At 44.7% G+C, this 130,366-nt stretch overlaps 2 protein-coding genes across 7 annotated transcripts in view; one reads left to right on the top strand and one right to left on the bottom strand.

The window, feature by feature from the left end:
* Positions 1-8,902: 8,902 nt before the first annotated feature.
* On the bottom strand, positions 8,903-68,802 carry CENPP (centromere protein P). 2 transcript variants are annotated; one of them, XM_077453157.1, is made up of 5 exons: positions 68,657-68,802; positions 28,364-28,446; positions 26,661-26,693; positions 24,075-24,160; positions 8,903-9,076 (listed from the first exon to the last, which is right to left on the bottom strand). In XM_077453157.1, the coding sequence occupies exons 2-5, from the start codon at positions 28,401-28,403 to the stop codon at positions 8,993-8,995; spliced, it is 243 nt and encodes an 80-aa protein (XP_077309283.1). In that variant the 5' UTR covers positions 28,404-28,446; positions 68,657-68,802; the 3' UTR covers positions 8,903-8,992. The 2 variants fall into 2 exon arrangements, with proteins under 2 accessions (XP_077309283.1, XP_077309282.1); XM_077453156.1 differs by lacking the exons at positions 8,903-9,076; positions 24,075-24,160; positions 26,661-26,693; positions 28,364-28,446 and adding an exon at positions 63,668-64,705.
* A 24,275-nt stretch (positions 68,803-93,077) lies between these two features.
* The window catches only part of RALGPS2 (Ral GEF with PH domain and SH3 binding motif 2), a 342,255-nt gene continuing 304,966 nt past the window's right edge, over positions 93,078-130,366 (top strand). For 3 of the 5 annotated variants that reach the window (XM_077453154.1, XM_077453152.1, XM_077453150.1), the window contains exons 1-2: positions 93,078-93,227; positions 127,453-127,484. The gene's annotated coding sequence lies outside the window, so the exon portion shown is untranslated. The remainder of the gene's footprint in view (positions 93,228-127,452; positions 127,485-130,366) is intronic. The other 2 variants (XM_077453155.1, XM_077453151.1) reach the window with 2 other exon arrangements.

Raw genomic sequence — 130,366 nt, 5'->3', positions numbered from 1 at the left:
TGTGGCAAGCTCATAGAGACTTAACCAAAGTAACTTGGAGCTGTAATAGGTAGCTCTACAAAGTATTGACTTTAGGGGGGTGAATAGTTATGCACATTGCCTTTTTCTGTTATTTTGTCCTATTTGTTTGCTTCACCATAAAAAAAAAAAACACTTCAAAGTTGTGGCCATGTTCTGTAAATTAAATGATGCAAATCCTCAAACAAGCCATGTTAATTCCAGGTTGTGAGGCAACAAAACACGAAAAAATGCCAGGGGGAGGGGGGGGGGCCTTTGCAAGGCACTGTATGCAAAATGCGTATATAGACACAGAATCTTCTCCCCTACTGCAATTATTTCCCCTACTGTAGCAGATTGGGCAATTCAGAATCATCAATATGCATTTTTTTAGAAGTACTTGGGGCGTGTCTTAATTAGATACCCTGCCAAAGGGAGGCAATCAAAACCACTGATAGAGGAACAAGAAAGGTGGAGGAGGATGTGTAAGGATGATCAGAAATGTCACTTTAAAGTGTATGTAAAGCTCTCTCCTGTAACAGCTGGGTGTTAGTCTACATGCTGGCGCTGCTTGCCATGGTTAATTATTACAATGATGACAGAGTTAAGCTTATTTAATCTAATTTGTCGCAATTGTTTTTTTTAAAAAGGACCTTGCAAAAGCCTGTTCAACCAACCATTACTGGAATCTTCACTTTCTTGTATAGCAAAGTCACTGGCAGAAGCTTTAGCATCCAACTCTTTTGGGTATGTTGGATAAGCATCCCCCTTGCCTGCTGTGGTTTCATCCACCAGGCCTACATCACTACAAGACTTTCCTTTTGTGCAGGCCAAACGTTTTATAGATTATTTTTGTTGTTTTTTTTCCCCTAAAACCATGTAACTCAAAAGACAGTGTCAGGTCACCTTGAGGCCATGTGACAGATGCACACCGTAGGGATCAGGAGTGCACCGGAAGGTTGTGGACCCTACGGCTGACTGCTGTGGACGGGAGTCAAGGTGATAAGGAAAGCAGGGCCTCTGGAACACCAAGACTGATCCCACCGGGGTTAGAGCGTAAGATTCCCTGGGACGCGGAGTCTAAGAGCCAGCAGATGTTCACCAGAGCCTCTAGTGGTGAGGGTGGACTGAGCTGCAACTGGCTCTAGGTCACGTCCCCCAGCTCACACCCACAGTAGGCAACAGGAGGATAGGGATAGTGATGGATAAATCAAAGGTCGGGTCCACAAGCAGACAGGGATAGTCAGGGACACGCCAAAAGGACAGGATCACAGGCAAACAGGGATAGTCAGGGACACGCCAAAGTCGGTAACAGAAGAGCACATGGCAGGTAACAGGAAGCCAAACACACAAAGGTTGATCAGCAGGGTTGGCCTGCAGTGCACATGTTAATATAGAGTTCTCCGATAGGAGCTAGGGTGAAGCTATGCCAGAGGATGGATTACAAAAGCAGTCAGGTGAGGGTCGGCTGGTCTCTAGAGATGGAGACAGGTAAGAAGACAAACTCTATTGCATAACCATGACACACAGATTGATTGCATATGGTTTTCAAATGTATATTAATATTTGCATATTCCTTATTATATTACAATATGGTAGCAGTGTTTTGTGTTTTTTTTTTGGATTAGATTTGTTGCTCAGTGATGTCTCCTTTTTTACCAGTGTTATAAAACAAGGTCCTTTGTACAACAAAGCACTGTATATTTTAAGTTCATTTGGCTTTTCCTGTCTCTAGTGAAACAGTCCTGACACTGTACCTGATGTTAACAAGTGGAAAATGAGTTGCCTTGTAGGGAACGCGCTGACATTTTGGACTAATTCCTTTCACAGAAAGCTTAATTTGCACTAGGAAGGAGAACATTTAATTTGTGTAACCTTAAAGTCTTTATTAATGTTGTCTCATTGATAAGAAGCGGGAAAGGGGACTTGGCTTCATCTCACATTTTTACACACATTTAAGTGTTTCATATTCTTTTAGCTTTTTTTAGAAAGCTAAATATAACACACAAATGTATGCAAACTACCATTTCTGAAGGTACAAACTTGAGGAACTGCATGCACTAGTATGGGCCCATGAAAGTATTTCCCTATAATCCAGCAGTTTAATCTCAGATCCCTTCAGTTAGGATAAATGTGATTATTCCGCTAAGCGAGGACACATTTGAAATATCGGTCTTGACGTGAAGGACATGAAATAAAGACATATAAACCAAAGCAAAAAAAATGCACAACAGCTGTTACTTTAGCAGTCTAAACGTCACATACTGTACACTGTAAACAGGTCTACATTGGGAATAGGCAAGATGAGGCAGGAGCATAATTAATGGGCAATATCATTTGTTGGTGTCAATGGACCAGGGTTCCCACATTGAATCAAAGGACAACACCCGACCAGACCCCAACACAAGAGTGCATTCATAGGAGTGATGGGGTTTGACCAGTGCAACCACCTCAGAAGGATTGGGGGCTTCTTTAGGCTTTCCAGTGTTTGGCTATCTTGAGCCTGACTGCGACCAGGATATGCGAAGGGAACATGGAAAGCTATCAATTCCAAGGTTCAGGACAGCCAAAGCTGGGCTAGAGGAAGTTACTGCACCTGTCACTTCCGAAATATTGTTGTCGTGGGTTACTGGGTATTGTACCTTAGTGAAGTAGACCCATATGTGGCCCTTTTTTACTGTATAATTTTATGAATAGTGATGGACGAACTTCCGACGGGACGTTTCGCGAACGCGAAACGCGAACGGGCACAAACGTTCGCGAAAACGACCGTTCGCCGCGGGCTCCATTGACTTCAATGGGAGGCGAATTTCGCAAACCTTTAGGTCGAATTTGCGGCCACGGGGTAATTATTAGGGGGTAGCACGTAGTCCCACCACCTGGACAATAGCATAATACATGTATGAGGTGAATTTGGGATCGATAACTACAAGCATTTTTTTTTTATTTGGGAAATTGTTCTGACAATTCAGGACTATGGAGCTAATGAAGGCAATGGAGGAGAGGGAAGGTCAGGGACCAGGGTAGGCAAACAAGAGGGTGCAGGAGATACAGAGCACTGACAGCAGCACCGTAATACAGAGCACTGACATCAGCACCGTGACATACAGCGCTGACAGCAGCTCCGTGACATACAGCGCTGACAGCAGCTCCGTGACATACAGCGCTGACAGCAGCTCCGTGACATACAGCGCTGACAGCAGCTCCGTGACATACAGCGCTGACAGCAGCTCCGTGACATACAGCGCTGACAGCAGCTCCGTGACATACAGCGCTGACAGCAGCACCGTGACATACAGCGCTGACAGCAGCTCCGTGACATACAGCGCTGACAGCAGCTCCGTGACATACAGCGCTGACAGCAGCTCCGTGACATACAGCACTGACAGCAGCTCCGTGACATACAGCGCTGACAGCAGCTCCGTGACATACAGCGCTGACAGCAGCACCGTGACATACAGCGCTGACAGCAGCTCCGTGACATACAGCGCTGACAGCAGCTCCGTGACATACAGCGCTGACAGCAGCTCCGTGACATACAGCACTGACAGCAGCTCCGTGACATACAGCGCTGACAGCAGCTCCGTGACATACAGCGCTGACAGCAGCACCGTGACATACAGCGCTGACAGCAGCTCCGTGACATACAGCGCTGACAGCAGCTCCGTGACATACAGCGCTGACAGCAGCTCCGTGACATACAGCGCTGACAGCAGCTCCGTGACATACAGCGCTGACAGCAGCTCCGTGACATACAGCGCTGACAGCAGCTCCGTGACATACAGCGCTGACAGCAGCTCCGTGACATACAGCGCTGACAGCAGCACCGTAAGCAGCCCCAGGAGGAAGTCAGCACAGCACAGGGATGGTGTGATCCCCTCATAATAAGAACCCCCAGGAGGAAGTCAGCACAGCACAGGGATGGTGGGAGCCCCTCATAATAAGAACCCCCAGGAGGAAGTCAGCACAGCACAGGGATGGTGGGAGCCCCTCATAATAAGAACACCCAGGAGGAAGTCAGCACAGCACAGGGATGGTGGGAGCCCCTCATAATAAGAACACCCAGGAGGAAGTCAGCACAGCACAGGGATGGTGGGAACCCCTCATAATAAGCAGCCCCAGTAGAAATATGACACCGCTCAACCTCTTCAAAGAGGAGGGTAGGGGCATATAGTACGGTGTGCTTTTTTGGGTCAGGGAAGTGAGCCAAATGAATTAAGAAGGTCTGTGTGCTTGATTCCAAAAATTGTTTATAGACATATACATGGTCTACTGATCACATGTGTTGAATTCCTCCGAGATCCATGCCTCATTCATTTTTAGAAATGTGAGGTAGTTAACACTGTCGTGAGCTAGGCGAGTACGCTTATCGGTCACAATCCCCCCTGCTGCGCTGAACGTCCTTTCGGACAGGACACTGGATGAGGGGCAAGCCAACAGTTCGATTGCAAATTGGGCAAGCTCTGGCCAGAGGTCAAGCCTGCCCACCCAGTAGTCTAGGGGTTCATCACTCCTCAGAGCGTCCACATCGGCCGTTAACCCAATGTAGTCGGACACCTGACGGTCTAGGCGTTCCCTGATGCTGGATCCGGATGACACCTGTCGATGGGTCGGCTGAAAGAATGACCTCATATCCGAAGTCACCAACACATCTTCAAACCGGCCTCTTCTTGCAGGCGCTGTTGGATTGGTACCCGCAAATCCTTCTCTGGGAGTGGGAATTGCTCCTCTGCCAGCGCACGCAAAAGCAGAATGCAGCATTTCTCGAAGCAAGGCCTGGAAGTGCTGCATTCTGACAGCCCTCTGCGACGGCGGTAACATTTCCGCCATTTTGTGTTTGTACCGGGGATCTAAGTACGTTGCCACCCAGTACTGGTCCTTGACCCTCATGCTTTTTATACGGGGGTCCCTATTAAAACACTGGAGCATGAAGGCCCCCATTTGCACTCAAGCGGAAGGTATGTGGTGGTGGTGGTGTTGTTGGTGGTAGTGTCTTTGGGGGTGCACATAGCAGAGAGTGAAGAAGAGGGTGCAGATCGAGAGGATGAGGAGGGTGCAGAAGAATAAGGCTGAGTGAGCCACTCAACCAAGTCTGGTGCGTCCTTTAAAGTAATTGAACGCACCTTCTGCAACTTCCCACTTTGGCTCAAGGCTGTTGCTCCTGCCCTACCCCTACCACCCCTGCGGAAGGGCCTGCCTCTTCCTCTGCCTGTCATTTTTTAAATCACCCTGTGACAAAACTCTTAGTCCCTATACCGCTGAAGGACTGCTGCAGTATAGGGCAGCGGTCAGCAGTAGTGCACGTCAACCCTATGTATTGTGGACCGATAGCGGTCCTTACAGAACAGCAGACTGTACTGCACTCAGGCCTATGTACCGTAGCACCCTATACCAAGTTACCAGTCCTTATAAAAACTTTTGTGGACCAAGCAGGTTGTGTGTTAGTGATTAGCAGACTGTACGTCAGTCCCTATACCAATGAAGGACTGCTGCAGTATAGGGCAGCGGTCAGCAGTAGTGCACGGCAACCCTATGTATTGTGGACCGATAGCGGTCCTTACAGAACAGCAGACTGTACTGCACTCAGGCCTATGTACCGTAGCACCCTATACCAAGTTACCAGTCCTTATAAGAACTTTTGTGGACCAAGCAGGTTGTGTGTTAGTGATTAGCAGACTGTACGTCAGTCCCTATACCAATGAAGGACTGCTGCAGTATAGGGCAGCGGTCAGCAGTAGTGCACGTCAACCCTATGTATTGTGGACCGATAGCGGTCCTTACAGAACAGCAGACTGTACTGCACTCAGGCCTATGTACCGTAGCACCCTATACCAAGTTACCAGTCCTTATAAAAACTTTTGTGGACCAAGCAGGTTGTGTGTTAGTGATTAGCAGACTGTACGTCAGTCCCTATACCAATGAAGGACTGCTGCAGTATAGGGCAGCGGTCAGCAGTAGTGCACGGCAACCCTATGTATTGTGGACCGATAGCGGTCCTTACAGAACAGCAGACTGTACTGCACTCAGGCCTATGTACCGTAGCACCCTATACCAAGTTACCAGTCCTTATAAGAACTTTTGTGGACCAAGCAGGTTGTGTGTTAGTGATTAGCAGACTGTACGTCAGTCCCTATACCAATGAAGGACTGCTGCAGTATAGGGCAGCGGTCAGCAGTAGTGCACGTCAACCCTATGTATTGTGGACCGATAGCGGTCCTTACAGAACAGCAGACTGTAACGCACTCAGGCCTATGTACCGTAGCACCCTATACCAAGTTACCAGTCCTTATAAGAACTTTTGTGGACCAAGCAGGTTGTGTGTTAGTGTTTAGCAGACTGTGCGTCAGTCCCTATACCGCTGAAGGACTGCTGCAGTATAGGGCAGCGGTCAGCAGTAGTGCACGGCAACCCTATGTATTGTGGACCGATAGCGGTCCTTACAGAACAGCAGACTGTACTGCACTCAGGCCTATGTACCGTAGCACCCTATACCAAGTTACCAGTCCTTATAAGAACTTTTGTGGACCAAGCAGGTTGTGTGTTAGTGTTTAGCAGACTGTGCGTCAGTCCCTATACCGCTGAAGGACTGCTGCAGTATAGGGCAGCGGTCAGCAGTAGTGCACGGCAACCCTATGTATTGTGGACCGATAGCGGTCCTTACAGAACAGCAGACTGTAACGCACTCAGGCCTATGTACCGTAGCACCCTATACCAAGTTACCAGTCCTTATAAGAACTTTTGTGGACCAAGCAGGTTGTGTGTTAGTGATTAGCAGACTGTACGTCAGTCCCTATACCAATGAAGGACTGCTGCAGTATAGGGCAGCGGTCAGCAGTAGTGCACGGCAACCCTATGTATTGTGGACCGATAGCGGTCCTTACAGAACAGCAGACTGTAACGCACTCAGGCCTATGTACCGTAGCACCCTATACCAAGTTACCAGTCCTTATAAGAACTTTTGTGGACCAAGCAGGTTGTGTGTTAGTGTTTAGCAGACTGTGCGTCAGTCCCTATACCGCTGAAGGACTGCTGCAGTATAGGGCAGCGGTCAGCAGTAGTGCACGTCAACCCTATGTATTGTGGACCGATAGCGGTCCTTACAGAACAGCAGACTGTAACGCACTCAGGCCTATGTACCGTAGCACCCTATACCAAGTTACCAGTCCTTATAAGAACTTTTGTGGACCAAGCAGGTTGTGTATTAGTGTTTAGCAGACTGTGCGTCAGTCCCTATACCGCTGAAGGACTGCTGCAGTATAGGGCAGCGGTCAGCAGTAGTGCACGGCAACCCTATCTATTGTGGACCGATAGCGGTCCTTACAGAACAGCAGACTGTACCGCACCCAAGCCTATGTACCGTAGCACCCTAGACAGACCAAGTTACCAGTCCTTATAAGAACTTTTGTGGAACAAGTGAGTTGTGAATGATTAGCAGACTGCAGCAGAAGGGCAGCAGTCAAGTATAATATTCTTTCTATATTTGGAAGAAAGAATATTATACGTGTACAAGCCTATTACCGTACCACTGATACCAGTCCTGAAAAGAACCTTTGTGGAACTAATAGTAACAGCAAGTCTTTAAAATTATCCTCACTGCCTGACACACTGCTTCCTGCCTGTCCCTATACAAATTGGCAAAAAAGAGTAGGCTGGAACGATTAGCTGGAACAGCTCTTTTGTGGACCTGATAGTAACAGCTAATGATGATGATGATGATGATGATGAAGAAAGACTAATCTGGCTGAGCTGTCCCTAAAATAGCAGCATACAGCGCTCTGTCCCTTTATCTAAACTGACAAAAGAAACTCAGGCTGCTGACCTAACACCTATACCAGTCCTGAAAAGAACTTTTGTGTACCAAATAGCTAGCGTTTTCTCTGTCCCTACTCCACACAGGATCCTTTCCCTACAGTGACAGAAGAAAGAATGTAAAATGGCCACCGGATCGGGTGTATTTATAGGTTAGGGGGAATGTCCAAGTGTCCATGAGCTGTCATGTCTCAATTGGTTGTCCTGTAACACATGATAAACGTGTCACGAAAGGTTAAAGTTCTTGTATACATTAAACACGTAAGTCCGCCGGGGCGAACGACGGAAAAAGGCGTTCGAACCCGCGGACGGCGAAAGTCGGAAATTCGCCGCGAAACGACCGCCGGGCGAACCGTTCGGCCATCACTATTTATGAACTGTATTTAAAGCGCAGAGCGAAAATGTAGTAAATTGCACTTTACCAGTCCTTGGGTGTTGTGGCTGCTTTAGGTTTCTTTTTTTCAGGCTAAAAACATTTTCTGCAATAAAACCCTTTTACACAATGCCGCTTTGCTCAGTTCAGCAGGGGATCCAGGAGCATATCTCCTGCTGCATCGGACAAAAGGCTTTTATTTTTTATTTTTATCAGACAGACAAAACCAGTGTTAAAGGGGCCCTAACAGAAAAATACCTCTTGATCCCACCAAAAATTCAGTGGCCTTGTAAAATCCTGTGAACTGCACTGAAATCCTAAACAATGTTATCAGCCCTGCCCAGTTCTCCTTTGTGAACTACAGAATTCCCCTATGTTATGGCAAGAGGAAGGTGTTTGTAGTCTAAAAGAGACTCAAGTGACAACGCTAATTCCCAATAGATACAAGATGAGCATTGTCACTCTAGGACAGGAAATTACTGACAGAATCATCAGCTGAAAATAAAGGAAAAGAAAACAATGGAAAGACTGGTAAGATGCAATGTATTCAATGTTTGTTTTGGGTTTAGATATACTTCATTTAGAGAACAGTAGGCGATCCACCAATTGTAATGGACCACCTTAATCTAAAGGGTCTGTGGTGACTAAACCATCAGTAATAGTGTTCCCTTTACTTGTGGGGAGCTCAAATACACCTTTTCAGCCAAAAAATTCTTGCTGGTATAGACTTTTAAAACCATTTATTTGTATAGTGAAATTTCTTTGGTATAAATACTTGTAAACCAACTGCACACTGACAGCCTTGTAGATATGTTACAGTTTTTGGTTTGTCGCATTGTTGATCACCACCAGTTTAAATTGCCCTTCTGGTATGTTTGATGACAGAAATCTTTTCATCTAAAAAAAAAAAAAAAAGACACAGAATAAAGCTCCTACTACTTGCCTAGTTTTAGAAGAATACAACATTTTAAAGGAAATCTATGGTCACAGTATGCATTTCATTTTGTGATAGCCTTTGTAATAGCAATACAAATAGGTATGATTGACAATACTGTATAAGCTTATGCAGAAAATCTTCTGAAACTGAAGTGGCGTTCCATCGCAGCCATCTTGGTACACATTGCAGTCGCCCACAGTAAGGATACAGTGAGAGGGCGGCAAGCAGACATGTATTTAAAACCAACCGGAGTCTTTGCATTTCACACTTTACTAGCAAACTGAGCTTATATAGTGAAATACAGTATTTAGAAACCTGTGTGACTGTTTTGATGTTGAATTTTAAAAGCAGGGGTGTTCTGTCAGATCAGCAAACCTGTGAGATCAGCAGGCTTGCCGCTGCTTTAAAATACAACATGAAAACACTCAGCCGTATTTCAAAAGACGGTATTACATTAGATAAGCTCAGTTAACTGGTAAAAATAAGTTTGAAATGCAAGACTCCGGGGGGTGTAAAAAGATGTCTGCTTGCCACCTTCCCGCTATATCCTTACTGTGGACAACTGTGGGGTGTACCAAGATGGCCGTCGCAGAACACCACTCCTGTTACAAAATTTGATGGGTCTCCCCAATATGAAGGAAAACAGGCTATGTGTAATGTGTGACACAGCGAGGTCTATTCACAGGACATAATGAATATGTGTCACAGAATTCAGTAAATTTCGGGGATCCTCACAAAGTAAATTTACAAATGTCAAGATCATTCAGAGTAATAGTAGGCTAGAAATAGTTGAAATACAATGTAGAAATGAATATATAATTTTTATATTTTGACTATAGATGTACTTTAATTGGCAGTTTTTTTGCCACTCTGTGATCATATGATTTGTTATAGCAATTTAGAAACTTTTGAAGCCAAAGACAATTATTTTCAAATTGAGGTCAGCAATGGCAGGCCTAAATATTTCCTGTTAGTGGCCAAACAGGGACACCATGCCACCTACATCTATGTTCAATGATACCATGCAATGCTCACTGCAGCACCCTGCACACGAGGTCTAAGCCAGCATAGTGTATCAATAAATTTTTTTGAATATCTTACATTCTGTACACAGTAGTTTTTCTTTTTTTTTTTCGTTTTGTACACTGTAGCTAGGGTATGAGGACATTTTAGAAGGGTGCAATTTTGTTAACGCCTTTCCTTTGATGTGCATAGTTATATGTATTGAACAGCCATTTATTAATACAGGAAGGAAACGTGAGGACACTTTCCCTCCTATCTCTGCAAGATTAGATTTTTTTTTGTTCTCGGTGTCAGGCCTTGAACAGCAAAGTGTCAAATATTATTAAAATTTTATATTTTTAAGCACCTCAATACAGGGCACTTAAACCCCCTTCCTGCCCAGACCAATTTTCAGTTTTCAGCACTCTCACACTTTGAAAGACAATTACTTCGTTATTCAACACTGTATCCGTATGAAATGTGTGTCTTTTTTTCACACAAATAGAGCTTTCTTTTGGTGGTATTTAATCACTAGTGAGTTTTTTTATTTTTTGTGCTATAAATAAAGACCGTTTTGTCAAAAAAATGCCTTTTACTTTGTTTCTGTCATAAAATTTAGCAAATTAGTAATTTTCTTCATACATTTTGGCCAAAATGTATACTGCTACATAGCTTTGGTAAAAATAACCGAAATTAGTGTGTATATTATTTGGTCTTTGTGAAAGCTATAGAGTCTACAAACTATGGTGCCAATCACTGAAAATTGATCACATCTGATCAGGCCTTCAGTACATCAGATGTATCTAATTTCTTGAGACACTAACAAGATCAGGAAAGTACAAATACCCCCCAAATGACCCCTTTTTAGAAAGTAGATATTCCAAGGTATTGAGTAGGATGGTGAGTTTTTTTAAGTTGTATTTTGTTCCCACAATAAGATTTTTTATTTTTTTTTACAAAATTGGCATATTATCAGGTTATTTCTCACACATAGCATATGCATACAACAAATTACACCCCAAAATATGTTCTGCTACTCTTCACGAGTATGGTGATACCACATGTGTGAGACTTTTACACAGCCTGGCCACATACAGAGGCCCAACATTGAAGTAGCACCTTCAGGCGTTCTACGAGCATAAATGACCCATCTCATTTCTCAACCACCTATTACAATTTTGAAGACCCTGGAGCACCAGGACAATGGAATTGCCCACAAAATGACCCTATTTTGGAAAGCAAACACCCCAACGTATAATCCATGAGGCATAATGAGTCTTTTGAACAGTTCATTTTTTTCCAGACGTTTTTGGAAGATGTGTAAAAAATAAATTAAAGTGCATTTTTCTTTACACAAAGTTGTCAATTTGTAAGATATTTCTAACACATAGCATGTATATAGCAAAACTTACACCCCAAAATACATTCTGCTACTCTTCCCAAGTATGGCAATCCCACGTGTTAGACTTTTACACAGCTTGGCCACATACAGAGGCCCAACATTGAAGTAGTACCTTCAGCGCCTAGAGGCGATTCAGTTCGCATTGTGCGCTATACAAGTATTTCATTCATTCATTCATTCAGGCGTTCTAGGAGCATAAATTACACATCTCATTTCATTCCTACCCATCACACTTTTGAAGGTCTTTGAGCACCAGGTCAATATAATTACCCACAAAATTACCCAATTTTGGAAAGAAAACACCCCAACGTATATTCTATGAGGCATGGGCTGCAGATAGTTACTGGGGTATTCTGAGGGTCTGCAGATAGATACTTGGATAACTTGATGAGCTGCAGACAGGTACTCGGGTACTCTGATGGGCTGGTGACGGGTACTCTGAAGGGCTGGTGGCAGGTACTCGGATACTCTGATGGGCTACAGATAGGTACTCTGGGACTCTGATGGGCTGGTGACCGGTATTCGGGTACTCTGAAGGGTGGTGACAGGTACTCGGTACTCATATGAACTGTGACAGGTACTCAGATGAACTGTGAAAGGTACTCGGGTACTCTGATACTCAGATGGACTGTGACAGGAACTCGGGTACTCCTTTGGACTGGGACAGGTACTTGGGTATGCAGATGGACTATGACAGGTACTCCTATGGACTGTGTGTGACAGGTACTCAGATGAACAGTGACAGGTACTTTGATGGGTCTCCAAACTTTCTAAAGAAAGGGCCAGTTTACTGTCCTTGAGACTTTAGAGGGGCCGGATTGTGCCTAGTGGGAGTAAAAAATGGCAAATCTTTGGTATTGGGGTGAAAAAAGTTGATGTTAGTGGAAGGAATAGTGCCCCATTGTTAGTGTCAGTGGCAGGAGTTTTGCCTTGTTATAGGTGTTAATAGAAGGAAAAATGCCTCAAGGGCCAGATAAAGGCAAACAAATGTCTGCAGTTTGGGGGCCACTGATCTATGCAGTTCACAGTAATTTCCTTATTACTCCTATAAAAATGTAAAACGGGAGTGCTTAACCCATGGCCTGCAACCTTAAACCAGGGAAGCCCATGCCTGGTCCTCTGGGATGATGGGTTGTCAACTGGTTGCTGACACACCATCCCAGAGCACTCAGAGTGTATGGTGCCGGCACTGGTGGAAGTGGACAGCATCGAAGGGAGCAGGAACCGCATAATAGGGATGGGCCGAACGGACCCCTCTTCGATTCGCACCAGAATTTTTGAAATTTTAGACCCAAATAACGAACCCCAATAAAATCAATGGGACCCGAGCGTCAAAAATCAAAAGTGCACATTTTGAAGGCTTATATGCAAGTAATTGGGCATACAATGGTTATAGGGGTCAGGGTCCTGCCCTGTGGGACATGTATGAATAAAAAAAAAAGTTTGTGAAAAACGTCATTTTTAAATGAGCAGTGATTTTTTTGATTTTTAAAGTGAAAGCACAAAGGAAAACATCCTTCCAATATAGTGCCCCCGGGGGTCCAATTAGTCTACCTGTAAAGTGGCAGATCTGTACCATGTTTATAATCTGCTGCAACAATAATTGCATTAATAAAGCCAACAAAAAAAAAGAAATGTTCCCTGCAAGCTGTCTTTATTTTGCTCAGCAACAGCTGGGGAGTCAGTGTGTATGATGAGGCCACAATGTAGTGCACTGGGATTTTTTTGGGATAGAAGTAACGGGTGCATAAAAATTGGTCTTTGGGTGTCATAACCCTATAGAGGTAATCTTGATGAAAGCAAGAATTGTCCTTGCTGTAAAAAATTGCAATGATATGCACCTGTCAAACAGGTGCTGAAAAATTGGTCTTTGGGTGTTAATTGTGCCCATGAAACCTATACCAAAAACAGTCTTCCAGATGAAACGATTGAACACCCTCAAAGCTAGGCAGCCTTGAAGTCCTGCAGAGATTCCACATCCCAAAAAGAATTAGTGATATCGGCATCAGGGGCATCATAGCTGGTAATCCAGGACTGAATCATTTTTATAACAGAGTCTGTGAACAGACGTGTTCTATGATCAGTAACGGAACCTTCCTGCAACACTGAATGCCCGTTCTGAAAGCACGCTGGATGCAGGGCAGCCCAACAACTCAATAGCATACTGGGCAAGTTCTGGCCAGTGGTCTATTCTCATGACCCAGTAAGTCAGTGGATCATCAGCTGGAAAGCTCTGCATCTCTGTTTTGGCCCTGAGGTAATAGTCTACCATGTGATGCAGATGCTAGTGATTGGATGTGGAAGCTAACAGCCCTGGGCGGCGAAGACAAAAAAAATTCCAACCAGTAATCATCCTTCTCCTTTATGTCGCATATTCTTGGGTCCTTTCGCAGGCTTTGATGCATGAGGTTGCCCATGCCGAAGCTTGAGAAGCAGTCTCCTCAGAGTCACTCAGGATGACAGCACCTAGAACTTCCTCCTCCCAGCCACAAGCTACTCTCAAGGTTCCTGGGGTTGGAAAGCCATCCCCAAATTGACGCATGTCTTCCTCTTCTTCGAAGCCTATGAAAGTGCCAGAATCCTCCTCCTCCTCATCATCCTTCCCTCTTTTCTCCTGTGTGTTCTGTGACATAGGAATGATGATGTTTGGATAAAGTGGGCCTTGAGAGAAAAGGAAGTCCTCTTCCTCCTGCTGCTCTGCCTCCAGTGACCTGTCCATAATGCCACGCAGAGTCTGCTACAGCAGGAACACAACAGGGATTGTGTCAGTGATGCATGCACTGTCAGTGCTCACCATCCTTGTGGCCTTCTCAAATGGTGACAATACAGTGCATGCATCCTTAATGATCAGCCATTGGTGTGGGGGAAAAAAAGCCAAGGTGGCCTGAGCCTGTCGTTGTGCTGTAGTGGCACAGATACTCGTTGACAGCCCTCTGCTGCATGCATAGCTGCTACAGCATTCCCAAAGTTGAATTCCACCTGGTGAACATGTCACAAATCAGGTGGTTTATGGGCAGGTGGAATTCCCCCTGAATTTCAGCCAACCGAGCACTGGCTGTGTATGACTGCCTGAAATGGCTACAGACTATTCTGTTTTAGTACATTTTGCAACCCTGGATACGTACTTAGGAAATGCTGCACCACCAGATTGAGGACATGTGCCAGACATGGCACATGTATCAACTTTCCCTGTCTAAGGGCAGACAGGAGGTTTGAGCCATTATTGCACACCACCATTCCTGGCTCCAGCTGGCGTGGTGTGAACTATCTCTGGGCCTGTCCCTGCGAAGCTGCAAGAATCTCTGCCCCAGTGTTGTTCCTGTCCCCTATACACACCAGCTGAAGCATTGCATGGCACCTTTTAGCCAGGCTCTGAGAATAGCCCTTTGAATGCTTAGGGGGTACCTGATGTTCATAGGACAATTCTGCAGAGGAGGGCATGGAGGTGGTGGAGGAGGAGAAATTAGAGGTCACAGGTCTGGTATCATCACCCCCAGCTGTATGGAGATGTGGGGGCAGAACAAGCTGCAGCACCAAGCCCTGTCCTGCATCCTTTCAAATTGCAAGTAGCGTTACCCAGGGTGCTGTGAACGAAATATATTGTCCTTGCCCATGCCTGCTGGACCACGTGTCAGCAGTAAGGTGGATTTTACGACCGACTGCCTTGCCCAACGATGCCAGAACATTCCCTTCCACGTGATGGTAGAGAGATGGAACGGCCTTATTTGAAAAGTAGTAGCGACTGGGAACCTACCATTGTGGTACAGCACATTGTGCAAATTCACGGAAGGGGGCAGAATCCACTGAAAGTCAGAAGTTAAAGAACCAACAGCATTGACAGGCTGCATTCAGACTCTGTTCATGTGGGTGGCAGGGACTGTATTTTACCAGTCTACAGCTGGTGATGTGCTGCTAGGACCTGGGACACCCTGTGTTATACCATCATCCCTGTCAGTGGAGGCTGCTGAATTGTAATGACTTGGTATTGCAGGGGCAGACTGAAGTGGGTAAGGAGGAGGGACAGATTTGTGCCAGTTTTGTGTCGCTTTTAGGTGCTCTTGCCAACGGGCTGAGCCGTTGGACGTTAAATGCCTTGTTAGGCATGTGATACCCAAATGGTTGGTGTTTTTGCCACGTTTGATGTCCTTGAGAAACAGTTGGCAGATCGCAACAGTGCAATCTGCTGCAGGTGTGCTGAGAAAAGCCCAGACACCTGAGCTTTGGAGAGTGGGCCAGGAGATAACAGCTGCAGAATGTGATGGAATAGGGTGGCTGCTCTCTACTCTTTCTTGATGTCGGCCTCCTTGGGGTTGTGCCGTCTCACCTTCAGTTTCCTCCTCTGCTCTATCTGGCACCCAAGATGCATCAGTGACCTCATCATCATCATCATCATCATCATCATCATCATCATTATCATCATCATCATCTCCATCTCCTCCATCTTCATCATTAACACTGGAGATAACTTGGAAAAATGATGTGGCTTGGGGAACATGAATGTCAATTTGTCTACCAGTATTCCTCCCTCTCTCTAGGCTCATGTTCCTGTCATCCTCAACCTCAGAACCAACATCTGAATGCAGTAATGGCTGGGCATTGATGAGAATAAGACGGTATTTCTGTATACCTGACAAGACCAGCTAGGTATAATCACAGCAATTACCACACTCACAAGACCCCCTCAGTACTGAGGAGATAGCTTCTTGGTGAACACAAAAAGAGATAATGTAGAGTTTATGTCCAAAGCTATCTGATTTTATTCTGATTTATTCTATTTTTTTATATCAAGGGGCAAGTGACTGACTCTGTGGTCAAATAACTCAGCGGACTCCTCAATGGCAAATGTTGGGGCTATGGCAGGAATAGATGTGGACAAGGAGGCAGGTTTATCTACTCTGGCAACTGCAGGGAACTGCATGCTTGTCTCAACTTGTGTGACAGAGGATGAGGAAGGTTTAGTAAGCCAGTCCACCACCTCCTCTGCATGCTGTGGCTGGATAGTACAGACAAACTCACAGAGGAAATGATGCCCTGCCTGAGGACTGACCACCACATCCACCTTTGCCTGTGGACACATTTGTTGATGGCCCCCTTACAGTGCCAAGGGAACGTCTGCCTCTCCTTGTTGTCCTCCCAGACATTATTGGGAGGGAGGGGGCAGTGCTTATAAGCAAATGTAAAGAAGAAGTTGGAATCTGTAGGTAGATCCACTTTAATTAATGTAAAGAGGTGTTTGGTGCACTTTAATTTGAGTACTCTCACTACACAGACACACTCCACGGATACACTATAATATGCTGCAATATAATGCGCCAAACGTACAGTGACGCACAGAACTATATGGCTTTAAACTGTCAGTAATGCACACAAAACTATATGGCATTAAACTGGCAGTACTGCTCACAAAATGATACAGCGTTAAACTGGAAGTAACGCACAAAACTATATGGCGTTGAATTGGCAGTAACGTGCACAGAACTATATGATGTCAGTAACGCAATCAAATAGTGTTCACTACACTGACTCTATCTGAACTGTCCCTACTTTAGCTATACACTAATGTCAAGATTACTGACACGGTCTCACTACACTACATTGAAAGTATATGAGCTGTCCCTACTCCACACTAATGTATGTATGAATGAATGACACGGTGTCACTACACTACAGTGAAACTATCTGAGCTGTCCCTACTTTAGCTGCACACTATGCAAAGCTGAATGATGTTCCTCCTCACTACACTCACACTATCCCTAGACTAACATTAAACTAATATTCTACACTGACAATTGAAGCAAAATAGTACAGTATAGCACACTAATAGCACTGAACAGAGCCTTGTTCTATCTCTCTCCATGCCAAAATCACACTGAAAATGGCTGCCATTGAAAGAATAATTTTATAGTGTGGAGCGGGAATGAGCCATGATTGGATAAAGTCATGATGACAGTGTCCAATCATGACTCTGAGGCCGCGTACACACGGGCGGACTGTTCGCCCAACCTTGTTCGGCAAACAGTTTCATCAAACAGTCCGCTCAAAATTTGCATGAGCGGACTTGCCCACACACGAGCGGACTGTTTGACGAACAAGGTTGGGCAAACAGTTCGCTCAACTTTTGAAATGAACGGACTCGCCCACGTAAGGCGGAGGCAAGTCCGCCCATTTCGAGTGCGTGTACAGGTAGGCGGGGCCCGCGAAGGAGACGTCGCGGGCTCCGCCGCCTGGAATGGGCTTAAAGGGGAACCCCAACGCCGAAAAAAATCGGCGTGGGGGTTCCCCCCAAATCCACACCAGACCCTTGTCCGAGCACGCTACCCGGCCGGCCAGGAAAGGGGGGCGAGCGAGCGCGCCCCCCCTCCTGAGCCGTACCAGGCCGCGTGCCCTCAACATGGGGGGGTGCCTTGGGGAAGGGGGGGCCTCGCGGCCCCCCCACCCCAAAGCACCTTGTCCCCATGTTGATGAGGACAAGGGCCTCTTCCCGACAACCCTGGCCGTTGGTTGTCGGGGTCTGCGGGCGGGGGGCTTATCGGAATCCGGGAGCCCCCTTTAAGAAGGGGGCCCCCGGATACCGGCCCCCCACCCTATGTGAATGAGTATGGGGTACAATGTACCCCTACCCATTCACCTGTGAAATAAAGTACAAATAAAAACACAACACAGGGGAAAAAAATATTTTATTGCACAGCTCCGGGGGGTCTTCCGTCTTCGGGGGTCTTCTCGCCGGACTCCTCCGCTATGTGTGTGTAGCTCTTTTGCTAGCGGAGGAGTCCGGCTTTCTTCCTCCCCGCCGCCGGCCTCTTCTCCCGACTTCGGGGGTCTTGTCCCCCTCTTCGGTTCTTCTGCCGGGCCACCGCGCCTGGTCCGGTGGCCCGGTCTTCTGTCGCCGTCTTCCGTTCTTCTGTCGCCGCCTTCGGTTCTTCTGCCGGGCCACCGCGCCTTCTTGTAGCTCTTTTACAGGCGGTGGCCCGGTCTTCTGTCGCCGATGTCGTCGCCGCCGCCGCCGACTTCCGTTCTTGTTCTTCTTGTTCTTCTTGTTCTTCTCCAGGAGATGTTGACACGTCGCTCCCTCCGGCCGGAATGCCAGAGCCGCGCTGTGCGGTCACTTATATAGTGACAATGGGGCGGGGTCACATGGTATATGTCACATGGGTTGGTCACATGGTGACCCCGCCCCCTTACGATGTCATAGTCCCCATGTGACATCAACCCATGTGACCAACCCATGTGACATATACCATGTGACCCCGCCCCATTGTCACTATATAAGTGACCGCACAGCGCGGCTCTGGCATTCCGGCCGGAGGGAGCGACGTGTCAACATCTCCTGGAGAAGAACAAGAAGAACAAGAAGAACAAGAACGGAAGTCGGCGGCGGCGGCGACGACATCGGCGACAGAAGACCGGGCCACCGCCTGTAAAAGAGCTACAAGAAGGCGCGGTGGCCCGGCAGAAGAACCGAAGGCGGCGACAGAAGAACGGAAGACGGCGACAGAAGACCGGGCCACCGGACCAGGCGCGGTGGCCCGGCAGAAGAACCGAAGAGGGGGACAAGACCCCCGAAGTCGGGAGAAGAGGCCGGCGGCGGGGAGGAAGAAAGCCGGACTCCTCCGCTAGCAAAAGAGCTACACACACATAGCGGAGGAGTCCGGCGAGAAGACCCCCGAAGACGGAAGACCCCCCGGAGCTGTGCAATAAAATATTTTTTTCCCCTGTGTTGTGTTTTTATTTGTACTTTATTTCACAGGTGAATGGGTAGGGGTACATTGTACCCCATACTCATTCACATAGGGTGGGGGGCCGGTATCCGGGGGCCCCCTTCTTAAAGGGGGCTCCCGGATTCCGATAAGCCCCCCGCCCGCAGACCCCGACAACCAACGGCCAGGGTTGTCGGGAAGAGGCCCTTGTCCTCATCAACATGGGGACAAGGTGCTTTGGGGTGGGGGGGCCGCGCGGCCCCCCCTTCCCCAAGGCACCCCCCCATGTTGAGGGCACGCGGCCTGGTACGGCTCAGGAGGGGGGGCGCGCTCGCTCGCCCCCCCTTTCCTGGCCGGCCGGGTAGCGTGCTCGGACAAGGGTCTGGTGTGGACTTGGGGGGAACCCCCACGCCGATTTTTTTCGGCGTTGGGGTTCCCCTTTAAGCCCATTCCAGGCGGCGGAGCCCGCGACGTCTCCTTCGCGGGCCCCGCCTACCTGTACACGCGCTCGAAATGGGCGGACTTTCCGAGCGGGAACAGTCCGCTCATTTCGAAAGTACAGCGGACAAGCCCACACACGGGCGGACTGTTCGCTCAAACACAGTTTCAGCGGACAGTTTTTCGGAATTTCCGAAAGACTTTGTCCGTCCAACTGTCCGCTGAAACTGTCCGCTGAAAGCCCACACACGAGCGGACTGTCCGCCCAAACACTGTTCAGCGGACAAGGTTGGGCGAACAGTCCGCCCGTGTGTACGCGGCCTGACAGTGCTCTGTGTCCTGATTGGCTGAAGCTTTCACTGCACTGCTTTCACTTCACTTCAGGGCTTGCAATGCACTGTTCAGTGCCGCAATGCATTGTGGTTGGTTCGGGGGGCCGAACAAACGGTCTAACGACCCTTTTGTTTGGCTGTTCGCTGAACAACCGAACAAAGAAAGTTCGGCCCGACCTTATGCTCGGGCCGAACCGTTAGCCCATTCCTACCGCATAAGCCAATGCTTCCTCTGTAGCGCCGGCTCCTGTCCCCGGCAGAATGAAACCATGTGCACTTTGCCTGGGACTTTTTTTTAGCAGCCGGGAGAGCAATGCCGGCAGAAGCTAGAAGAGAAACAGGTCAGTGTATTAACCACTTAAGGACCGCCGTATTGCCATTGTACGTCATCACAATGGCACAGGCAGGCACAAGCACGTACATGTACGTGCCTGCCTTCCAGCGGGTGGGGGGTCCGATCGGACCCCCTCCCGCTGGATACGGCGGTCCGTTTCCCTCCGGGAGCGATCCGTGATGAGGGGATGGCCGTTGGTTTCTGGCCACCCCCTCTCGATCGCTCCTGGCCAATGACGAACTTCCTCCCACTGTGTATTGTTTACACAGGAAGGAGGAAGTGATGTTATTCTCCTCGGGGCGGTCTTTTTGACCGGACTACGAGGAGAAGACTAAAAGTAAGTGCACCAAAACACTACACTGACACATAGGTACACATAGGTACACAAACCCCCCCCCGATCGCCCCCCCCCTCCCCCCCCAGTCACAGTGTCACTGATTGCATTGATCATTTCTTTACTGATCAATGCATTCAGTGTCAGTTGTAAAAGTAAAAACTGTCAGGGCAGTTAGTGTTAGGTCCAGGGTAGCCCCCTATCACCCCCCAATAAAGATTTAACCCCCTGATTGCCCCTAGAGTTAACCCTTTAACCCCCTTTTGCCAGTGTCACTAAGCGATCATTTTTCTGATCGCTGCATCAGTGTCGCTAGTGTCACTAGGTAGCTAGTTATTTTTTTAGGTTCACCGCCAGGTTTTTATATCGCTAGGTACCCCGATATACTACCCAATAATGGTTTTAACATCCTGATTGCCCCTAGTTAACCCTTTCACCCCCTTTTGCCACTGTCACTAAGCGATCATTTTTCTGATAGCTGCATCAGTGTCGCTACTGTCGCTAGGTAGCTAGTTATTTTTTTAGGTTCACCGCCAGGTTTTTATATCGCTAGGTACCCCGATATACTACCCAATAATGGTTTTAACATCCTGATTGCCCCTAGTTAACCCTTTCACCCCCTTTTGCCAGTGTCACTAAGCGATCATTTTTCTGATAGCTGCATCAGTGTCGCTACTGTCGCTAGGTAGCTAGTTATTTTTTTAGGTTCACCGCCAGGTTTTTATAGCGCTAGGTACCCCGATATACTACCCAATAATGGTTTTAACATCCTGATTGCCCCTAGTTAACCCTTTCACCCCCTTTTGCCAGTGTCACTAAGCGATCATTTTTCTGATCGCTGCATCAGTGTCGCTACTGTCGCTAGATAGCTAGTTATTTTTTTAGGTTCACCGCCAGGTTTTTATAGCGCTAGGTACCCCGATATACTACCCAATAATGGTTTTAACCCCCTGATTGCCCCTAGTTAACCCTTTCACCCCCTTTTGCCACTGTCACTAAGCGATCATTTTTCTGATCGCTGCATCAGTGTCGCTACTGTCGCTAGGTAGCTAGTTATTTTTTTAGGTTCACCGCCAGGTTTTTATAGCGCTAGGTACCCCGATATACTACCCAATAATGGTTTTAACCCCCTGATTGCCCCTAGTTAACCCTTTCACCAGCGATCACAGTATAAGTGTCACTGGTGACGCTGGTTAGCCAGTTAGTTATTTAGGTTCCCCGTCAGGTTTTTATATAGCGCCAGGGACCCCCATATACTACCTAATAAAAATTTGAACCCCCTGATTGCCCCTAGTTAACCCTTTCACCACTGATCACCGTATAAGTGTTACGGGTGACTCTGGTTAGTTTGCTTTTTATAGCATCAGGGCACCCACCATTTATTACCCAATAAACGTTTAACCCCCTGATCACCCGGCGGGTGATATCAATTAGGTTTTAGGGTCAGGGTCTGCGTCGCCCCAGGCAGCGCTAGGTTAGTGCCAGTACCGCTAACACCCACGCAAAGCATACACCTCCCGTAGTGGTATAGAATCTGAACAGATCAATATCTGATCTGATCAGATCTATACTAGCGTCCCCAGCAGTTCAGAGTTCCAAAAAAACGCATTGTTAGCGGGATCAGCCCAGATACCTGCTAGCATCTGCGTTTTGCCCCTCTGCCCAGCCCACCCAAGTGCAGTATCGATCGATCACTGTCACTTACAAAACACTAAACACATAACTGCAGCGATCGCAGAGTCAGGCCTGATCCCTGCGATCGCTAACAGTTTTTTTGGTAGCATTTTATATTTAAATCCGGAAGGCAGTGCTTGGTTTTTGGGGTCCCGTACGTGGCTAGGCTCCCAAAAAGTCCCCCACATGTGGTATCCCCGTACTCGGGAGAAGCAGCAGAATTTATTTTGGGGTGTAATTTGACTTCTGCCCATAGCATGTGTGAGCAATATATCATTTAGTGACAACTTTGTGCAAAAAAAAAAAAAGTTTGTAATATTCCCGCAACTTTTGGCAAAATATAAAATATTCCATGGACTCAACATGCCTCTCAGTAAATAGCTTGGGGTGTCTTCTTTCCAAAATGGGGTCATTTTGGGGGGTTTTGTGCTATTTTGGCATTTTATGGCCTTCGAAACTGTGATAGATAGTGAGGAGTTAAATCAAAAATTTGCACCCTTAGAAATCCTGAAGGTGTTTATTGGTTTTCGGGGTGCCGTGCGCGACTAGACTCCCAAAAAGTCCCACACGTGGTATCCCCATACTCGGGAGAAGTAGCGGAATATATTCTGGGGTGCAATTCCACATATAACCATGGCATGTGTGAGCAATATATCATTTAGTGACAACTTTTTGTAAAAAAAATTTTTTTTTTGTCAATATTCAATCCCTTAGGACAAAAAAAAAAAATATTCAATGGGCTCAACATACCCATCAGCAATTTCCTTTGGGTGTCTACTTTCCAAAATGGGGTCATTTGGGGGGGGGGGGGGTTTGTACTGCCCTGCCATTTTAGCACCTCAAGAAATGAGATAGGCAGTCATAAATTAAAAGCTGTGTAAATTCCAGAAAATGTACTCTAGTTTGTAGACGCTATAACTTTTGCGCAAACCAAAAAATATACGCTTATTGACAATTTTTTTACTAAAGACATGTGGCTGAATAAATTTTGCCCTCAATGTATGACTAAAATTTAGTTTATTCGATTTTTCTTATAACAAAAAGAAGAAAATATCTTTTTTTTCAAAAGTTTCGCTCTTTTTCCATTTATATCGCAAAAAAAAAAAATAGCAGAGGCAATCAAATACCATCAAAAGAAAGCTCTATTTGTGGGAAGAAAAGGACGCAAATTTCGTTTGGGTGCAATATTGCATGACCGCGCAATTACCAGTTAAAGCAGCGCAGTGCGAAATTGGAAAAAGACCTCTGGTCCTTAGGGTGTTTATTGGTCCGGGGCTGAAGTGGTTAAACATCACAAATACTGCACTTTTGCAATGGGCATATTAGCACTTAAAAAAAAAAAAAAAAAGAGTTATTAGTCTGCTTTCACACTGATCCGCAAGTGGGGCACACTTGTGGCTTTCCTGCAGATTAGCTGCCCTTTGTCATATAATTCTATTATATCCTGCGGGGTTGATACGCTTTCTGAAAGTGCACCACACCTGCTGATATAATAGAAGTCTATGGTAAAAGTGTAGGTTACTGCAGGAAAGTCACAGGTGCACTGTGCTGTACCCACAGTGAAAGCAGCCAAATAGAGGGCTAATGACAGTAAGGGTTTGTTTACATTTGTGGTTTGGGGGGGTTGGTAGAGCCCCATAGTTAGTTGTACCCGTGACGAGTTACCACATCACTTAAGTGGCCCTCACTCTTCAAAAGGTTGAGTACCCCTGATGTAAATCTTTGGAATAGTATTTTGTGATTACCGTATTTTCAAGGGAGTCTACAGCAGTTTTGAGGTTTGTTCCATGAGCAACCGTAAAATCCACCTTGAAGACCAACCAACCAAACTCTGTTGAACAAGGAGAATACAGTTTTTATACATTTTCCATAGAAGAGTCTCAGCGACAAATAACATCAGCTTTTCCAACATTTTCTTTTTTTTTTATTGTATATGCTAAGCCTCTGCTGGAGCCAAAAGGATGTGCTCTGGTATGAAGAAGGAGCTCTGCGATGGTGGAGGGGACTCGTGTCGTGGGGCAACTATGATATGATGGATTGCCTCTGACATAAAGGCCTCTCTGATGTGAAGGGGTGGGGGGGCTTCTGATGTGAAGGTATTTCATCAAGGCAGTTGTCTGCTGTGTCCCAGGCTCAGGTTTCTCTTTGATAAGTAATATTTCCATTTCAGACTTGGGTGCCTCAAGATTTTTCATACTTTAGAGCAGTGATGGCGAACCTTGGCACTCCAGATGTTTTGGAACTACATTTCCCATGATGCTCCTGCACCTTGCAGTGTAGCTGAGCATCATGGGAAATGTAGTTCCAAAACATCTGGGGTGCCAAGGTTCGCCATCACTGCTTTAGAGGATGCAGTGATTGGAAAAAAAAAGTCGAGAGATGCTGCGCTAAACAAAGCCATATCTGCCCAAGATATGAGTAGCTCAACCAAAGCCACACTTCTGCCAGCTGAAAAGCTTGAATGTCTTTATGCAGTGCTATACTCTAATGATCTAGTGCTTCATAAGCAATGCCCATTCATGTCAATGGGCAGGAAGTTTTGGGAGCACTGTGAGATGAACTGAAATCTCAATGCTATTAGCTTTTCAGACAGAACACCTACGCTCACTACAGAACACTTTACCCTATGAGAAAATCGACAGGTGTTTGTAGTCTAAATTAAGAGAGCAGCTTAAGCTGGATACACACAATACAATTTCCTTTCGATTGTTTTCCTTGAGCCTAGGTTCACACTGCTGCAGGTTAGAAACTGTACGAGTTCAAGCCAGCAATGTAGTCCAACCTCAAGGGTGATTTGATAGACAGATGTCCGAGTTCATTCACAGATGTCTATTCAAATCGCCCCCAAAGTCTCCAAAAGTAGTGCAGCAACTACTTTTGGGAATCGGTCCTGTACCACACCAATTCGGACGTTGCCATTGCTGGCAATAGCTGCCAATTTGGCATGCGCTTTGACATCATTCCTTTGAGATTCCTCATCCACATTGAGTGTGTGGATGGGGGAATCAGTTTATCTTCTTTTTTTCAACCCACTAGTTGAGCAAAAGAAAATGAATCATGTATGGCCTGCCTTAAGCCAGGTACACACAGCCGAATGTCGGGAGACATTTGCCGATTTAGTAAAAACTGCAGTTATTTGGCCCGTGTGTATGTTGGTCTGTCTGACAGAAGCCAGCTGAGCATGCTGGAAAACCAGCCGATCAACTCCCCATCAGCGCTCTCCACCAATGGTGGAGAGTGCTGATGGGAGTGTTCTGTGGGGGGGGGGGGGGGGGGGCATTTCCTTGTCAGAACACAACAGCTCAGCGGGGGAGATCGCTGTACTAATGGCAAATGGTTAGTACATCGGCTCCAACAGGAGCTGTCAGGTTTTTTTTTGTGCAACCTGCTGGGTTGCATAAAAAAAAAACCTGTTATGCCAGTACACACGAGCAGATATTCGTCGGAAAAAGCTTGGATGGTTTTTCCAATGGAATTCCGCTTAAGCTTGGCTTGCATACACACGGTCACACAAAAGTTCTTGGAACTTTCATCCATCAAGAACGCGGTGATGTACAACACTACGACGAGCCGAGAAAATTAAGTTCAAGGCTTCAGAGCGTGCGTCAAATTATTTCTGAGCATGCGTAGGAATTTTGCGCGTCGGAATTGGTAAAGATGATCGGAAATTTCCGATCAGAACTTTTTCAGACCGAAAGATTGAGAACCTGCTCTCAATCTTTTGCTGGCGGGAATTCCGCCAGCAAATGTCCGATGGAGCATACACATGGTCAGAATTTCCAACCAAAAGCTGATCCTTACAGCTTCAAGAAGACATTGCAAATACAACCACTAGGTGGTGCTGATGTGCTTAATGTAGGTGGATTTTGCTTTTATTACTGTTGTAATAAGGTAGTAGTGACTGTTCATGAAACTTATGCAATTTGTATAGAATTTCCATCCTACTTTAAAAAAAAAAAAAAAAACAGACAATATTGAGAAATACAACATATATATTTTTTAAATCTTCTGGTGTAATACAGCAAATAGGTTTTAAATAAATGATCTCCACCTCTCCAAAAATGACAGAATAGAAACTAACATATTACTCTCTGTAATAAGATAAAAAGATGCCTTTTGACCCACACTGCCCCCCACCCCCCCCCCCCCCCTCACTCCTGAATCATTTTTAGCACAGTCCCCCCCCCCCCCCCCGCCCCCTTCATTAAATGACTTGAGAGGTCCTCTCCTTCCACTTTTCAATCTGGAATATTATAAAGCAAAGTCACATATTTTTTTATATTTTCCCAATTGATTTTGATGGCCAAATAAATTGTGCCTATCCAACTTACCTGTCATACAAGGAACAGCAGATAGTAAAATAACTAGATGCCAACATAAAAGAGAGAGAGAGAACAGAATAAATTACAGTGTATAAAGCGGACACAAAACTATCACCATTGATATAGAACCTGTTTGGAACTATCAGGTTCTGCTCAAAGGACAAAATAGATAGCAAAGGGCACAAGAGATGAATGTAGAACTGTCTGATCTATGGCAGGACGCTGCCCGGTGTGTAAATGACAACTTCATGGTCTCCTTCTACAAATGTCACTGCACTGGCTGAGAAGCGTGCTGCAGCTAAATTTATTATAACGGAATTCAAAAGAGTTGAAGCTAAACATCAGCCAAACAGCTAAATATATAGATGAATGTTTTCCTTCTGCAGTTTCCCTTTCACTTACAGGCATTCTCCCCACCCTGCAACTGGACAGTTGCAATAAGTTGATGTCCATCTTTCTCTGGTCCCACCCCCCTATCAGCATGCTCCTTGCACTGCTCTGCTGTACAGTTGACTGCAAGGTGCTGATAACATTTAAAATAAAGCTATAAATAAAATTTAAAGCGGTAGTAAACAACTGAAAAAACTTTCCCCTGTAAGACAAATGCATAAAGTGTTAGTATGCATCTCATACTAGCACATAATGCAAGACTTACCTTAAAACAAAGCCCTTACTGCTGACAAGGCTTTCATCTTCCCCCGGTCTTCCTTTCACTCATGTAGCTGGAGGCCGCAATGACATCACATCCGCGCAGGAGCCCTCCGCTACGGAATGGGCTTTGATGGTTCGGCACGGTATGCCAGACCTTCAGAGCAGATGCGCTGGTGACATCACCGGCTGCATGCAGTGTGACTGTGCAAGTTTAGGAGATTTTTCACTGTACTTACAGGTAAGCCTTATTATAGGCTTTCCTGTAGGTACAAGTTGAAAAAATGGGTTTACTATCACTTTAATGATTGCCTTAAACTGGGAGTAAACTCACATACATGACTTTGAGCTATAGGTAAGCTAATCTATAGGTATGTGCACCATTTAGGAAATATTTACTGTGTATGCAACAAGTGACGGGTGGACGTTCCTTCAGAGTCCTGTGCCGTAAACAGCGACTCCCGCGTGCATTGCGCAAAAGTGATGTAATCGCGGCTCTGGACCGTCGCACAGCTGGAGTCAACAAACCTGGATGGAAGACGGGTGCAGATAGAAGGTGTGTCCGTGGTGACAGCTCGCCGATGGAAAGGCTTCATTCTAAGGTAAGCTGCACATAATATGGCAGTGGCGATACATACTAGCATATAATGGCTTTACCTTGCAGGTTAAAAAAAAAAAATCCTTGGCGGTTTACTGCTCCGCATACAGCATTCAGCATTAAATAAGACATTTTTAACAAATGGAATTCATCTAGTCCTTTCTAAAGTTTAAATCATTTGACACCTCATTTAAAACAAAGTATAACGCAGCCCACCAGAACACCATTACTGATATCGGCTATAGCCGACGGCAGTAATTGCATACCAAAAAGCCAACAGGCTGGTTGTACCCAAATTGATCAATGAATTGACTTAGGTACAATCAGCCTGCCCATACATGGATAAAAATTTGTCTGGTCCCTGCTGAACCGGCCAAATTTAGATACATGTATATCCGGCTTAAGACTGGAAGCTCAGTCAATAAAGTTTTGTTTTTTTAAATAAAAGAGCTCCAGATTTCTGTACCTGCAGTGAGTAGACATGGAAGAAGCCTGGGGAGATCCATTCCTTCACAGTCTGACTTGTGGGACGGTGATCTGTGAGTTACGCTTCACCAAAAACAAAAAGGAAAAAGAAACATATTTCAATGTATTGAGATTTACTGGTTACATTCCCAAATGATATGGAAATCAGAACAAACTTCCCAGCATTCTCTTTGTCCAAATATACAAATGAATTTCTTTCCTGTTCAAAGACCATGACCTATACATATCTACAGTTACTGCACAACATATGAATCTAATGCCGCGTACACACGAGCGGAATGTCCAACATTGGGAAAACTGCTTGTCTATATTCTGTTCCAATGGACCAAAAACGAAGCATGCTCTAAAGCAAGTACGAGACAGAGGCTATTGGTTACTGGCTGTTGAACTTCCTTTTTCTAGTCCTGTCATACGTGTTGTACGCCATTGAGTTCTTAACGATCGGACTTTGGTGTGATCATATGTACGCAAGACAGTTTCAGCAAAACTCTGTCGGAAATCTGGTCATGTGTACACGGCATAAGAGTTATCAAAGCACCAACACAGGATGGAACAGTTTACACACATAGTTCCGGGTTCTCCATGTCTCAGCGGTATTCACAGGAGCCCGGCGGTGATCGAGACCGCCGGGCACTTGCATCGGCTCGGGGGGGCGAGTGGGAGGGGCGTGCATGCCCCCTAGTGGCCACAGGGCGAAGCGACGTTACATAACGTTGTGTCGCCCAGACGTGCCATTCTGTCGCAGTACAACTGCGGCGGCTGGTTGGCATGTGGTTAAAGTGGAGTTCCACTCCTAAAATTCATTTAGCATTTTTCAGCTGCATTAAAAACGATTAATAAAATTTGCAAAAAAAAAATTTTTTACTCACATCTTAATCAGTGCCTGTTGCTAGTCCCTCGTAATCTGCCTCCTTACTCACCTCGGCTCCTTACGTCACTTCCCTCGGTGCCGGAAGGAACAACACCTCTCCCCCTCCCTCTAGGCAATCATCTGGGACACGTCACAGGTCCCAGATGATTATGCGGCCAGTCACAGTGCGTGGCTCGCGAATGCGCAGTGGGCGCCCAGCTGTGGAGCCACAGCCAGGCGCCCACAGTTACAATGCCGGCGCGGCCGAGCGGAGGGGGAGATGAACGGGGCTTAGATCCCCTGCATTGCTGGACCCTGGGACAGGTAAGTGTCCGATTATTAAATGTCAGCAGCTGCAGTATTTGTAGCTGCTGACTTTTATTTTATTTTTTTAAGCGGAACTCCGCTTTAAGGCTACAAGGTAAAGACATATAAAAATATTAAATTAAAAAGGTAAGGGATACATGTCCACTTATACATAGTACCTAAAACCAGCACATTAGGAAATAAACCAAAATATGTCTTGTATACAAGAAGAAATTACTACTAGAGATATACTCGTTTTAAAATAAAACAAAAGGCAAAACTTTATATTTTATGTTTGGATAAAGTAATGCCCTGTACACACGACTGGTTTTCCCGTCAGAATAAACTCTGAAGGTTTTTCCGACAGAGTTCTGATGGAATTCCGCTGAAACTGTCTTGCGTACACACACCAAAGTCCGATGTTTAAGAGCGCTATGACGTACAACAAGTACAACTGGACTAGAAAAAGGAAGTTCAATAGCCAGTAGCCAATATCTTCCGTCTCGTACTTGCTTCAGAGCATGCGTCGTTTTTGGTCTGTCGGAACAGCATACAGACAATCGGTTTTCTCCGATAGGAATTGGTTCCGTTGCAAATATTTAGAACATGTTCTATTTCTAGGTTTGTCAGAATTTTCGAAAAAAAAAAAGTCAGATGAGGCATACACACAATCGAAATATACAATGAAAATCTTTCGTCTGACTTTTTCTGTCGGACATTCCGCTTGTGTGTTCACGGCATAAGAGGGAGACCCCTGTCAGTTTTTGTTTTTTTTGTCATCTGCATCCCATTGGGGAGATTTCACTTTACTTCCTGTCCCATAGCCAAAACAGGAACCCTTGGTTGTCACCAGAACTAGTAGAAGATTTCCCCTCTATTACTTCTCCAGGTACAACCCAAAGCTTAGGATTTTCTTTTACTTTCAATGATAACGGTAAACAGGACCTAATGGGTGCACAGACAGCACTAAAAATCCATCAGGTGTTCTAGTCCTCCACTTTACCCCAAAAAATGCCTTTAATTGTACTTTAATGTCTGATCTGCTCGCTCCAATGGAACATGGACATTGATAAATACAAGACGCTGTGGTTACGAAATGGCTGAATTGTGTCTTTCAGTCATAACGTATAAAAGATTTTTCTGGGCACAGTGCCTGGCGCACCTCAACATTGTAATGCTCTGACCGTTCATACAGCTACTGCCTGTGATCATTTGTGTAATTTATTCCTTCAGTAGGAAAAGCAAATCTACAGGATGTAGCCATTACATGCCAAGAAAGGAAAAAGTCAATATAAATAAGCAAATGATTCTAGCAGCAGGAAATTCATTTGTTACTGATATTACTGCTTTCTATCCTTCCCTAATAAAGGTGTGCAAAAAAATAAAATTACAAATTAAAACACTACCGATAAACCATGACTTTACTAATATACAGTGTTACATATTTACATAGCTGGTAAGGTTGAATAAAGACACCAGTCCATTCAGTTCAGCCTGAGAGTGTGTTCATTTTGTTACCATTTTCCACATCTCTGTACATTGCGTTTTCTAAAAAAAATTATCTACACTCCTTGGTGTCACCACCAATTTTGGAAGGACGTTCCACACCCTTACCTTTCTAACAGCAAAGAGCCCCTTACACAGTTTAAGATGGAACACATCTAACCTCATTGTGTGGGCGCGTATCTTCTTTAGAGATCTTAGCCCCTGTACACACAGTCTGAGATTTCCACAACCAAATCCGTCGGATTTTGCCCGTTGGATCTTGTCCGAAACTGTTGCATACACACGGTCGGACAAAGTTGGCGAAAAATCCGATCTTTCAGAACGTGATTACGTAATTTCGTTACGATGTGACTACATTCAGGCTAGTAGCCAATAGCTTTGATGTAGGAATTTGATCTGAGCATGCGTGGCACTTGGTCCGATCAAAATTCTCTACACATGATCGGAGTATGTCCGATCGGCCCAGTTGGTCGGGAAATATTTCCAACATGTTGGAAAATTGGGTCCGACGGATATTCCAACGGAATCCAACGGAATCAGTCCGATGCATACCACACACAGTCGGACTATCCAACGACATGGTCCGATAGGACACATTCTGACGGATTCTCCGACCATGTGTACAAGGGCTTAGATTAAATAGTTTACTCCCAAAGCCAGAATCGCCATTTAAAGATTTATATATTGTGATCATATCCCCTCTTAAGTGTCTCTTCTCTAGGAGGAATACGTGTAATGTTCATATTCATTCCTCATAACTGAGGTCCCCCAGCCCCATTATCAGCTTTGTTCCCTTCTTTGGACTTTTTCCAGTTGCAGCACATCCTTCCTAATGATTGGAGACCAGAAATGGATGGCATGCTCAAGGTGTGGTGAAACCAGAGTTGTGTAAAGTGGTAGATTTATAGTTTTATCTCTTAAGTAAATAACCCTTTTAATGCATGCTATTAGACTGCTAGCCTTGCTTGCTGCAGCTTGGCATTGCATGGTATTGCTGACTCTGTGATCTACTAGAACCCCCTGATCTTTTTCCATTCTCAGTTCCCCTATAAGTTAAAACTAGAAGAAGGCCAGCAAATGTGTGAACACGCGAATGCTATGCTAGAGACCATAGAGCAGCTGCGTGCCATCGGAGAGAACATCAAAGATAATCATATTGTTGCTCTGTTCCCTCTGCTCCTCTGCAGCCTTCCAGAGAAATCTACTGCTCTTATTAACGCTTTAAAAACCAGACCCGTGCAGGAACAGACACTGGAATATGTCAAAGGGAAATAAATCAATGAATATGACAGAAGGAAAGAAAATACGCACCGTGATGACAAAGCTCTTAAGATGTACAAAGGCACGAAGCACAACAAAGAAAGCAGAGCCTGTTTTCACTGTAAAAGGACCGGTCACTTAAAAAAGGACTTTTCTATCTGGAAAGCCGAGCAGCGAAAGCTAGAGCTATTCAAAAAACAAAAAGTCAAAGCAGCCACAAAGGAAACTGCAGATACAGCATGGAGTGGCACCTATAAAGTAACACAAAGCAGCAAGCCACGCGGCTGCTGCATAGGCTCAGCAGCGACAAGCCACATGACTAGTAATGAGACCTTCTTCCCAAACATTGATTACAGTGCAAAAGACAAAGTTTTCCTAGCAAAGGGGAAAAGCATCACATCTGAAGGTAAAGGCCAGGGCTGCATTATACCACAAGGGGGTAAGCACAATATCCTTGTAAAGAAAGTGCTGTATGTTCCAGAACTAGAGGACAGCCTTCTATCAGTGAAAAGTCTTGCAAACAACGGTCTCAAAGTTAATTTCCAGGGTGATGAATGCACAATTCACAATAATAAGAGATTCCTCACGAAAGGAAACTGGATGATCACCTATGCAGGCTCATCAACCCAGACCAGCAAGCCAATATAGTGTTTAATGACCTATGAAGCAAATGTATTCACTTATGACACAGGCGGCTGGGGAACAGAAGTCCAGAAGCTATACAGGACATTATAAAGAGAGGCTTATCAAAAGATTTGTCAATAGCACCTTGCAAAGTGAAAGTGCTGTATAGAAGCAAAAGCCACACAGGCTCCCCTTCCACAGGTATCGCAAAGAAAAACTACCCACCCCCTGCAGCCATAGAGGGCATTCTAGTAGGCTACAGTGAGAAAACCAAGGGTTACAGAATCCTACACCCAAAGACTGACAAAGTGACAATAAGCCGTAGTGTTTATTTTGATGAGCGCCTGTCACCAGAAACACCAATCCATGAAAGCTGTGAAAAGCAATCCCTGTGCAAGAGTCAAAACAAGAGGTGGAACTCACATTGCCTAAATCTAAATCAAGTTCCCCACCAGATTCTGCTGAACTGCCTGAAGTCAGAAGATTCACTTGGACTACAAAGGGGATACCACCCTGCAAGCTATCATACACTGTACACTGTCAAAACACACAGCATACTTGAACCAACATCCTGGTAAGACATAGAAAAACTGCCAAAAAGTGAAGCCAATACATGGAGAAAGGCAGCAGAAGAAGAATTAAAGTCACTTCAAGAAAATAAAACCTGGACACTCACAGAGCTCCCTACTAACTGCAAACCCACAGGAAGTAAGTGGACTTTCAAAGTAAAGGCAGACGCAGAAGGGAATATCCACAAATACAAAGCCAGACTAGTTGCCAAGGGTTTCTCACAGAAATTCAGCGAAGATTACTATGAAACATTCTCTCCCATCGCAAAAAACTCCACCGTTGGAACACTTCTTAGTGTTGCAGTTGAGAAGGGCATGCAAGTCAAACACCTAGATGTTAAAACTGCTTTCCTATATGAAGACATTAAGGAAGATCTCTGCATGGAGCAACCTTGTCTGTAAACTTCAGAAGAGCATCTATGGTCTTAAGCAATTTGCAGGGGGGTGGAATAAGAAAGTAAACAGAGAGCAGGGGTATCTTTAATATTGATTGGACCCTGGGCAAAAAAAACCAACTACCAATATAAATAGGAGTTTCAACACTGGCCACCAATGTAATAGGGGTTTACACTGGCCACCAATGTAATAGGGGTTTACACTTACCACTAATGTAATAGAAGCATTCACGGTAACCACCACAGTAACCATTTAACCAATGTAAGGATAAATTTACACTGACCACCAATGTAAGGGGGACATTCACACTGGCCACTAGTATGAATGCAATGATTCTACACCAAGTACCAATGTAATGAGAAGATTTACAATGACCACAAATGTAACGGAGACATTTAGCCTGCGTTCACATTTGTTTGTCGGGAACGCATGCAAAATTGCTTTCCTGACATCACAGAAACGTGCTGCCCTTTAGCAGATACACAGCAGTGCCATTAATTGTTAATGACATCGTCACGCATCTGCTGACATGTGCTTTGGCACTGTGTGATTTTTAAAAAGGGTTTGGGACTTTCTTCTGCATTTGTAGCGCATAGAGCAGCCCATTGAGATTACTGGGCTGCCCTACACATGACCTACATCTTTATCCACCCTGTCAGTACACCTTTGCATCCTAAAACCAATGCTAACCTCTGAACCCCAAACCTCCCCCATCCTCTCCACTCCAATCCTCCTCCCCTTTAACTTTACCTGCCTCCTCTGCTCATCTTTGCACCCACCTTCCTTATCTCCATACATCCCCTCCTTGCTCATCTGTGCACCCCAAACTGTAATGAACAAGAAGGGGATTACAAACAGTTCACAAGCTGAAAGAAATATTTTAAATCAAAGAACTTAGGAACATTAGCTACTATCTGGGAATCCAAATAGAAAGAAAAGAAGATGAAAGTTATCTTCTTAACCAATCTCAGAAAATCTCCGAAATCTTGGAACAATATCCATATGCAAGATGCAAAGGAAGTGAAAACTCCTATGAAACCATGCTATCTAAAGAGCAATGAAGCCGAAAACTTGCAACCCAACAATGACAATGACGTATTGCAGAGCAATCAGTAAGCTGCTATATGTTGCCACTGTGACAAGACTAGACAAAGCCGCAGCAGTGGGCATACTATGCAGGAAAGTTTCAGCCTCCAGTCAGAATGCAGTAAAAAGAGTGATACAGTACCTCAAATGAACAGTTCAGATGAAGGTACGGTTACCAGCAACATCCAATCCAAAACTGGTCGGATATGTGGATGCTGATTGGGCCTGGGACTGCACAGACCACAAATCCACAAGTGGATTAATCTTCCAGTATGGGAAAGGAACCATAAGTTGGTCTAGTCGAAAGCAAACAACTGTCGCTCTAACCGAAGCAGAGTACATTGCAGCAGCACATGCATGCCAAGAAGCGATATGGATTCTTCAACTTTTTGTGGACATTGGGAGAGACATGTTAAAACAAATTGCCATTTTTGAAGACAACCAGGGTTGTATAAATCTCACGCAATCAGAAAGGGTCAATCCTAGGACCAAACACATTGGTCAATCCTAGGACCAAACAGTATCGCCTACTGAAGGACAATCAAGAGCAAGGTGTTTTACATTCAATACTGCCCGTCAGAGGAGATGACTGCTGATGCACTCACCAAGCCTTTATTGAAGGAACGTTATAGTTATTTCCAGAAGAAGCTGAATATAATTTGACAAAGCACATGCTGTTGAGAAGGGGTGTTGGAGGAACAACATGTAATGTAAAGTTGCTTATATAAACTGACAATATGTACCGTATGCATTATACATTTCTATCCAGCAGGGGGCACTGCAGTATGATAGTGTGTTATTCTACCTAACAGGATGTTCTGTCTATGTTAAGTGCATATACTTGTATTGTCCTGTTTCCTGTAAGACATGCATTGCTAATCCTCCATGAAGGTAAAGTATTCTCTGCATACAACAAGCTCCCGAGAGCATGATTTAATAACCTGCTAATAGCAGGGACTTATAAAGACTCTCCTGACCCAAGATGGCTACCAAAGGTCACCTGGATGCAGCTCAGCCAACCGGAACACTGCCTCCTGAATGGGCACCACCTACAGTGGAGGAAGCAGACTGCACCTACCTATATATGCATTTAGGAGAGGTGCTTTTGAGCATAAAAATATGTTCAAAAGCAACTTAATGCACATTAATGCTAGGCATGTTAAAACAGAGTTCCACACAATTTTTGAAGTTCACCTTAATAGCATTCTCGCATTACATACATTGTCAAATGGAATTATTATTTTTTTCCCTAAGGGTTACCTGTATAGCCTTGTTTTCTATGGCGTTTCCTGTCTCTGCCACCCGCGGGTTTGGTCATCATATCCAGCGGTGCACTCCTGGGAGCTATGTGTCATTATTCCCAGGAGTCATTCTGGCTAGCCGCAGCTAATTCTTGTGATCTTCTGAACTCGGAAGTGACGCAATGATGCCAAAATGTGTTTTGGCTTATCTTCGTTGCCATCACAATGGGGTGGGCACTTCCGACGGAAACGCCCATTGTGATGGCAACGTCGGAAGTTTACGGTGCTGCGTGCAGTACATAATGCGCATGTGCGGGAACAGTCTGTGCATGCTGGTAGCTCAGCATTACCGTATCCCAGAACTCTCCACAGGCAGGATGAAAACTGCCAGGAAGAGATTATATAACTTTGTTTTTTATAGGAAATTGGACATCGGGAGTGTTACATTTAAATTATATGAACTTACAAATTGTTTCAAAAATAAAAAATTGAATTGACGTTGGAACTCCACTTTAACATGTTTTCCTGTGTTAATGCATTTTAATGCGCAGAATTTGTAGTAATAAAATGCAGTAACATTTGCGAACACACCTTAGGCCGCGTACACACGGGCGGATTGTCTGCCCAACTAAGTTCGTCAGACAATCCGACAGACAGTCCATTCAAAATTTGCATGAACGGACTTGACCACACACGATGAGCAGACAGTCCGCTGAAAGCGTGCGTGATGACGTGTACAGCACGTACGACGGGACGAGAAAAACGACGTCCTATACACTGCAATGCAACCTTCGGCCGTGTAAATCCTTTCTGAGCATGCGCCATACTTAGTCCGTCCAACTTGCCTACACACGAGCGGACTGTCCGCTGAAACCAAGTTTGGACGGACAAAACCAAGTTTGAACGGACTGTCTTACGGAAATTCCGTAAGACTTTGTTCGTCAGATTGTCCGCTGAAAAAGTCCGCTGAAGCCCACACACGAGCGGATTGTCCGCTGAAACACGGTTCAGCGGACTAAGTTGGACAGACAATCCGCCCGTGTGTACGCGGCCTTAATGTGCATTAAAAAATACGTTTTTCTACCGCATGTTTGCTGCTGCAAACTCCTGCAGCAGAAAAAAGTAACTTTGAGCTTACAGTGCGACATGGAATGCGGGTCTCTGAGGGGGCACTTGATGCAGTGAGGAGCCAGGGGGGCCACTGGGGGACCCCAGAAGAGGAGGATCGGGGCCATTCTGTGCAAAACCCTTGCACAGAGCAGGTAAGTATACCATGTTTGTTATTTTTTTTTAAAAATGAACCTTTACAACCCCTTTAATAAACAAAAAAACAAGCCAGCCTAAAGTACCCTACTTCTTGTCTTCAGATTAGAGGCTAGACCTGTCCATCTCTGCTGAGTACAATTATGCCACGTAGACACGACCAGACCTTTCGACGGACTAGGTCCGTCGGTCTTCCCGATGGACTTTCGGCAGAGGTCCGATGGACGTTCTGAACGAGTGGACTTGTCCACACACGACCGGACTAAGTCAGTTTGTTTTGAACATGATGACGTAAACGGGACTAAACAAGGAAGTTCAATAGCCAGTAGCTGCCCTTGCGTCGTATTTGGTCCGTCGGACTAGCACACAGACGAACGGTTTTCCCGATTTTTAGTCCGTCGGATAGATTTGAAACATGTTCTATTTCTAGTTCCGTCTGATTTTTTTTTTTTTAAAAGCAGCCGGACTAGCCCACACATGACTGATCCCATCAGACCTAGTCTGCCATAAAGTCCGGTCATGTGTATGCGGCATTAGACAATATGGCCAGCAGAGATATCACTGTTAGTCATATATGATGATTGTCCTTAGGGTACCAATTAGATATCCCCTCCCTTATGGGGAGCTTTTTGAAGTCTCTCCTGATTGATTATTAGATAGACAATGCAAAGACATGTTCTCACATAGAAAGGTAATGCTATTGTTGCTAAGCAAGGTACAGACTATGTTCTGTTCTCCTAGTGACAGTGGTTATGTCTACCAGTCTGCCTTCCTTCTTTCATACATAGATAAAGATGCAGGAATGAGCTGTTTGTTATCTGGTCAAATAGACTGGGGGGTGTTTACATAATTCACATTCTACTGCCACATCCTTTTCCCTGCAGGAATGGTCACGTCTTGTTTGGGGAAACTTTAGTGAAGTACTGAATTTTCCATGAAAATGACAGATTGTGTTCCTTTTTGTGAAACTGAAAACATTCAAATATCAATTGCATGAGTCAGCCTGCATAAACATCTTGCAAGTTCTTTCTGTTAAGAAAGTAAATGTAGATGATGGACACTAAAGGACTAGTAAAGCAGGCCATCGACGGTTAAAATCTGGGCCGGTTCAGCAGACAGCGGACGAGATTCGAATCATGTATGGGCAGGCCGGTTGTACCCAAGTTGATCGTTCAATCAACTTGGGTACAACCAGCCTGGCGGATTTTAACCACTTCAGTACAGGGTACTTCTGCACCTTCCTACCCAAGCCAATTTTCAGCTTTTAGTGCTGTCATTTTTTAAATGAGAATTGCACAGTCATGCTACACTGTACCCAAACTACATTTTTAGCATTTTGTCTCCACAAATAGAGCTTTCTTTTGGTGGTATTTGATCACCTCTGCGGTTTTTATTTTTAGCTAAACGAATAAAAAAAAGACCAAAAATTTTGAAAAAAAAAATAGTTTTTCTTTGATTTTGTTATAACATTTTGTAAATAAGTAAGTTTTCTCCTTCACTGATGGGCACTGATAAGCTGCACTGATGGGCACTGGCAAGCGGCACTGATAGGTGGCACTGATATGTGGCACTGATGGGCATTTATAGGCGGCACTGATGGGCACTTATGGGTGGCACTGATAGATGGCACTGAAAGGCAGCACTGATGGGCATTGATGGGCACTGATCACTGGCACTGGATTTCATTGATAGGCATCACTGGCACTGGCAGGCATTTTACAATGGCACTGATTGGCAGCTGCCTGGACAGAGATTGGCATTTCTCTGGTGGTCTAGGGTGGCATACCTGGTGGTCCAGTGTGAGGGCCATCCCTGGTGATCCTGGCGGCATCCTGGGGGTTCTGGGCAGGCATCTGAGGGGGGCTGCACCAATAAACAATCAGCACAGACTCCCCTGTCAGGAGAGCAGCTGATCAGCTCTCCTCTACTCGCATCTGTCAGATGCGATTCAGGAAAAGCCTGTCAACGGCTCTTCCTGTTTACATTTTGTGATTGGACATTGCTGATCACATGGTAAAGAGTCCCTGTCAGAGACCCTTTACCTAGATCAGAGTTGCGGTGTGTGAGACTGACACACCGCAACAATGATCGTTGTGATGCACGCCCCAGGGGGAGCGCAGTGGCTTGATATCCTGGCAATGTCATATGACATCCGGTCAGGATATCGCAACCACTTTGCCGACGGGCGGAAAGTGGTTAAATGTGACTATAGCTAGTGGCTGTTATAGTCACTAGCAATGATCGTTGTGTTCTCCCAGCGGAGAGGGGCTTCCCGGGAGAATACAATGGGAGGGATTCCCCTGTCAATGTTGTCTGTATCTGTGGTTACAGGAAACAAATTTGCTCCTTCTATGGTCGGCCTAACAGATCTTAAGTTGCTCAAACACAGATTTTGTTCACAGATTCCTTCACCCATGCTAAACCGACCAGATGGAAGAATCACCCGCTGCAGTTGTTACTGTATAAGGGTTGCCACCTTATCCCTTTTTAAACCACACACATATTGACTACACAAGTTCTGTGGCTGATTAAGGTGGTAATTAAACTCACTTAGTGTCTTATCTGCATTAAATTAGCCTCAGAACCTGTGTAATTCATAGGTGATCAGGTTTAAAGGGATGAGGTGGCAACTCTATACTGTATTGATGATGACTGATTCGCAGGCATTGTTCAATACGCAGTTTTAATTGGATTCAGGTTTCCAGCCAACACAATCACAATTGTTCAGCCAACAATGTTGATTAGATGTAGGCGTTATTCAGGCAAACATTTTACACCCAGCTCAACCAGACCATCCACTGATCAAAAGTTTGCAGTTTCTTTGGGAACCAGCTGAAATTTGATCGGCTTATAGCCAGATGTAGGAAAAACTCTGCTCTAACAAATGAGCTGACAGAAAACGAAATGAAGAAATAAAAGCTAAGTGTTAAAGTAGATACTAAAATTTACTATCAGTTGTAATATGATAATGTGTTTGTAGCGCTACCCCTAGAGGAGCTGTTGAATTGTTTTATAATTTCTCTGCATAGCTGAAGATGACACACCTCGCTCACCCAGCTTACTAACACATTGAAGTATTTCAAAGAATGTATTAGGCCATGCATTGCCTAAAAGAAAGAAAAATTAGCAAGTCTACTTACAATCAACAAGACAAAAACTTTATTTTGACAGATATGGTTAAACACGCAGCAGTATTCTGACTAACAGTAATGAACTGAACTGCATTTACCTAGCAACAGTATATACAGTCCTAACTGTGAATGATGAAAAACAAATGTTGGCCAGCAAGGTTTGGGCCCTTGAAAAAAGCACAACAGTTCCCAGCAGGCAACAGATAAAAAAAGGTTCTAAAGCATTTTTTTTTTACCTTAATGCATTCCTTGCATTAAGGTAAAAAATCTTTAGGCATCAGCATCCCCCCCCCCCTTTACTTACCTGAGCCCTCATTTGATCCAGTGCCATGCATGTCTGTAGCTTATCTCTCCCCTCACTTCTGGGTCTCACTGGCTTTGCTGGGGCATTGGGAGCCATTGGTTCCCACTCCTGTCAATTAAAGCAAGTGATGAGGGATGGGGGGGGCGGGTCCGGGTCCCGATGTCTGTGTCAATGGACGCAGCAGTGGGGCTTGGGAGCAAGTACACACGAGTACCCTGTGGGGGCACTGGACAGAACGAAGGGGCCAGCAGCGCCTATGGGGGACCCGAGAAGAGGCCATTGCACATAGCAGGTACAGTAAGTATAGAGATGTTTTTTTATTTTAATTTTACTTTTACAATCTCTTTAACTTCTATGATGTTAGTCTCTTACCAGACCCAGGGCACCCTGGGTCTCGGAACACATGCTTTGATTCATTAAAGTCAAGTTTAAATCAGACAGTGATAGAGGTTGCTGTGATCTTTCTCCTTCAATCCTGCTGAGACAGTCCCTCTATTCCTTCCTTACAAGTGGTGTGAGAGCTCTCTAGTGTAGTCTGATCACATCAAGCATCCAAATAACATCTCCCACCCAAATGTGGTCAGTTATGGCAGAGTTCTATTCAGCCAGCAGCAGCAGCCCAGTGTTTTCCCCATACACCTCTCCAGCTTTAAAATATAATTACAGACTAGAACAAACTAAGCTTAAAACTGCTCCCACACTCCTTCTAACACATACTAAATACCCCATAGAAGAAAGATGCTTATACTTACCTTGAAGCCTTTAACGGGAATATTTGTACAGGATCATGCCTAAAAATGAAGCATGTCTGAATTTTCCTGCACCTACCGGAGCTCTGCTGAAGTCTCCGTTCGTACATTTCTGTGGACCATATTTGTATGACTATACAAGTCTGCTTAGATGGTGACATAACTTATACAAATGCAATCACTGGTCACATGTATTATATACCAGCAGGGCAGCCATCAGAAATTTTTGGGACCCTTACACAGCTTTAGGCCCCCCCCCCCAAGCCTGGCCACCAACATTCCCCATGGGCCATCCCACTGAATCCACACTCCGGCCATCTCATCTGTCAGACCCCCCTCACACCTGTATATATGTCAGCCCCCCACACCTGTATATATGTCAGCCCCCCACACCTGTATATATGTCAGCCCCCCCACACCTATATATATGTCAGTCCCCCTCACATCTGTATATATGTCAGCCCTCCCACACATGTATATATGTCAGTCCCCCTCACATCTGTATATATGTCAGCCCTCCCACACATGTATATATGTCAGCCCCCCTCACATCTGTATATATGTCAGCCCTCCCACACATGTATATATGTCAGCCCCTCCACACCTATATATATGTCAGCCCCCCACACCTGTATATATGTCAGCCCCCCCACACCTATATATATGTCAGTCCCCCTCACATCTGTATATATGTCAGCCCTCCCACACATGTATATATGTCAGCCCCTCCACACCTATATATATGTCAGCCCCCCCCACACCTGTATATATGTCAGCCCCCCCACACCTATCTATATGTCAGTCCCCCTCACATCTGTATATATGTCAGTCCCCCTCACATCTGTATATATGTCAGCCCTCCCACACATGTATATATGTCAGTCCCCCTCACATCTGTATATATGTCAGCCCTCCCACACATGTATATATGTCAGCCCCTCCACACCTATATATATGTCAGTCCCCCTCACATCTGTATATATGTCAGCCCTCCCACACATGTATATATGTCAGCCCCCCCACACCTGTATATATGCCAGCCCCCCCACACCTATATATATGTCAGCCCCCCTCACACCTGTATATATGTCAGCCCCACACAAACACAAATCTGTAAACACACAAGCCTCTTGCCCCTCTCTGTAGACAAACAGCCCCCCTCCCTTTCCTTCACATCCCCTACTTGTAAAGGAAATCTTCCGACCTAGTTCCAGCTCGTTTTTACAAAGCTGACATGTTGCTGGCACAGTACAGGCAGCTCACACAAGGGGTGCACATGCACATAGTAGCCAGAGGTGGCAGTAAAAAGCTTGATGTCTGGTCTCCCCTTCACCTGTCCTGCCTTCTTCTGGCCCGGGCGGGCCCCCTTACAGTTGTATCGCCTGTACCCCCCTGATGGCAGCCCTGTATACCTGTAAATAGAATATTATATATACTTTGACCCTGCTCCCACACTCCTTCTAACACATACTAAATACCCCATAGAGGAAAGATGCTTATACTTACCTTGGAGCTTTTAACAGGGGAATATTTGTAAAGGATCATGCCTAAAAATGAAGGATGTCTGAATTTTCCTGCACCTACCGGAGCTCCGCTGAAGTCTCCGTTCGTACATTTCTGTGGACCATATTTGGATGACTAAACAAGTCTGCTTAGATGGTGACATAACTCATACAAATGCAATCACTGGTCACATGTATTATATACCAGCAGGGCAGCCATCAGAAATTTTTGGGACTCTTACACAGCTTTAGGCCCCCCCCCAAGCCTGGCAACCAACATTCCCCATGGGCCATCCCACTGAATCCACACTCCGGCCATCTCATCTGTCAGACCCCCCCTCACACCTGTATATATGTCAGCCCCCCACACCTGTATATATGTCAGCCCCCCTCACACCTGTATATATGTCAGCCCCCCACACCTATATATATGTCAGCCCCCCTCACACCTGTATATATGTCAGCCCCCCACACCTGTATATATGCCAGCCCCCCCCCCACACCTATATATATGTCAGCCCCCCTCACACCTGTATATATGTCAGCCCCACACAAACACAAATCTGTAAACACACAAGCCTCTTTCCCCTCTCTGTAGACAAACAGCCCCCCTCCCTTTCCTTCACATCCCCTACTTGTAAAGGAAATCTTCCGACCTAGTCCCAGCTTGTTTTTACAAAGCTGACATGTTGCTGGCACAGTACAGGCAGCTCACACAAGGGGTGCACATGCACATAGTAGCCAGAGGTGGCAGTAAAAAGCTTGATGTCTGGTCTCCCCTTCACCTGTCCTGCCTTCTTCTGGCCCGGGCGGGCCCCCTTACAGTTGTATCGCCTGTACCCCCCTGATGGCAGCCCTGTATACCTGTAAATAGAATATTATATATACTTTGACCATATAAAAAAAATGATTTAGCTATGAGCCAAGTATTATGTATTTCCAGACAAATGCAATAAAAAAGAAAAATTGTTGGTCAACTCATATTTTTAGCTAATTATTTCTATCTTAAAAGTGTATGAAAACCAATTTGAAGCACTGAGTCCGAATGAGCATTAATTAACACAAGAATACCTGCCCATAGATTGCAGTATTTGATGCACAAATACCTTTTTTGTACGATTTTATAATGTGATCTTAAAGCAGTATTGACGTCCTTTTTTTCCCACAAATAATGCTTTCTTTTGGTGGTATTTGACCACCTCCTGTTCTTTTTTTATTTTTTTTATTATAAACAAAAAAAGCAATATCTTTTACTATATATATATATATATATATATATATATATATATATATATATATATATATATATATATATATATATATATATATATAAATGTCCTCAATTTAGGCCGATATGTATTCTCCTACATATTTTTGGTAACAATAAGCGTATATTGATTGGTTTGCGCAAAAGTTATAGCGTCTACAAAATAGGGGATGGATTTATGGCATTTTTATTATAAATTTTTTTTTATTAGCAATGGCAGCGATCTGTGATTTTTATCATGACTGCGACATTATGGCGGACACTTTTGACACTATTTTGGGACCATTGTCATTTATACAGCGATTGGTGCTATAAAAATGCACTGATTACTGTATAAATGACACTGGCAGGGGAAGGGGCTAAACACTAGGGGGCGATCAAGAGGTTAAGTGTGTCCTAGGGAGTGATTCTAACTGTGGGGGGAATGGGCTACCTAGGACATGACAGAGATCGCTGCTCCCGATGACAGGGAGCAGTAGATCTTTGTCATGTCACTAGGCAGAATGGGGAAATGCCTTGTTTAGATAGGCATCTCCCTGCTCTGCTGTTCTGCGACACAATCGTGGGACACCGGCGGACATCGAGTCCGTAGGTCCCGTGGACACAGTCACGGAGCACGCGGCGGGCGGGCGTACGCCCACAATGCCACTTCTTACAGGGGACATACCTGTACGCCCATTTGCGCAGCCATGCCATTGTGCCGACGTATATCGTTGTGCACTGGCCGGCAAGCGATTAAACCCAAAACCAAAAATTTTATATATTGTAGCTTATCAATCATTAGATGTGGTGGCTGCATTCATTTTCTTTTGTAATTAGTTTTTTCCTCTGTTTTCACCTGAAGATCAGGCTAGTAACACACGTCATTTTATGTTTTAGAGTGCTTCTACTCTGGATAAAGGAGAACAGGGGGCACAGCAGACAGCAGAATTGTCAGTACTAGCAGGTTTAAATACATTTTCAAATTGAAGACAAACTCCAGCTCATACTTTAAAATCAGTTACAGCACACTGTTTTTTTTCTTTAGGTTAAAGGTTTTACATGAGTTTTTAAAAGCTGCTAATTGTGAGCAACTCTGTGGGTGGGTGGTAAATGGTTTGTCTCGTCCATGCAAATGAATACATCTGGAAGAGAGCTTGTTTTTGCTTGAAAAGCAACAGACTTACTGGCTGGATCACCAGATGAAAATAAAAGTAATATAATAAATATATGCTTTTGGCATTAATGCTGCTTTAAGTTCCTCTGCACCTCACTGTCCGATAGTGGAGTGCAGATTATTTTCAATGTAAGGTGTCCTGCAGACAGCAGTGAGAGTGGATATGCATAAGACTAAGGATCAGCAGCAATGTTGTCACTCTGAAAAAGGAAGTCCAGGGCAATGACAGGATCAATCAGGTATAATAATATGTAAGGATATATAAATGTATCAGCAAATACGACTCCTCCTTATATTCATACATGGTCATGGGTGATGATATTTAGTATTCATGTTATGATTTTTTATAATTTCTCCCTCCACCAGTGGCATCGGGAGGGGGGGCTGACCCGAGCTTTACCTCCGAGTCGGCCCCCAAAAAGCTCCGGGTCTCGTATTGCTCATTGACAGTTATTAGCCCAGAGTCCCAAGGCCTAAGGTTGGCCGGGAACTCTGGGCTAAAGTATGCAGTTTGCACACATCCAGGTCCAACTGGCCTGCCAGGATAGTGGAAATCTCCGGCCCCCTGCCCTGGGGTGGCTTTGAGCTATGGCTGCAGCAGTGCGGATCTTGGGCTTCCCGGGCACTGAAGCTCAAGTGCCAGAGTCCTCCCCTCCCTCCTCCTCTTCTTGTTTTATGTCACACATAGTGGGAATCACAGCTCCTGTGATAGACGGAACACGGATTCAACTGAATCAGTATGATGTGTATCATAGGAGCCGATCTAGGAGGCGAGACTTTGTTACAGTGGCCGCCGGGATATTTAAATCCAAGCTCCGACTGTGACAAAGCAAGATCGCTGCTCTGTGTGTGATCCTTCCAGGCACTTGTAGGCTGCATTGGTGGGCAAAGGTAGGGTGCATTGGTGGGCCCTGGTAGTGTGCATTGGTGGGCACTGGTAGGCTGCATTGGTGGACACTTGTAGGCTGCATTGATGGGCACTGGTAGGCTGAATTTGATGGGCATTTATGAGGCTGCATTGATGGGCACTGATGAGGCTGCTTTTGATGGGCACTGGTGAGGCTGCATTGATCTCTTGTATCATGATTGCAGTCTCTGACCATCTCTTGTATAATTTTCATAGTCTCTGGCCATCTCCTGCATCATGTCTGCAGTCTCTGACCATTACTGTATCATGTCTGCAGCCTCTGACCTATCCTGTACCATGTCAGCAGCCTCTAACCATCTTTTGTCTTTTATCATGTCTGGAGAGGAGTCAAGAGTGGGAGTGCCACCAGGATGGGGGGTCATGGGAGAAGTCAGATGTGTGTGAACTGTGGAGAGGAGACTATAGTATAAAACCAGAGCCACCAACCTATATATATATATATATATATATATATATATATATATATCCCTACATGCTTTCATATCTGTCTTATCTATATATAATGTGCTTTAAAAGGCATAAAAATGGTTTTCCCTTTTATGAACATGAAAATAATGATGTTATGCTGTTGTGCTGGTATAATAATGCTATGGGGGTGGTATGAAATTACTTCCAGGGCTGGTTTTTATTCCCAGTCTGGCCCTGCACACATCACCACTTACTCACCAGGCAGTTCCCAGAACAAGAGGGGCATAAACCAAATTAATAATAATTTGGGGGGGGGGGGGGCTGGTTACACCAGCTTCAGTGCAGCCTCCATCCAGTTCTATTTCCGCCTCCGGTTCTGTTTTAAAGCCCTCCTCTCCGCATCTGCTGTGCTGCGGTCCGCCGCCCACAGGACAGCACAGCAACAGGCTGCAGCAGCACACACTCCACAGCCAGCTCCAGTGAGCCCTCAGCCCAGACTCAGTGTGCTGTCACTGAGGCCCACCGGACAACACTGGAACAGGCTGCAGTCCAGCTCGCATTGAGAAGGAGTGGGGGGGGGGGGGGGTGGAACTTGGGCTGCACTTACTTTAAAATGTGGGAGGGGTTAAATTTACCTTCAGGGTAAAGTCCCTGCTCTTTTTCCCACCTAGCAACACCCCTGCCCCCCCACCTGCATCTTTCCTCCTCCCCAACCCATATATCCCTCTTCATTATTATCAAGATACCAACCCCATACAGAATTATTCACTCCTTGGCAACCCCACTCTTACTAACCATGCTTATATGCCATCCCTGAGCATCTGATAAATAAAAGAATTGTTGAGCATGCAGGGCTCATTTAAACGTGAGGGCTTGGGGTGGTAAAAACAGGCAGATAACCTGCAAAAACAGCTGGACAGGGTTGTACACAAGCCATGGCAAAAGTGATCCCCACTGTTGTGCTCACCAGCTGTACCACTGCTGAATATGACCCATTCAAGTGGATGTGGCCATAGTGCAACTGCCCGGCAACTGAGTGCAATGCATGCAGTTGTGGCACAGTGGTGCGGCATTTACAGAGTTGAAACACAGGAGGCAACGTATCTCCTCACCACACGTTTCAACTCTGTAAGTTGAATTTCCTGACACTTTAAAACTATAGCTAGCTTTTCAGTCTATAAATAACAGAATAAAATGTCACTATCTGTTTTCATAGTGGTGTAATCTATTTTAGTTCAACTTTTTTATTTCATTACCAAGGCAATAATAACATATAGACTGACTGAAAAGAAAACCAAAACCAAGAACTGTAACAACAAATATAGAAAATGGATTAATAGACATTTAAAATATATGAATACATTTATATATGGAATAGAAATGCATGGATAGGTCTCATTTTAAAAATGCATTTGTTGCCCATAGCAACCATGTTTCCTTTTATTTATATTTTATCAATTATTCTAACTTACATCAGAAGATTAACCTAATTGGGCTGGATCCTTGGTACATGGCCTTGGGAAATTGTATCAGTGTGGGGTCAATTTTATTTTATTTATGTATGTATTTGTAAACTGGTGGCTAATATCTTTTTTTTTTTTTGCTCTATATATACATTTTTTTTCTTTTTAAATAAATGTTAAATCACAGACATTTTACGAACTTTATCACAAAACATTTCCTGAAGATAAGGAATGTCAGTAAGTTTTCTCTTAAATTACTGTCCCCTCATCTGCTTCTTTCTACTCTCTGGGAGAGAACACAGCATTCTACCTGAACTTCGACTCCCCGAACTCCTTTCAATGGTGGAATTACACCAACTTTTGCCTATCCTATCACCTTTTCATGCTTGAAGGGGTCAGATCCTTTGAAACAATAAAAAAGCTATACAGGTTAGTCTTTTCAGAAATTTGTTGCTACCTACAACTAAAAAACTAGGCAGTCTTTGCTTCTGAATATGGAGTCTAAACACACTAACCCACTTTGAGTCTATTTCCAACAATAATCCACATTCCTTGGGTATAAACACGTCTTTATATCGCTCTTTAATTATTACTGCCAGTGCCTTCTTTTCCCCTCCAGTGTTAGGGTGACCTTGGCCATTAGCAGTACCTGAAACCAAGAAACATGGTTGGCAACCCCTAAGTGCTCAATTAATGTCTCTGCCTTGGGAATGATATACAAAGTGATAATATGATGGTACTAACTCATATAGCCCGAGCACTACCAGGGTATGCTCCACATCAGGGGCTGACCTAGCATTACATTTGGTGGACTTGCTCTGTAAGTGAACAATTTTAGAATTCAATATATCGCATTATCTCTACCTTACTAGGTTGTACTCTTGAGAAGAGCTCCTGGGAATCCTTCTTTAAGAAACAACTATCCACCTGTACTAAATGCAAAACCCGTCTTACCTATGTCTTCACAGTGGGGGAAACAAATTGGCAACCTGGAAAACGCCTAACATTTTATCAGCTACATTCAAATTGTATATGCTCCAATGCATGCTGTATAAAAAAAACGGCTGCCGTTTAACGTGACAGGCTACCTAAATTCTAAAATATGAGATCCCTGGGATCCCTTGCTCATTGTTTGCGTGTGAATTTTTGACTACTTTCTACTTCGTGTCCAAACCCCAATTTCTAAGCCCTTGTACACACGGTCGGACATTCTGCCAACCAAATCCGTTGGATTTTGTCCGATGGATTGTGTCCGAAACTTTTGCATACACACGGTTGGACAAAGTTGTCGGATTTTGCGGTTGCCAAGAACACAGTGACGTAAGCTGTGTACGGCGGGACTAGAAAAGAGAAGTTCAGCACCACGTCCGGCACCCTTTGGGCTCCTTCTGCTGATCTCGTGTTAGTAGAAGTTTGGGGAGAGACGATTCGCGCTTTTCACATTAGTGATTCAGATCGCTACTGCTCTTCGTTTTCTGTTTGTCTTTGCGTATCTGATAATCAGTGCGTGCAGTCATTAAGTATTTGTTTCTCATTGTGGACTATATCTTGGTATAGTACGCTTTGAAAGGCATTTTTTATTGTCTGCTTGCTTCTGCTATTCAGGTCATTCTTTCAGGCCTTGCTGTTTATCGGTGTTTTCTGGTGTCCGTTCTGAAGAGCTGACCGTTTTCAAACCATGTTTCGTCTACGTACTCGTCGTACAGTTTGTGCTGTGCAGGGGCTTCGTGTTGGGGTTCTTACTTTGACACAAGCCCGGTCCATGAACAGGGAGGGGAGGCTTTTGTGGACCAAGAATTGGTTGCGCCAGCGTGACCAGTTCTCGTTCATGCCTTTGCTCCGTGAGAATAATCCTGATCATTTCAGGAATTATCTCCGGATGACGGACCCCGTTTTTCACCGTCTGCTGGCTTTGCTGACCCCTTATATCACCAGGCAGGATACCTGCATGTGGCAAGCCATCACTCCGAAGCAGAGGCTCATCGCCACCTTGCGCTACTTGGCGACAGGGAGAAGTCTTCAGGACCTCAAGTTCTCTACAGGCATCTCCCCCCAGGCTCTGGGGATCATTATTCCAGAGACCTGTTCTGCCATCATTCAGGTCATGCAGAAGGACTATATGAAACTAAGTTTTATCCTTAAACATCACATTCTATGTATTTCATGATTGCTAATGTCTTGCATTTCTTTCCTCATTCCCTAATTACCATCATTGCAATATGCTCTAATTCATATGCTCTGCCCCTTTGTCCTCATGCATATTTGCCTCACTAACTTCCCCACCATGCTCTTCTTGGCCCATAAAACTATAGTCTAGTCACTTAACAATGTTTTTTGTCAGCTCCATAGTATTGCTTTCCCCTAAACACCCCCTAAAATGTCTACAAATGTGATGTGTGTGCTTCAATTCATGCAAAGTGACCTTTTTTTAATTTTTGGGGTTGTGCCAAACTCATTAGGAACCCCCCTCCCCCCAACTGCTAGCTCAGCTGATAGCAATCCTCTATCTGATGACTTTACCAAACCCAATACACACTATACCTACCTTTTTGATGGTCACATTTATGGACGAATTCACCAAAGCATGTAGTGTAAGGGCCTGCCTCAATACTTTCAAATGCAATTTTTTTTTTTAACACATTATTTTCTTGCTATGTAATAGCAGAATGTCAAAATGTGCTTCCATTTTGTTTTCATTTTGTTATTATGACACTTCATACCTTACCTATGACACTTCTTACCTGTCCCGTGGGCTGCCAATAGTGTAAGTAAAGAGGGACTTCACAAAGTATCACACATTATTTAGGCATTCAGCTCTCAATCAAGTGGAGAGGGTTACCTGTCCTAAACATCCCCCCTCATTTTTTAGCAAGGGCCCATCATATGGGGGGGGGGGTGGGGGGGTGATGACTCTCATAAGGGGACCTTATACTTTAGGCTTTAAATACTCAGTTCCCAAAATGTTATACTAATTTAGACCAAAAATGTGGGTGTCTAATCTGCTTGCAATGTTGATTTGTCAAATTACTAATTTTTGTACTTGTTTCACTACACAGTGTCCTTCAACGCCACAGGAATGGCAGACTGTGGCCTCCCACTTTGCCAGTCTCTTCTTCAGATAATGTTATTATGTTGTGGGTCTGCTACACACACACCTTCTTTTTGTAACTAATGTATGTAGTGCATTACTGACCAAAATCAGTTTTCAGCACTCATTTTCAGCACTATGGCAGGAAAATGTCATGATTGTCCAAATTTACACCTCACTCTGGGTGTTTTTTTACTAAAGGCACATCCACTATGCACTACAAGTGCACTGCAAAAGTACACCTGAAACTGCACTTGGAGTGCAAAGTGGAGTTGCCTTTAGTAAATCACACTCCTTCTCAGCACAAACTAAAATTTGACTGCAAATACATTTTATGCGCAATGAAAAAGGAAGCCACACATTGTTGATAATTAAACTTTTTAATACAAGCACATTCACATGTGCGTTTCGAAAAGGTTTTTTACAACAAACCAAGAGATTGTGTGTATCCAAAACAGAGTTTAATCAGAATTTTGTTTCCTTGTTGTGTAAACAGGCATGTATTAAACCGTAAAATACTGAACACAGGAACTTACAAAGTTCAACTTTGAAAAGTGAAGACAATATCAGACCTGAGTATGTACAAACTGGGCTGATATTGCCTTCATCACATGGGATGTGACCCCTGAAAAATCCAAATTTAGAAGATGCACACAGTGTGTCAACATGTGCTATCTCCCATCATGGGGGATCAATGTACATGCTTTGGGGCTGCAACTCCTTCATCTCAGACTCTTTCCACAAAACATGTACATTGATCCCCCATGATGGGAGATAGCGCATGTTTACACACTCTGTGAATCTTCCAAATTTGGAATTTCGATAAATACAACATTTTGTTTTTAAAATAGCAAAAATAAAACCCTATCTAGTTTTTGTTGTTTCACACTCTCCCCAAAACATCAATTATGTTCTTCATTTTATTTTTTACATCATTGATGTTTTGTTGGATCATTTTCAAATCACGATTGCACCCCATTATCTCCCCGATCAAGATCTGGGCACTTTCACTGGTAAAACAGGAATCTTCTTCCACATCACCTACAAAACAAAGCAAAAAAACACACCATGTAATAAAAATATGGTGATATACATTGCTGAGCTTACCGGAAGCTGTGTTCTCCGACACTCACCTGTTGTGGTGACAATTTGTCCAACCTCCATGATCTCTCCTTCCTCCTCCTCTTGCTCCTCTGTTTCTGCTTTTGGAAGTTGGCCTTCTTTGGGAGGGGTGTGGTCCCTGGTGTCCTCATACTTGCCGAGTCTTCTCTCCCCTATGAGAATGTAAACAAAGAATAATTAGCACACAGAGGGCAGAAATAGGAATCTGAAACATTGCTTGGAAGTGTTGTACAATTGTGTTTTTGGGCCGAGTTACAAGGTGAGAACATTATTGGGTACACTTTGTTAAGCTGGAATACTTCCCTGCAGAACGATGTTTCTTACGAACGAATGAAACCATGAACGTGAAAGTGGCCATTTTAAAATGCACAACATGAAATCAAAGCACATGGAGCAGTATGCAAGCAAGAATAATCATATGAACACACAACTACTTACTTTTTTTAAGAACACGCTTGATCCTTAGGTACTGCTCGTGCTCCCTCAGTTTTAGGTCTGACCAGCGTTTTCTCAATTGATCCTTGGATCGGTGTACCCCAAAATTCTCATGAAGACTCTTCACAACTTTATTCATGATCTTGGCCTTTCTGATATTTGGGTTTGGGTAAGGTCCATACTTCCCATCATAGTCGGTCCTGTTCAATATGTCGACCATCTCCAACATCTCTCCAAAAGACATATTTGAGGCCTTAAATCTTGTCTTCCTGGATCGGGATGTTTCAGGCTCCGGACTTTCCTCACCCTCCTCCTCGTTAGTGGAACTATTATTAGTGCGCACCTGCATTCTCTCCGCCATGTGCTCTCCCCACTGCGCCAGAAGCGAAGGGGCAGGGAATAGTTTCACGCATGCACACTGTATAGAAAACACAACACGCGTGTATTGTCCATACGATCTGGGAAGAGAGTGAGGCGCTGACGTGACGAACGTGCAAACGAAGGTAAAATTTTTAACTTGGTGCTTCACTAGACTAGACTGCTTCTATATAGGCCGATGTTGGGACAAGATTAGGAGGGTTTTTAATGGCATTATTAGTATTTCAGGGTTTGTCTTGTGTTGTGTCTTGCAGACAATATGGATCCATTCCAAAACCCAAATTTTATGGGGCTATTCCTAGAACAGCCTGTGGCAGTTCCACAACGAGTTTTATGCCGACATAACAAAGAGGAACGCAGCGCTGGAGAAACTGCTTTCTTTGGTGCGGATCATGGTTCCCACGGCAGACATGGCCTATCTGAATAGGAAAATTGGGGCCATGAGGATTACATATTTCAGGGAGAGAAAGAAGCACCTGGAGTCCTTGAGAGCAGGAGATACAGATGCCGTTTATTACCCCAGGATGGTTCACTTTGACAGGCTGCATTTTCTGGTAGACCAGGGGGTACCCAGGCCACCACTCTCCAGTCTTCCTTCAAGGCATCCTTCACCCCCAGCTGAGGCTTCCAACGTCCAACCTGGGCCTTCCAGGCAGCAACATGTGGTGGGGCCCAGCTTGAGACAGGTATTGCATTGTTGAACATATTTCTTGTGTTACATTTAATGATGTTAACTAGATGTTCTTATTGATCAGTAAATTGTGATTTCTCAAAGTGGTTTACATCTCAATAGACAGTAGTGACCAAAAATGATTGGGACGGGAAAGAAAAATGATGGTCTCAGAATGATAGTCTGTTCTATTTGGTAACATTCAATTTGCAAAAGCCAGGAGCACAAAATGGTGTAATTGATGATCAAAAAACTAAAACTATGTCCCCTTTTCATACACAGGAAGACCTCAGTCGGGGGGAGGCTGTGGCAAGTGGCAGCCAGGAGGTCGACCAACGCCCTCCTTCTCCTCCTCCTGCACCAACTACAGGAGCCCAGCCACAGCCTCGAAGGATGCCTGGTGGGAAGTGCCCAAGGAAGACGAGAGAGTGATGGCCTGGGTTCAGTCTGGTCTGCCAGAAGATGCAGCCTCTTGAAGATCCACATCCTGGGGACATAAATGGCATCTGAATTTCCTGTTCTCTGGGACTTCGGGACCAGACTTCTCTCCCTGAGATATGTACTCCTCAGGCCACCAATTTTTTATATTCTAATTTTTTCATGTCTGCCCTGGGGGCCAAAGGCTGCACCAAAGTAAGACGTTTCTCCAGCGCTGCGTTCCTATTTTTATTTTATAGCGACCAAAATAAAGGTTTTTTTTGTTTGATGAAATACTTGTGTAATGTGTTTTCCTTCCAAAAGGCCAGTTTATTTGTAAGCAGGCAGGTACATTTCAAAAATACAAAGTGAAATGAATAACAAGGGGTACCAACACTAAACAACCTCCTGTACATTAAAAAAGAAAAACCAAAGATAAAAAATAAAATAATGTTGCTGTGGTAAGTTTACACACAAAAAACACCCCAAAAAAAAGGAGAAATGAGCAAACTGTCTTTAAAGGAGATTTTTAGGAATTAAAAATAAAAAAACATCCAAAAAAGAATAAACCAAATCTAAAATTGTGTAGATGTGACGCAAACTAAAATTGTATTGCTGAAATGGTTAAAAAAAGAGTAATGAAATACGTTCGGGAGAAGTGTGTGTGACTATGAACATCAAAAGAAGTTCGTTCTTGCAGCATTGTAAAGAACAAGAAAATGCGCTTGATGAAAGAATTTTTAACTTTGCAGCGTGACGAATGTGCTATATCGCTTACGAGCAGTAGTTTTACCTGAACGAGCGCTTCCGTGTCGGAATTTGAATGTGAGCATGCGTGGCACCTTGTCCGTCGGAGTAGGCTACACATGATCGGAGTATGTCCGATCGGACCAGTTTGTCGGAAAATATTTCCAGCAAGTTGGAAAACTTGGTCTGACGGAATCAGTCCGATGCATACCACACACAGTCGGATTATCCGACAACACGGTCTGATAGGACACATTCCGACGGATTCTCCGACCGTGTGTACAAGGGCTAAGACACCTGAATCCCTAGGCATGACCAACCCCACTTTTTTGAATAAAATTCGTATCACCACAGAGTGATGCTGTGGATACGGAAATTGAGTATATAATGCCACGTCCCGATATATTGGATTAACAAGCAAATTGATGGATGATGGACTTTATAGGCATAACAATAACCAATTAGATCACTTTCCAATATTGGTGAAAAGAACAAAAAGGTGGTGTGTCAAGATCTAGCTCAGCACTACAAGTTGCGCGTATTAAACAGACGCTTCTTCAGGAGCTTATGGCATATTATTCTAATTGAAAGATGAAGGGGAAGAGCAAGCAGAGAATAACAGCTGGGTATTTTCAGGGAAACAAGTCTTCACATCACTTCTAGGCCGTACTGAGAGACAGTCTAAACAACATAATGCCTATGGCAATTGATAATTCTTGACAGAAGTAGTAGAGAATATCCACAATAACTATTATAAGGATACACAGCTGATTCCACAACGTTTGGGGCTGTCATCCAAGTGGATAACTTCAGGGAACCTCACTCCCCAAGATATAGACTGGGAATCATACAGAACGGATACCTGAGCAGTGTGACTAATGGGGGGGGTTCTCCCCTTTCTAACCTAGACATCCTTATAATAGTTATTGAGGATATTCTCTACTTCTGTCCAGAATTATTAACTGCCATAAGGTTTATGTTGTTAGACTGCCTCTCAGAACGGCCTAGAAGTGATGGGAAGACTTGTTTCCCTGAAAATACCCAGCTGTTATTCTCTGCTTGCTCTTCCCCTTCATCTTTCAATTAGAATAATACACATAAGCTCCTGAAGAAGTGTCTGTTGAATACACGCAACATGTAGAGCTGAGCTAGGTCTTGACACACCGCCTTTTGTTCTTTTTACCAATATTGGAAGGCTTAAAAGGCAATTGTTTGTGAATATTTGATGAAATTTGATGCAATTGTCCTAATTTTTGTTTTCTTTCTTGTTCGGTTATTCTCATTCCTCCCTCTTTTTTTTCTGTATTTTAGCCTCTTCCTCTCTGTCTCTTTTTCCATCTTGCACACACCTCCCTAACTCCCACATTCCCTGTATGCTAGAATCCTAATGCTTATTAAGTCTCGTTTAGTCCAGGGCAGTGGTCTCCAAACTGTGAGATGGCGGCCCTTTGTTCGTTTTTACCTGGCACTGTTTCTTCCGCTGACTTTAAGAATGGGCATAATTCCTCCCACTGACGCCAACAATGGGGCACTATTCCTCTCACTGACACCAACAATGAAGCACTTTTCCTCCCACTGACACCAACAATGTTGCACTATTCCTCCCACTGACACTTACGTTGTGCCACTTTTTCTCTCCCACTTATACCAATGATGAGGCACTATTCTTCCTACTGACACCAATAACGAGGTACTATTGGTCCCACTGACACCAACCATCGGGCACTATTACTCTCACAGACAGCAATGATGGGGTATTGTTACCATTACCAGGACATTTTCTATGCCAAAGGCCAGTCCCTCTAAAGTCTGAAGGACAGTAAACTGGATCTTTGTTTAGAAAGTTTGGAGACCCTTAGGCTAGGGTAATAGCAGAGATCTGTGCTTTCTGGCTTCCTTCCCACTGGTTCTGGTACGCACAGCTGATCCCATAAAATGCTAATCTGACAAATGTGAAAAGGAAAATAGAGCACCAATGGCTGACTAGATATAAAAGTACAAACTTTTTTATAGGCATCAGCATTTTAAAAATGGCCATATTTAAAGTGTTTCTAAAGGCATAAGGTTATTTTTTAATTTAAATCCTTTTTCTCTGAATTTAATGATCAGCTGCCCCTACCTTAAATACTAACCTGGCTACTCTTTTGATCCAGGGCTGTGGCTTTCTGTAGCAGCATTGCTCTCCCTCTACTCACAGGACACAGAGACAGTAGTAGGAGCCATTGGCTCCTGCTGCTGTCAATCAGTTCCTGTGAGGAGGGATCAGGGGGCGGGGCAGAGACACGCTGTGTATGTCTAACAAAAATGATCCCTTTACAACCATTTCCATTAAATTGACATCTAGCCATCCTTTAATTAAGGCTCATTCAGACAGGCACTAAAGACCGTACACCGTAAAAAAACAAGTGTATATCTGCACACAGCATGGTGTATGCGTAGTTTGAGGCAGCAGCCTGTACGAAACAATTGATGCTGTGACTGTACATCTGACTGTTTACATACGTACAGGGATGCACATACGTATTTGTACGCATGGTAATGCTCAGGTGTGTGATTACCAGGATACAGCCACAACCTGTCATTAACTTATACAGACGGATGTATGCAAACACCTGTGACTTTGGGGAGCAAAAGTAGTTGTTTTTACTACGTGAGTGAGCTATAGCCAGTGTATTTCTACATCTACTAAAAACTGTGATTTTCAGACTGATTGGGATTCGGATTGCTTACAGGTCAAGCTGCCCTCAAATGCACACAGGCAGGACAAGGAAATGATCTGCCTACATTGTAGTGTCAGTCATTGGGAACATCTAATCTCATTGCCTTTATGGAATCTTAAAACCCTATTTCCACTTAGCAACACAGGATGAGGTTGCTATGAAGTGAAAGCATTCCATCACACGACGCCTCCTCTGTCAGGTTATCAGCTCTTTTATGTAACGTATTACAAATGGAATTCATGGCTTGCACTATTTTAAACGCAGAGACTACTATGGTACTAGCAGTGATGGTATCGGCATCAACCGGATTTTTCTGGCTGGATAATAAACACATTCCTTTGGACGTTCGCATATGGTAACTTGCGAATAACAGACCGTTGCAGGGTATGTTTTAATAAGTCCATATTGATTCTCTGCCATTACACAAGCTGTGTGAATTTATTAAAGTGTAAGCTCACCTTACTGAAGATTTTCCAAAAAACCCCCATGAAGTTCTTTATCCAACTAATAGTACATACCAAAGCTCCTCCTGTTGAAAAATGGTGAAGGTCCTTCCATTACAGGTGCAGCTGCAGGGGGGCTTCTCCAGACAAAATGCTGTGCCACTCATCCTGCCATTTGCAGCACGGGCCTATACCTACAGTTGATCCAGAGGAAGGCAACCCCCCCCCCCCCCCCCCATAATGCATGATCTAATTTGTTCCAGCGGGGGCAAATAATCCAGGCCTTTTTTAAACCAATTCACTGAGTTGGCCAAAACCAGCTCTTGAATCTACATTTTCAGGAGCTCTTACTGTGAAGAAACCTTTCCGTGTTTGGTGATTAAATCTCTTTTCCTCCAGATGTAGAGTCCCCCTTGTCCTCTGTGATGACCTTAAGCTGAATAACTCAACACCAAGTTCACTATATGGACCACTTATGTATTTATACATGTTGATCATATCCCCCCTTAATCTCCTCTTCTCAAGAGAGAATAATTCAGTTCCTATAATCTTCCCTTATAACAGAGCTCCTCCATGCCTCCCATCAGTTTGGTTGCTCTTCTCTGCACTTTCTCCAGCTCCCCAATATTCTTGTGAACTGGTGCCCAAAACTGAACAGACTTGTGTGGCCACTAGTATAGCTGACTCCAATAAAAAAAAAAAGGGGCATCCGACAGGCACTGAGAGTTTTTAAACAAGGTAGAAAGAGAGCAAGAGACATTTGATGAGCCCACTAACTTAGGTTAGGCTGCTCGCAACAGGCAAAGCCCTACCCTACTGTGGGTACTCCATAGAGTTGCCACCTCCTCCCTTTAAACTGAAGCACATATTAATTACACAGGTTCTGAGGCTAATTGAATGCAGGTAAGACACTAAGTAAGTTTCCACCTTAATCAGCCATGGAACCTGTGTAATTAATATGTGTTCGGGTTTAAACGGATGAGGAGGCAACCCTAGTACTCCAGCAGGGTACCAGGAAAAGACATGCATATACAGAAGGTGCCATATTATTAATAGGTCCAAATAAATGTATTGATGTTGTGTTAAAAGACAACCAATGCATGTCAGGGGTCAAAGGAACTCTCCCTTCATCAGGGCATCAGTTAAAAATGAGAACCTTCAATAAGCACTGACTTTAGAGCGAAATGCATAACCTTTTAATGTACCTGTCCTACATGTGATGTAATTTTAATGCCTCAATAAAGATACCAAGGAGTGCAGCAATATTCCAGACTTGTGCACGTTACTAGACTCAAAACAATGCCCTGTACACACGACTGGTTTTCCCGATGGAATTGCAATGAAACTGTCTTGCGTACACACAATCACACCAAAGTCCGATCATCAAGAACGCGGTGATGTACAATACGTATGACAGGACTAGAAAATGGAAGTTCAATAGCCAGTAGCTTCCGTCTCATACTTGCTTCAGAGCATGCGTCGTTTTTGGTCCGTCGGAACAGCATACAGACCAGCGGTTTTACCGATAGGAATTGGTTCGTTGAAAATATTTAGAACATGTTCTATTTCTAGGTTTGTCAGAATTTTTATAAAAAAAGTCAGATGAGGCATACACACGATCGGAATATACGATGAAAAGCTTCCGTCTGATTTTTTCTGGGGGACATTCCGCTCGTGTGTACAAGGCATAAGGCTTTCTGTTTAAATCTGTGCAGGCAAGCTGCTTGCTGGATTAGGATTCCTGGCCAGCAGTATCTGCTTCAGCAGTCAAAATAAGAAGCCTTCTCGTTTTTAACTGAAGCCCTGATAAAGGGGGAGATCCTTTTACCCTCCAAACGTGTTGAATGTCTCAACATCATTAAGTTCCTTTGGACTCTTATTTTTTGGTCTGGCTCTCCTTCCATATATGCACTAGTAATGCTGAAGCTGGGAGAAGAGACACACGTATACTTTGAGTGGCCACCAGGGAGAACATCATTGTGATATTTAGCCATCCTGCAAATGGCAGGATTGAGAGGAATGAAGGGTGTATTTTTTTCTGGAGAGGCCCCCAAACATCTGCATCTGTAATGAGAGGACTGTTATCATTTATATAGTTAGTAAGGATGAATAAAGACACCAGTGCATCCAGTTCAACCTGAGTGTGGGCGTGTGTCTACAATTTATTGAAAGTACCCATATAACGGCGTCAATTTACGCAGCGCTCCACACACATACATTGCACACGCACATCAGTCCCTAACCTCAAGGAGCCCACAACTCGTATTCATATACTAGGGTCAATTTTGGACAGAAGCCAATTAACCTACCAGCATGTCTTTGGAGCGTAGGAGGAAACTGGAGTACCCAGAGGAAACAGGGAGAACATGCAAACTCCAGGTAGGTAGTGTTGTGGTTGGGATTTAGGTTGGGATCACACCGGTGCGATGCAGGAACCACCGCGATTTCTGTGTGGGTTCCCGCATCACATCTCCCTTTCTGCTACGGATGTTAATATAAAGTTAAAGACACCCCCAAATCGGTTCACAGAACGCAGTGTAAACTGTGGAATCAGATCGCATGGGTCGGAACACCCATGCGTTCCGATTCCAGTGCAGACCAAAAAGGGTCCTCAACCATTTCGATGTGAATGCGATACAATTTCAGACATAAAAACTGTCTGAATTCGCATCACACAGACGTCGCATGTGCTCTGCACAGAAATGTGGTGCGAATCACATGCCATGTCTGGCATCACATAAGTGTGGAACCAGCTTGAAAGATAATTCCAAGAGGCCCAGTAAAAACAACTGTCTACTTTATATATATATATTTTTTAAATTGTACCTTCAATGTATTTTTGAGCTTTGAGGAGGACGTAAAGCCTGCATCAATTGATTTTTTGCTTCTTTGGGTCCTGAGTGCCAGCCATTGTACACAGTGCTATTTTATGCAACATTGCCCATTTGCTTTTGTTGTTCTTGCTGGTCAGTGTGCCCATAGCATCATTTATAAGAAGATGATAGTCCATGGAAGATTTTTATTACTGTATAAAATGTACTACTACAAAAATATTAAAAGGGTAACTCTACTTTCGTAGAAAAAATAATAATAATATAGCATATACAAATTGCAACAGTCATATTGTAATTGAATGTTAGTAAAAATTACCTTTCCTTTTCAATCTGCAGCTGCTGTAATTCCCAACCCCCCCCCCCCCCCCCCCCGAAACAATTTCCTGCTTGTGTGATTGGCTCACTCATTTTCCCAGAAGTCTCCATTAAGATATAAGTCAAATATCAGACATCCGCTGCAACAAAAATTTCATTTTTGGTGAGATACTCCCAACAGGAAATAATGTCTAAAAAGGGATGCAGACCCTGCAAGTTTCCTCATTAGAGCCCTGCTCCCACTGGTCGATACATATGAAACCACTCCCATTAGACTCACTTAGCACAAGGGAACAAACAGATTTCTTCAGAATAACAAAAAAGTAGAAACCACCAACAAAGTTTGTTAAAATCCTTGCAATTTACATATACCACCCAGAGGGGAATGTTTTTTTTCTCAACAAAAGCAGAGTTACACTATAATCATGATAATAGATACAGTAGATGAGAATTTTGAATCATTTAATCTAATTCTATTATTCAAGGTGCAAGCCATGTAATCAAGTTCAACAAGTGCATAAAAAATTGACCTGTTTTCTGCCTTTGGAAGGTAGAATTCATATAGCCTGTCAAGGAATTCCAAGCAAAGCAACCTTGATGTCAGGCTGAGCATAGTGAAAGTAACTTCTAAGAGCATTCCAGAGCACAGGAACCGCACCAGATGCCCATCGTCTTGGCTCCGCTCCAACTAACAACTTGTAGGAGTGCACTTGACATAAGGAGTGTTACACTTTCCATGCTTTTATTCTTCTGTAGCAGAGGAATTAATAGATAAAATGTGTTTTATAACCTCTCAGAGAGAACACGGAACGCTGTCATATGACCACATAGGTCGTTCTGCTTTTCTGAGCACGCTATCTCTGTTTTAAAAAAAAAAAATTTGTGCTATTGTACCAAAAGCATTAAAAAGGGATTAATGGTGTGGTCCAGCTTGTGCAAAAATGTAATAAATGAATCAACAATAAAATAAAAAAATGTGCATTTATTAAATTTTTGCATTAAAGCCTGCAGAAAATTGCAACCACGATTAGTACATCATGCGTGTAATACACTGGCTTATGCATTGTGTACATCCTAGCCCTAGATTAATATAGTAGTACTGACTTTCTGTTATGGGACTGGAGGAAGTAAACAAATTACAAATGTGGTCCTTTGACCGTAATGGAAGAAGGGACTTGTAGTCTTTCCGTTGCCAGATGCTTGTGAATCGATGTTAGGGCAGCACAGGTGCTATAAAAAATAAAAAAAATAAAAATCACCCCTTGATTGAGGTAAGTGGGGGAGGGGGGGGGACGGTGGATTCTAACCAGAACTCATATCTCGGCTTGTTCCCATAAAAACTGCCAAGGGGTGGGGGGCGGGGGGATTTCCCTCCCTTTGGAGATAAAACTTTTCACTAACTGTTGAGACTCTAGTCTAGGACAAGAAATTCAATGAAATTTCTCCAATAGCCAAAAAAAATAAAAATAAAAATAAATTGTTATGAGTTGTACTATTTTATACTCTATCCAAAAATGGTTTTACTTTAGATCACTTTAAAAAGGGGTTGTAAAGGTATTTTTTTTTTTTAAATAACAAACATGTTATACTTACCTCCACTGTGCAGCTCGTTTTGCACAGAGTGGCCCCGAAGCTGCTCTTCTGGGGTCCCTCGGCGGCTGTCTCCGCTCCCCCGCAAGGACTTCTCACGTTCATGTGAGCTCCCTCGCATGGTGGGAAGGGCTTGCGGGCGCTCTCTCGTGATACAGCCGGCGGCCATAGCCGCTCACTGTATCACTCGGCCCCACCCCCCGGCGTGGCGCATCATTGAATGTGATTGACAGCAGTGCAAGCCAATGGCTGCACTGCTTTCAATCCATCCACTGTAACCATTCACCATCCAGGCTGATTGGCGAAGAGGATGTCGGGTGCGAGCGCGGGACTTTCGAGGGGTCAGGTAAGTAAAACGGGGGGGCGCCAACATTGTCTGATTTTTTTCACATTAATGCATACAATGCATTAAGGTGAAACATTTTTTACCTTTACAACCCCTTTAATTTTAAGTTCTGTAATGTGTTGTAGAACGTGCTATACATATTGTACAAAAAGCATGACATATCCATAAGCTTTATAAATTATACCCAACTGCAAAGTTTAATTTTTCATAACATAACAATATGAGCAATGTAGAAACATTAAGCCAAGAACACTATGGACTGACGTTGACTTTCTTCAAGCAGAAGGAATGAATGATGTTCTCTATGGAACCTTGGATCCCAAATATCTGAAGCAGACTCTTGAAGGCTGGTGCAGCATCTTCCAGGACTGCATTTTTATCAACAGAAATTGCTTCTTCTGGCAATTTGGGTAGTAAATCCAAAATGGGTATGACTGCTCCTCTGTCATTTATGGTGATTTCCCAAACAAGAATCATCTCACACTTAGGAAGTTTCGGGTTCAGCAGTACCATAAAATTTGCAGAGGACCCATATGGAAGTCCAACAACAGCAGAGTAACGTTCCTTGAAATCGGAAAAAGTTTTTGTGCGGAATTCACACCATTCTGCATATCTTGAGAGTGTCCGGAAGAAGCCCTGTAGATTCATAGTTGTCTCTGTTCTTTCCACCAGTTTGATCAAACCTGGATCGCCCTTACAATCCATGTGGACATTGACTTGAGTGACATCACACGACCATCGTTCCTCACTCTGAAACTCTGTTGTTTTAAATGTCATCTCAAACGGTAGAAACTGGCACCGGCCCACCAATTTATGGCTACAAAAAACATTTTCATTTTTTTTCTCTGTTACCTTGAAGTACTGTAAAATCTCGATCCCAGTGGTTTTTATAAAGAACTTAATTTCCATTTCCGCGTGGGCAAGCTGTGTATTTACATTCTTTGTAACTGTTGGAATATATTCTCTGTTGTCTTCTTGAAATGTCCCAAAATAATTCTTCACACTAGCTGTGGATAGGGCAGCAATGTTTTTCTTATTTTCCTTGTATTCCTCTTTAAGTGCCGCAATCTCCTGCATCAGAGAGGAAATAGCATCTTCACACCGCTCCATGACTTTTGACATCCTTACTAAGGCAATGCTAACCCCCCAGCAACGGTAGCTTCAAACGTTGTGCACCTCTATTATGTTAGCCGACTGCCTCACAGTACCTGGGAAGAAACAGTACAGCAGTTAACATTACTGATAATGACACATTACAAGTCTGCCAACCCTCAACTATTTTTACTGACCGAACACATTTTTTACCGACAACCTTAACGTGTTACTAAGCCCACAACAGTAAAATCACTGTATATGCAGCAAAAGCAGGCTTGTTATACTCACTGTGGAACCTAAGGGGTTAATCTGATCCATTGTGTAAAAGAGGCTGTTTGTCCTGTCTTCTCTGATCCTCCCCTACTTCCACTGTCCCCAATCAATCTGCTGATAGAACAGAGCCCTAGGAGGCACTCTGCACATGCTCAGTTTGGTGTGTATTGCTAGATAGTTTTTTTTTGTTTTGTTTTTGGGAGGCTGCATGCGATCAACACAGGGCCAATCAGCACTGTCCAGACAGAGGGTCGGGGGTCATGCAGCCTTATAGGACAGTCAGAGGAGAATGAAAACTCCTCCAAGTTTTAACGAGACACTGATAGAAATCACATGACTGCTATATACTGCTGATGAGAAAAGGTATTTAGCAGTTTGTATTTACTGAAATAATTGCATTTCCATGTTCTGTGTAGTGTGCGAGATCAGATATAGTGAATGCAGGGTCCTGGGTTTAGAAACACTTTAAAGTTGGCAGAAACGCCTATTAGAGACTAAGATGAGCAATATTCAAACAATATATGACTCTTAGCAACATCGACTGTTTAGGAGGTAAATATATTTTTATTGTACATAAAAAAAGAAAGTATTAGAACAATAGAGGTAGATCCTCTTGTTCATCTTACATTTAACATTGTACAATCTATATAACCAGAGGTAGAAAAAAACATAATCAAAGACAAATGAACAACAGAGGCACGCACCCCCGATTAAAAGAGAAAGAACTAACTAACTATGAAGCACACCCAGGGGGTAGTGTGCCTAACAGCCTGGACTCACAGAAAGTGGGTTGATTGACAGTGGCCATTATTTAGCCCAGAGGTGGCCACTTTAGGACCACTGGCATTTATACAGTGATCAGTGCTATAAAAGTGCATTGATTACTGTAAAAATGTCACTGGCAGTGAAAGGGTTAATGCTAGGGGGCGATCAAGGGGTTAATGGTGTTCCCTAGTGCGTGTTCTAACTGAAAGGGGGAGATGACAGATAGCTGTTCATACTTTGCTTGAACAGATGATATGTCACGTCTCCCCTCAGAGAAGCGGGATCTCTGTGTTTACACTGTGTTATGAGCGATCACGGGAGCCTGGTGGTCATTGAGACCGCCGGGCACTTGCATCGGCACCGGGGGCGAGCTGCGGACATGTGTGCACCCCTGGGGGCCACCTTAGGGAGCGACGTAACATGGTGGCGATTCGCCGCGCCATTCTGCAGCAGTATAACTGCGGCGGCTGGTCGGCAAGCGGTTAAAAACTTTCATTTTCGGTATCGGTTTTTGGCCTAGTGCAGCCTTCATTTTCGGGACCAAAAGTTCCATTTGGTGCACCCCTAAAAATATATAACACACACACAATATATCCCATAGCTTTGTAGACATTATAACTTTTGTGCAAACCAATCAATATACATTTATTGGGATTTTTTTCTTTTTTAGCAAAAACATGTAGCAGAATACATATTGGCCGAAATTGATTTACATTTTATTTATTGGATATGTTTTGTAGCAAAAATAGTTTTTTTTTTTTTTTTTCAAAATTGACAGTCTTTTTTGTCATAGCGCAAAAAATAAAAACTGCAAAGGTGATCAAATACCACGAAAAGAAAGCTCTATTTGTGGGAAGAAAAAGACATTCATTTTGTTTGGGTACAGCGTCGCACGAACACACAATTGTCAGTTAAAGTAACGCAGTGCCATATCACAAAAAATGGCCTGGTCATGAAGGGGGGGAACACATTCTGGGGCTTAAGTGGTTAATTTGCAGAGATTTTCTCTCACTTCCCATTTGGCTACGGGACAGGAAGTGAAGAGAAATCTCTGCAATGGGACAGAGATGACAAAAAATAAATAAAAAGCTGACAGAGGTTATAACCCTCCTTTACTCTATCCAAAATGGAAAAAAAAAGAAAAAGTTTTGTCTATAGTTCTACTTTACTTCCCCCCTTACCTGAATTGAAAGCTGCTTCTCCCTGCAATCATGTGTTTTTTTTGTTTTGTTTTTTAGCATTGCTCCGCCCACACAGCTGTGTCATCCATTCACAAGGATCCGTGACTGAGACTACAAGTCCCATCTTCCTTTACAGCAGAGGGACTCCGATCACACTGACATCCACACTTCAGCTTCCCATACACTAGCAGACTTTTGTACGAATGTTTCTACAAGAAATCCTCGGTGTATACACGCCATGATGTGACGCTCAATATCATTTGAGTGTACTTAAAGAGGGATTCCACCAAAAAAAAAAATATTAAAAGCCAGCAGCTATAAATACTACAGCTGCTGACTTTTAATAAATGGACACTCACCTGTCCCGGGTTCCAGCGATGCTGGCAGCCGAGGCCGATCGATCGCTCGGCTCTCGGCTGCTGTCGCCACCATTCTAGGTGAGGGAATCAGGAAGTGAAGCGAATCGGCTTCATTTCCCTGTTCCCTACTGCGCATGCGCGAGCCGCGCAATAGGAAATCTCTGCGCTGTCACTGGGACCCGTGTGTGTCCCAGCAGACAGCGCGGCAGGACAGGAAATAGCGTAGACTCCCACGGGAGTCTATGCCCGGAAGTGGGTGAAAATACCTGTCTTTGACAGGTATCTCCACCCCCCTGAAAGGTGTCAATTGTGACACCGGAGGGGGGGAGGGATCCGATCAGCGGAGGTTCCACTTTAGGGTGGAATCCCGCTTTAACCACTACAGATCCGCGCTATAGCTGATTGATGGCTACAGAGCGGATCTGCTTTGCCAGGAGACGTCTATTGACGTCCTTCCGTGCCCAAGAGGCCTACGTGCCCCCTGCAGGGCGCGTGCGCTCTGTGAGTCTATGAGACTCGCTTGATCACAGATTGGAGAAAGGGTCGATCCCGACCCCTTACCATTTGATCAGCTGTCAGCCAATGACCACTGATCATGTGATGGTAACAGAGCTGGTAATAAGCTATTTTTTTCTCCTCGCGCTAACAGCGTGAGGAGAAAAAAAAAAAAAAGCGATCACCGGTGGCAGTGAGAGGAACATCAGTACTGAACGCGGCGAGCTGTCTCCAGATACTCATTGCCCACCTGTGCCCCCTAGCAATAGGCAACAGTGCTGCCTACCAGTGCACACCCATCAGTGCCCACAGTGCCACCCATCAGTGCCCACAATCAGTGCCTCAACAACAGTGCTGCATAGTGCCACCTATCAGTCCCCATCAGTGGTACATATCAGTGCCACCCATCAGTACTGCCTTATTTGTCCCCATCACTGCCGCCTTATCTGTGCCTATCAGTGCTGCCTTAACCGTGGCTATCAATGCCGCCTATCAGTGCATATCAATGAGGGAGAAAAATGACCTGTTTGCAAAATTTTATATACTATTAAACATCAATTTGTGGGGAAAAAGTGATAAAAATGTAATTTGTGTACAGTGTTGTATGACCGTGTAATTGCCATTCAAAGTGCATCAGCGCTGAAAATTGGTCTGGGGGGGGGGGGGGGGGGGTAGGTGAACGTTCCATTTCAGGGCGAATGGATTTTCCTAAAGGAAGACAGAGACAGCACTCCATATACACTAACAATTGGTAGGGGGGACTCATCATGTGACCACCATAGGGACACCAGGATGGTCGGGGAGGGGTAATGTGGGTGCATTCTATTACATTTGGGAAGAGGAGGACTGTACCTTTAATTAGAGAGCAAGGGAGAGGAATATACATAGAGAGGACAGAGGAGTGGGCGGGGACATTACAGAGAGAAGATCACCGGACACCGAGCACCCTGCTCCAAAGGTGAACACCCCCCTCCCCCTACACACCACTCACCCGGCTGTAGGCGGAGCGCCACTCTCCAGTCCCGGACAGATTCAAATACGGCGCCAAGAGAAGGGGCGGCCGAGTGCGACCAGAGCTCGGATTGGCCGGAGAGGAGAGGAGGGAGGAGCCGCTCTAACTCTGATGGGTAAGGGGAGGTCCGTGTCCCCGGTCACGTGGTGTAATGAGTTCTGTTCTCTTCCTGAGCTCCGAGGACGGGATAAGGGAGGGCAGTGACGTCACTGGGGGGGGGGGGGGGGGTGTGGCTGATTCGGCTTTTACACTGAAGCGCTTTTCAGGCGTTCTAGTGCTGACAATAACATCTATAAACCTCCTCCCGGTGTGAGATCCTTATTCCTGAGTGCTTTGACACGGGCGGTGCACTTGCGGGACAGGAAAAAAAAAGTCCTGCAAGTAGCATCTTTGGAGCGCTCCCAAAACGTCCTGCCCATTGAAATGAATGGGCAGCGCTTCCAAAGCACTGCAACACAATAGGCAGTTTTCTTCGGCCGCGGGGGTAAAAAAGCCGCGCGAGCGGGAGAAAAGTGCAGCTCAAGTGAGAGGCGCCATACTGATAATGGACCCGCCTCAATGTGAAAGCAGCCAAAAAAGTGCCTCAAAATCACCCCTCTCCATTAAAATGAATGGGAACCACAAAATGGCTCTTTTCTTTTTTTATTTTTTAAGGTGTTTTCACTCTGGGGTGGCGGGTCTGTTAGCAGTAAATGCTTTATTGACGTTTATCTGATGAAACTGCCTGTGTTGCGGCACTTCCTAATCACTTTTCAGGCGCTGCCCATTCATTTCAATGGGTGGTGTAGAAGAGCTGCGCTCCTACACCGCCCCAAATATGCGGCTTGCAGGACTTTTTCCCACAAGTGCACCGCCCCATTGTCAAAGCACCCGTGCCCTCACACTGGGGAGGCATGACAGGCACTTTACAGGCGCTATTTTTAGCACTAAAATGCCTGAAAACGGCCTCAGTGTGAAAGGGGTCCAAGGTCACGTGACCTTTAAAAAAAAGGGCGCCGTCAACGCAACAAAAAGACCCAACGTTTTATGGGCAATTTTTGAGTGCCTCAGTGTGAAAGGGGTCTAAGACCCCTTTCACACTGGGGTGCTTTGCAGGCGCTACAGCGCTATTTCCTGCAAAGCACCCTGTCCGAGGGCTTTCGCACTGGAGCGGTGTGCTGGCAGGGCAGTAAAAAAAAGTCCTGCTAGCCGCATCTTTGGAGCGGTGTGTATACCGCTCCTGTCCATTGAAATGAATAGGGCAGCGTGGCTATTCCGCTGGCAAAGCGATGCTGCGGTGGTTTTAACCCTTTCTCGGCCGCTAGCAGGGGGTTAAAACCGCCCTGCTAGTGGCTGAATACCGCAGCTAAAACTATGCTAAAAATAGCATAGTTTTACCGCCGGCGCCCGCACCGCCCCAGTGTTAAGGGGCCTTGTACTTTGCTGGGAGCGTTTACCGAGCCAATCCGATGTCCCATCCAGAGACAGTGTGTGTGGCAGTCTGTGGGGGAGAGGGTTCCTTTATACTAACTAAAGGGGGGGGGGAGTTAAATGAAGAAAAATACAATTTTTTTTTAACTACTTGACCTCCAGAAAATTTACCCCCTTCTGCCTGTGTAATCGGCAGGTGCCAGCGGACATCGAATCCACGGTGCCCACTGCTGGGTTCCCACTGTGTATAATCACTGTGAAAGTGGGTCACCTGTGGAGCACGTGCATGTCCCAGACCCAGAAGTGTCAGATCGTATACTAGGTGCATGATCTGGTGCAAAGCGGCCGCCCTGCCGCAGTATATCTGCAGTGGACAGTCATTAACTGGTTCAATTTCAAATTTTCTGTGCGACGCATCAACAGTGACATATTGTAGAGGATATATGGGGGGATCCATACAGGAGGTCATAGAGAACGTCTTATTTCCTCATAGCGCAGCACCTCCTTTATATATCTAACGCTGATCACATATACATGACTGCACTGAGGAGGTGTGTCCACCCTGCACTCCGCCTTCTGTGCACTGACTCCTTCCCCCAATTCATCTCCAACCCCAACCCACTTCTAACATCAACTCATCCTCAACCCTAACTTACCTTCAGCTTGTCTCTCATCTCCAGCTGGTCTCCAACCCCAACCCACTTCTAACATCAACTCAACCCCCAACTCACCTCCAGCTCGTCTCCAAGCGCAACTCATCTCCAACCCCAACCCACTTCTAACATCAACTCAACCCCAACTCACCTCCAGCTCGTCTCCAACCACAACTAATTTCCAACCCCAACCCACTTCTAACATCAACTCATCCTCAACCCCAACTCAACTCCAGCTCGTCTCCAACCGCAACTCATCTCCAACCCCAACCCACTTCTAACAGCTTCCTTTTTCGTACTTGCTTCTGAGCATGCGTCATTCTTAGTCCACCAGACTAGCATACTCACAAACGTATTGTCCGCTGGAAAAGTCCGCTGAAGCCCACACACGATCAAATTGTCCGCTGAAATGCGTTTCGGCGGACTAAGTACGCCGGACAATTCGCTCGTGTGTACACGGTATAACATCAACTCATCCTCAACCCCAACTCACCTTCAGCTCATCTCCAACCGCAACTCATCTCCAACCCCAACCCACTTCTAACATCAACTCATCCTCAACCCCAACCGCAACTCATCCCCAACCCCAACCCACTTCTAACATCAACTCATCCTGAACCCCAACTCACCTCCAGCTCATCTCCAACCGCAACTCATCTCCAACCCCAACTCATCCTCAACCCCAATTTGCCTTCAGCTCGTCTCCAACCGCAACTCATCTCCAACCCCAACCCACTTCTAACATCAACTCATCCTCAACCCCAACTCACCTCCAGCTCACCTCCAACCCCAACTCATCTCCAACCTCAACCCACTTCTAACATCAACTAAATTCTAATCTGAACTCATTTCCAACCCCAACTCATTTCAAACTCCAACCCACGTCTAACTCATCTCCAACTAAAACCTAATTCCAATGCCTTATTCACACGATCAGATAATTGTTATGACTTATCATTTGCATTTTCTTGCTTAATACTAATATCATATTTAACATTTTGCACTCTACGAAGTGTACCTGTTTGCGTAGCTAAGTATTGGAAAGGATGTCACATATTTGTGACCCCTGTGTCTGCTACGCCTTTTCCCTTTTTTCATTCGTATTGTAGAGGCATATTCGTGTACCTTGTCATAGACTGCAAACGATTTTCTGTTTGTATGTTGGAGCATTTTTGTGGTACAAACATGGTTTACGTTCTCCCATCTCCTTAGGCCCCTTTCACATGGACGATCCTTTCAGGTCCGCCTGTCAGTTTTTCAGGCGGACCTGAATGGATGCTCCATAGAGGTCTATGGAGCGTCGGATGTCAGCGGTGACACGTCCGCTGACATCCGAGCCGCTCCAATCAGAAAAAGTGTGATGGAGGAAAAAGCTATTTTTCCATCCGTCATCGGATCGGATGACAACAAACACTGCGGTCCATGGTCATCCGATCTCCCATAGGGGAGAGCGGCGCTGTGACAGGTCTGTCCCTGCGCAGTGTGCAGAGACGGACCTGTCATCTTCCTGCTCAGCGGAGATCGCTCCGGCGATTTTCTCTCCAAGTCAGATATTCTTTATTCATAAAGAATAGAGTGAATCTGGAAAATACCACATTGTGGCCACTAGACTGAGCTGTCAACTATAAATAAGTATTTATTTCCTATGATTATCAGCTCCATCTACTGGCCATAATGTGGTATTTTCCAGATGAAGGGTTAAATCATTGTTTAAAGGGATCCTGTAGCCAAGGCCAATGGTAGACCAGTGGTAGAATTTAACCCCTACACCAGACTAACTACTTCAATACCAGGCACTTACATGCCCTTCCTGTCCAAGCCAATTTTCAGCTTTTAGTGCTGTCGCTGTTTAACCACTTGACCACTGGGCACTTAAACACCCTTAATAACCAGACCAATTTTCAGCTTTCGGTGCTCTCACATTTTGAATGACAATTACTCAGTCATGCAACACTGTACCCTTATGAAATTTTTGTCCTTTTTTTAACACAAATAGAGCTTTCTTTTGGTGGTATTTAATCACCGCTGGGTTTTTTATTTTTTGTGCTATAAAAGAAAAAATACAGAAAATTCTGTAAAAAAATGAATTTTTCTTCGTTTCTGTTATAAAATTTAGCAGATTAGTAATTTTTTCTTCATAAATTTTGGCCAAAATGTATACCACTACATATCTTTGGTAAAAATAAGTACAAATTGGTGAATATTATTTGGTCTTTGTGAAAGTTATAGAGTCCACAAGCTATGGTGCCAATATCTGAAAATTGATCACACCTGAAGTACTGACGGCCTATTTCAATTCTTGAGACCCTAACATGCCAGAAAAGTACAAATACCCCCCAAATGACCCCTTTTTGGAAAGAAGACATTCCAAGGTATTTAGTAAGAGGCATTATGAGTTTTTTGAAGTTGTCATTTTTTCCCACAATTCTTTGCAAAATCAAGATTTTTTTTACTTATTTTTATTTTTTTTCACAAAATTGTCATATTATCAGTTTATTTCTCACACAGCATATGCATACCACAAATTACACCCCAAAACACATTCTGCTATTACTCCCGAGTACGGTGATACCACATGTGTGAGACTTTTACACAGTGTGGCCACATACAGAGGTCCAACATGCAGGGAGCGCCATCAGGCGTTCTGGAGCACCCAGGACAATGCTGACATTTCTCTCCTACATGTAAAAATCATCATTTATTTGCTAGAAAATTACATCGAATCCCAAAACATTATATATGTTTTTTTAGCAAACACCCTGGAGAATACAATGGTGGTCGTTGCAACTTTTTATCTCACACGGTATTTGCGCACAATTTTTCGAATGCCTTTTTTTGGAAAAAAAACAGTTTTGTGCTTAAAAAAAAAAAAAATACACAGTAAAGTTAGCCCAATTTTTGCATAATGTGAAAAATGAAGTTACGCTGAGTAAATCGATACCTAACATGTCACTCTTCAAAATTGCACAGGCTCGTGGAATGGCGCCAAACGTCGCTACTTAAAAATCCCCATAGGCGACGATTTAATTTTTTTTTACTGGTTATATGTTTTGAGTTACAGAGGAGGTCTAGGGCTAGAATTATTGCTCTCACTCTAACGTTCGCAGCGATACCTCACATGTGTGGTTTGAACACCGTTTTCATATGTGGGCGGGACTTACATATGCGTTCGCTTCTGCATGCGAGCACATGGGGACAGGGGCGCTTTAAAAAAAAAAAAATGTATTGTTCATTTTACTTTATTTATTTTAGTTTGACATTTTGTTCCCCAAAAAAATTTTTTTGATCACTTTTATTCCTATTACAAGGAATGTAAACATCCCTTGTAATAGGAATATGGCATGACAGGTCCTCTTTACAGTGAGATATGGGGTCAATAAGACCCCGCATCTCATCTCTAAGCTGGGAAGCCTGAAAAAAAAAAAAAAAGATTCTGGATTTGATCGTATTGGCGAGTCGGTAGAAGCACCGGAGGGCGGCGGGAGGGGGGGGGTGTCTATGGCTGGGTATTGCAGGGTATCACCGACTATGGCTGGGTATGGCTGGGTATCTCAGAGTATGGCTGGGTATCTCAGAGTATGGCGTTGCAGAGTATTGCGTTGCAGAGCATTGCAGGATATTGGAGGGTGTTGCAGAGCATTGCAGAGTATTGCACGGTATTGGCAGGTGTTGCAGAGCATTGCAGAGTGTTGCAGGGTATTGGTGGGTGTTGCAGAGCATTGCAGAGTGTTGCAGAGCATTGCAGAGTGTTGCAGGGTATTGGCGGGTGTTGCAGAGCGTTGCAGGGTATTGCAGAGTGTTGCAGAGTGTTGCAGAGTGTTGCAGAGTATTGCAGAGTAATGCAGAGTAATGCAGAGTATTGCAGGGTATTGCAGGGTATTGCAGGGTATTGAAGAGTATTGCAGAGTATTGCAGAGTATTGCAGAGTATTGCAGAGTAATGCAGAGTATTGCAGGGTAATGCAGAGTATTGCAGGGTAATGCAGAGTATTGCAGGGTAATGCAGAGTATTGCAGGGTAATGCAGAGTATTGCAGGGTATTGCACAGTAATGCAGAGTAATGGCAGGGTATTGCAGAGTATTTGCAGGGAATTGAGGGGTTAAATTTCAGTGAGCAGCGATGTGGGCACTGCAGATGCAGCCCACATCGCTGCTGACACCGATCTCTCCCCCCTCCGCTGTTCCGATCGGTACAGAGAGGGGGAGGGAGGAACCGGCGTCATAACATGACGCCGGTTTGTTTACAAGTGACCACTCCGTCATTTGACGGAGCGATCACGTGGTAAACGGCCGCTATGAGTGGCCTTTTCCTGTGATCCGTGATGCGCCGGGTCCTGTGGACCCGGCAGTCACAGATGCTCTCAAATGCGCGCCCCAGGGGGAGCGCGAGAGCGGAATTCTGGGAGGACGTCATATGACGTCCTCCCAGAGTTAAGAAACCGCCTGTAGCCGTCATAGGCTATAGGGCGGTTGTTAAGTGGTTAAATGACAATTGTGCGGTCATGCTACGATGTACTCAAACAAATTTTTTATCATTTTGTTCCCACAAATGGAGCTTTCTTTTGGAGGTATATGATCACCTCTGCGTTTTTTATTTTTTTGCTAAACAAATAAAAAAAAGACCTAAAATTTTGAAAAAAAAAAAAAGTTTTTCTTTTGTTTCTGTTATAAAATCTTGTAAATAATCAAGTTTTCTCCTTCACTGATGGGCCCTGATAAGGGGGCATTGATGGGCACTGATGAGGTGGCACCGATGAGGTGGCACTGATGGGCACTGGTAGGTGGCACGGATATGCAGAACTGATGGGCATTGATAGGCGGCACTGATGGGCAATCATGGGTGGCACTGGTGGGCACTGATAGGTGACACTGGGCACTGAAAGGCTGCATTGATGGGTACTTATGGGTGGCACTTATAGATGGCATTGATAGGCTTTACTGATGGCACTGGCAGGCATTAGGGATGGGCACTGATTGGCAGCTGCATGGGCACTGATTGGCATTTCCCTGGTGGTCTAGGGTGGCATACCTGGTTATCCAGTGTGGTGACAATACCTGGTGGTCCTGGGCGGCATCCGAGGGGGGGTCTACGCTGATGAACAATCAGCACAGACCCCCCCTGTCGGGAGAGCATCCAATCGGCTGTCCTCTACTCACATCTGTCAGACAGGAGTGAGGAAAAGTCGATCAATGGCTCTTCCTGTTTACATCATGATCAGCCGTGATTGGACATGGCTGATCACATGGTAAAGAGTCTCCGTCAGAGGATTTTTACCGAGATTGGTGTAGCGGTATGTCAGAGTGACACACCACACCACTGATCGCCAATATGCACACCCCCACGGGCGCGGGAGAGCGGTCGTTCTGGAGGGCCGTCATATGACGTCCACCTACAATGAGAGCCGTGCAGCCCCGCTGTCATATGACGGTGAGAGGGTGGCAAGTGGTTAATGCTACTTCTTTCAATGAAAAACATCCAACCTGCAGTGATGTTTGATTTTGCTCCCATTTGCACAGAATAATTGTACCTGCAGTTTCACAGGATGAATAGCTCTGCAAATATTTTATAAATTCCAAAGACTTTGTTCCAAAGTATTACTCGCATTCCTATTCTCACATACTTGCAGATCACAATAGACAATACTCAGATCCACTGCAGCACCTATGAAAATAGTCTGTGTATGAGCACCCCAAATCCCTGTGTAAGTGCAGATTGTGATTGTGTATTGGCAGGTTCATTTGCCCCCCGCACTGTATACAGTACATAGCTACTTCGGTCATTCCTTTCTAGACCCCATTCATATTGTACAATTACATTTCCTTTTTAATTAAACCCCCAGGCTGGGAAGGTTAAAAACAACAGGACTTCCTCTCATCACAGTAATGAATACCTCACATTTACATCTGAATTGCAGTGCTTTGGTGAATAAGTTAAAAGATAATTATATGGTGTATTCATGTTTAACAGCCAATTATCCACACCAGCAATCATCACTGCCTAATATTTAGATTTTCTGTGTTCTGATCATCATATTTTCTAATTATGTTTACCAATGAAGGAAACAAAATACATTCACAGGACAAACATGGAAGCACTTGTATCATGTTTTCACCATTTATTTAGATAAACTATTTGATCGAATGATTCTCTGCAGAATCAGATAAGATCAGTGCTATGAATTACCAAAAAGATGCATAAAGGGAGATTTACTAGGAGCTCTTTCACACAGGCATTGAAAATAGGTTGTTGGGTCATGTTCTTAACACTTCCTGAATAGAGTTGGACCAAACCCCCCCCCCCCCACCCCCGTTTGGTTCATTGCCAGAACTCTCAAACATCGCAAAAGTTGGGACCCAAACTCCGAACCGCATTGAAGCCTTTAAATACAGTGCCCTGGGGGTTCCCCTATAGTCTGCCTGTAAAATGGCACATCTGTACCATGTATAGGACCTGTTACAGCAAAACTGACATTTCTAAAGGACAAAAAAAAAATGATATTAAGACCCCTTTTCACATGGAGGCATTTTTCAGGCCCTACAGCGCTAAAATAGCAGCGTTTTGCAGGCAGATTTAACCCCTTTTCGGCCACTAGTGTGGGTTAAAACTGCCCGCTAGCGGCCGAACAGCACTGCTAAAACGATGGAAAAGCGGTGCTAAATATAGTGCCACTTTACCGCTGACTCCCGGGGCGGTTCAGTGTAAAAGGGTTCTTAAATCGCCAGCGATACAATACCATTGCAAGCAATAAAAAAATACTTAAACAAAATGGTGTGCCCTCCCCCCCCCCCAATCCATACCAGGCCCTTAGGGTCTGGTATGGATTTTAAGGCACACCCTACACCAAACTTTAAAAAATAAATCACATGATGTCCATCCCCCCCAAATCCAGACCCTTATCCGAGCATGCAGCCTGGCAGGCCAGGAGGGGGGGGGGAGCGAGTACCCACTCTCCTGAAGCATACCAGGCCACATGCCCTCAACATGGGAGGGATGCTTTAGGGCAGGGGGGCTCTGCCCCCTCCCCACTCCAAAGCCCCTTGTCCCTATGTTAATGGGGACAAGGGCCTCTTCCTGACAACCCTGGGCTGTGGTTGTGGGGGTTTGCAGGCAGGGGGCTTATCAGAATCTGGAAACACCCTTTAACAAAGGGGCCTCCAGATCCACGCCCCCTCCATGTGAATGTGTACCCCTACCCATTTACCAAAAAAAATTTCAAAAAGAAATAAGAACACACATAGTCTTTATTAAAAAACAAAAAAACAAAACAATGTCCCCTGATGTAGATCCATAATCAATCACGACGACCCAGCATGCAGCAGTCGGTGACGTGATGGGGGGAGTGCCATCAGGTGATGTTGCCAGGTGGCCCCTCCCGTTACAGATATAAGAACTGTCAAACAGCAGAGCCTGCAGTCGGCTGTTAGCCTTCACTGCGGGTGGAGCTTTTTTTCTTTTTATTTTTTCAGGTCTGGCAGTGTCGTCATCGTGATTGATGATGGATATACATCAAGGGACATTGTTATTTATTTTTAATAACGGAATTGTCAAAAACCGCGTCTGTGTTTTTATTTATTTTCTTTTTTCTTTTTTTTGGTGATGGAAAGGGTATAAATGTACTGCATACTCATTCACATGAGAAGAGGTGGGGGGATCCGATCAGCCCCCTGCCCACAGACTCGCCCAACCACAGCCCAGGGTTGTAGGGAAAGTCCATGGTCCCCATCAACATGTGGACAAGGTGCTTTGGAACAGGGGTGCCCAAAGTACTACCCCCATGTTGAGGATATGTGACCTGGTATGATTCAGGAGGGGCTCTCACTCTCCCCCCCCCCCCCCCGCACCAGGCTGCATGCTCAGATTAGGGTATAGTATGGATTTTGTGGGGAACCCCACGCCTTTTTTTTTTAATTTTGGTGTGGGGTTCCCCTTGGGGGGGGTCCCACATAGTTTTTTTTAACATTTTTCTAACATTTTTCTATTGCCGACAATTTTTTTTTCTTTCAGCTGTCAGTTGGGAAGCCCGTTGAGAGCTGTTGACTCATCTGTTGTTAAAGCGGAGGTCCACCCTAAAATGGACCTCCGCTCATCGGAATCCCCCCCCCCTCCGGCGCCACAATCGGCACCTTTCAGGGGGGAGGGGGGTGCAGTTACCTGGATAATCCAGGTAACTGCACCCACTTCCGGGCTAGCTCTCTGCGGAAAGGGGCGTACGTTACGCCCCTTTCCGCAATCGCCCGCCCCCTTCAGCAAGTGCCCCGCTGCCTGCTGGGAAACACACAGCTCCCAGAGGCAGCGGGGACCGTCCGGATTGCGCCGCGCGGCTCGCGCATGCGCAGTAGGGAACCGGGAAATGAAGCCGAAAGGCTCCATTTCCTGATTCCCATACCCAAGATGGCGGCGGCAGGACCCGCCAGACGAGCGAGCGATCGGCTTCGGGTGCCGACATCGCGGGCGCGCTGGACAGGTAAGTGTCACTATTTAAAAGTCAGCAGCTGCAGTATTTGTAGCTGCTGGCTTTTAAAAAAAAAAAAAAACGCGGAGTCCCGGTGGACTCCCGCTTTAAGACCCGCTCCTTAACCCCCAGCTATTTACTGTGCCCTGATTGGGCAAAACTTTGTCTAATCAGGGCTTGGAGTGCATCGTGGGGTGCTCGGCGGGCAAACAACCCACGAGTGCCCTGCAAATTCAGGTGTTCGCCAAACGGGTGAACAGGCGATGTTCAGGCCAAACTTTTGCTAGGTGCGAACTGTTCACCCAATTCTTTTCTTGAACGCCTATCGATGTCACTCAAACTTGTTACAATAGGAAGCAGATGGAGGTTTTCACACTCCAGTGTTAGTGTTGGTTCAAGTTGCTGCGAGGCGAAAATAGCGCTGCCTGCGTTGACGCTTTGCAACTGCCTCCATTCACTTCTATTAAAACACACCACAAACGCACTAAAAGTGCATTTACAGTGCGTTTACGGCATGGTTACAAAGCATCAAAATTGATTATTTCTCATTTTAGCCATGTAAAAAAAATAAAAAAAAACAACACACAGGGCATTTGAGAAGTGTAGCCTGAAGCAACATGAACGCCTGCACAGCACATCCTAAATGCCCATTAAAACTATAGGTGCGTCAATGTGCTTTTAGGCTGCTTTAAAATTTAACGCACGTCTGAAAGAGCCCTAAAATTGGTGCACACAGAATATGGTCCGGTTCTGCATAGTAACCAATCAGCTTCTAACTTCCGCTTTTGTAGTGCAATTTAGCTTTGACAATAAGCCCTGATTCACACCAGTGCGGCTTGTCATGCACCAGTTCAAACTTGCATGACAAATTGACCATATTTGTGGCAATGGAACTGTTCAAGTTGTGACTCAAGTCGCGGCGACTTTGAAAAAGGTTCCTGCACTATTTCTGTGCAATTTTAGTGTGACTAGAAAATAACCCAGCAAACATTTTTTTTTTTAGCAGAGACCCTAGGGAATGAAATGGTGATCATTGCAATTTTTTATGTCACACAGTATTTGCACGGTGGTTTTGCAAACGCAATAAAAACAAACAAAAAAAAAAAACATTTTATTGAATTAACAAAAATGAAAACATATATATATATATACCCCAATTTTATTATATAATGTGAAAGATGATGTTATGCCGAGTAAATAGATACCTATCATGTCACACTTTAAGGCGACCTCCATTGAAATCAATGGGTACAAGTCGCCTACAAGTCGGATTGAAGTAGTACAGGAACTTCTTTTGAAGTCGGAGGCGACTTCAGTAGCGTGCATTAAGACGGCTCTCATTCACTTACATTGATTTTTAAATGTTGTCCGACCTGAGGCGACTAGGGGCGACCTGAAGTCGGATCGCAGTCGCCCCTGTGTGAACCGAGCCTAAAAATGCACTCACTCGTGGAATGGCGACAAGCTACAGTAATTAAATCTCTCCATAGGTGATGTTTTAAATGCCTTTACAGGCTACCTGTTTAGAGCTACAGAGTAGTTATAGCACTAGAATTATTGCTCTCGCTCTAAAGTTTGCGGCGATACCTCATGTTTGTTTTGAATACTGTTCACATTTGTGTGCGCAACTTACATATGTGTTCGCTTCTGTGCGCAAGCAGGAGGGATGGGGCGCTTTAAATTTTTTATTACTTATTTTACACTGTCCGTTTATTAAAAAAAATGTATCACTTTTAAAATGTAAGCATCCTTTGTAATAGAAATAAGGATTAAAGATCCTGTTAATGGAGGGATATGAGGTCAAAAAGACCCCAGATATCTTCTTAAAAAGCATAATTCATTTTTAAATTTAAGATTTTTTAAGACATTTTTTTCTTCCACCCTGGATTTGAATGGTCATGATATCGCCCCGGTCCTCCAAGGCCATAGAGTCGGTCAAAGAGTGTCTATAAGAGCAGACGGCCCCCATGTCGGATCATTCCTCTGGAAAATTGCCGTCCACGGTAAGCTCGAGAAGCACCGGCGAGCGGCAGGAGGGGACTTCGGAAACTGGTCCAGTGGCTCATGAGCCGCTGAACCGGTTTCATAAGGAAGGTGGCCATTTGCTAAAAAAGACGGTACCGGGATTATGGCTGATATCTTCAGCCATAATCCTGGTAAACCACTTGCAAACCGCAACGTATATATACGTATTGCATAGCTCCCAACTGTCCCCGATTTGGAACAAAGTCCCTCCGTCCCTCTTTTCCCCTCATTTGTCCCTCATTTTGGTCTGATCTATATAGTTGTAAAAAAATGCACTATTTATCTTTCAAAAAGTGTATCACAATGCTAAATCTTTCATCTAAAATCTAAATTGCTGCATTTGTAAATGTCAAAAGCCATAATTAAGGAATAATAGTGGTAAAAAAAAGTACTTGTGGATTTGACTCATTTTTTTGTATAATTCTCCTTTAACTACTTAAGGACTGCCCTCCGCATTTGTACGTCCGCTGTTTGAAGAAGAATACTGCTGTTATGGCAGCAGATAGCTGTCATAACCCAAGTATCCTCTTTAAGAGCGGATGGTCCTCTTTCAGATAAAAGTGGTCTCAGCAGCGGATTCGCCACAAGATTACTTTTATTGGTTTCGGGAGAGGGGCCCCCACCCTCCCGCCACGCTGCGGTCGTCTCCCCCCCGCTTACCAGACGGTCAGTAGCTTTGGAGATGATCGGGTCCTCTTCCCTCACAGGCTGGATGCAGAGTGAGGGAAAGGTGGCCCTGCTCGGCTCCACACCATTGGATGGTCTTAAAAGGGAATTATTATTTTTTTGGTATTTTAGTGTAAATATGAGATGTGAGGTCTTTTTGACCCCAGCTCTCACTTTTAAGAAGTCCTGTCATGCTTTTTTTCTATTACAAGGGATGTTTACATTACTTGTTATAGGAACAAAAGTGACCCAATTATTTTTTTATAAAAGGACAGTGTAAAAGTAAAAAATAAAATAAATAAATAAGAATTTTAGTTTTTTTTAAAGCGTCCCATCGAGCTCACATGCAGAAGCGAACGCATGTGAAAACTGTTCAAACCACACATGGGAGGTATCCCCGTGATCGTTAGAGTGAGAGCAATGATTCTAGCACTAGACCTCTAACTCAAAACTGGTAACCTGTAGAAAATTTTAAACATCGCCTATGCAGATTTTTAAGGGTAAAAGTTTGTCGCCAATCCACGAGCGGGCACAATTTTGAAGCATGACATGTTGGGTATCAATTTACTCGGCATAACATTATCTTTCACAATATGAAAAAAAATTGGGCTGAGTTTACTGTTGTCTTATTTTATAATTAAAGAAAGTGTATTTTTTTCCCCAAAAATTGCTCTTGCGAGACCTCTGCGCAAATACTGCGTGGCAAATTATTGCAACCATTTTATTCTATAAGGTGTCTGAAAAAAAATATGTATAATGTTTGTGGGTTCTAAGAAATTTTCTAGCAAAAAATAACCATTAAACACAGGTTCTGAAAAATACCTCCTCTTTGGTGATCCCCATCAGCACTGTCTGCTCACTCCCCCTTTAAGTGCCCCAGCAGCTGGGTTCTAAGGGGGCACCTGTCCAAGTGAGCTCCCGAGCTGGGCTGTGTGTGTCCATAGACAAGCCACGTCCCCTGCTCCCTCCCCATAGTTTGACTGACAGCAATGGAAGCTTAGTGTCTCCTGTGAAACACCGATGGACTCCAGGACAGGTACGTGTCCTATTATTAAAAGCCAGCAGCTGCAGTATGTGTAGTTGCTGGCTTTTAATTTTTGCAGTGGAGGGCGAAGCTCCGCTTTAAAGCAGTAGTAAAGTCTGCTTTGTGATCTTTACCTACAAGTAAGCCTATAATAAGGCTTACCTGTATATAACCTTAATATCTCCTAAACGGGTACCATTTAGATTTACACTGGGTGCAGCCGGTCACATCAGCGGAGCATGCATTCAGAAGGTCCGGCATATCATGCCAGAGCTTTAGAGCACTGTGCCGGAACCGAGGGTTCCCACTCGCATGCGCAGCAGTGATGTCATGGCGACTCTGGCCCTCACACAGCCGGAGCCCGCGATCCCCCTAGCAATACCAGGGGAAGATGGAAGCCCTGTCAGTGGTGACAGCGTGCCCCTGGAGGGCTTCATTGTAACATAAGTATTTCATAATGTGTGAGTATGCAATGCATACTCGCACATTATTCCATTGCCTTATATGGAATGTAACAACCGCTTTAAAGGTAAAAAACCTTCTATCTGCAGTTTTTTTCCCCCAGCCCCCCTCTTATACTTACCTGAGCACAATCTCAATCCATTATTATGCGCAAGAGCAGCAGCTCTCTCCCCTTTCTCTCCTTCCTCACTGGCCATGGAGGCAGCAGCAGGAGACATTGGCACCTTCTGCTGTTGATCACAGCCTGGGAGGAGAGAGCGAGGCCGAGCTGTGTTGTGTGTGTCTATGGACACACACAGCGGGCCTTGGGATGAAGCCCAAATGAGTTCCCCCATTGCAAGTGGTTTGCTATGGGGGGCACTCGGGAGAGGGGAGGAGCCAGGAGCACCAGTGGTGGACCCCAGTAGAGGACCATTGCAAAGAGCAAGTACATATAACATGTTTTTTTATTTTAAAAAAATCTCTTTACAGTCACTTTATTACATTTCTTATTTGTAGTAGTATTAAGCTATGTGAGGTTCTTCTTTCTGTGTCAGTGCCATTCATTTTTGGATATTGTGAAATCTATTGCTGGATCGAATGTGGATTGTGCCCTGTGTTTTTATCCAGTGTTTGGGGCAGTGCATGTGACCCCCTATAAACTAAGTAGTGGAGGCTATAGACACTGCTGGTTGTTTACATTTGGCTTGCTGCATTAAAAAAATTGGAGGTTTCTGCACCATTGATATTTATGGAATTTTATTGTGAACTTCAGTCCTGGTTCACATTGATGTGGGATTGAAATGTTGCGAGTTCAGCTGAACTTGCACCACTTCATGCCCACATGTCAGCCTGACGATTTCAGAACCATCTGTACGGTTGTCATGAATTGCCAGTAATACCTTTATGCCCTGTCTGTCTGCTTACCTGGTCTGTGTGTCAGTCTAGGGCTGCACTTTCACACATGCATGGTTAAGTAATCTTCCCTCAGCTTGGCTCCACCCTAGCCTCTCCAGGATACACTATTAAACACTGTGCTGTCCAAGCCTGCCTTGCCCAAGCAATATTGTGTGCTTGGTTTCCTGTTGCTTACCTGTTGTGTGCTCTACGTCTGTTTCTGTTACCAATCTTGGCTTGTTCTTTGACTATCCCTGCCTGCTTGTTACCCTGACCTGTGGTGTGTTCTCTGTTTATCCTTGTCTGCTAGTTGCGCCGACCTTTAGCTTATCTCCTGACTATCCTTTGTTGTCCTGGGCTGCTGCTTCCTCTCTATCCTCCTGTAGCCTACCATGAGCGAGAGCTGGGAGACCCTGGGGGCCGCAACCTGGAGACAGTTGCAGCGCAGTCCATCCTCACCACTAGAGGCTCTGATGAACACCTGCTGGCTCTTAGACTCTGCACCCTGGGGAATCTTATGCTCTAGCCCCCAGTGGGATTCGTATTGGTGCTCCAGTGGACCTGCTTTTCTGAACCACCCAGCGTTCCATCCGCAGCAGTCAGCTATAGAGTCCACTACCATAGAGGTGCACTTCTGACCCCAATGGTGTGCATCTGTCACCTGGCCTCAGGTAACCTGACAGTTTGCTCGGGCCATGGAGCCGGCTGATGTGCCGCTACCTGCAGTTGACCAGCTGCAGGGCATAGTCCACAGACTCGACACAGGAGTCTAATCAGACCCAAGTGATGCAATTCTTGCAAGGTTTGGCAGCCATCAGTTGTACCTACTCCACTTACGGTCCCTACCACAAATTCGTTGCATCTACCAGCTCCATTCTCCACACAATGATTGGACTATTGGGCAGATTGTGGCTTGAGGTCCCTCTTGTTTCTTGTCCTGCCTTCTGAAGGTTACCCAAAGGAGAGAATTCCTATGGCCACCACATCAGTATCTCCTGCTCTTCCTGCTGCATATAGTGAGTTCCGGAATATATTCTGCAAAAAATCAGCTAAGGTACTTCCTCCTCACAGGCCTTTTGACTGTGCCATTGACCTTGTTCCCGGCGCAACCCTGCCCAGTTGCTCCACCCAAAACACGTTGGGTGGAGTAACATGTTGACGTCACCTCGCTGTTCTACATCCCGTTTGCACAGCCGTTCATATTATTGTTGTCAGAAAGCTCTTTTACTGTTCTTATTGGAAACTTTCTATGCTTGTAAGCGTACACGTTTAATGAATAAATTAGCACCCAGTTTTACCTATGGCTATTCCCCTCTATTTGTCTCTGGATCATTTTGATCATCTACATTGAGTGGATTCAAATGTTCGGGTGCTGGTCGAGGATAAACACCTTCAGTCTCTAGGAGTTACTGGCCTGATCAGCCATCAGAGGTGCTGGGAGTATTAAAGGCCCTGGCTGGGTATTAGCTACAAGCGGTAATGCTTGTGCAGTTGGTAAGCTTGGTGGTGGTGGATTCACATTGTCCCATAAAGTCACAGGAGACAGTCACTGTATTGTGATGTTACAATCACTCACTTAACTTTGGAAGATTTTTCAGGACTGTTTATTTTATACATCATCATTCAATATAAAATATTTTTTTTTGTTTTATTTTTCATTTTTATGTTTTGGACTGTTTTTGTCACATTTATTCACTTTTTTGGTTTTCATATGGCAATTTCATATTTTTTTTTTTTTAGATATATGGTTTGGGAGTCTTATTATAATTAGGGGGTGGGGCATTCGTTTTTTAGGCGTCACATAGCATTTAAGGAAAAATGCAGCGCGTGTAGGGATCCGCTGTGAAAGAGGGATGGGGGGACAGCAGGCCCAGATCCTACACCACAATAGAAATATGTGTATTTCAGAGTTTAACAATCAGCAGATAAAGATACTCCAAACACCTGGTGATAGCGCTTTAAGCATCCCGACACTAATGTTGTTATGGTGTCAGAATGAGGAAAGTGCGTTATCTCTATTATTACATTGTAATATAAAATTAAATCATTCAACTCACCATAATGCAGAATCAGTGGTACACCTGAGCGTGTCACTCGCCACGTCGCCTGCCATCAGGTGCCCCCAGCGGAGTCCCTCCTTACATCAGGTGCCCCCAGCAGAGCCCCAGTCCTTACATCAGGTGCCCTCAGCAGAGCCCCAGCCCTTACATCAGGTGCCCCCAGAAGAGCCCCAGTCCTTACATCAGGTGTCCCCAGCAGAGCCCGGTCCTTACATCTGTTTCCCCATAGAGCCCGGTCCGTACCTCAGTGTCCCCAGCAGAGCCCGGTCCTTACATCATTGTCCCCAGCAGAGCCTGTGCCATGCCTCAGTGTCCCCAGAAGAGCCTGGTCCATGCCACAGTGTCCCCAGCAGAGCCCTGTCCTCGGTGTCCCCAGCAGAGCCCGGTCCATACCTCAGGGTCCCCAGCAGAGCCCCTGTTCATACCTCAGTGTCCCCAGCAGAGCCCGGTCCTCAGTGTCCCCGCTCGGACACACGGGGAGGAGGGTTGGCAGCGGCTGATCTCTTCCTTGTGTTCAGTGGAGAGGGGAGGGGTCTCCAATCCATGCAGCCATTAGACTTCAGTGTACAAGAGGATTGTCTACTTGTACACTGAAGCGAGAAGCTGATTGGCTGCCCCTCCCCTCTTCACTAAACACACGGGGGAAACAGTCCTTGCGGCGGCAGCCATCTTTGTGTAGCCCGCTGCCATTTTTAACAAAAAACATTCCCAATTTTCCCAGGGCAAAAGCAAAATCCTGGGATTTAAATCGGGATGAGCTCGGATTGGGGTGAGGGTCCCAAAATCGGGATTGTCCCGGGAAAATCTGGACTGTTGGCAAGTATGGGTTGTGGATGTCGGCTGCCTCAAATCCTTCTGTCTCTTCATGTAATTCCAGGCAGACTCCATGATGTTCAGATCAGGGCTCTGTGGGGGCCAAACCATCACTTCCAGGACTTCTTTTTCTTCTTTACGCTGAAATAGTTTTTAACCCCTTCACTCCCAAGGGTAAAGCAAATGTTAGAGTAGAATTCCACCCTAACACTAAAATCCCTGCATCTATAGGCATTCATGATCTAACACTAACCTATCTAGCCCTGTCATGAAGAAATCAGATTATATACCTTTTCTTGAAGCTGACACAATCCCACGCTGAGCTGTCAGCTGCGGCTTCACTGTGGAGGTGGGTGCAGAGAACAAAGCCGCATAGTAAGTCTATGGGTGACGTTGCGGTCTATAACCGCTGCAGAGCTTCTGCTGCTGGAGATCGGGTCGAACCGTCTTAAAAAAAAAGATATGTATATACTGATTATTTCTTTACAGGGCTTTATAGAGCTAGATAGGTTAGTGTTAGATTGTGGATGTCTTTAGATGCAGGGATTTTAGTATTAGGGTGGACTAAGGCCGCGTACACACGAGAGGATTGTCCGCCCAACTAAGTCCGTCAGACAATCCGACAGACAGTCCGTCCTACTTTCGAATGAACGGACTTGACCACACACGATGAACAGACAGTCCGCCGAAAGCTTGCGCGATGACGTGTACAGCACGTACGACGGCACTAGAAATACGACGTCCAATACACTGCAATGCAACCTTTCGCCGTGTAAATCCTTTCTGAGCATGCGTCATACTTAGTCCGTCGAACTAGCCTACTCACGAGCGGACTGTCCGCTGAAACCAAGTTTGGACGGACAATATTACGGAAATTCCGAAAGACTTAGTCCGCCAGACTGTCCGCCGAAAAAGTCTGCTGAAGCCCACACACGAGCGGATTGTCTGCTGAAACACGTTTCAGCGGACCAAGTCCGTCAGACAGTCCGCCCGTGTGTACGCGGCCTTACACTTTAATGCCCAAGCACAATTTTGCAACTTTGACGTGTTCGTAAAACTGTGCATATAATCACTACTTTGTACATCCAGGTGGATTATACCTTGTTTTTTTCAGGACAATTTGGGCTTTTATTTGGTGGTAAATTGCTATGGATATCTCCTGATTCTTTTTTAGAAAAACTGGCCCAAAATAGTAATAAATAAAAATGGAAATGTATATTACTTGTTACTACCATAAAACTGTTCAAAAATAAAGTAGGCGCTATTTCTCTGCATAAATCCTTAACCACTTATGTACATACGAGTGGAATGTCCAACAGAAATAGTCAGACGGAAGCTTTTCATTGTATATTTCGATCGTGTGTATGCCTCATCAGACTTTTTTTTACAAAAATTCTGACGGACCTAGAAATAGAACATGTTCTAAATATTTAAATTATAGATTTTTTTAAAGCTCCAAGAGCTTGAATCTCAGACAACCTTCTGCTTAACCCCTTGCCGCCGAGCGTACGCAGATGTGCGTACTCAGCTTCCGGTGGCTATACCGGGATGATCATCCTGGTACTGATTTTTAGAGCGGGCGATTGGCTTTCCAGCCATAACAACCGATGCGGCTAAAACCCGCTTGGCTGTTATGTCGGAGGAGCGGGAGGGGACATTCCCTCCCCTCCCGCCGCTCTTACCGGGGCTCCCGTTTAATTGGGAGCACCGATGCACGATCTGATGCCTCTGGCAGCTAGGGAGGCACTGGAATGAAGCCGTAAGCGGCTTCATTCCAGTCTCCTTAACGTAAACATGGAAGCGACGTTATGACGTCACTTCCGGTTTACTCGGCTGCCAATGGCGCCGGATTAAAAAATATATACAGTATTCAGAATTGCCGAAAACAGCGATCTGAATACTTTGAAGTGTAAAGGAGACCCCCGATCCCTCCATAAAGAGTACCTGTCACCACCTATTACTGTCGCAAGGGATGTTTACATTCCTTGTGACAGCAATAAAAGTGATCAAATTTATTAATTTTAAAATAAATAATAATTTTTTTTTTAAGAGCCCCCCCCACCCCCGTCCCTGCGAGCTCTCGCAGCAAGGAAAACGCATACGGAAGTCGTGCCCGCATATGTAAAAGGTGTTCAAATCACACATGTGAGGTATCGCTACGATCATCAGAGCGTGAGCAATAATTCTAGCACTAGCTCCTCTGTAACTCTAACATGGTAACCGGAATTTTTTTTTAAAGCGTCGCCTATTGAGATTTTTAGGTACCGTAGTTTGTCATCATTCTACGAGTGCGTGCAATTATAAAGTGTGACGTGTTTGGTATCTATTTACTCGGCGTAACATTATCTTTCACATTATACAAAAAAATTGGGCTAGTTTTACTGTTTTGTTTTTTTTAATTCATGAAAGTGTCCCTTTTCCCAAAAAGTTGCATTTATAACACAGCTGCGCAAAAAACGTGTGACATAAAATATTGCAACAATCGCCGTTTTATTATGCTCTAGAGTCTCTGCTAAAAATATATATATAATGTTTGGGGGTTCCAAGTAATTTTCTATTAAAAAATATGGATTTTAACTTGTAAACACCAAATGTCAAAAATAGGCTTAGTCATGAAAGGGTTAAAGTTGGCCCGAATAGAACACTGCTCTGTTGGAACAAACGGTTGAACTGACATGAGATCTAGCAACACTAATAGATCTCTTTTCCTTGGTGACCGAATCCTCACGACTGCCTTTAAAATTTGTGCAAACTGAAGGATCATTGGCCCATTTAAATTTGTAATTACCGATAGAGCGGACACTTACAAGCTCAATGAGGATAGGCTAAGGCTCATGTCCAGTACGGCCTAGAGGAAGCATAGAAAAGCTGTCACCGGAGGGGCAGTAGGATCAATGTCTCGCCCTACCAAGATAACACAAACTCCAGATTTAGGCATAGATGTTGTACGTAGAGTGCCTTCTCCCACTCAACAAGGCAAAGATCACAGTGGAGCGAATCTGGAGTAACCCGAATTGCCCAGCCCCCCCTTTTAGCGCCCCTGCTTGCAGCCCTAGTCTGCGTATGTTGGAGGGGAAATGTATTCTGACATGAATGGCCAGGGAAAACTGAGGGCTTCCTGGCCAATATGGAGGATTTACTATGATAACCATGTTCTCCCTTGACAGACTCAAGAGGAATCTCATTACGAGAGATGTTGGGGGAAAAATATATAGGTTAGATTGCAGCCTCAAGGACAGACCAGAGCTCTGTGCCTTGGGATGCGGAAACAAGGTCATACATACTCAAAGGTTGTAATTACTGTGGTAAGCTAAGAGGTCTGTATGTGGTAAGCCTCACCTATGTGAGAGAAGACCTGGGATGTAGACCTACCCATAGGACTGCAAGTATACACAGAGTGCCGTGGCGAGGCCTTGCAGCTTATACATGCGTTTGCAAATGCGTGCTAACTAAACACCTGTTTTTAACGCAGACTGTTGAACAGGTTAATTTGGTTGGTTAGTAGACTGGTTGGTGAGTTGAGCTATGGAATGTTCTGTTTTTGTCTTTTATGCATTTGCACTTCCATGTGCTCCTTGCTGTGAAGGCCAGTTATAAGTGGTCCTGCCCTGCTGTGTGCCCCGTGCCTCTCTGTGCTCCTTGGCCTGCTGTGTGCCCCATGTTCTGATGTGTGCTCTGTGCCCTGCTGTGTGCCCCATGTCCTGATATGTGCCCAGCTGTGTGCCCCTTGGTGGGGAGGAGCGTGCCAGGAGAGGTCTAATGACAGGCACTTTGCAGGGACCAGATCTTTTATCACCTGGGTATAGATGAGAAGAGAGGAGGGGCCGACGGGGAGGAGCGTGCCAGGAGAGGTCTAATGACAGCTGCTTTCCACACTACTCTGCAAGTAAACAGCAGCTGCTTGGATCTTGCTGATGTATTTCCCCCATTGTGTGTCCCATGGTGTGCCCAGTGCCTTGTTGTGTGTCCCATGCCTTGCTGTGTGTCCCATGGTGTGCCCAGTCCCTTCCTGCATGTCCCATGGTGTGCCCAGTCCCTTGCCGCGTGTCCCATGCCTTGCTGCATTTCCCATGGTGTGCCCAGTGCCCTGTTGTGTGTCGAATGATGTGCCCAGTGCCGTGATGTGTGCCCCATGCCCTGCTGTGTACCCCATTATGTGCCCCATGCCCCGCTGTGTGCCCTGCTGTGTGCCCCATGCCCTGCTGTGTGCCTCATTATGTGCCCTATGCCCTGCTGTGTGCCCCATGTCGTGCCCTGATGTGTGCCCCATGCTCTGCTGTGTGCCCCATTATGTGCCTCATGCCCTGCTGTGTGCCCTGTGCCCCGCTGTGTTCCCTGCTCTGTGCCCCATGCCCTGATCTGTGCCCTGCGGGTTGCCCCAAGCTCCTCTGTGTGCACTACTGTTTGCCCCATGTCCTGCTGTGTGCCCCATGCCCTGCTGTATGCCCCATGCCCTGCTGTGTGCCCCATGATGTGCCCTGTTCCTTGATGTGTGCCCCATGCCCTGCTGTGTGCCCCATGCCCTGATCTGTGCCCTGCTGTGTGTCCCATGTACTGATGTGTGTCCCATGATGTGCCCCGGTGCCCTGCTGTGTGCCCCATTATGTGCCCCGTACCCTGCTGTATGCCCAATGTTCTGATGTGTGCTCCATGATGTGCCCTGCCGTGTTTCCTGCTGTGTGCCTCATGCCCTGCTATGTGCCCCATGCCCTGATGTGTGCCCAATGTCCTGCTGTGTTCCCCATGTCCTGATGTGTGCCCTGTGCCCTGCTGTGTGCTCTATGATGTGCCCTGATGTGTGCCCCGTGCCCTGCTGTGTGCCCCATGATGTGCCCTGTGTGCCCTATGCCCTGCTGTGTGCCCCATGTCCTAATGTGTGCCCAGTACCTCTCTGTCTGCCCAGTTGATGGGAATGGCGTTGGCGCAAAGCGTCACCTCACTGAAATTATTTTTTTGCAGTTTGGGATGTCTGGGTTAGGAAGAACGCATATGAGGAGACAGAAAGAATAAAAGGGTTAGGCAGCCCTGTATGGTGCAAGGAACCAAAAAAAGAAGGAAAAGGAATGAACTAGCCGCATCAAGGCCCACAGAAGAGGTTCCCAGGCTATTAGTGCCTTTAGCAGCCCGAGCGCTGGGACTTCACACTGGGAGAGGCTCAAGCCAGATGGTACTGTACTGAGGCAGAGGTGGGGGCAAAGAACTGCTTTCTCTTCACTGGTGCCTGGAGGTATGAGGGGAAAAAAAAAGACAGGGGGAGAGGATGGGCGGATAACTGGTCCTTTTTTTTTTATGCTATCCACTGGTCATGAGGGCGTGGTCAGGAGGCGGAGCTCTACCGCTAGTGTGCTGTCATTTTGTCGTCAGGAAAGAGATTATTTGGAGAGATTTCTTCTCACTTCCTGTTGTGTGTGAGCTGGGACAGGAAGTGAAGGAAAATCCCCCAATGGGTCACAGCAAATGCAAATGTTGAAAGGGGATGTAACCTTTTACAAATCTATCCAAATTAAAAAATAAAAAAGTTTTGGTTTCAGATGTAAAAATGGTAGAAATAAAGCAGCTGCTGTGATGTGTCTGTGTGCTTATGGAAAAACTTTTTTTTATGATCAAAGCTCCTTTATGTAGAACCATAGAGAGAAACTGCCAAACACATCATCAAACACATCCTGCATGTTCCTGACTGTGTCCCCCGACACACATGTATTGGGGACACGAGAGGGTTAAACAAGATTTTTTTCTGAGTCGTATGTAGTTTATAGTTTGAAAAAGCCACGCCCGCGTTTCGTTGTAGCCACTCCCCGATGTGTGCTTTTTGCCCAATGCCGGCCTGGTGGGCGTATCTGTGTCCCTACATGTCATTCATATCACACCTCCTTTGTTGGCTCCTCCCACTGTGGTTGGCGGGAGCGCGCACGGCGCGTCACTTCGCACTGTTCCCGATCATCTCCCCAGACACAGGCCCCGCCCACCCCGGAGAGGCAGCGAGCTGGTGGGGCGGGGGCGCGCACGGCGCTGTGCCGGCGTCTGAATGAGAGAGGAGAGAGAGAGAGAGGAGCGAACGAAGCCACGGCGGGGAGCGGCGAGCATCACTCGGCTGAGCTGAGGAGGAGAGGTGAGTGCGGGGGGCAGTGCCCGGGGTTATCAGAGGATGTGCAATGCCCGGGCCTCTCCCTCCACATTGTACCCCACTGACACCGAGCTGTGCATTGTCTGCACAGCCTGACACACCGCGGGCCATCACCACCACCACCGCCGCACACTCCGGGGACCGGTCTCCATACTGACACCCTATACCCCCCCCCCCCCAGTATAGAGAACTACAAGTGCCAGCATCCCCCCCAGTATAGAGAACTACAAGTGCCAGCACCCCCCCCCCAGTATAGAGAACTACAAGTGCCAGCACCCCCCCCAGTATAGAGAACTACAAGTGCCAGCACCCCCCCCCCAGTATAGAGAACTACAAGTGCCAGCATCCCCCCCAGTATAGAGAACTACAAGTGCCAGCATCCCCCCCAGTATAGAGAACTACAAGTGCCAGCATCCCCCCCAGTATAGAGAACTACAAGTGCCAGCATCCCCCCCGTATAGAGAACTACAAGTGCCAGCATCACCCCAGTATAGAGAACTACAAGTGCCAGCATACCCCCGTATAGAGAACTAAGAACTACAAGTGCCAGCATCCCCCCCGTATAGAGAACTACAAGTGCCAGCATCACCCCAGTATAGAGAACTACAAGTGCCAGCATACCCCCGTATAGAGAACTAAGAACTACAAGTGCCAGCATCCCCCCAGTATAGAGAACTACAAGTGCCAGCATCCCCCCCCCCAGTATAGAGAACTACAAGTGCCAGCATCCCCCCCCAGTATAGAGAACTACAAGTGCCAGCATCCCCCCCCCCAGTATAGAGAACTACAAGTGCCAGCATCCCCCCCCCAGTATAGAGAACTACAAGTGCCAGCATCCCCCCCCCCAGTATAGAGAACTACAAGTGCCAGCATCCCCCCCCCAGTATAGAGAACTACAAGTGCCAGCATCCCCAACAAGTATAGAGAACTACAAGTGCCAGCATCCCCAACAAGTATAGAGAACTACAAGTGCCAGCATCCCCAACAAGTATAGAGAACTACAAGTGCCAGCATCCCCAACAAGTATAGAGAACTACAAGTGCCAGCATCCCCAACAAGTATAGAGAACTACAAGTGCCAGCATCCCCAACAAGTATAGAGAACTACAAGTGCCAGCATCCCCAACAAGTATAGAGAACTACAAGTGCCAGCATCCCCAACAAGTATAGAGAACTACAAGTGCCAGCATCCCCAACAAGTATAGAGAACTACAAGTGCCAGCATCCCCAACAAGTATAGAGAACTACAAGTGCCAGCATCCCCAACAAGTATAGAGAACTACAAGTGCCAGCATCCCCAACAAGTATAGAGAACTACAAGTGCCAGCATCCCCAACAAGTATAGAGAACTACAAGTGCCAGCATCCCCAACAAGTATAGAGAACTACAAGTGCCAGCATCCCCAACAAGTATAGAGAACTACAAGTGCCAGCATCCCCAACAAGTATAGAGAACTACAAGTGCCAGCATCCCCAACAAGTATAGAGAACTACAAGTGCCAGCATCCCCAACAAGTATAGAGAACTACAAGTGCCAGCATCCCCAACAAGTATAGAGAACTACAAGTGCCAGCATCCCCAACAAGTATAGAGAACTACAAGTGCCAGCATCCCCAACAAGTATAGAGAACTACAAGTGCCAGCATCCCCAACAAGTATAGAGAACTACAAGTGCCAGCATCCCCAACAAGTATAGAGAACTACAAGTGCCAGCATCCCCCCCAGTATAGAGAACTACAAGTGCCAGCATCCCCCCCCAGTATAGAGAACTACAAGTGCCAGCATCCCTCCCCCCCAGTATAGAGAACTACAAGTGCCAGCATCCCTCCCCCCCCAGTATAGAGAACTACAAGTGCCAGCATCCCTCCCCCCCCAGTATAGAGAACTACAAGTGCCAGCATCCCTCCCCCCCCAGTATAGAGAACTACAAGTGCCAGCATCCCCCCCCAGTATAGAGAACTACAAGTGCCAGCATCCCCCCCCCAGTATAGAGAACTACAAGTGCCAGCATCCCCCCCAGTATAGAGAACTACAAGTGCCAGCACCCCCCCCCCCCCCAGTATAGAGAACTACAAGTGCCAGCACCCCCCCCCCAGTATAGAGAACTACAAGTGCCAGCATCCCCCCCCCCCAGTATAGAGAACTACAAGTGCCAGCATCCCCCCCCAGTATAGAGAACTACAAGTGCCAGCATCCCCCCCCCAGTATAGAGAACTACAAGTGCCAGCATCCCCCCCCCCCAGTATAGAGAACTACAAGTGCCAGCATCCCTCCCCCCCCCAGTATAGAGAACTACAAGTGCCAGCATCCCTCCCCCCCCAGTATAGAGAACTACAAGTGCCAGCATCCCCCCCCAGTATAGAGAACTACAAGTGCCAGCATCCCCCCCAGTATAGAGAACTACAAGTGCCAGCATCCCCCCCAGTATAGAGAACTACAAGTGCCAGCATCCCCCCCAGTATAGAGAACTACAAGTGCCAGCACCCCCCCCCCCCCAGTATAGAGAACTACAAGTGCCAGCACCCCCCCCCCAGTATAGAGAACTACAAGTGCCAGCATCCCCCCCCCCCAGTATAGAGAACTACAAGTGCCAGCATCCCCCCCCAGTATAGAGAACTACAAGTGCCAGCACCCCCCCCCCAGTATAGAGAACTACAAGTGCCAGCATCCCCCCCCCCCAGTATAGAGAACTACAAGTGCCAGCATCCCCCCCCCCCAGTATAGAGAACTACAAGTGCCAGCATCCCCCCCCAGTATAGAGAACTACATGTGCCAGCATCCCCCCTAATATAGAGAACTACATGTGCCAGCATCCCCCCTAATATAGAGAACTACATGTGCCAGCATCCCCCCTAATATAGAGAACTACATGTGCCAGCATCCCCCCAATATAGAGAACAAGTGCCAGCATCCCCCCCCCCCCCAGTATAGAGAACTACAAGTGCCAGCACCCCCCCAGTATAGAGAACTACAAGTGCCAGCACCCCCCCAGTATAGAGAACTACAAGTGCCAGCACCCCCCCCCAGTATAGAGAACTACAAGTGCAAGCATCACCCCAGTATAGAGAACTACAAGTGCCAGCATCACCCCAGTATAGAGAACTACAAGTGCCAGCATCCCCCCCAGTATAGAGAACTACAAGTGCCAGCATCACCCCAATATAGAGAACAAGTGCCAGCATCCCCCCCCCCAGTATAGAGAACTACAAGTGCCAGCACCCCCCACCCAGTATAGGGAACTACAAGTCCCAGCATACCCCCCCCACCCAGTATAGGGAACTACAAGTCCCAGAATACCCCCTCCCCCCAATATGGAGTACTACAAGACCTGGCATGCCATTGTCTTCTATAGATTAGAATGAGCCTAATCCGTTCTATGTAGCTTGGAGTACTACAAGTCCCAGCATTGTCCTTCATCTGCAGATTCCAGTAACCCCAGCCCACTGCAAAAAACCCTGGTGACCGCATTTTGCCAACACCGCTCTCGCCAGTCCCAGCTGTGGGGGTGACAAGTCCCAGTATGTCCTGGTAGTCATTGCAGTTGAGGAGGAACTACAAGTCCCAGCTCTCCCTGTCACCATCCCTGCAGAGGGACGCTGTGGGTTTTAGTTTTCCTTCTGTTGCTTCACCTTGGAAATCAGCTGTGACTGGAGGGCATGCTGGGACTTGTAGTGTCTCCCATGCTATTGTAGATCTCCCCCCATCCCCCCCTCAGTCTGACCCTGGACCCCTCCTCTTATCCTCACATTGCTGTCCCTTTACTTCTATACTGAGTGTGTATTGGGGGAGCACAGCTGGCACTTGTAGTTCTGTAATATCTCTAGCTATGATTGTGCTGTAAAATCTGACGGCTTTTGTTGGGGAGGTTTGGGATGATTTTTATTTTATATTTTTCCCAATAAGAATGTGAAGCAATGCAGAACGGCAGAGATCCATTCTGGGACGGGTTATGTCTCCGGCAATTCATCTGGTCACAAATCAGATTGAATTATTAGTGGAATTAGATTTCCCTGTGTATTTCCCTGTGTATTATGGGACGGCGCTTTCTGTTGCAGAGAAAACATTTTATTGTTTCAATGATTAACATGTTTTACTTCTTGTAAAACGATAGTCCTTACAACTTCAAAAAGTTGCCAAGAGATTCCTGGTGTGAAGAGGGCTGAGAGGAAACTTACATCCACCACCCAAGATGAGCGCTCGCCGGGAGTGACTAGATAGGGATCATCCTATGACGGATCACCATACAAAGCCAACACGACTTTGCTGGAACTCTCTCAAACTAATACGGGGTCATGTTTAGTGTGTGACTTTGTACAGCCTGTAATCTGGAGTCATTAGAGAAGGTTTCCAGTGGCATGTAAAGACCACTAAAACAGGCCCCAAACTTTACAGGGGCTCCAATGCGTTTTGTGCCCAATGGGTATCGGGGCCCATTCACATTGTTGTGTTGTAATGCATAGTTCCAACCGTTTTTGGGTGTGGGGGTTCCCCTTAAGATCCACACCAGTCCGAAGGGTCTGTTATCATCTTTGGGGGGGTGGGCAACCTCACAATTTTAGATTTTGCCGGGGTTCCCCTTAAAGATTCTCAGCACACAAGTCGCACTGCAAGTCGGATCAACTCGATGCGACTTCTATTTAAATCAATAGGCTCCCATAGGGAACCATTGATTTTCAATAGAGGCAGAGAAATGCCGGATGAGGCTTAATGCTGTGTATACAACGTTAAACAGCGTTTAACACCTTTTACTGGCGTTTTTACAGCTCTAGCGCTGGACCCGCAGAACACGCTGGTCTTGTTTTTATTCTTTCTTTTGGAGCTTAAAAACGCCAATGCCTGTTGCAGCTCAAAAATGCCATGGTGTGTATGAGGCCATTGACTAACATGGAGTGGTGTTTAAAAAAAGCAAAAAGCTCAAAAAGGCAGCTGTAAAAAACGTCCGTGTGTATGAGGCCTAAAAATTGTGCTGCCTACTTAATGTGTTGCGCCCCTCTTGCTTATATCAATGATATATATTTCTTTAAAAAAAATTTTTTTTCTCCTGGTTTGTATTCCTGAATTTTAATATGCACTGTTATATTTGTATTTATGTATTTTGTAATTTAAAATGTCCTCATGTGGGCCCCCCCCCCCCTTCTCTGGGGATCGGTGTGTTTTGTGGTTTTGTCATGTGATCTGTGGATGGGAGTTGTCGGAAAGCAGCTCGTTTTGTCCCTTATCTTAGTGCTGACCCCCTTTCCCAATTTTTTTTTTTTCTTCTATCACTCAGCGACTGTTTATCTGGCATATTTGTTTTGCTTACTCAATTGAGTTGTTGCTGTGTTGGTGTTATTTAAACATTTAGCATGGGCTGTGCATAGGAGGAACTGAGATAGCTGTGCGCTACCAATGTGGTGATCAGGTTAGCTGGCCGGTGTAATCACAGGGGACGTCATTTCCAGTAGTGAACACCTGTTCCCATGTGCTTAGCTGAAGTGACAGGTCACCATTTGTCATGAAAATTGCAGTCGGGGGGCCTGCTGTCCTGGCAGATGAGGCTGTCTGTTTTCTTTGAAGGAATACTATGGGCACAGATGGTCGTGGGTCATTTGGGACCCTTAGATTAATGTTGGTAAATAGTCACTGGTTTTAGACGGCTTTATTTTAATCCTCATAGCGTTTTGCCGTGACCCAACTTCACAGCTTTCAGGTCTGTTGCACAGCTAGGGCCTTTCATTTTATTTTGATGCAGACTGAAATGTTTTCATTTTCCTTACTGGGTCAGATCATTACTACAGTCTGTAGGCACACTGAAATCCAACAGTTGCTGAAACTCCACTCGTGGAAATGCGGTTAGCCTAGGCGCATAATTGTACCTATGGCCTTTTGGAATGACTTCAGACTTTTATTTATTTTTGGTGGAGCCAGACATCGCTTCAGCTGTGGTGCTTTACCGCTCACGCTCGCACCGCCCCAGTATGAAAGGGGTCTTGGGCATGGCTCTCAGAAGAAGAGGCATGATGGGCATTGTCATTTCACCACAGTGGGAGTGCAGAGGTTGCCTGCCCCTGATCTGTGAGTTTATTTTGAACATGTAAAAAAAGCTAATCTTTTGCTAATGGTAACCAGTTGGCTTGCTTTATCTGACTTTTAGCCCTTGTTCACACCGAGGGTGGGTTTGAAATCGTGTGAGTTCAGCTGAACTCGTGCGATTTCAAACCCGCATTTCAGTGCGAGTTCAGGGGCGATTTGACAAGCATCTGTGCGGCTTCATGCACAGATGTCTATTGAAATCACCCCCAAAGTTACCAAAAGTAGTGCCGGAACTACTTTTGGATATTGGTGAAGCGCTCCAAAGTCGGCATTGCATTGATTCAGACTGTGCCGTTGCCAATAGGCTCCAATTTGGCATGCGGTGACCTGTCAAATCGCCCCGATGTGAACGGGGGCTTAAGGGAAGGTTTCTGTAGAAGAACCTGCATTCTCATAGCAGACACTCATGTTAAAGACTAAGTATACCTTTTTCACAAAAAGCACATTATTATATATAATAATAACATTTTTTTATTTTTTCTGCATAGGAGCCTGCAAAGCATTACATCTGAGATCAGTGGATTGCACAGGCTCCTGCAGACTTTCTTTAGCCGCTGGTCTTTTCCAAGAACAAAACTTTTGGTTACAGGTCTACAGGAAGTGTCAGTGGACTAAAAGTACTGTATTCACTGCCCTTGTGTTCATAGATAACAAGACCCTCTGCCTCAGTGACAGATGGGACTTGTAGTTTAGACATTCAAAAATCTGTGAATGAATGATGGGGCTGTGTGGACAGACACACAGAGCTTCACAAAATGTAAACTGCAACAGAAGCCACACCATAATGCCGCATTGAGGAGCATTCTCATATGCTGTCTAAAAAATGCAGACGTGCTACTTTGTTACTCAGTGCAACTCACCGCCTGTCATTGTGTTGAGTCACAACACGCTGCAGGGAATATACTTAATGGAAGTGTCATTTTGTGAAACTTAAACTAAGTAAAAAAAAAAAAAAAAAAGACAGCACCTTGCATTGTAACAATGTAAACCGCCACCCCTGCATAACCAGCACCAACCCGCACGTGTTTTTAGCATGCAAGCTGGTGTGAGCGAGCCCTAATGACAGTTGGCGAGTCCAAGTTTGTTGCTCTGTGCTGCCATGTGATATGAGGTATATCTAACCTCTTTTATCTCTGTTATACATTATTATTTACCCCCCCGTTCACATTCTTTATCGTGTTGTGTTTTCATGATCCATCCCATATATACAGATTGTAGCAGTTGATGTGGATGGTTTTAATTAGAACTACATTTTAGGCAGTTGTGCAAAGCCATCAATTAACAGTTTGGTGTAACACATGACAGCTGCAGGATTTTAGGTGCAAAAACAATACAACGGGAATGAGATTCTCTTTCATGTTTCGAAAATCATTTTCTGCAGTTGAATTATGTTGAGAAATCAATATGAACAGTAGAGGAGAATATAGGGCATGTGAGGTCACAATTATATGTGCCACTGATCAGATCATAAGTAATGAAAAACCAATCACAAAAGTTGCATACAATCATATTATACGTTGGTGTCGTTTGCTCCCCATTTGCCATTGTAAGAATGTGATGGTTACAAATTTCCCTGGATCCTCATCAGTTCCCTTGAAAATCAGTACATTTAGTTATTCAGGGTACTGTTGGCAGCATGCACAGCTTCATTTGCATAATGCTAGAATATAAGCAGATTTTTAGATTTGAAAACAAAAAGAACCCTTTTATTTTTTTTATTTTTTTTTTTTAGGTATTCAGAGCTGTCCTCTAGGCTTTCCAGTGTTCTATATTCTCTCAGAACCCTCCTAGTTATTATCTTGGACTAAATACACTGAACATCAGTATGATTAGCCTTTATATTGTCGATCTGAGATTGTAAAATTTTGAGCAGTTTAGTATAAGATGCTGGACTGACATCACTCCATCAGTCCACAAAAATTGCTGTGTTTTCAGTCCACAAGACTGACATTCTGCGTAAAAATTCAGGAACATGTAAAGTACTAGGTTCACATTGCTGCGTGTCAAATGCATGCAAAATGTTGCCTTCCTAAGCCGTAGAGAAACGCGCGGCTCTTCAGCAGATGCACAGGAGTGCTGCTAATTGTTAACATGCATCAGCAAATAAGCTCATTTGTGCATGTGCCAAGCCGCAGCGTCTTGAGGTTCGGTGTGGCACAATTTTTAAAGCCCCACTCTGGGCAAAAAAATAGTTTCCCCATGCGTTGCTCGTTTTGTTCAGGGGCGAACAGAAAGCTTATACTCGCCTGATCCTCTGCTCCAGCGGCAAATGGCACTCCCCCAGAATCCATCGGTGGACTGTTCCTGACGTCCTCATTTCCAGAGCAGGTCTATGGACTTGATGTCGGGAAGAGTCCACGGCACAAGCCAGAATATTTGTGTGTTACTCAACCTTTTATGAAATAAAGGAATTACAAAAAGTGTCAGACATCATCCCATGGTTTCTTGTGGGTAGAGCAGCCCATTGATATGAATTGACTGCCCTGAATGGTTGTGAACCAAGGTTACAGGTATTTATTTTGCCTTGACATATGTTTGTCTGATGCAGTTAGATAACTAAAAAATATAAATGAGTTACTGTGTGTGTCTCTATATAAATATATATATTTTTCTCAAAGGATGCAGAGTCCAGTAATGCTCCTTTTTGCTTGTACATGCATAATTTTACAGGTCACATTAATGCAAATGGAAACTGTTTTTGAGCATACAATGCCTTGAAAAAGTATTCATATACCTTGAAATTTTCCACATTTTTTCATGTTACAACCAAAAACGTAAATTTTAATGTGATAGACCAACACAAAGTGGCACATAATTGTGAAGTGGAAGATAAATGGTTGTCAAAATTTTTTAGATATGTGAAAAAAAGTATGGCATGCATTTGTATTTAGCCACCTCCCAAGTCAGTACTTTGTAGAATCACCTCTCCAAGTCTTTTTGGGGCTGTCTCTACCAGCTTTGCACATCTAGTGAGTGAAACGTTTGCCCATTCTTTGCAAAATAGCTCAAGCTCTGTCAGATTGGCATCTTTCAACAGCAATTCTCAATTGGATTTAGGTCTGGACTTTGGGCCAATCTAACATATGAATATGCTTTGATCTAAACCAATCCATTGTGGCTCTGGCTTTGTTTAGGGTCGTTGTCCTGCTGGAAGGTGAACCTCTGCCCCAGTCAAGTATTTTGCAGACTCTAATGCCCCGTACACACGAGCGGACTTTTCGACATCAAATGTCCGACGGAACAATTCCGGCAGACCATTCGATCGTGTGTGGGCTACAGCGGACTTTAGATTTGTAAAAATCCGACAGACTTTAGAAATGGAACATGTTTAAAATTTTTCCGCCGGAACCAGTTCCTACCAAGAAATCCGCTCGTGTGTATGCTAGTCTGACGGACAAAAACCAAAGCTAGGGCAGCTATTGGCTACTGGCTATGAACTTCCTTATTCTAGTCCGGTCGTACATCATCACGTTCGAATCCGTCTGACTTTGGTGTGATTGTGTGTGGCCAAGTCCGTTCATTCGGAAAGTCCATCGGAACTCTATCGGAACTAGTCCCCTCAAAGTCCGGTCGTGTGTACGCGGCATAACAGGTTTTCTTCTAAGATTGGATTTGACTCCATCCATCTTTCCATCAACTCTGACCAGCTTCCTTGTCCCTGCTGAGAAAAAGCATCCCCACAACATGCTGTCACCACCATGTGTCACAGTGGTGGTGATGTGCAGTGTTAGTTTTCCTCTACACATAGCATTTGCTTTTAGGCCAAGAAGTTCAATTTTTGGTCTCATCTGACCAGAGAACCTTCTTCCACATGTTTGCTGTGTGCCCCACATGGCTTCTCGCAAACTACAAATGGGACTTCTTATGGCTTTCTTTGAACAATAGCTTTCTTCTTGCCACTCTTCCATAAAGGCCAGATTTGTGGAGTACATAACTAGTAGTTGTCCTGTGGACAGATTCTCCCGCCTGAGCTGTAGATCTCTGCAGCTCCTCCATAGTTGCCATGGGCCTCTTGGCTGCTCCTCTTATTAATTCTCTCCTTGCCCAGCCTGTCAGTTTAGGTGGACGTCCATGTCTTGGTAGGTTTGCAATTATGCCATACTCTATCTATTTTCAGATGATGGGTTGAACAGTGATATTTTAAAAGCTTGGGATTTTTTATTTTTTTTTATAACCTAACCCTGCTTTAAACTTTTCCACAACTTTTATCCCTGATGTGTCTGGCGTATTCTATGGCCTTTGTGATGCTATGTGTTCACTAAGGTTCTCTAACAAACCTGGGCTTCACAGAACATCTGTATTTATACTGAGATTAAATTACACACAGGTGTACTCTATTTACTAATTAGGTGACTTCTGAATGCAATTGATTCCACTAGATTTTATTTAGGGGTGTCGGAGTAAAGAGGGCTGAATACAAATGCATGCCACGCTTTTCAGATATTTGTTTGTAAAAAAAAAAAAAAATCTTTTATAATTTTTCTTCCTTCCACTTCACAATTATGTGCCCCTTTGTGTTGGTCTATCACATAATACATTTACGGTTTTGGTTGTAACATGACAATGTGGAAAATTTTAAGGGGTATGAATTTTCAAGGCACTTTATTTTCAAGCTGCACACATACAAAATCAGGTAGCCAATCGGCTTCTAACTTCAGCTTGTTCCATTAGGCTCTGTTCACATCTTGGCGTTCCAAATCGTGGGCAGAAACAATGTGATTCGAAATAGTGGCAAATTGTGGGATGCTCGTGCAATTCTTCATCACTTCTAATGTCGCCCAGGTCCCTGCGCAATTTTGCCGCAATTGTTGCCCGGCGAATCATCTTAAAATTGCGCAAACAGTATCACGGGATGCAAAGTAGTACAAGAACTTCTTTTGGGCCACAGGCATCCCGCGATTCCATCTGTGCTATTTTACCGCGATTGTCGCCTGACGAATCGCGGCAAAATCGTGCCCCTGATCAGGGTGCCATTGGAAGTGAAAGGGATTGCACGGGTGTCCCACGATTTGCCACGATTTCGAATTGTGGGGAGAATCATGGCAATTACCCGCTATTCGGAAGCCTGAAGCTTTGAAAAAATTAAAGCTGATTGGTTTTTATGCACAGCTGCACCGGATTTAGCATTCTCCATTTTTAGTAACTCAACCACAATGCATTTGTTTCTTTTTAGGAGTGATAATTTGTAGTTTCAATTATATAGGAAACTTGCACAAATACTTGGCTGGAGATGAGCCACTTGCAAGGTGTTGGACATGCAGCCCTATGTGAAGAGCCTGTCCTTGTCCAGCTTCTATGAAGAAGCGGTCCAAGACATCTGCTCACTGGATCTGTACTCCCTTATTAATGTTTTCCCTTAAGAGACCATTTATGAAATGGAAGTCTTTAGCCCAGCGAGTTACTCACTTAGGATGCACCAAAAACTCCCCTTTCTAAAAGCCAATGTTCTGGATGTTTCTTTATCCTGTCAAAGCAATGAACAAGACAGTTGCAGGCTTCTCTTAAAGCTCTGGTGATCTGTATTTATAAATGATTTTGTTTGCTACAGAGAAGATGAACTCCAATTATTACACTGCCCATGTAGTTATTAATATTCTGCTCACAGCAGTCCTATTATTCTCTGTCCTGTCCTTGTGACGTATAACGGTGTGGGAGGTAAAAAGGAGTGTTTCTGGAGTCTCGAGATCTATAAATTCTCTTGTGTTCATTTATGTTATTGATTGAGAAACTTTTTATTTATATTTTTTTTTCTTCCATTTCTCCAAATTATTATTTATTTATTTTTTATTTTTTTCCCTGTTAAAAACAAAAAAACAAGCACGGTTTCACACTGGTACGACAAATTCTCTGACTTTTGGGAGCTCATGTCGCATGACGTGTGCAAATCAATGTTTTCCTATGAAAGCCATCTTAACTGGTCCGACTTTGAAAATGCTCCCCACAGTACTTTGGTCTGACTTTGATCCCACTTCAGCCCAAATAAACAAAAAGGCATAGGTTCCCCTCCAAGACCATACCAGGCCCTTCAGTCTGGTATGGATTTTGAGCGGAACCCCCACGCTGAAAGATAAACAAAATCCATACCAGACCCTTATCCGAGCACGCAGCCCGGCAGGTCAGGGAATGGGGTGGGGACGAGTGCTCGCTCCCTCCCCCCCTCCCCTGAACCATATCATACCAGGCCACATGCCCTTAACATGGGGGGGGGGGGGCTGGGTGCTTTGGGGCAGGGGGGCTCTGCGCCCACCCCCATACCTTGTCCCTGACAACCCTGGATGTTTGAGCGGGGGGGGGGCTTATCGGAATCTGGAAGCTCCCAGATCCTGGCCTCCCACCCTATGTGAACGAATATGGGGTACATTGTACCCCTACACATTCACCAAAAAAAGTGTCAAATATAAAATGCAGTGCATAGGTCTTAAAAGTAAGGCAGCTCCGGCGTCTCTTGCAATTTCTTCTCCGACTCTTCCCTGCTCTCCGCTGATTTCTTCTCCCTCCGTCTGCTGTCTGCCAGGTCTCTTCCTTGCGCTGTCCGTGTGTTAACCAATGATTACCTATGTGAGCCGTCTTACCTGGTCTGACACAAGTCGGTCTGACTTTGAAAAAGGTTCCTGCTCTACTTTTGGTCCAAATTTGGTCCTATCTCAGCCCATTGATTTATCATTGAAGTTGGATCAAAGTCCGATCCTTGTCCTAACAATCCGACTTGTGACATCTGACATGGTGATTATAGCAGAAGTAAAAGGAATTTATCTTACACTGGGATTGTTTTGATTGAGACAGTAGGACTTGTCCTTTTGACAAGTCTCCATGCAAGTGGGATGGAAGTAGGACCGATGTCGCAGGGTAAAGTAGGATGGCAGTAGTACAACAGTGTGTGAACCCGGCCTAAAATTTTATCTTGTGCTCAGGGCTTGCAGCACTGTTTTGTTGTGGTTGTGTTCTTTTATTTTATTTTTATTTTTTCTTTAATTGTACGTTACTGGATGTGTTTTTATGTTTTTAGGGCTGCAGCCTATGTGTGAGCTACACTATCTACACTCTTCCCATACTGGTTGTCTAGGTACTCCTAGCTTCCTGTTTGTGTTGACAATGACACCTCTGCGGCACTTTTTGAGACTCAAAGGGAAAAAATAATGGACTTGGTAGGCACATATATAAAAAAATTAACAATTTATTGGTCTACATTGAAAATATTGTATAGAAAGTACACTTTAAAAAAAAAAATACTACTTGGACAAACTGTGGATTCCCCAAAGATAACAAAAACAATATAGAAGGTATTTGTTGCAAGTAAGGTTAGAAGCGTGTGGTCGCCTGTAAATGAAACATGGCTAAATGCGAGTTAACGCGTTTACTGGCTGTTACATGCATTCAGGGTTTCAAATGCCTCTGAACATCCGCTCTGAAGGCTTTTTTTTTATTTATTTTTTTAGAAAGGAGGAAAAAAATAAAAATTCTAAATGCAACTGCCTAGAAACAACTATAAATGACCCTGTGTACATATACGGATACCCTAGAGGAGAGTTCAGGGGCAGCTATATTTAAAAAAAAAAGCCCCAACTGCTCTTAAACGTCCATTTACCAGCAGCAGTGTACAGCCTAAATACATCAACTTCTACCAATGCTCAGGATACTGGGGTACCACTTGTCCTCATGTATTTCAGCTCTACATGTTTTGCGAACCTATTATCGCTTCTTCGGGTGCTTAGGTGAATCTATTTCAAATGAAAACACAAATTCTATTAGAATACATTGGAGATGGGTAATTCTTTGCTTTCCATACCCCAGACCCTCACTTGCCTAATTGACCCAAGAAAATCTGATGGAAATCTGGTGGAAGAAATTCCTGTGGCCAGATGGGGGACCCACAAGGAACCAGACGGGCTCATTCCTCAAAATGTGGGGACAAATAGGTGTAGACTCCTAAGATATAGCAACAAAATACCAAATACTCTATAGTAGTTTAAATATCAGTGAAATGCTTACATATTGTATTATAGGGATGTATATCTCCGCCAATACAGATACATTTTATTACTCTGGAAGGTCAACTTCAGGGTGAAATATGTGATAGACCTAAGTAACTAAGATGTTAAGGCCAAATTACAGCCGCTTTGAAAGGGCAGTTCAACTGATCTAGGAGTGGTATATGCAGCTGTAGAACTGGGCATCAAACCTGGTGCCTGATAACCAAACCCCAGGTGACCCACCTCTGCATTATGGGATGAGCTTCTAGGGCAGTTACTTTGCATGGCTTGCTGTTATTAAAGTGGGGCTCCACCCAAAAGGGAAAGCTCCACTTGTTTGCTCCCTTACCCCCCCCCCTCCCCCCCTCTGCTGCCACATTTGGCACCTTTCGTGGGTGGAGGGGGGGGAGTATGTACGTGTTTTTGACAGGTACCAGTTCCCACTTTCTGGAGACCTCCACACAGCAAAGTCCCTTGGAAGTTTGCCCCTCCCCCCTCCTTCCCCTGCCACCGGGCCATTCGCACAGCACACTTGCGCCATTCACAAACGGCAGTGGCAGCTTTTGAGAGCCGATTGAAAAATCAGCTGGGGTGCTGACATTGCGGGATCCCTGGAAAGGTAAGCATCCTAATAATAATCAGAAGCTACACTATTTGTAGCTGCTGACTTTTAATTTTGTATTTTTTAAATGTGGGTTACGCATGTTCTGACTTAATGTATTATGAACAGACTGCCCGCCGCACCTCCCCCGATGCCACTATTTAAAAAAAAAAAAAAAAGTGACAGCCTCCACCCGACTGCATCACTGACAGGGCAGAGAGGGGCTCTGGGCATGTAAAACTACAAGGTTCAGCAGTTTTTGCTTCAGCTTATAGTTTTCAATGAGCTACCATGGCGCTGTGGTAGTTCATTCATGCTTCCTGTCAGATGGCATCTGCTTACTCATATGGGATGTACAGGCAAGCGGATACACTGACTCTGCTGGAGACCTGCATAGCATCTGTGATCTAGGGATTTCTGGTACAATGCTTTACAGGCTCCAAAAAATAAATAAAAAAAAAAAGTGCTTTACTTTTTGCAAAAAAAAAAAAAAAAAACTTATTTAATCATGGGGTTTACAGGCATATGTGCAGTTAGATTTGCCACAATTCCTGTGACGTCATACAGGGAAGTGGCCTGTTATGCGGATGGACCTTAGTCGGTGGTGTTCTTCCGGGTGGCTGGATTGTTATGTTGACGCACACACTGCTACTTTACAATAAATCTTTTTTTTTTTTTTTTTTTTTTATCCAAAGAGCTTCTTTAAAGTGGCGTTCCATCCGTAAATGGAAATTCCACTGTCCAGACCCCCCCCCCCCTCCGGTGTCACATTTGACACCTTTCAGGGAGGAGTAGATACCTGTCTAATGCAGGTATTTTCTCCCATTTCTGGCAAGAGTGCCACAGTATATGCAGTAATTATGCCATGTCTGGCCCCTCCTCCGTCCCCCCTGCTGTCTTCTGGGAGATGCACAGGTCCGGGAAGACAGCAGGGAACACTCGGAAAGCGCAGAGTGACTCACGCATGTGCGGTGGGGAACAAGGCTGTGAAGCCGCAATGCTTCACTTCCTGATTCCCTTACTTAAGATGCCAGAGCCTGTGGGACGTTTGGCTTCAGACAAGGACATCATGGGTGCCCTGGACAGGTAAGTGTCCTTATTTTAAAAGTCAGCAGCTGCAGTGTTTGTAGCTGCTGACTTTTACTGTGGTGTTTTTTTTATATATTTTATTTTTTTGGCGGGAACTCCGCTTTAAAGTGTACCAGTCATTGACTTGAAAATCTATTTTCTGTCTTCCAAAACAAAGAGTGAGCAATATCATTGAAGTTCCCTTGAATGTGAGCCAGTGTTCTGTGCCAGAAAGGCCATTGCCCTAAAGTGGATACATATCTTGCTGCTCCTTGGTGTGCAGATGATAGATAGGATACATATATTTTATTTCAGTTTCAAAGCTTGTTATGGGTTTACTTCTGTAAGAGTGCTGGTTGTTCTTCCTGGCTCCCAGCCAATAACCTGGAAGTTTACTTTGGTTAGTCATGAATTCAGACCAAGTGTTTTGTTCTGAAACTGCCCGGCTGTGTTTACAGAAGTGAAGAAAAGTTGAAAGATAAGCAAGTGTCCAAGGCCATGCAGTTTTTGGCAGCTGCATTGTTCATGACAGATCTCTGTGCCACTTCTCTTTGAAATGTGTGTGTTCTATACCAACTGGGAGTTTTTCACTAGGAAATCGAGGCTTATTTTGGCACTCTTCTGCAATTGACACTTTGTGCTTTTTTAATTTTTTTTTCTTTTTGCCTTGTTAGTGTTAAAAATATTAAAATCTCTAAGTTTGTGTTAATTTTGGGCCAGCATTGGGGCCCATTCACACTAACTCGCTGTGCTAATGAGTGGTGGTACGTTATATGCAATGTGAGCCTTTCATTCTGAATGACTTCTCAATTTACCTTGCAACAGATGTGTGTCCAGTGCATGTGCAGTTCTATGCGTATCCATTGGCAAGGTGCAGTGGGTGCCATTTAAATACATGGTACTGCATCACACCAACTTGCTTAGTATGTATTGGTGTACGTTACCACTGCAGGATGTGAACCAATAAGGAATACTATAGGGCTTATAAAACAGGCAACTGAGCCACAGTTTGGCTGCTCTCCTGTTCTTCCACCGGAAATCTGACATAACAGCCTGACAGGGCTGTACACATGCTGTAGCTATCATCATGCTTTTCTTTGCAGCTGCAGCAGTTTTTAATTGCATCTGCTGAGTCTGACAAATGACACCGCCTGTCAAACTTTCCCATTGAGTTTGACGAGGCTGCACCGCACACAGAAGCCAAATGCTTGGCTCTCTGTTGCAGCATGGTCCCGCAAAGTAAAATTGCCATTCAGCAACAAAGTTTAAAAAAAAAAAACAAAAAAAAAAAAACAGGCGGCAGTAAAACCTTAACTGACTGCCGTACCGTCTTCTGAAAAGCAATCCACCATGGTTACATCATTTAAAATGTCTATATGGAAGCTGTTTTACCTATGTTTTATTTCTGTCCGCTCAATCCTAACATTTGCAGAGTACTGCCTTTTTATACTTCGTTTTTCTCTGCTAAAGTAGAGCAACACAGGTCACCTTTTCGTCTCCAGGCTGTGACTGGACAAGGAAGGAAAAGACCTGCTTGGCCCAGCTGCTGTCCTTCCTTCTCCCACACTGAGTGCTACTCTGCACAGGAAGACAAGAGGCAGAAACAGTCATGTTCAAAGGCAGAATAAGTAGGACATGCCACCGGAGTGTAGTATTAATATAAACAAATAGCAAAGATACAGAACACTCACAAGATATTGGTTAAAAATGTTCATCTGATGGTATGATGTCCTTGCACTGCATCCATGGCTGCAGGATAGGGAAGGTTCTGCAACACATCCTGTGGCCACCAGGAAGTCCAACGGAATCGACATGGGGCGCATGGAAATAATGTCAGTTCCATGTGTTCCACCCTAGTTCCATTGGACTTTTGGTGGCCACAGGAAGCGTTGCAGACCTTTCCCTATCCAGCAGCCGTAGATGCAGTGCAAGGACGTCATGGGAGACCAGAAGGACACTATACCATCAGGTGAACATATTTTAACCGATATCTTGTGAGTGTTCTGTATCTTTGCTATCCGTTTATATTAATACTACACTCTGGTGGCACTTCCTACTTGTTCTGCGTTTGCTTATTCCACAGAGCTGGCTTTCTGAGGACAGCTGCCACCTTTTTGTTTTATCACATGGACTCCGGGACATTTTAACTTTCAGTGGTAATATGAACACCCATGCGATCCGATTCCAGTGCGGACCAAAAAAGGTCCTGTACCATTTTGGTCCGAATGCATACGAAATCGGACCTACAAACTGTATAGCTTAATTTGCATGTCGCAGATAGCAATGCGGTGCAGATCACATGCGATATGTCTGTGTTCGCACAAGTGTGAACCCAGCCTTAATTAAAAAACACCAAAAATCCTGCTGGCTCCACCCTTGGGCCCCAAAGTGCCTTCCAAAGTATAGCAATTGATGTAGAACATATCTAATGTGCACTGTACTGCTATTCCAACGTGTCAATGTAGCCTAATAACTGTACAAATGTCATACATGTTTGCTATTATCACCTCCTACTAGTGCTGAAGAACAGACTAGGCAAGATGGGTAGTATGAAATGTGGATAATAGTAAAGGTAACACAGATTTGTATGCATGCAATTTCAGGGTGCTTGCATTGGGGTTTCTTTTACACCTGGGATACCCTCAGAAGAGTGATTTATGGAGGATTGTTTTTCAGAGAGTGTTTGACAGGTGACTGGGAGAGGTTATGTCACCTCCTCTCCTGGGTGTCTATCGGCAATCCCCACAGGTAATCGCTGGGATAGCCACGGATAGCTGCAGTTGCCCCCAAGCCCCAACCCATCACATGTCTAGCTGCGCCTGCCGAGCCCTGTACAACACAGCCACAGCTGCAGGATTTGGCAGATCCCTGCCATTGTCGTTTGTACTGGCATAACTAGTTGCCCATGTGAATGTAGCCTAAAGCTACAGCTCAACCTCCTGTCTTTAGCGCTTACCCAAGTATCAAATATCAAAAGTATTTTTTTCGTATCATGTACAACTTGAATGAGATAAAAATGTAGTAACATCTGCAGTTACACAAGGAATGTTCTCACTGAGTTTACATAGAATAGAATGACAGTGTCATGGGTAGTGTCCTGCTGCTGGGAAGATATGCCTTCAGCTGACCACATAGCAAAACGGCTGCTGTGATAACGTGCCGAGTTCTCTGGAAGAAGATGAAATTGTTACCACCGTCTCCAAGTGAAGACGAGTGTTTGTTGTAACATGTATACTTTATGTAAGAGGAGAGCTTTCCTTTTGAGGGTACTTCATCGCTCTACATAACCTCATCGCATTTCCCTGTTTATATACAGGATCTCACAAAAGTGAATACACCCCTCACGTTTTTGTAAATATTTTATTATCTTATTTGACAACACTGAAGAAATTACACTTTGCTACAATGTAAAGTAGTGAGTGTACAGTTGTAGAGCTGCACAATTAATAGTCAAGAATTGTTATCGCGATCTTGACTAAAGTGCATCACAATTCTTTCTATGCAAAGAATTCTCTCTGCTCTTCTGAAGCCACAGCCCTCAGAAGAAAGAGAAAAACTGGGCTGTCTGTCAAGAATCAAAACAATCTTTGTCAGTTGAACTTAAAGTGGACTTCCACCCTAAAGTTCCGCTCATCGGAATCCCCCCCCCCCCCCCCCCTGGTGCCACAATTGGCATCTTTCAGGGGAGAGGGGGGTGCAGATACCTGTATAATCCATGTATCTGCACCCACTTCCAAAAATAGCTAGCCACAGAGGCGCGTGCCCCCCCCCCCCCCCCCCCGTTGTGTTCTGGGAAACACACAGTTCCCAGGACACAACGGGAACCAGTGAAGACGTGCAGCGTGACTCGTGCATGCGCAGTAGGGAACCGGGCAATGAAGCCGCAGCGCTTCATTTCTCGATTCCCTGACAGAGGATGGCGGCGGGGGCAACCGAGAGACGAGCGATTGCTCGTCATCTGCTGCCGACATCGCTGGACCCTGGAACAGGTAAGTGTCCATTTATTAAAAGTCAGCAGCTGCAGTATTTGTAGCTGCTGACTTTTAATAATTTTTTAAGGTGCCACTCCTCTTTAAGTATAAACATTGTAAATGTAACCACTTACACATTAAACCTTTTTTCTGACATTTGGTTTCAAGTTAAAATCCTTTTTTTGCTAGAACACATATATATATATATATATATATATATATATATATATATATATATATATATATATATATATATATATATATATATATATATATATCTCTATATCTCATCTCAGGGGGAAGTGGGGGTGCATATTATATGCAGATTCCCCCCCCCAATTTTTAACCTTCTGCCGCTCTCTGCAGCTTCGGGGGTATTTTTGGCCACACTCGGCCGTTCTCTGCGGCTTTTGGAAAGCTGAAAGCCGCCGAGAACGGCCGACTGTGGCCGAAAATGGCCAAAAGCCGGCGAGAACTACCGAGCGCCGCCGAGATACACAGGACATCCGCTCTGTATCTCGGTGGCGCCATTTTTAAATGACAAAGCCACAGAAAAGGCTGCAAATGACTGACGAGGCTGCATTGCAAGGCTGCGAGTGACTGACGAGGCTGCATTGCAAGGCTGCGAGTGACTGACGAGGCTGCATTGATGGGCATTTAAATGTAAGTTTTTTTTCCTTAAACTTCCCTCCTAAAAGTTTTTTTCTTTTAAATTCCCCCTAAACTTGGGGCGCGTGTCATACGCCGATAATATATATATATTATAAATTTTTTTTTTTTTTTTTTAGTAGACACCCTAGAGGATAAAATGGTGGTTGTTGCAATATTTTATGTCGCGCTGTAGTTGTGCAGCGGTCTTTCAAATGCATTTAAAAAAAACAAAAAACAAAAAAAAAACAGTAAAGTTAGCCCATTTTGTATAATGTGAAAGATTTTGCCTCACGAAAATCGTGATCTTTTTTTATTCTAAGCAAAAAAATCGTGATTCTCATTTTGGCCAGAATTGTGCAGCTCTAACAGCTTGTATAATAATGTAAACTTGCTGTCCCTCAAAATAACTCAACACACAGCCATTAACCAGTTTCAGACCGGACCAATTTGCTGGTCAAAGACCAGACCACTTTTTGAGATTCGGCACTGCGTCGCTTTAACTGACAATTGCGCGGTCGTGCGACGTGGCTCCCAAACAAAATTGACGTCCTTTTTTTCCCACAAATAGAGCTTTCTTTTGGTGGTATTTGATCACCCCTGCGGTTTTTATTTTTTGCGCTATAAACAAAAATAGAGCGACAATTTTGAAAAAAACGCATTATTTTTTACTTTTTGTTATAATAAATATCCCCCAAAAATATATCAAAAAACATTTTTTTTTCCTCAATTTAGGCCGATACGTATTCTTCTACATATTTTTGGTAAAAAAAAATCGCAATAAGCGATTATTGATTGGTTTGCGTAAAAGTTATAGCGTTTACAAAATAGGGATAGTTTTATAGCATTTTTATTAATAATTTTTTTTTTTTTTTTACTAGTAATGGCGGCGATCTGCGATTTTTATTGTGACTGCGACATTGTCGGGGACCCATCGGACATTTTTGACACATTTTTGGGACCATTGTCATTTATACAGTAATCACTGCTATATAAATGCAGTGATACCTGTGTAAATGGCAGTGAAAGGGTTAACCTGTGGGTGGCAGTGTAGGGGTTAAGTGTTCCTAGGGGTGTGTTACTAACTGTGGGGGGGGTTGGGCTTTCATTTAGTGTACACTGATCTCTGCTCCAATCACATGGAGCAGAGATCAGCGTCACTAGTTGCTAGGCAGAATGGGAAAATGTTGTTTATACAGCATTTCCTCCATTCGGCCGCTCCGTGAGACGATTGCGGGGATGCCCGCGGCGATCGAGTCCGCGGGTCCCGCGACCGGACTCACGGGGGTCCCGACCAGCGCGGGAGCGCGCCGCCGGCGGCGCGCTCCCGATGGCACGGCGGCAACGAATATTGGACGTACATGTACGCCAATATGCCTGCCCATGCCATTCTGTCGACGTACATCGTCGTGCGCTGGTCGGGAAGTGGTTAATGTCTAAACCACTGGCAACAAAAGTGAGTACGCCCTTAAGTGAAAATGTCCAAATTGAGCCCAATTAGCCATTTTCCCTCCCTAGTTTGTAAACCCTCATGGTTTTTCACCTTAATGCATTCTGTGCATTAAAGGGATTGTAAAGTGAATTTATTTTTTTTTTTAAATAACAAACATGTTATACTTGCCTCCACTGTGCAGCTCATTTTGCACAGAGTGGCCCCGAACCTGCTCTTCTGGGGTCCCTCGGCGGCTGTCTCGGCTTCCTCCCGCAGGTGCTTCTCGCGTTCATGCGAGCTCCCTCGCATGTTGAGAAGCATCTGCGGGCGCGCTCCCATGATACAGCCGGCGGCTATAGCCTCTCGCTGTATCACACGGCCCCGCCCCCCCGGCGCTCCGCGTAAGTGGATGTGATTGACAGCAGCGCGAGCCAATGGCTGCGCTGCTTTTCATCCACTCCAGCCAATCAGCGGCCAGGCTGAACGGTGGAAAGGACGTCGGGGGACGAGCGTGGGACTTTCGAGCGGTGAGGTAAGTAAAACGGGGGGGCTGGGGGCGACGGGACTGTCAGATGTTTTTTCACCTTAATGCATAGAATGCATTAAGGTGAAAAAACATTTTACCTTTACAACCCCTTTTAAGGTGAGAAAACCTCTGTCACTCACCTGAGCCCCGTATTTCCCTCGGAGACGCGCTCTTCCCCTCTGCCCATTGTCTCGGCTCTTGATTGGATAGATTGATAGCAACACAGCCATTGGCTGCTGTCAATCAAATCCAATGATGTGAGGGGTGGGGCAAAGTCAGGCATTCTGCATCTATGGATGCAAATGCTGGACTCGGGAGCATGGGAGATCGCTTCTTCAAGGGGGTTATACGATGTGGGGAGGAGATGCCAGCGCCACCAGGGGTGCCCAGAAGATGACGTTAGGGGCCACTCTGTGCAAAACTAACTGCACAGGGGAGGTAAGTAACATGTTTGTAAAACTACATATTATTATTTTTTATATTTTTTTTTTATATTGTTGAAGATGTTACGCCAAGTAAATTGATACCCAACATGTCACTCTTCACAATTGCGCCCGCTTGTGGATTAGCGACAAACTTTTACCCTTAAAAACCTCCATAGGCGATGGTTACCAGTTTTGAGTTATGTGGTTTGAACACAGTGTTCTGTGCGTGAGCTCATCAGGACCGGGCGTGTTAATTATTTTTTTTTTTTTCTTATTTTACTTTTTCATTTTGAGACTTAAAGGAGATTTTTTTTATTTTTATATTTTTAATTGCACTTTTAGTGTGTGTGTGTGTGTGTGTGTGTGTGTGTATGAGATCTGAGGTCTTTTTGACTCCAGATCTCATATTTAAAGCGGAGCTCCACCCTAAAGTGGACCTTCCTCTCATTGGAATCCCCCCCCCCCCCCTCCGGCGCCACAATTGGCACCTTTCAGGGGGGGAGGGGGGTGCAGGTACCTGTACAGTACAGGTATCTGCACCCACTTCCGGGATAGCTCTCTGCGGAAAGGGGCGTAGATTACGCCCCTTTCCGAAAGTCCCCCGCTGCCTGCTGGGAAACACACAGATCCCAGAGGCAGCGGGTCCATCCTTATTGCACAGCGCGACTCGCGCATGCACAGTAGGGAACCGGGAAATGAAGCCGAAAGGCTCCACTTCCTGATTCCCATACTGAAGATGGCGGCGGCAGCACCCGAGAGACGATCAAGAGATCGGCTTCGGGTACCGACATCGCGGGCGCGCTAGACAGGTAAGTGTCACTATTTTAAAAGTCAGCAGCTGCAGCATTTGTAGCTGCTGGCTTTTAAAAAAAAAAAAAAAAAAACGCGGACTCCCGCTTTAAGAGGTTGTTTCATGCTTCTTTTCTATTACAGGGGATCTTTACTTTCCTCCTAATAGGAATAAAAGTGACCCAATTTTTTATTAGATTTTTTTTGTTCCTATTACAAGGAAAGTAAACATCCCTTGTAATAGAAAATAAGCATGAAACAACTTCTTAAATGCGATATCTGGAGTCAAAAAGACTTCAGATCTATTATTTACACTAAAGTGCAATAATATAAAATATAATTTTTTTTTTTTTTTTTTGAGCTATGGGCAGAAGTGACGTTTTACATCGCTTCCGCCCTCCCATGCCATGGAGCCAAGCAGGGGCCATCTTTCCCCTCAGTCGGCAGCCAGGCATCCACGGGAGAGGACACGATCGTCTCTGCCGCTACTGGCACATTCGGTAAGTGGCGGAGATGACCGGAGCATGGCGGAAGGGGGATGGGCACCTCTCCCGCCACGATAAGTGATCTCGCTGCGAATCCGCCATGGAGACCACTTTTATCTTAAAGAGAAATGCATGGCGTTCCCAAAAATACTAGCTAGCTGCTGCCATAACCCCGGTATTTAGCTTCAAAGTACAGACGTACGGGTACATCGTTTTGTAGATGCATATGTGTATTGAGGCTAACGTAGAGGGGCATTTAGAGGCAGAAAAAAGTCAAACGCCTGTAAAAGCAGAGTTTTGAACTTCCTGTGTGCATGAGGCCTAAAAGTGATAAAAATGAGCCTTCACACTGGTGGTATGCAGACATGCTGGTAGTCTCTCTCCACATCTTCCTCGATTCCCTGCATACTTTGCTGCTTCTCCTCTGCTGTTTACTTTTGATTTTTAAGGACTGCATATCCCATGGTACCTTGCCATCTGCAAGTAAAAATGCCTGTACTGACCCTGCTTCCTGAAACCCTTCTTGGCACCGCTGTAGTGCAGAACGCAGGCTCCGTGAAATGTGACACAGCACTAACTACTCACAGGGTATTGTGAATACATGTCACATTCAGGGAAGTAAATGTGTTGAGCTGTACCAATTGTAAAGGTAAAATAGAAAAAATAACCTGTCTTTATGTACCTGCTCTGTGCAATGGAATTGCACAGAGCGGGTGCGAACCTCCTCTGCTTGCTGGGTTTTTTCTCCTTCCTCAGGATCAACTGTAGGTGAAGGATTGTGTATATAGGATTGTGTTTTATTTTAATTGGATGGACTTGTCTTTGTTTTTTTTATTTTTTTTCAATCTGGCTAACTATGATTACCATGGTCAACAAAGACAGGGACACCGCAATTGTCAGGATCAACCAGGTATTTTTCAAGATAGGAAGGGGAAAATGACATAGCATGAGCACTGTGCTATACAGCAAGATCTTATTATACATTTTTTTTTTTTTTGGTTACCAACACTTTAAGTTTACAAACTTCGAGGTCATAGACATGCGATGTGGAAATGAATTTAGTAGTTTTTTTGACCATAGATACAAATCTGGTTGTTATGAGCAATGTTAGCACTTTTTATGCTCTTAATATGAGACAAGGGTGATTTTTACCTTCCCAAACTCATATTTGTGCTACAGTCAAATGCTTATATTAGGGCAACCTCCGGCACACAAAGCTTCTTTTGCCAGCACTCAACTCCCTCCCCATCAGCAGAGCAGCGCAGGGAAGTGTCAGCGAGACACTAACGTATTCCAATTTCAGAATTCCCCACACCTAACCTGCACGGAGGGGGAGGCACTGTGCCCCCACACATTGTAAAAGATGGGAAACATTGTTTCTCTAATTGCTGTAGCTGCTATCGTCAGCTTTTGTGACAGGGAAGAGATTGAGTGCAGTTCTCCTGGGGGTGGTCACTGTTTCCAGGAGGACTGTCTTGGCCACTGCTAAAGCCAATCAGTCCTGCTAGCCCCACTCACCATCTGGAGGAAGATGAAAATCACAATCGGGTGACAGTTTGTGGAATTACTGTTGAACTTAATCCTGAACCTTTCTGTCACTTACTACTGAACCCCGGCACTCTGTCCCTTTAAGCCATGGCCAGTATTAAGCGCAATGAAAATCGCATCCAACCACTTTCTCAGCTGCGGGGGCCTGACTTATGATCCTACACACAGGCTCACTGCTTTCAGAAAATGCCCCTGACCTGAGCTCTTCCATTGCGCATCCATTCCATATGCTGGTATGTGACATGACATACAAGCACGTGAGCTGGGTGCGAGAGGTGGATCAGCAGGTTGAGTGTGCCAGGACAGGTAGAAGTTTCATCTCTGCTTCCTTTCACCACTCTACATATCAAGCACATCATAGATAAGAGAGTACAGTGATGGAGCAGATGAGCAGGAGGGTACAGCAGTGGGGAAAATAAGCTGGAGGGGTTCAGTGGTGGAGCAGGAAGTTACAGCGGTGGGGCAGATGTACAGTGGTGGAAGAGATGAGAAGGGGGTTTCATTTTTGTGCCAGATGAGCAGGGGGGTTCAGTGTTGGGGCAGATGAGAAGGGGGGTTCTGTGTTGGGGCTGAAAAGCAGGGGGGTAGAGCAGTGGCACAGATGTGAAGGAGGTGTAGTGGTGGGGCAGGAGAGCAGCAGGGGGGTTACAGTGGTGGGGCAGGAGAGCAGCAGGGGGGTTACAGTGGTGGGGCAGGAGAGCAGCAGGGGGGTTACAGTGGTGGGGCAGGAGAGCAGCAGGGGGGTTACAGTGGTGGGGCAGGAGAGCAGCAGGGGGGTTACAGTGGTGGGGCAGGAGAGCAGCAGGGGGGTTACAGTGGTGGGGCAGGAGAGCAGCAGGGGGGTTACAGTGGTGGGGCAGGAGAGCAGCAGGGGGGTTACAGTGGTGGGGCAGGAGAGCAGCAGGGGGTTACAGTGGTGGGGCAGGAGAGCAGCAGGGGGGGTTACAGTGGTGGGGCAGGAGAGCAGCAGGGGGGGTTACAGTGGTGGGGCAGGAGAGCAGCAGGGGGGGTTACAGTGGTGGGGCAGGAGAGCGGCAGGGGGGGTTACAGTGGTGGGGCAGGAGAGCGGCAGGGGAGGTTACAGTGGTGGGGCAGGAGAGCGGCAGGGGGGGCTACAGTGGTGGGGCAGGAGAGCGGCAGGGGGGGTTACAGTGGTGGGGCAAGAGAGCGGCAGGGGGGTTACAGTGTTAAAACAGATGAGAAGATAGTTCAGGGGTGGGGAAGATGTGCAGGGTGGGGGGGGGGGGGGAACAGTGATCTGAAGTGTGGAGTTGCAGGAATTGGGGCTGATCTGAGGTGTGAGAGTGCAGGATGTTAATTTCTCACTATTTTAAGTAGTTTACAGCATTTACTTATAAAAATTCTTTGTGTGATTGAGTGTGAAGTTGAAATTTTTTTTGTTATAAAATCGGCACGCTCAATTTCTTTGAAAACGTTTTTCATCACACTGTGCTCAAAATGTTGCCTACCCCTGGCTTATATAAATACCTATCCTGGGGACCGTTTATTGATACATAACGTCTAAATATTGCCTTTTGTGAGTACTTCGTTTCTGAACGCTTGTTACAAATGACACATTTGTGCTTGATGGTGAGAACTTTAGCGGTTTAAATACGAAGTGTCAGTTTTTATATGTTGCGCTGTTTACTTTCTGGAGTAATTTGTTAAACTGTTTCTAGCATTAGTTTAAACTTGATGCTGTTTGGTAATAAGATATGTTTTTCAAGTGGCAGCCTTAAAAAAAAAAGTAAAATAAAAAGGGGTGGGTGGGTGGATTGGGAAAAGTGGTCTTTTGTTTAATGCCGGCCATACACGGTTCGAATTTCGAAAGAATTTTCTTTCAAAAATCGTATCTAAGAATTTTCGTATGAATTTCGCACCATTAGTGGGCTGCAGCAACAGCCGATTTTCGTGCGGAGATAAAATTTGAGGAATCGGACATGTTGGAAATTTTTAGAAAATTCTTTTCTGTAGCAACATGAGGTGAAATTGAAGGCTTGGTCGACCGAATTTCGAAAATCAATGGTGGCATCATCGGATCACAAAAAAAACGAATTTTCAGATTTTGAAAAAAAATTCGTTCGAAATTCGACCGTGTATGGCCTGCATAAGACTTAGTTGTGTTTTTGGCTTTAATGATGGTGAGGCATGATTTGGGATCTGTGTTTACCTGCGCCACCACCATTGTAATCACCAGCAACGACAAAAAACAAGTGTTTATGTAGTTTAACATATCATGGAATTGCCTTTGCTTAAAGATGTACTTTATTTTTATTTTTGCCTTACGTAGAATAGGGTATGGTTAAATCCTGTCAAACTGTGTCAGGTTTTTATTTATTTTTTCTTCTCCACTGTGTTTCATTGGGAGCTTTCTTTCAATTTCTATACAGAAACGCAGCAAGACGTGAGGGGAAATCCCCCATCTTTTGTTGCAGTGACAACTCTAACATTTTGGATTTCTCATTTTTCTATCCTTCTTATAATGATCACTGGTATAAAGCTACATTTGCATGGGCGACTAGCCCTGCTGCGGATAACGGCTGCAAGAATTTTGCTGCTGAATTTTCCACCTGAGTGGCTAGCTGCAGCTGTTGAGCCCTGTACACTTCTGTGGCAGGTCGTGGCTGTCCGCACAGCCAGCGATTTACCTGCAGTGATCTTTAATGGATGCACTTTGGCAACAAAGTTTGTAATTTTTTTCTTTTTTTTTCTTTTAACCACTTCCCGCCTGCAACGTAGTGCAGGCAAACCGTCGTACCCGTACTTCGCTGGCTACTTCCGGGTTTAGCGCGATCCCCCCCACCCCCTGTGATTGTACACAGCGGGAGCCTGTCGGCAAGTCCCTGCCAATGATTCATGGCTGGGACCTGCTGACTGGCTGTGTACAATCACAGCCCAGAGCTCTACTGTATGTTCATAAACACAGCTCTGTAAGGAGCGATTTGTCCGTTTCTCATCCCTGCAAAGCAGGGATGAGAAACTTAGAGGACTAATAGTAAAAGGGGCGCACTTTACAAACATTACACACATTTAAACCTTTGATTGCCCTAGATGTTTTCTCTTTCTCAGCTTGTGTCATTAGTACAGACACTGTATAGTATTATCACCGTTGTAATATCACTGGAGATGTATCGGGTCCCCCCCAAGCATCAGTTAGTGTGAGATTTCCTGCCGCACTATTGCAGTCCTATTTTATACGTCGCTGATTACCGCCATTAGAAGTAGTAAAAAAATAGAAATTCCAGTAAATATACCATAGTCTGTAGAAGCTATAATTTTCACCTAATCCAATTAATATACACTTATTGGGATTTTGCCTTTTTTTTTTTTTTTTTTTTTTTTTTTTTTAATATTGGACATGTAGCAGAATACTTTTTGATCTAAATCTATTAAATTTTATTTTTTAATGTATTCGTTTTAATAGTGGAAAGTAAAAAATATTTTGTTCAAACTTTTCGGTGTCTCATTTTTATATTGCAAACAACAACAAAAACCCAGTGGTGATCAAATACCCCCAAAGATGATACAAACTTTCGTTTGTGTACAGTGTTGCATGACCGCGCAATTAACAGTTAAAGTAGCATGCTGCCAAATTGCAAAGATTGGCCTGGTCATGAAAGGGGTAAAATCTTCCTTGCATTGTTTTTGCTTTTTATTTGTAATTTTTTTTTTTTTAGCAAGTGGAAAGCTAGTTCACAAAGGAAAAAAAATGTTTTTATTTTTTTAATGCAATTCTCATTGAAGCCAAATGGGGCCAAAAATGGTTAAAAGTACCAACGAAGCCTGTGTACTATGCAACAAGCTTTAAGTGACCCTACCCTTGGGTGTAAACAGGCACAACTGAAAATCATGATTTGTGGTTAGCGCTTTGATCTACCTTTAGCACACAAAAAATGCAAATCTGCGAGCTGCCTCTACCAACCATTCACTTGATTGGAGGCTTGTATTTGGTCACTTGCACAATATTGATGTCTTACAGTTGGCTTGAGTAAAATGGCATGGGGAGGATATTGCAAAGGGTAGTAGCTGGAGCAACAATTTGGATCTTTTATACAGCTAATTTGAATTCTGGTGGATTGCCATGGGTTACTGTACTAGACACTAGACTCCTTGCAAGATTTTTGGCTAATGGTTTGCAGACATATATATATATATATATATATATATATATATATATATATATATATATATATATATATATATATATATGTGTGTTTGTTTTTTTTTTTCTCTTTATAATGTACAGGTTGACCAGATTGCCGTTCACCGTGTAATTGTAAGTCAAAACTCCTCCTATTTTACAGATCATCTGACACTATGTGCATAAAGAGTACGCAGACTGTTTAAAGCTTGATCCTAATTAGTGGCTGTGGGGAAATGGCTTCATCACTTGAACTCCGGGAATTCAGGCACATTGTCAAATGTTAAGACGTACTATGAGTAAAATCCATGGAGGTGCATGCCACCTTCTTTAGTTACATCTGACAGTTTTATGGAGCTCCCAATAATTAGCCCCCCCCCCCGCTGTTGATTCTCAAAAGCCTTTGTATGTTGTGAATACAATAACATGATACAAAGTGCTCTGATTGGGTGGGTAGGATTAGGGGAGGTGCAAACACAGCTGCATGTGACCCTGCAAATGAAGGAGCAGCGACCAGAAGGACCAGCTATCCTTGGCTCCCAAATACTGTCAGATATAAATGAGAGATACTGTAAGTTAGAGAAGTTCATGAGGTGATATGCACCTCATTGGACTTGACTCATAGTATGCTTGAATATTTTACAAAGTGGCCGAGGTCCTTGAGTTCAGCTTTAAGCTGGCCAAAGATGGAGTCAGATTTGGCCACTTCGGCAGGGACTGGCTGAATATCAATCCAGTTGTGGCCACTCCCACTTGCAAGGAGTCGATCTAATGATCAACTTCTGTTGAACGGGCTTATTGGAAAATGTTTATGATCAGCTGGCAGCAGCCACTGATCAGTGTATTCTGACAATGGTGGAGTCTAGCTGTCAGAATACAAAATCCCAGCAGGGAGCATTCCATTGCTTGTGCCTACTGATTGATCAGGAAAAAATACAAGTCCTCTATGGACAGCCTTGGTATGAGCCTGTTAAAAACCAAAGGTCCATAGATTATATTTTTTAGTATTAGTACCCTTTGCATACTACAGATACACTATATTTCTAATGATTGGATGGCAGCCACTTGATCGATACTGCATCCTGGTTTCTTAGGATACCGACCCCACACAGCCTGTTCACTGAGGTGTGTGAGTGCCGCTCATCACCTATTAGAAGTCTGTCAAACCTGTACTGTTTCTCAGAAGAGAAATGATGAAATTCTTTTATAAACACCTTACATCACTTGTCTTATGACTATGTAGACGTAGGATCTTAGGCGGCGTTCTAATGTCTTATTCACATGGCTTGCATTTAATATTCTTCCCCTGGGAAAGCTAAAAGCTGCTAGTTTGAAATGTAAGTGTATCTCGTGATGGATACGGTTTATAAGACGACACGGATTTGGCACAGTGTCTGTATTGTTTGGCAGCCTTAGCTGTTGTGAGTGTCCCAAGCTGACAGTCAGCAGATGCAAGTACTTTCTTTACAGCGGTTTTGTGGAATTGAGGTTTGAAGAAACCTTAAAAAATCCAGTTTTCTATCAGTTGTGAACACTTTCATTCTTCTATTTGTAAATTAAGCAATTTTTTTTTTTTTTTTGCTTGTGTATTGCTAAATACTGGAAGATGTAGTTCAGCAACATTCACATAAGACTCTGTCAATGCCAGGTACTTGGACCATGGTAAGATCACTGCCAATGCAGTGTGGGAGCAAACAGGCCCAGGATTCCTATGTGACTTTTTAGGAGAAAAGATACAAAATTTTTCTCCAGAGGATTCATAAGTGGTGGCAATTGAGGTTTCACAATTTAACAGTCTAGTTAAATACAGTTTAACTGTTAAAACAGTCTACATGGGAGGTAGGCGACCTTTAAGAGGTGACGATCTACCTGACCATCATGGGAGAAGTCAAACATAATCGGACAGTGTCACCCAGTGTTTACCTCTTCAGACTTGATTTAAACCTCCTAATTGCCGTACTACCGTGTTGCAATCGTGTGAATTGCATGCCAAAGGGGGGTGCAGTTGCAGTGGTAAAAATATATCTTAAATATGGGCTTTTACCACCCCCCGAACTGCAAATGACCCTTTACTGTTCTGGGCCCCTATAAGGCTGCTGCATCTGCGACTTTCCTGGGTTAGCGGCTCATCACCATAGACTTCAATTATATTCCGCATTCAAGAGTTTTGGTGCACTTTTAGTCTATTGCTAAGCGCAGGAAAGCTGCATGTGCACTGTGCCGCGATGTGGGTAAACTGCAGCACACCACTGTGAAAGCAGCACTATACTATTATATCCTGTATATTGCTTCACACTGACCTTAAGATCTCCTCTTTTGCTGCTGCTGGCACCACTCTGGAGAATGATAGCTGGGGTGTATAATGTGGAGTGCAGTTGGTATCACTCAGCATGGGACAGGAGCCAGCACTACACTGTAGTAAGAAGCGCTTGCTTTCTACTACAGCTGCAACTTTCCAAGTAGTCCCTCTGCATTGCATTGTTTGATGCTCTGGGTTGGTGGGTCAGCAAGCCCAGAACACCGATCTCTATGCAAATATAAGTGAATCAAAATCTTACAGATAGTAGACTCTACTGATTTTGACACATACATTATATCATGCTTTTATAATCAAAAAAAAGCATAGATTTACTATGTTGGGAACTTCTAGAAATGTTGTTATAATTATAAAATGTAAATTGTGCCTAAGCAGTAACCTGAAAATTTTCTATATATATATATATATATATATATATATATATATATATATATATATATATATATATATATATATATATATATATATATATATATATATATATATATATATATATATATATATATATATTACTTTTTTTTTTTTTTTGGTCCTCTGTTTCCTGCTTGTACCCCCATAGCTTTGTCTGAGGTGTGAAGCTAAGGCACTGCTGCCTCAGACTTCTAACATTATGGCTGCGGAGTGAGATTTGGGGATGTTCATACTGTAATGCTCATTGTTCTCCTCCCATACACAAAGCTCTGACATGAAGAAGCAAAGTCCAGCTTTACGAAGACACCCCCCCCCCCCCAATACAGAGACTGGGTTATTAGATCTCTGTGCAATGCAGGCAGGTCATGGTTGGTGGGAGAGGCCAGTGGGGTACTGTAGATAGGTTCCTGAAAATGCCACAGAACCCTGCCTCAGTACTCTGAAGAACCCTTAGCCCCGATACAAGCAGGGGGCTAATGCTTGGTAAGAGTTATGCAGATATCAGAAGGCCTCGATAGGTGGATGTCAGCCTAAAGGACTTGGCATTCCTAGGCAGACAGCATTTGTATGCAGACTGTCCTATGTAATGGCCACATGCGAAGTTGAGCCTTCATGATTGAACTGAAATCATTTGAATGAAGAGGATTAGGCTGAGGGGGAAAGAGTTAAGTCTAGTACACATGAGCTGAATGTCGGATGGTATCGGCCAGTTCAATAGAAACTGGAATACATTTGGCCCGTGTGTATGGCAGCTAGTCTGACAGAAGCTGGTCATTTGGCTGGCTTCTCTTGAAGCTCTCTCAACCAATGACTGAGAGCGCTGACCAGAGTGTTCTTTTGGGGGGGGGGGGGGGGCTGGGGTGGTCGTCGAGGAGGATGGCCCTCCTATTAGACCACAATAGCACCGCAGTGGAGATTACTGTACTATCATCGGATTGTTGGTACAGAAGCTCCGACCTGAGCTGCCACTACTAGTGTACAAAGCTTTAGATTATATTGGACGTCCTCCAGCCAGGAAATTAAGCCAGCTTTACCTGCATGTACAATGCGCAACCCATGATGTGCAGGGAAATCAGACTAGGCCAGTGATGGCGAACCTTGGCACTCCAGATGTTTTGGAACTACATTTCCCATGATGCTCAACTGCACTGCAGAGTGTTTGAGCATCATGGGAAATGTAGTTCCAAAACATCAGGGGTGCCAAGGTTCGCCATCACTGAACTAGGCAATGCCATTACTTTAAAGGGATAGTAAACTCTGTTACACCACTTCTACCTACAGGTACTGTGAACATCTTCTAAACTTGCACTGTTTAGGAGCTATTCAGAGTGCATACAGTCAATGACATCACCAGTGCATGCGCACTGAAGGTCCGGCGTACAGCGCCGGACCTTTGGAGCCCTTGCCGTAAGTGGTGTCATTGTGCCCCCGGCCATTCGTGTAGCAGGAGGAAGATGTCAGCTGCGATAGCATGGCGTTGGAAGGCTTTGTTCTAAGGTAAGTTTCTCATAATGCGCTAGTATGTGATGCATACCAGCACATTGAAATTGCCTTGCACTCTAATTTAAAAAAATTAAAAGTCAGCAGCTACAAACACTGTAGGTGTGCGTGCGCAGCCTTTCCATGCAGTTTAAAGATATGTATAGGGTCTGCTCTTGACACTGAAGTCAAGTATCAACATTTCCATAATGGATCACTCAGGGATTTGCATGTATGCAAATGTGGTGTATTGGTGTGGCGAGCCTCACCTCTTAGAACTGTGGACTGGCTATTATTGACCCTCACTTTTATTTTTTTATTTATTGCAGGTATTTGGAAATGACTGGCAGGATCAACCGAGGTATGTCGTTTTTTTCTCTTTGTGCCTTGCACCTATATTTTCTATTGATCTACTTTTTTCTTTGATCATAAGTTCTGTGGCTAGTCTGGAAATTTTAAGTCATTTTTTCCCTACCTTTTTTAAGCTAGAAGTTGTTTTGATGGTAGGGGGTGATTTGTCTCTTTTCTGCAAAATGCTACTAAATGTATTTGTGTTATAAACTGGTGAGGGCTTTTTCAGCCTGTTGACTAAGCTTGCTGTGTGTGTCAGTGTAAAGTACAGCTTTGTGGTGCATATGGTAACGTTTCACTATTTACCCAACTGTGTTTGAGAAAATCTTGTTGTGATGTGCCCAGCCCATCATGCCAAGATCGGTCACTACATTAAAGTTTCTGCAGTGATATACACAGGAGGTGTCCGTATATGGGAAAGTAGTTTTTCCAATATTCTGGCCAGATCGAAGGTACTACATATCATCTTTGGAAATTAGAGCACAGTTTCTCAGTGTGGACATATTGCCTTTTTAAAAGGGCTCTGTCATCAAAATAGAAGGTAAAACAGTTGTTAGAAAAGAGTTGTTTGTATATAGGAAGTTCTAATGCCACTGAGCCTCACTGCAGTGTTGAGGAACTGCTCCTTGCAGTTTTCTGAGCAACCCTGCTTCCAGGAGTGTCGCATTACTGGGTCCCCTACAGTGCTCACTGGTTTCTCTTGAACTCTATGTGACTGCTTTATGCAGGAGAGATGTGGAAGTCACGCGTTATGTCAGCTTTTGTCTGAATGTGCACTTATTTTGTTCTGGTCTTACCAGGAATTGCAGCCACTTTCAAACTGCTTTTGATAACAAAAAAAGTTTTGAGAATTTCTGTCAATGACTAACGTTGGAGATAGGGCTGAAACAACTAATCGATTATGAAATTAATCGATTACTATTTTCATAATCGATTAATCAGCCAGTAACAAAATGGGGTTAAAGTTAGAGTCTGATGATATTTACCAGATTGACCCTTTTAATAGTATATCGCTCCTCTAATAGTATATGCAGTATATATCCTCTAAGCCCTTGTACATACGGTCGGAGATTCCGTCGGAATGTGTCCTATCGGACCGTTTTGTCGGATATTCCGACTGTGTATGGTATGCATCGGACTGTTTCCATCGGAATATCCGTCGGACCAAATTTTCCAACTTGCTGGAAATATTTTCTGACAAAATGCTCCGATCGGACATACTCCGATCATGTGTAGAGAATTCCGATCGGACAAAGTGCCACGCATGCTCAGATCAAATTCCTACATCAAAGCTATTGGCTACTAGCCTGAACGTAGTCCCATCGTAACGAAATTACGTCATCACGTTCTGAAAGATCGGATTTTTCGACAACTTTGTCCGACCGTGTGTATGCAACAGTTTCGGACAAAATCCGACGGATTTGGTTGTCGGAATCTCCGACCGTGTGTACAAGGGCTAATAGTATATGCAGTATATATCCTCTAATAGTATATATCCTCTAATAGTATATACAGTATATCTCCTCTAATAGTATATACACTATATATCCTCTAATGGTATATACACTATATATCCTCTAATGGTATATACAGTACATCTCTCCTCTAATGGTATATACGGTATATCTCTCCTCTAATGGTATATACAGTATTTCCCCTCTAATATATACAGTATATCTCTTCTGTCTGTTATTCTCAGAGTGGATTAGATATTTTGCTCCCTAACCATATAGTTGGTTATTTATATTCACCACTGTATATAGAGATATTTAAGAATAAATTGCCTTTTTTTTTTAACTTTACATATTAACTAACTTGTACGCCACTCTTTTTTTAAGGTTATTAACCGATTAATCGATTCATCGAAACAATAATCGGCCAACTAATCGATTATGAAAATAATCGTTAGTTGCAGCCCTAGTTGGAGATGTGTTGTCTTTTGCTATTGAAATCTGGTTACGCTTGTGTTAAAGAGGTTCTAAAAGGTTGCAATTTTTTTAATTTAACAAACATACTTGCCTGCTCTGTGTAAAAGTGTTTTTTTTTTTTTTTTTTTTTTTTTTTTTTGCACAGAGCACCCCTGATCCTCTTCTTTTTGGGTTCCCTACCTCCTGCCCCCCCCCCCCCCGCCACGTACCCCCAATAGCCGAGCTGCACTCCTGTGAATGGACTTTTGTCCAGACACACAGCACAGGCTTGGCCCCAACCCAATTCTCCTCATTGGCTTACTGGCTGTGATTGACAACAGCAGGAGCAAAGGGCTTCCGCTGCTATGTGGGCCAATGAGGTGCGCGAGACAAGGGCGAGCCACTGCTTTCATGCACATCGCTGGATCGAGATTGGGCTCGGGTAAGTATTAGGTCTGAAGGGGAGATGCACCCTCAAGGTTTTTTACCTTAATGCATAAGATGCATTAACCATTTAAGGACCGGAAGTTTTTCCCCCTTAATGACCAGTCAATTTTTTGCGATACTGCATTGCTCTTAACTGATATTTATAATTGTGCGGTTATGCGGCGTACTCAAAATTTCACTCCCCCCTCCGAAACACACACACAAATGGAGCTTTTCTTTTGGTGGATTTTTAAGTAAACACATTTCTTCATCAGTTTAGGCCAATATGTACTCTTCTACATATGTTTGGTGTAAAAAAAAAAAAAATCGCAATAAGCGTATATTGATTGGTTAACACTAGGGCGATGAAGGGGGTTAAGTGTTCCCTAGGGAGGTGTTTCTAACTGTGGGGCCAGTGTAGTGACAGGGAATAGAGAGATCTCTGTTCCTGATTACTAGTACGATTACTTCCCTGTCAGAGAGATGGAATGGGGATCTGTCAATGTAAACAGACAGATCCTTGTTCTATCAGGAGTGATCACGGGTTGCCAGCGGACAT

The sequence above is a fragment of the Lithobates pipiens genome, unplaced genomic scaffold (assembly GCF_037356315.1).
Source record: "Lithobates pipiens isolate NorthernLeopardFrog02 unplaced genomic scaffold, aLitPip1_a1.2 Scaffold_23, whole genome shotgun sequence".
NCBI lineage: Eukaryota > Metazoa > Chordata > Amphibia > Anura > Ranidae > Lithobates > Lithobates pipiens.
The sequence above is the reverse complement of the archived record's forward strand: the minus strand, read 5'-3'. Positions and strand labels throughout refer to the sequence as shown.

What these genes read in the sequence shown, in the direction of transcription:
- CENPP (XM_077453156.1), bottom strand. Translation starts at nt 64,619, where the DNA reads ATGTCAAAAGTCATGGAGCGGTGTGAAGATGCTATTTCCTCTCTGATG.